The following is a 144,179-nucleotide window of genomic DNA, read 5'->3' as shown; positions in this document are numbered from 1 at the left end:
AAATAAATCATGGATTACACACGGAATAAAGATATCATGTGGGACAAAAAGGAGGCTGTGTTTACTATCTAGGAACAGCTCTGATGTCAGCACTGTAATGCATTACAAAGAATACTGCAAAATATTGGAGCAAGTAATTCAGAAATCAAAGTATCTTTGTTATGAGAAAAAGATAATTACATCGGGCAACAAACTAAAAACAGTATGGGATATAGTGCAGAGAGAGACAGGAGGGCGCCAAAAAGGAAGAGGAAGAGATAGCTCTAAAGGTAAATGAGACTTTGATAAAAAGTGCATGTAGTGATTCAAACCTCTTAAAAAGTACTTCATTTCTCTTACTGACGGCTTGGGGTTATCAGGTTCGGTGAACAGTGCAGTGGAATATCTGAGACCAGTCTTTAAAAATAATTTCAGTAAAATGGAACTGACACGTCTCCCACAGAAGTGGCATCCATCATAAAATCCTTGAAATCTAAGTATTCTATTGGGTATGATAACATATCAACAAAGTTAATCAAAGAGTGCTCGTGAGAGTTGCCTTCTATCTTAAGTTATTTGTGTAATCGATCTCTTATCAGTGCAACATTTCCAGACTGGCTAAAATATGCCAAAGTTAAGCCTCTTTACAAGAAGGCAGATATAGAGATACCATCAAAGTATCGGCCATTTTCACTTTTGCTGGCTTTTTCAAAAATATTTGAAAATGTTGTGTTCAGGCATTTCCTTAAGCAGCTGATTGCAAATCATATTTTGTCAAAGTCACAGTTTGGGTTTCTTAAGGGTTCTCATATAAAGAAAGTTATTTACACTTACAGTGAGAATGCCCTTAATTCATTAGACAATAAATTATAGGCTATTGGCATTTTCTGTGACCTGTCAGAAGCCTTTAACTGTGTGAACCACAGCATTCTCTTAAGTAAATTAGAATATTATGGTGTCATTGGCAATGCTACAAAATGGTTTGAGTCTTATCTAACTAACAGGAAACAAAGGTGTCGTTGCGATATGCATGTGCAGTAAGCAGCGAGTTTTCATCTGATTAGGATTTAATTACTTGTGGTGTTCCTCAAGGTTCCATCTCAGGTCCATTGCTTTGTCTTATGTATTTTAATGACCACTCGTCTGTTACATTGCCAGATGCTAAGTTCGTTTGTTTGCAGATGATACAAACATTGCAATAAGTAACAAGTCAAGTACAGATTTTCAAATAGCTGTTAATCAAATTTTCACTGACGTTAATAAATGGTTTAAAACTAATTCACTGTCATTAAACTTTGAAAAAACACACTGTTTGCAGTTCAGAACCTGTAAGAGATTTCCTTCCTGCATGTGTATAACATATGAAGACATGCAGATAGAAGAGGTTGACAGTGTTAAACTTCTGGGATTACAATTCGACAATATATTCAGTTGGGAAGGGCATAGCACAGAATTGCTTAAGCGCCTAAACAAGTCTGTATCTGCAGAGAGAATGATATCAGATGTAGGAGATATAAATATAAAAAATTTGCGTACTTTGCTTACTTTCATTTTATTATGTCATACGAGATCATATTCTGGGGTAACTCATCAAACCGAGCTCAAGTTTCTAGTGTGCAAAAGCGTGTAATAAGAATCATTTGTGGTGTAAATTCAACAACATCATGTAGAAATTTGTTCAAGGAACTTTGTATTCTAACCACTGCTTCTCAGTATATTTATTCCTTAATGAAATTTGTTGCAAGTAATATATCTCTGTTTCCATCCAATAGCTCAGTAAATAATATCAATACTAGGAATAAGTACAATCTACATAAAGACCTGAAATCACTTACCTTGGTCCAAAAAGCTGTCCAATATTCAGGAACACACATTTTCAATAAATTGCCAGCAACCATTAAAAACTTGGTTTAAGATAAAACACGTTTTAAACAGAGTTTGAAAGGCTTTTTGATAGACAACATCTTCTTTTCTATAGATGAATATCTTAACAGGGACTGTTAGACCAGCTTACGTAAAAATGAGTCTCGGATTTCAGTTCTGACAGTTCTCGGTCACAACACTCAAGAATAGGTATTTTGTGTATGATAAATTTATTAAAAGTGTTTAACAGTGTTTCATTCAGCGTATTAATTCTGTAAATATTAGTAGTGCCAGTTTACTGTAATGTATTTATCTATGTTGACAATCTCCTGACAAATGACCAGGATAGTAAGTGTTACATTCAAATGTTTTATGTTTTTTACGTTTTACTTTCTGACATGTTTCACACCCACGAGAATCATCTCATTTTTTGGGTCTATGGAACAAAAACTGAAAATTATTAAGTGGTTCTCTGCAAATGGACTCTCACTAAATTTTGAGAAAATACAGTTTATACAATTCTGTACAGTACATGGCATAACAGCACTGATAAATATAGACTATGAACGGAGGTATGTTGCTAAGGTAGAATACTCAAACTTTCTGGGTGTGTGCATTGATGAGAAATTAAATTGGAAGAAACACATCGATGATCAGCTGAAACGGTAGATTCAGCTACTTATGCTATGAGGGTTATTGCAAGTTTTGGTGATAAACATATCAGTAAATTAGCCTACTGTGCCTATTTTCATTCACTGCTTTCATATGGCATCACATTTCGGGGCATTTCGTCATTAATCAGAATAATAGCTGGAGCCCACCCAAGATCACCTTGCCCACATTTATTTAAGGAACTCCGGATATTCACAGTATCTTCGAAATACATATATTCACTTTTGAAATTTGTCATTAATAACCCATCCCAATTCAAAAATAACAGCGAAGTGCATAGCTACAACACTAGAAGAAAGGATGATATTCACTATTCTGGACTTATGCTGCCACAAAAACCTTCGGTCATTTGCCAACTAGTATTAAAAGTCTGACAGATAGCCAACCAACATTTAAAAGCAAATTAAAAGAATTTCTGAATGACAACTCCTTCTACTCAATAGATGAATTCTTAGATATGAAGTAGTAACTGTAAAAAATTAATTAATTAATTATTTTGTGTAAAGAAAACTTATGATAAAGTGACACGTTACACATCATTACGAAATGTCGTATTCATGATCTACGAAACAAGGATTAACGTACGTACGTACGTACGTACGTACGTATGTATGTATGTATGTATGTATGTCTCTAATCTAACCTCATACAGTGTGTGCGCCTCGACGTGGTATGCGCGATCGCAGCGGCAGTTGTCGGCTGTATTTGGTCCGGAAATCACACTGGTTAGGAAAAGGATGGGCGTAAAATTCCTACGTTACCTCTTTTGAAACACGTCTTTCCTCCATTGGCTATATGCTAGTCAGGTCGTTCAGTCTGGAGAGTACATAAATAAAAACACACTGTATACCATACTAAATGCTTTTGGTTTACTTTCGGGACATAATAGTCCATTTTTATGTTTCGTTTTTCAGTATCCTTTCTCCTGACGACGGTTCTCATTTTCTCAAGAGGCTGAACTTCGGTATAGTCAGAAGAATTTTGCGCTACTGATACTAATGACACATCAACTCATTTCAACGCCTCATTCCATCTTCGCTCTCTTCATCTACAGAACCCACTTTGTTCTCTATGCATTTGTCACTTGGTTGCTCAACTTCCGTTTCATGGGTACCGTTATTTACGCACTCGCGCATGTTTTCGTCATGTTAATCTTCCCAATGAGAAATTTCCATTTGAAACGAAAGTATTCGTTCCAATTACAGCAGAATACTTCAGGATTTTTTTTCTAAAAAATCACCGAACTGTGCACAAATGATCCGCAACACACAATCTTCACGAGGGTAATCGGTAGATTGCTTCAATATCCATGAACGTGTTATAAGGCAAAACCAAAAGTACCACGTCCTGTCACTAAGGATGTCGGCTTTTAAAAGTTCCATTACAGCTACTGCGGCAAACATTTACGATAGTTGTAAGATAGATATGGCACTGCAACTTCAGAAAGACTACCCAACATGCTTTTTTCACGCTGGGGTATCAGAATCTCTGCATGCTCAACGGTCAATGTTCGAATGCATGGTCTGCCAACGGCTTCAAGATGATAAGGGAAGGAATTGGGGAAATCCACTGACATATGACATTGTCACGAAGGGCAGATCGCTATGGTTCGGCTTCTGGGAACGATTTTTTGGCCGACTGTACGCGTGGTAGTGTCCTGAGCATCTATGAACGTTGGTCGAAGGAGGCTGACGAGAAGACGTCCACGCCTCGACACAGGGAAAGGGAAGTCGGACGCCTGCCTGCTCTGCAAAGCAGGACAGGAAGCGATCTGTGTCAGATCTGGAGACAGAGCACAACGCTGGTGCAGGCACAAGTGTTCCGAAGCGCACTGTTCACGGCACATTTTTGAGCGTGAGGCTCTGTAGCTGACGATCCATGTTGATCCAGTGACATCGCCAGCTATGATTAAAGTGGGTACGGGATCATCGAGACTGGATCGTGGATGAATCACGTTCCTTGGTACACTACGTCGATAGTATAGTATCCCGATTCGCCGTCATCCCGGCGAACAATTCGAACCCCGGAGGAGTAACTTCAGCAAAGTCCTTCCGCTGTTCTTTTATTTTTCCTTTCCTTTCTCAGACTACCATTTCTTTTCGCTCACGCATATACTGCAATTCCGAGCTTCCGCAAATGAGAGTCATACCACACAACTCTATATACTGTTCTTTAACAATATGGCAGACACTTCCCAATTACACTCATTTCCTCTTGCGTACAAGTATTCTCGGTTCAGAGTCACAAAGAAAGTTGTAAATCAACGGTTTCTTGTGTCAAAACACGCAACATGCAATCTCGATCAATCTTTAAAGGTTTAGCGGCATGTTTCGCACTTACCCAGTATTACAGAATTATTTTTTTCCTTTATGCACACTAACGCCTGCTTGTGAACCATATAACAACTCTCTGTTGAATTTCTCAGCCCGATAGAGGTTTCAGCGAAGTAAAGTTTGTATTTAGAAAGTAGTAATAGGGAAATAATTTCAAAAAGATAAGTGTCCCTCAATGTGCGGTGCACTGCTTGCTCAGGGAGTCCAGGACATTGTCCACTGTGACAGTACCCATCGGAACTACAGCCACAGGACGTACAGACAATGATTCCACACGATTTTGCGCAGCATATCTTCTATGGTTCGTGGTTTCTACGCTTCATTCTATGCATTGTGACATCGAATAGAATGGAAATTTTAATATAACCGAATAATTATAATTCAGGAACATTTACTTAAACTGAAGAGTGGTTAATTGTTAAGTACTAAAATTTATGTGAGTGTACTTTGTGTACCAGACACTATGAAGAGACGGTAATTGTATTATGTTATTCATTGTGTACTGAAGTATTTTTTGGATCATATGGTTGCGGTCTAACTGGATTCAGTTTATAGTTATTAATTTTCATAGAGGTGACGATTTTCAGTAGTGCTTATTAAGATCAAAGGCGTCTTGTTGAGAATAACTATACTTCAGCTGGGAGGTGGTTGGTAACTAGAACCAACCAGGTAATGATAATGTAACAGGCCTAGAGTTTCTACAGAAATATCTTGCAAAATTGACTTAATGTTTTTCGGAAAAATTGTGCCAGTCACAATGGTTGACGATTTTCTTGAGGGAACCCAGTGTTTAAATAGGACTTGGAAGCTTCCGACTGCTTCTACTTTGCCAGTTTCTCCACCAGCGTACACGTAACGGTCACTTGGAGTAGTTAGTGTCCACCGCAACAGACCTTGTGCTACGCGCTGTGTTGCAGAGATCACGAACTCAGAGGAAGAGTACAATAGAATAACCTGTACTGCAGGCCCTGGTGCTCACTGTTCACGAGGACTAAATTGCCTGCGTAATTTACACGACCGAAGTATGACCGTCCGGCCGGCAGTCTGCGACTATACTTGTAGACGTTTAGTGCTGACGGGCTGACTAACATGCTACCGTCTAGCAGCCTCGTTTTTCATTGCTCGTAGTTCTCTCGATCGCTCATCCCAGTCCCACGGTTAAATGTCGTAATCTTTTCTACCTATATGGCATTGTTAGTGAAACCTCGTGATCAAGACCGGTGCACAAACAAAAGGTAAAGTGATGCACCACGAAGGAGTTATGCGAACTGGTCATAAACATATTCATACAGGTGTCCACGGAAAACGCAAAACTGTAAACTTTGGTGACCGATGAATTAATGTGCGACGCTGCAGTGTAATTTCACCGCGCAACTGGTAGGTATAGTAAACGGGAGAAACTATGACACCAGAACATGAAGTCTTTGCGTATTTGATTCGGTACACTCAGATGGACAGTAACTATGCCTACCAGACAAGCGCACGAACAATATACACAATGTTGAAATAACTTACGGGTTTTCTGCCGCATGAGGTCGTCGACCACCGCCGACATTTTGACAGGAGCACACCCTGCCATTCTCAAGAAACAACTGTCGAAATATCGGAGGTGGTCGACGACGTCAACCGGCAGTTGTGACTTGAGAATGGCAGGGTGTGCTCCTGTCAAAATATCGGCAGTGTTCGACGACGTCACGCGGCAGAAAACCCGTAAGTTATTTGGACATTCAATTCGCCGGGAAAAGTGAAGGTCTCACAATATACACAATGTCAGCATTTGAGAGAGGACGTATAGTTTGACTCAAAGAAGCCGGTTGCAGTAATCAGCGAATCGCTCGACATTTCAGTAGGAGTAACGCCCCTATTCGACGACGTTGGCAAGAATGGGTGAACTATTGCCGAAAACAGCGCTAAGGAGGAAGCGGTCGACCTAGAGAGAAGACTGAAAGTGAGCAGCGACCAATCGTCAGAAAGGCATGGATTCATTGTTATCATCGATCCGACGTGCAACTAGTGATTCAGTGACTACAAGCAGCATTAATATTCAGCTCACAGAGAGGGGGCTGAGCTCACAGTGTCCCTTCCGCCGACTAACATTGACCTCAGTACACTAACAAGTCCATTTGCAGTAGTGTCGGACACATTCGACCTGGAATCTCCTTGACTGGAAAAGAATTGTCTTGACTGGTGAGTCCCGCTTCGAATTAGCCCCGACGATCAGCGAAGACGTGTCTGGAGACGCCTCGGACAGGGTGGGGTACCAACATGACTGTCGACCGCCATATGGCCCGATAGTCAGGAGTGATGATCTGGGATGCCATATCATTTCATAGCATGATTCCTTTGGTTGTCATCCGCGACACCCTTACTGCACAATAGTGCGAGAAAACTCCCATTCCCAAGCAGCAAGAGTCTGTACTGGTTGTCGTTGTGCTTATCAAACCCTTCCTTGGCCACCAAGGTCACCGAATCTCTCCCCAGTTAAGAATATTTGGAGTATTGTGGACATGGTCCTGCTACAAGCTCGTGATTTTGACGAGCTAATGCGTCAGTTGGAGGCATAGTATCCCTCAGGAGAACGTCCAACAACTATATGAATTAATGCCAAGCCGAGTAACTGCTTGCATAAGCGCCAGAGGTGGACCAGCCCGTTACAGACTTGCTCAATTCGTGAAACTCTTTCTCTTGAATAAATCATCCAATTGTTCTGTAATTGTAATCATTTGTTTGTCTGTACATATACATCACATCTACCGAATTCCGTCATATTCGGATAAGTCTTTCGTGGTGCGTCACTTTTTTGTCTTAGAGTTTATTTGGTACATTATATTTTTTTCAATTTGATGTTGTGGTCCTCAGTCCGAAGGCGGGTTTGATGCAACTCTCCACGACAGACAAACCTGTAGAAGCGTCTTCATCTCTTCATTCATTTGAAACTTCTTACTGTATTCAAGCGTTGTTCTGCCTCAAAAATATTAAGCCATTCCCCCCCCCCCCCCCCCCCCCCACTTCTCATCGTTACCAGGTTAGCGATTCCTTGATACCACATTTTGTATCCTATTAACCGATTCCTTCATGGTTTGCCCGGGTTTGCAACCATGCCAGGCGTGAATTTTTTTTTTCCACACCACTTCACAGGGAAAGTCTTCCTAAATTTTCCAGTTCGCGCCTTCTGTATTGCCGTAGACTAAACAGAAGTTGGTAATATACGGTGCGCTCTTTCCTTACTAGCCGGCCGGTGTGACCGAGCGGTTCTAGGGCTTCAGTCTGGAGCCGCGTGACCGCTACAGTCGCACGTTCGAATCCTGCTTCGGGCATGGATGTGTGTGATGTCCTTAGGTTAGTTAGGTTTAAGTAGTTCTAAGTTCTAGGGGACTGATGACCTCAGATGTTAAGTCCCATAGTGCTCAGAGCCATTTGAACCATTTGTTATTCAATCTAACCAGTTCAGTATTTTTCTCTAGCACCACATTTCAAAAACTTCACATCTTTTCTCGTCTGAACTGTTTATTCTACACGTTTTTTCTCAGTACAAGGTTAAACTTCACACACATACCTTCATGAAAGACTTATTAACACTACAGTTAATAAATTTCTCATTTTCAGAAATTCTTTTCTTCGTATTGCCGGCCTGTTTTTTTAAATATCTTGTCTGCTTCGACAGTCGTCAGTTGATTTGCTGCTCAGAAACCAAAACTCATCTACTATTTTTAGTGCCTCATTTCCAAATCTAATTCTATCAGCATCTGCTGATTTAATCCGACTACATTCCGTGACCTTTGTTTTACTTTTGTTGACGTTCAAAGACAAATCCACTGGTATATGGGGGACAGAAACATTTTTGCACCGCTGCCTCAGTAGCTTTCGAAAGTTTCTTACAATAATAACGTGTGAGCTAGAACCGTTATATTGTAATTTGTTGTGAGTAGAAGATTCGCGTGCGCCCTGCAAAGAAATGTCACTCGTCGGATACTGGAAGGGCTTGCTTTCACAAAATCGCAGTCTTAGTCGAGGAGGGATTTGTAACTAGTTGTTTAGTCAAACTTCTCTATTTACAATCGCAGGGTCACTTTTGCTAGGTGCAATATATTTAAACGCCCAGTAATTTGTGTAAGAAAATAGAAAAGGATGTGTCGGCTTAAAGTAAGAGTAAATTGATTTTAGATAAGAACGACCAGGTTCAAAAATGGTTCAAATGGCTCTGAGCACTATGGGACTTAACATCTGTGGTCATCAGTCCCATAGAACTTAGAACTACTTAAACCTAACTAACCTAAGGACATCACACACATCCATGCCCGAGGCAGGATTCGAACCTGCGACCGGAGCGGTCACGCGGTTCCAGACTGAAGCGCCTGGACCGCACGGCCACACCGGCCGGCGAACGACCAGGTCTTGATAACATTCACTGTATCACTCAGTGATTAGAAAAATGCGGAAATAAAAATAAAGACATATACACGATCTTTGTAGACCTGCAGAAAGCGTATGACACTGTCGGTAGAGTAAAATTGTGGGAAGCAATGAAGGGTTAATGTGGGATAAAGAGGGATTCATCTGTTTAAGAAGCTATATCAGACCACAAAAATAAGGATTAAAATAGGAAACAAGGGTATGCTAAATAATTTTACTAACAAAGGTCTAAAAGAAGGTTGTGCATTGCCAACTACTTTGTTTAACATATATTTGGAACAGGCGCTGAATGGCTAGTACAGTAAAAGCACAGGTATGGGAATAAAAACTGATGACGATACTCTTCACTCTCTTTTATTTGCGGATGATCAGGTATATTCCCTCAATGTGAAGAGGGTATAGTTTACATGCTGAGAAAAGCTAAGGAGGGGGGCAGCAATTGCGGTTTGGGAATAAATCTAGACACGGCAGTGGGTGTGTGTGTGTATGGGACAGAATTGGTAAAAACTGACACAGAGGACGGTGAAATAAAATCCTATAGAGGCTATAAAGAGTTATGAACAAGGCAATGATATTAGTTCCAATATAGCAACGTAGACGAGAACGACTAAAGCTTCGCATCAAATAATACGGAATAATAATATTCGATAAGACACTACGAAAAGAATATTTCACAGTGAAATGAAACATTTTACAGAACAGTTGTGCTGTGTCATTTAAGAGAACGCACATTATTTTTTTATCGCCTTTCCTTTCTGAAAATGACATCTGGATACGCGTTAAAACCCAGGAAATGTTCATATGAATGTCTGTAAAACTGTTTAATGTTCGGTTTGTAATTTTGTTGTAGATTTCATAGCGTTAGAATGGGATGAAGACTTCTAGATAATACTTAATTTCTATTTCATTGCGATCCCTGCTGTCCCCAATACGCTTACAAAGATTTCAGTGTGATGGAGAACATAGTTCTATTTGGAGTTGAAACGTTGCCCCAAACATGGAAAGTTATGGAGAAAATTAGAACTTCGGAAATGGACTACACGAGAAGATGTTTGCATTGAACTAGGTAAGATACGATACGAAATGAAAAGAATGGAGGTGAATGGAGACATGATTCCATTAGGAAGTTTGTGCACCGCGACCACACAAGTGTTACAAACAATGAAAACTCCAGCATTGGTCGTATAAATTTGAAATATTTTTTATTATTATTACACATCGATTTCAATTACACAGTGATCATCTTCAGTGCAAGGCTAAGTCCTGCAGACTCATACAGTAATGCACAAAATACAACTACAAAAACAGTGTTTATCGTGAAGAACGTGCCAACTAGCATTTGTATTTCGTGTTTGTGTATCCATATTGACCCAACTACATCGTAAATTACAATTGCAGTGGGCACGAGATCGTCGAAACTGGACCTTGGATCAATCGAAATGTTCGCTTTGTCGGGTAAATCATGTTTCTTGTTACGCTAGATCGATGGTAGTATGTAGACATGCCGCCATCTAGGCGAACTGCTGCTCGAAACGAGAAACAGCACAATAGTCGCTGGCCGGTGGGGCAGTATTATGCTATGTGGGACGTTCACCTACGATTGCACGGGACCTGTGGTAGTAATGGAAGCTATATAACTACGTGGACGTTATTGGTATCCACCTGCAGGCATTCACGTTTGATGTCTTAGGCGATGGCATCTTTCGGCAGGATAATTGTCTGTGTCACAGCTACGATGGTTTGAGGAGTGTCATTGTGTACTCACGTTGATATTTTGGCCACCAATTTCATCTCATCTGATCCCGATGGAACATATCTAGGCCCACACGCCACTGATCCTTAACTTACGGGAAATGCATGACATGTATGTAGACATCTGATGCCACACACCTCTGGAATCCTACGAAGGACTTGTCGAATCCCTGCCACTCATAATCGCTGCTGTATTGCAGTTAAAAGATGAACTAACACGCTTTTAAGAAGCTGCTCATTAAGTCATCGGTGTACGTTGCGATTCGCCACGCCTGTCCTTCAGTATGTCTGTCCTTTGAACGACCCCACATCCTTCAATGAATCATGCTGGCTGCTGGTTTCATATTTCACCTGAATGCCGCCACCTCTTACTGTCAGATCACCAAACTCATTCTCTCCAGCAAAGCTATTCTTGTTTCATCTCACTCCCACCATACCATTCGCAGCTCCTCCAATCGCACTACAGCTAATCTGCAAAACAAACAGTGTCAAATCCCTTTCTATTACCCTAAGCCTCAGACCTAGTAAATTACATTCCCGACTCTCTCCCTTCATCCTCCCCCTCTCCATTATTAACTCTACATACCACTTCCACTTTCTTCCTCAGGTTCTCATTATTCCATTGCACCCACTAATTTACCCGGAGATGGTCATAAAACTACCCCGCGTCATCCGCCCGTCAACCTACAGAAGTACCGTCATTCATTAGAACAACAACACTACGTTCACCAAGTAACATGACGATCTTGTGTTTCAGTAATATCATTACTGTATTCTTCCGTTCCTAACTTTCGGTTCAGTAGCGACGAACTTAGAAAACTATACAGTAGAAGAATAGTCATAACCTGCCAGGGCACGACGGTACCGCCTTAGCACTGCACAACTGGCATCTGGCCCCGCAGCATGTATCGAGACACACGGTGTACAGAAGGCTTCGGCAGAGAAGCCTTTATTGTCGGAGACCTGCTATATGTGTACCCCTGACGCGTCTTCACAGAAGGGAACGTCTAGAGTGGAGTCGTCCGTATCCGGCCGTTGTGGCCGAGCGGTTCTAGGCGCTTCAGTCCGGAACCGCGCTGCTACTCCGGTTGCAGGTTCGAATCCTGCATCGGGCATGGATGTGTGTGATGTCCTTAGGTTAGTTAGGCTTAAGTAGTTCTAAGTTCTAGGGGTCTGATGACCTCAGATGTTAAGTCTCATACTGCTTAGAGCCTTTTTAAGCCATTTTGGAGTCGTCCGTATGCCATTTGGATGGTAGAATAGTGGACCAATGCTCTTCTCACACAAGAGCCCCGATGTAGTCAGGAGAATGATTCTAGACGGATTCGCATCTGGAGGGAAAGTGGAACTCGATTTCGGGACCCAAACACCGTGGAAAGAGACCCTTATGGGGGAGGAATGGTGTGAGCAGGAATTGTGTTAACCACACGAACACCTCTTCACGAAATTATGCGGGTGAATATGCAAGATTTATCTGCTGTCAGCTATCGTGATGAGATTTTATGACCTCATCGTATTGATGGTCGATAAAGCTCGACTTCATAGAGCACAGGTGGTTGCTGTTCACTTGGAAACGGAAGATATTGCACTCATGGCGGGGCCTATTCGCTCTACCGATTTGAATCCCATATATCTTGTCTGTGACGCATAGGGAGACGCGCTGCATCACATCAGCTTTCACCAATCGCTCTCCAAGACTTGCGAGCAACTCTGCAGGAGGAACGGACGTTATTGCCTCAACATGAGATTGATGACATAATTCGCAGCATGACCCGTCGTTGTCATGCCTGTATTGGCGGCAGAGACGGTCACAACCCATACTAAGCACATTAACCAATAGTCATAATGTGTGTGGAAGTTCGTTAAGCTGAAAAAAAGCGAAGAACATTTTTGTCTACCGTTATGCATGTTGCAGTTGTTTACGTTCTGTATTCGATACATTGTTTCTACTTTACTATACACTGTGTATATTGTTTTGTGGTAAAATAGTCCGCCCCGATAGCTGAATGGTAAGCGTGACGGACTGCCGTCCTAAGGGGCCCGGGTTCGATTCCCGGGGGGGGGGGGGGGGGGGATTTTCTCCGCTCAGGGACTGGGTGTTGTGTTGTCTTCATCATCATTTCATCCCCATCCGGCGCGCAGGTCGCCCAATGTGGCGTCGAATGTAATAAGACCTGCACCAAGGCGACCGGACCTGCCTCGTAAGGGGCCTCCCGGCCAATAACGCCAAACGCTCATTTCATTTCATGTGGTAAAATAAACGCAACCTCGGAAAATTTCCGTTTGATGCTTTAATTTTGAACACTAATGTATTTTGTTCATGATTGCGATTGATGCCTGTCGCTGCGTTGTGACGCGCGTCCTGTTCATTATCGTTAGCTCTTGGTGTTCGTCTTATAGTAAACTTTGCCTTTCTACAAAACTGGGAGAACATTGTTTTATGTTTTCTGTTATTGTTTGTTTCTGCAAAGATTTCTCACAGACGTAACGTAGGTTCAGTGACTCATATTTGAAAGGTATCTAAATTAATGAGCACAGTCCTTGTCCTTCCTGCGCCATTTGAAAGACGACGTACAGCAGCTGGAAATAAGGAGTTTTTGCTGATAGAATCTGGTGCCTAAAATTGTAACGATCCTGACCCACTTAAAAGTCAGTTAATCTGTGCTCCTGATCTGGAGAGTAAATAGTGTAACACCAAGTGTAATATTAACCATTAACTCGGCCGATTGCTTTAACTGCTAAATTAGAATGTTGTTGATTGGCGACTCCATACAGTGCTATGTGCACAACGACCATATACGTGAAATTAGAAGGAAGGTCAGCGTTGACCGTAATTTTGATGGTTTATTGACAGCAAAATCGATTTTCGATCACATAATTTGTACACTAAAGCACTGAAGATGATCGTGTGATCGAAAATCGATTTTGCTGTCAATAAACCAACAAAATTACGGCCAACGCTGACCTTCCTTCTAAATTAGAATGAGTCACTTACTTTAAATTATAAACTGTTGCGTTACAGTACTTCTATGTCCTACATGTTATTTCACTTCCACGAGTAAGCTGTTCAACTGATTCGTTGCAAGTGGCCTTTATGTGCGTAGCCTTCCGACCTGACAACCACATCTCCCAGTCAGTTGAGGTGGTGGCCTATAACGCAAGGCGAAATCGTAACTACACTCCTGGAAATTGAAATAAGAACACCGTGAATTCATTGTCCCAGGAAGGGGAAACTTTATTGACACATTCCTGGGGTCAGATACATCACATGATCACACTGACAGAACCACAGGCACATAGACACAGGCAACAGAGCATGCACAATGTCGGCACTAGTACAGTGTATATCCACCTTTCGCAGCAATGCAGGCTGCTATTCTCCCATGGAGACGATCGTAGAGATCCTGGATGTAGTCCTGTGGAACGGCTTGCCACGCCATTTCCACCTGGCGCCTCAGTTAGACCAGCGTTCGTGCTGGACGTGCAGACCGCGTGAGACGACGCTTCATCCAGTCCCAAACATGCTCAATGGGGGACAGATCCGGAGATCTTGCTGGCCAGGGTAGTTGACTTACACCTTCTAGAGCACGTTGGGTGGCACGGGATACATGCGGACGTGCATTGTCCTGTTGGAACAGCAAGTTCCCTTGCCGGTCTAGGAATGGTAGAACGATGGGTTCGATGACGGTTTGGATGTACCGTGCACTATTCAGTGTCCCCTCGACGATCACCAGTGGTGTACGGCCAGTGTAGGAGATCGCTCCCCACACCATGATGCCGGGTGTTGGCCCAGTGTGCCTCGGTCGTATGCAGTCCTGATTGTGGCGCTCACCTGCACGGCGCCAAACACGCATACGACCATCATTGGCACCAAGGCAGAAGCGACTCTCATCGCTGAAGACGACACGTCTCCATTCGTCCCTCCATTCACGCCTGTCGCGACACCACTGGAGGCGGGCTGCACGATGTTGGGGCGTGAGCGGAAGACGGCCTAACGGTGTGCGGGACCGTAGCCCAGCTTCATGGAGACGGTTGCGAATGGTCCTCGCCGATACCCCAGGAGCAACAGTGTCCCTAATTTGCTGGGAAGTGGCGGTGCGGTCCCCTACGGCACTGCGTAGGATCCTACGGTCTTGGCGTGCATCCGTGCGTCACTGCGGTCCGGTCCCAGGTCGACGGGCACGTGCACCTTCCGCCGACCACTGGCGACAACATCGATGTACTGTGGAGACCTCACGCCCCACGTGTTGAGCAATTCGGCGGTACGTCCACCCGGCCTCCCGCATGCCCACTATACGCCCTCGCTCAAAGTCCGTCAGCTGCACATACGGTTCACGTCCACGCTGTCGCGGCATGCTACCAGTGTTAAAGACTGCGATGGAGCTCCGTATGCCACGGCAAACTGGCTGACACTGACGGCGGCGGTGCACAAATGCTGCGCAGCTAGCGCCATTCGACGGCCAACACCGCGGTTCCTGGTGTGTCCGCTGTGCCGTGCGTGTGATCATTGCTTGTACAGCCCTCTCGCAGTGTCCGGAGCAAGTATGGTGGGTCTGACACACCGGTGTCAATTTGTTCTTTTTTCCATTTCCAGGAGTGTAGTATGCGACTTACAGCGGAGATCGTGGTTTGTCACTTGTGAAACTCATATCAGATGCGAAGAAAAAGATTCCAGCACTACGAATGGGGGTCTATATTACGCGTCTGACACTTAGAAATTTGAGGTAGAAAAAATTGTTTCAGGGTACAAATTTTCCACAGCTACAGAAGACTTCTTTTTTAAATCATTCCCTCACCAGGGGACCGTGTGAAACTTTCGCACTTCTATAGTTTTAAATAACGACAGTATTTTAAATAAGTATAATCGTTCTAACAAGGGTAACTGTGGGAATGTCGCCTTTCTCTCTGAGTAGGTGTTTGAGCTGGAGCGACGCTTCAAACTGACGGCTTCTGATGGTCTTTTCCTTGGCGTCGTAAACTTGTCATTGGTTGTTTATTAAAGTAGTATTTACACCACACTATTGTTGACTAAAGTTAATTCTTAATGAGAAAGTAAAAACACAAAACAAACGACGTTAAGATATGTAATTCACTGCTCATGAAAATATTTGATTGTCATCAATTGCTTGTAATTTGTAAATTTCGACTGTAATATTTACATTTACCTATTGTTGAAGAGACGTTTAGTGAGAAATATGGATATAAGATATAAAGAAGTAAATAAAAGTGAAATACATTGGTTAGAACGTAGTATATGCTTCCTGCCTGGTATATCACAAAGGCCACAATAACTCTTAAATGTATTTTGAGATGTTAATTGCACCTCGTACTTTAGGCCGTAGTAGCAATAGCTAAATCAAACTCACGGCGACAGTGAAAAATATTTTTATCGTTTTGGAAAGTATTCTTGTTTAGAAAAGTCAATCTGAACGGCGGATAGAGATAATGGACCCCCGTAGTGGTGAAGGTTATTATTTGTGACAATGCTGTGTAAAAATTATCCAGTTAATAAGTTCTTTAAAACAAATAAAATGTTATTACTAATAAGATAATATGAAAAGGGAGACTCTTCATCGTGATTAATAAGCTAGCTTCGTAAAATATAGGTATGAAGCTCGGCATCCATGATGCCCTTTTGCCTACCATAGTTAAAAGTCTCTTTTATGTTAAAATTTTCCACAAATAGGACAAACTCGGTATTCTACGCCAGAGACGGGCTAAAAAACCTTTCTAACGATACCTCATTCATCTCTGTACAATTAGTACGTGTTCAGAAAAATGAATCTTGACTTGAGATATAATATACGTAATAGCAAGGGTAAAGCCTCATTATTACTTTGTTAATGACGTTTTCGTCTCGAAAATAATTATGACAAAATAAGTAAATAAGCCAACTGATGCTGAGAAAGATTGAGCCCATGATAAATTATTGACAGCTGCGAACCCACGTTGCTTTTCCCTGCAAGAATGGAGAAGATCACTAGTAAAAAGTGTTTAGACAGCGATGGACTAAGAATTAACACACGACCCGATATTGTGGATCGATAACAGTAACGATCAGGTTTCTGAAATTCTTTAGGTGGAAATAATAGTTTGCAATCGCTTTAAAATTTAATGGTATACTTCTGGGTGTTCATCAGAGTTGATGCTTTTCATTTTCGGGACAATATTTCGAACACCGACCTAGCCGTCTTGTTCAGGTGCTGCGAGTCGTGCTGTTACGTGTACCAGCTGTGGGGACTCCAGCCACACTGTGAAATGTTGTCGGTTTCGCGCCTCTATTTATAGGTGATCGTGAATTCGACTCACGACACCCGCTGTGTCCTTTGATATTCTTTTGTTTTTAAGATGCAGCACTGGTATTCCGTGATACACACATTCTCAGAGTTTCCCAGCCCTGGTAGATGCGTTAGCTGACGGGATATTCATAAACTGAGCGCTGGATCCAGAGCCTTGTTTACATTAACATCTCCATCCCTGTTTATTTCTTAATTACTCTGTTCCAGAAACTAGATGTTTGCACTACCATACCGGTCTCGTCATATTTCAGTTCATGACTACAATCGAGGCAGTGCTCGGCGACAGCTGAATTGCTTGGTTCAGGTGGGTGTGTCGCTGAAGCTCGTGCTTGGGTAGCTCATTGATAGGGCACTTGCCCGCGAAAGGCGAAGGTCCGAGTTCGAGTCTCAGCCCAGCACACAGTTTTAATCTGCTAGGAAGTTTCAAGTAGTTTTTGAATCGAGCACTATCTAGGAGGTGACTATCATGCTCTCTGTGTGTCCGGGATGTGAGAAGTTGTTGAATTAGATTTAATTAGCCTTTTTGCTTCGTTGTTGCTGACGTGCAAATATGGTTGGTGCATCGATTTTGCTCCCTCTGGCATCTGCCTGTGGCACCGTGGGAATCCAGACAAACAACAACAATGAGGCAGCAGTCTGTCAAATTTTGGCCACATCCAGGTCCACAGGCTCGTCTGTGGTAAGATGAGCGACGTACACGCCATTTTCTCGTCGCCGACTGCAGCTGGGCCCCAATGGATGGGGCAAAGTCGGGGGAAGCTGCTGGCTGCTTCTGCGGGTCTCCCAACCTTGTGAAGCTGAAAAAGAGAACAGCCTTGAAGTTCTGCGTGTGAGCGTGTTGCGGTCGCATGGCGCGTTGTGACACCTGGACAAGTTTCTATTTTATACATAATATTTCCGAGCTGCTCTGTATGACTTTCCGAGGCACCAAGGATTTTATTTACAGAGTAATGAGTACCGGACTATTTATTAAGAAAAACGAAAAAAAATAAAAATACTTTCGTCACGACTTTAGTCGATTTTATGCTGAACTTACACGAGTGACTTTAAAATTGTCCTTGAAATTTGATGCGTCTTCACATGAAGTCATTCAGCTACAAATTTTGCGTCACGTAGAGTAGCTCTGTACCAAAAAAGAAATCTTACAAGAAATCCCTTGAGTGCGAAGTCGAAAAAGGCCAATGATGTTTATGGCATTTGACGCCCCTCATATTGTCGACCAAGCAGCTAGTGGCAACGGAGGGGGGGGGGGGAGGGGGGAGAGGGGGAGGGGGAGGGGGGGAGGGGGCGGGAATGGAGGTATCCAATGGTGAACACAGTATGAGGCTACGGAGCATAGTTGAACTGCTTAGTCGACGAGTAACTCACAACAATGCTACAGTGCTAGTGGTGGTGGTACAAAGCAGAACAATGACAACGATAGACAAAGCAAACATTGCATCATACATACATCAAAAAAAGTTTTGCATCACCTCGTTTCCAAGAGTTCCGGAGCCTGTACAGAAAACTGAAATAGAGATCAGCATAAACATCATTTCCGCCCTCTCCATTGCTCATGAAAACCACACATTGCATGTTGTACCACCATACAGCGAGACCCTCAGAGGTGGTGCTCCAGATTGTTGTGCACAACGGTACCTCTAATACCCAGTGGCACGTCCTCTTGTGTTGATGCATGCCTGTATTCATCGTGGCATACTGTCCACAAGTTCATCAAGGCACTATCGGTCCAGATTGTCCCACTCCTCAACGGCGATTCGGCGTAGCTCTCTCAGAGTGATTGATGGGTCACGTCGTCCATAAACAGCCCATTCTTCAATCTATCCCAGGCACGACCGATAGGGTTCATGTCTGGAGAACATGTTGGCCACTCTACTCGAGCGATGTCGTTGTCCTGAAGGAAGTCATTCACAAGATGTGCACGATGGGGGCGCGAATTACGGTCCATGGAGACGAATGCCTCGCCAATATGCTGCCGATATGGTTGCACTATCGATCGGAAGATGGCATTCACGTATCGTACAGTCGTTACGGCTTCTCCCATGACCACCAGTGGCTTACGTCGGCCCCACATAATGCCACCCCAAAACAGCAGGGAGCGTCTATAGAAAGGTGCCAGAACTGCTCTCATTAATAACCGGTCACAACGCCCGCATAGTACTAGGGACAGAAAGTTGGCTGAAACCAGACGTAAACAGTAATGAAATCCTAAACTCAGATTGGAATCTATACCGCAGAGACAGGCTGGACAGTGAAGAGGGAGGCGTGTTTATAGCGATAAGAAGTGCAATAGTATCGAAGGAAATCGACGGAGATCCGAAATGTGAAATGATTTGGGTGAAGGTCACGGTTAAAGCAGGCTCAGACATGATAATTGGATGACTTTATAGGCCCCCTGGCTCAGCAGCTGTTGTGGCTGAGCACCTGAAGGATAATTTGGAAAATATTTCGAGTAGATTTCCCCACCATGTTATAGTTCTGGGTGCAGATTTTAATTTGCCGGATATAGACTGGGAGACTCAAACGTTCATAACGGGTGGCAGGGAGAAAGAATCCAGTGAAATTTTTTTAAGTGCTTTATCTGAAAACTACCTTGAGCAGTTAAACAGAGAACCGACTCGTGGCGATAACATATTAGACCTTCTGGTGACAAACAGACCCGAACTATTTGAAACAGTTAACGCAGAACAGGGAATCAGCGATCATAAAGCGGTTACGGCATCGATGATTTCAGCCGTAAATAGAAATTTAAAAAAGGTAGGAAGATTTTTCTGTTTAGCAAAAGTGACAAAAAGCAGATTACAGAGTACCTGACGGCTCAACACAAAAGTTTTGTCTCAAGTACAGATAGTGTTGAGGATCAGTGGACAAAGTTCAAAACCATCGTACAATATGCGTTAGATGAGTATGTGCCAAGCAAGATCGTAAGAGATGGAAAAGAGCCACCGTGGTACAACAACCGTGTTAGAAAACTGCTGCGGAAGCAAAGGGAACTTCACAGCAAACATAAACATAGCCAAAGCCTTGCAGACAAAAATTACGCGAAGCGAAATGTAGTGTGAGGAGGGCTATGCGAGAGGCGTTCAATGAATTCGAAAGTAAAGTTCTATGTACTGACTTGGCAGAAAATCCTAAGAAATTCTGGTCTTATGTCAAAGCGGTAGGTGAATCAAAACAAAATGTCCAGACACTCTGTGACCAAAATGGTACTGAAACAGAGGATGGCAGACTAAAGGCCGAAATACTAAATGTCTTTTTCCAAAGCTGTTTCACAGAGGAAGACTGCACTGTAGTTCCTTCTCTAGATTGTCGCACAGATGACAAAATGGTAGATATCGAAATAGACGACAGAGGGATAGAGAAACAATTAAAATCGCTCAAAAGAGGAAAGGCCGCTGGACCTGATGGGATACCAGTTCTATTGTACACAGAGTACGCGAAGGAACTTGCCCCCCCCCCCCCCCCCCCCCCACCCCCCCTTCTTGCAGCGGTGTACCGTAGGTCTCTAGAAGAGCGTAGCGTTCCAAAGGATTGGAAAAGGGCACAGGTCATCCCCGTTTTCAAGAAGGGACGTCGAACAGATGTGCAGAACTATAGACCTATATCTCTAACGACGATCAGTTGTAGAATTTTGGAACACGTATTATGTTCGAGTATAATGACTTTCCTGGAGACTAGAAATCTACTCTGTAGGAATCAGCATGGGTTTCGAAAAAGACGGTCGTGTAAAACCCAGCTCGCTCTATTCGTCCACGAGACTCAGAGGGCCATAGAGACGGGTTCACAGGTAGATGCCGTGTTTCATGACTTCCGCAAGGCGTTCGATACAGTTCCCCACAGTCGCTTAATGAACAAAGTAAGAGCATATGGACTATCAGACCAATTGTGTGATTGGATTGAGAAGTTACTAGATGACAGAACGCAGCATGTCATTCTCAATGGAGAGAAGTCTTCCGAAGTAAGAGTGATTTCAGTTGTGCCACAGGGGAGTGTCATGGGACCGTTGCCACTCACAATGTACATAAATGACCTGGTGGATGACATCGGAAGTTCACTGAGGCTTTTTGCGGATGATGCTGTGGTGTATCGAGAGGTTGTAACAATGGAAAATTGTACTGAAATGCAGGAGGATCTGCAGCGAATTGACGCATGGTGCAGGGAATGGCAATTGAATATCAATGTAGACAAGTGTAATGTGCTGCGAATACATAGAAAGATAGATCCCTTATCATTTAGCTACAAAATAGCAGATCAGCAACTGGAAGCAGTTAATTCCATAAATTATCTGGGAGTAAGCATTATGAGTGATTTAAAATGGAATGATCATATAAAGTTGATCGTCGGTAAAGCAGATGCCAGACTGAGATTCATTGGAAGAATCCTAAGGAAATGCAATCCGAAAACAAAGGCAGTAGGTTACAGTACGCTTGTTCGCCCACTGCTTGAATACTGCTCAGCGGTGTGGGATCCGTACCGTATAGGGTTGATAGAAGAGATAGAGAAGATCCAACGGAGAGCAGCGCGCTTCGTTACAGGGTCATTTAGTAATCGCGAAAGCGATACGGAGATGATAGATAAATTCCAGTGGAAGACTCTGCAGGAGAGACGCTCAGTAGCTCGGTACGGGCTTTTGTTAAAGTTCCGAGAACATACCTTCACCGAAGAGTCCAGCAGTATATTGCTCCATCCTACGTATATCTCGCGAAGAGACCATGAGGATAAAATCAGAGAGATTAGATCCCACACAGAAGCATACAGACAATCCTTCTTTCCACGAACAATACGAGACTGGAATAGAAGGGAGAACCGATAGAGGTACTCAGGGTACACCGTCAGGTGGCTTGCGGAGTATGGATGTAGATGTAGAACCTTCACCTGCCGCACTCGCTGGATAATGTGTCTAAGGCGTTCGGTCTGACTGGGTTGTCTCCAAACACGTCTCTGACGATTGCCTGATTGAAGGTTCAAATGGTTCAAATGGCTCTGAGCACTATGGGACTCAGCCGGCCGAAGTGGCCGTGCGGTTAAAGGCGCTGCAGTCTGGAACCGCAAGACCGCTACGGTCGCAGGTTCGAATCCTGCCTCGGGCATGGATGTTTGTGATGTCCTTAGGTTAGTTAGGTTTAACTAGTTCTACGTTCTAGGGGACTAATGACCTCAGCAGTTGAGTCCCATAGTGCTCAAGAGCCATTTGAACTATGGGACTCAACTGCTGTGGTCATCAGTCGCCTAGAACTTAGAACTACTTAAACCTAACTAACCTAAGGACATCACACACATCCATGCCCGAGACAGGATTCGAACCTGCGACCGTAGCAGTCGCACCTGATTGAAGGAATATGCTACACTCATCGGTTAGGAGTACGTGTTGGGCCCATCTGTACCGTGCTACATGGTGTCGTGGTTGCAAAGATGGACGTTGAGAGTGAAGTTGCGCATCATGCAGACTATAGCGCACCGTTTGACTGGTAAAACTACGTCCTGTGGCTGCAAGAAAAGCATTACTGAATCTGGTGGCGTTGCTGTCAGGATTCCTCCGAACTATAATCCGTAGTTAGCGGTCATCCACTGCAGTAGCAGCCTTTGGACGGCCTGAGCGAGGCATGTCATCGACAGTTCCTGTCTCTCTGTATCTCCTCCATGTCCGAACAACATCGCTTTGGTTCACACCGAGACGCCTGGACACATCCCATGTTGAGAGCCCTTCCTGGCACACAGTAACAATGCGGACGTGATAGAACCGCGGTATTGACCGTCTAGGCATGGTGAACTACAGACAACACGAGCCGTGTACCTCCTTCCTGGTGGAATGACTGGAACTGATCGGCTGTCTGAACTCCTCCGTCTAATAGGCGCTGCTCATGCATGGTTGTTTACATCTTTGGGCGGGTCTAGTGACATCTCTGAATAGTCAAAGGGACTGTGTCTGTGATACAATATCCACAGGAGTTCTGGGAACCGGGGTGATGCAAAATTTTTCTTGATGTGTGTGTTTACAACAACAGTTGCGGAAGACGACATTTCGTCAGAAAGGAACCCAAGGAATTTCTCATAGTGAGAGGAAAAGTGGCAGATGAATATTAGCGTTTCTGGAAAATGAGTCAGTGGAACGCGTTGTGTCTTGTACACTCGACTGTGCGGACAATTTTGCATAAGGAGTACAATAATGACGATACGTGGTCATCAAGTGAAGGTTATATTACAACAGGTATCGAGCCATGTAATTCATCATCCTTGTCGGAGAGGAATCACAAGTCCCGTCTTCAGTGCAACGTAGTAAATGACAATCGTTCTCCAAGGAGGGGGTTCTAAACATAATTCCGTACATGGAAGACCATCGGCAGCATAGTAAAAAGCAAATATGAACAGATTTTGAATAAGTCTGCAGCAATATGACCATGTAGTGCTCAAGAAAACAACAGATATGCAAGGGAGGACAAGGCGCAGTCGTTACAAGAACTGAAGTTTGAGCATTTCAAGGATGCTCGATACAGTTTACAGGATGTGCATGACAGTGATCTGCCACGTTATACACATCAAATTGTGCGCGACATGGATTACAGTGATTTCAAGGGAAGCAGAAGATGATTGTATAACTTGAAACAGTGCTACAGGATTGGAAGAAAGAAATTTCAAACAAAGCGTCAACTTAGCGATGCACAGCAAACTGTGGCATTGGCCTGAAAATTTGTAGATAAGATAAACTAACTTATCCTATCGTTTAATGAGGAATTTGTTTTCAACTCGGGACCAATCGGGATTTGAAGAGGAAATGCATGTGAAAGGTACACTGGAAATTAGAGGTACCAAGAGAGTTGTATCAAGATCACCTAACATCACTGCCTAACGTATTCGTATACAATTATGCCGACTGTCAATCTGGACGGTAAATTGGCTGGAAACTTATTTATTGTGCTGCGAGGAGCTGGAGGTGCTCTGCTCCTTACGATTCTTTCTCGTGTGCGTGATCTTCCAAGTGCAGTAAGGAATATTTACGTCAAAGCAAGTAAGAGTGGAAATATGGGAGAAAGAGTACAACGTTTGGCCAATGGTTGGTCGAAATAACTTGCTTTTGCCTGATTCCTGGTCTGCGTATAGAAATCATACTCTTTTTACAGCAAACTATCGCTCCTGAAGGGTGTGTGACATTGCAATTGATACCACCTGGAACCACAGAACAAATTCAACTTCTGGATATTTGTTTTTTCCGTGCTAATAAAACACATTGACGCATTATCTGCAGTTACGCCTTAAAGGATAGCCAGTTTCACGAGAGACTGTTTCCCATTCGGTTGCATGCCATCCATTCCGTCAGATCTCACCATCCTGTTACACCAATATTATTCTGTATGCGTTCTCGAAGCTAGCTGAACGTCGGGCACGGTTTGTAACTTCCAAGGAGTTCACCTTCGACTGTGATGGTGCGAACCTTTGTGATCACTGTGGCGCGCCATTTTTCATTCGGTGTTCACGGTGCAAGTTAATGGTTTCCTTTGAACAATTATTGAATGTTGATGATGTCCATTTTGTGTAATGTAATACATACATGCCGTAGAAGTTCGATCTCTGCACCTCCCAGACGCTCATTTTCTGTTGCCCTCCTGATGCACATGGTTAGTCATTAGCAGCTAATATTTTTCCTGTCATAAGTGTTAACACAACACTTTGAACTTGCGACTTCATACAGGAGGAGACTCTTGTTGTTAAAGCATTATCATTACTATAATGCACAGTGATCTTTGTCATATATGACTTCAAAAGCCGAAAAAATATTTCTGCAATTTCGCTGACTTCAGGACGATAAGGTGAGTTTTAAACGACGAAATGCTATTCCTTTCATAAAAAAGACTGAACTCTTGAGAAGGAAATTGAGTGTCATTGCAAGTATCCGTAGCTTTCCGCAGTCCTTCAACGGAGAACTTGTGTTCTTTTCATAAACACAATTATCGATGACTTTGTAACGGTACGACCGGTCGTCTTAAATGGCAATCGATGCTAACGTTATACCTCTGCGAGGAATTTTTAAGAAGTTGTGACTGTGAGATAACCTAATGGAAACAGATCAACGAAACTGGAATTCGTTCCCGAAACACTCCAGCAGAGTAAAACCAAAAGTAAACGGTGGGTCAGGAACAGACGTTCTCCCAGCACAAAAGCAAGTTGTAACATTACATAGTAAAACCGGTCGCCAGCCTAATTTGGCATTCTTGTGTCAAGCAAAATGATACAGCAGAAGGCAGTGTTAACGCTAACCTAACCTTCTTTGATACACAGACTAAACTCTTCCCTTATATCTGTTCGTACTACAATACAGTAACCTGACGTTGCAGATAAATGTGCTACGAACTAGTAACTCAGACAAACAAATGGCCAATGATATAGTAAAAGGTAACATATCCCTCTCAACAACACGTACCTTAAATGAACTAGATGTAACAGTTTATGGAACGACTCACCATCACACATGAAACTAGTAGCAATGCGGAACTGGGAAGAGCATGAAAAGATTCTGATTAAAATCAGGGGGTCTGTTAATGGTCATAATATATAACATCATTACTTAGTGCAGGGTCTATATGACTGTGTATTGACCAATTTGCATTAGAACAGTTAGCACAGTAAACTTGGTTTGAAGCAATTAAACAAAATGCAAATCTAATCACACTGGCTCTGAAGGAGCCTTTACATTGCTTCATTAACTAACTAGCCTAGTACATGAAGGCCCTTAAATTTTCATGGTTTGAAGAATCATGTTTATCAACAAAACTATACCACTATATATGAGAAATGGTAAGTATTCTTATCATTAATTATTAATTAAGTAAAGCACAACGAACTATGACTCTTTAAATAACAAATGTGCTTTGATAAGCAGTCTTTTGACCTACTCAAAAGTATAATTGGCTGTGCAAATGTCAACACAACATTAAATTCAAGTTCAACCACTTTCTCATAATAAATTAGGGCACTTGGAATTAAATTCACTAGGACAGGATTCCTGTCTAGGTGTGTGATTTGCCAGCCGGGGTGGCCGAGCGGTTCTAGGCGCTACAGTCTGGAACTGCGCGACCACTACGGTCGCAGGTTCGAATCCTGCCTCGGACATGGATGTGTGTGATGTCCTTAGGTTAGTTAGGTTTAAGTAGTTCTAAGTTCTAGGGGACTGATGACCTCAGAAGTTAAGTCCCATAGGGCTCAGAGCCATTTGAAACATTTGTGTGATTTGGGATAATCACGGATGTAACACCACGATTTTTATTAAAATGAACCAAATTTCACAAATACCTGGTCCATTTAGAGAGTGCCAAATATGAACAATTTAGTGGAAACCTGGTGGTACTGGTGGCGCAATTTGCAGTGGCTGTTAACCTGGCGATGATGCAGTCGTAGCTGTTAACCTGGCGGCGATGCAGTCCTGAATAACTGTTGGCCTCACCCTGTTGTAGATCTTCCTGCCGTCGGAATTATAATTTTATGAAAAAAAAATACATGCCATATACAGCATCCGATGCTCATAAATGCTGCTCTTAATTTTTTCTGGCCTCCAAAGTCCAAGAATATGGGCGACAATGGTCCGCTACTCGTAGCGAGATGTTAACCACAGCACTGCTCAGCTTAGATTCCTTACCTGTCACAAAGAACGAGTTACAACCTGCGCGCCAACTACACCTTTTCCACTCCGACACTACGTTCTCTAACTATGGACCAAGTCATTTACAGTACATTATATAACAATCAGTCAAATAGTTATTTAAATTCATGAGCACATTTTAAACAAAATCGTTCAAAAGTTTCAAGTAACTGAAACATGTATACGTTGTCAAAGAATTTCCATAACAGATACAACATTCTATATAAGCAACACTACAAAGCGACATAGAAATATCGATACAGATACAAAATAAGTCGAAAATAGTTGTTACAACTTGCATCACAAATGGAAATTTTGAAAATTCATTCATGGCGATGAGCTAATAGCTTTCTAAAAGTGGACCAGCAAACTTGATGTGCAGACGTCAGCAAGGTTCTGATGCCTGTGGCCACGAAAAAACATGGTCAAGGAAGAGCTGACTGGTATTTTTGACATAAGTTGCTTTTATCCAGTATCATTCTCTTTATTTCTGTTTTTCCAGTAGGACTGATCTCTGGCAATGTGTTTGGTGTGTGCCATGCCCTAGCATAAATGGTGTAACATTTGAAGTACTTTGGATAGAAGCACATCCGTGCCGGTCCTGGTTATGAATGTACCAGAATGATACCTTTGTAAACTGTGAGAGCATCTTTCATGTGGCAGTGTAATTTAATTTCAGACTGAGTAATCAGCTTTTTATTTATACGACACTCTCTTTGACTGTAGTGTTTAATGTTAGATAAAAGTGAATCCTTAGGCACAAGCTTTGCAACTGAATTTGAATTCAAAGGGAAATTTTCCACGATATCTTGACTGATTAAATCTAATAAAACGTACATCTTCTGAAGAATCACAAGTATTATCCTAACATTTTGGCAGTCTTGAAACCAAATCTGCGTTCACGTGTTGGGCTGTGGACTTGAAAATTATCTCGTAGTCATAAATGGACAAAAGTAGCTTCCAGTGAGCAAAGGTTGAGCTCACCTGGAAGAAACAGTATTGTTTGTTCGAAAGATAGCCAGCAAGGGCTTGTGGTCTACGAGGAGAATGAATTTGCAGCTGTAGATATATTCATGAAACCTCTTCACTGCGAAAATAATCACAAGTGGTTCTTTCTCAATCCGGCTCTAGTTCCTTTGAGCAGCTGCCAGTGTCTGACAAACGCTGTTGGCCATTCAGAACCATGCAACACAATGCGCCAATGCAAAAGTCCGACACATCAGCTGCATTTTTCGCAAAAACAGACAATGCCTGATGGGATAACATTTTCCAATGTTACTTATAATCCGTCTTGATTGCAAAAAATGTTTATTCACATGACCGGTTTCGGTTCCTCTAGAATCATCTTCAGATGTGTAATGATAATGATACTAATTTACTATTTCACAAATGCAAACCTTTTTCATCCTATCCAATCAACATTAAATGTACCAGAACGTACCTGAAATTTCGGTTGCAGGAGTAATCCGTCCATACACAGCAAACTTCACATGCTGGGTCACGTAAAATTGGTTGGCAAAATGCACGTCATTTATATTAATTATAAAACTATCACCGTCAGGTGGCGTCTGGTACATTTGTTACATTATAGCTTCATTGGATATCACCAATCTGTACATAAACGTTCCCGTAAAAGAAATGATTCAGATCATTAAGAACAATCTCCTCCCTCATGGTAAACTGGCACTGGGGGGAGTGATTGAAATAGTGGAAATGTTGGAAAAAGTTTTGTCGTTCAATAACTTTACTTTCAATGGTAAAATTTATCAACAGAAAGACGGGTTGGCAATTGGGAACAGTTTAGCTGGGACGCTGGCTGACGTTTTTGTAAATCACTTGGAAAACGAATTCTTTGATGAAAATTCTGATATCGCTGAGAAAATTGTATATTACAGGAGATATGTTGACGACTCTATTTTATTATACAAAGCAGATAAAAATGATATCGAAAAGGTAGCACAAAAAATGAGTTCAAAACACCCGAAAATTAGATTCAGTATGGATTTTGAAGAAGACAACCGTATAGATTAGTTAGATTTAACACAAATAAAGAAAGATGGGAAAAATGAATTTAGCATATTCAGAAAACATACATGTACAGATTTAGTTATCAATGAGCGCTCTTGTCACCCACCGCGATACAAATGGGCATATTTTACTTCGATGTTATACAGGCTACTAAGATTGCCACTAAACCAACAGGAAGTAGAAAAGGAACTAAGTATTTTCAAACAAGTGGCAGTAGCGAACGGATATACGTGTAAGGAGGTGATGAATATTTATAATAAGATAAAGAAGAGGCAAATGAAACAAATAGAAGGACGTCAAGTTGTAGCTAAGAGAAACAAGAAAAAAGTACGTGGCTCTCACTTACAGCGAAAGAATTACAGATATGATTGAAAGATGCTTTCATAAATCTGGCGTTAAAATAGGGTTCCGAACAAATAACAGGCTAAAATTGAAGCTCCGGCACAAAATATGTAATAGTAGGAATAAATTTCAGGATTCAGGTGTATATAAGACCAAATGTGATGACTGCTGTAAACAATATATAGGGCAGACAGGTAGGAACTTTGAGACCAGATTGAGGGAGCACACCTACTCTCAAAATAAAACAGCGTTTGGCGCGCATGTGGCTGCCTTAAAGCACTCAGTCAACAACACTGAACAATATTTAGACATCCCGCATAGAGCTCATAAGGGACGGTTTCTTAACATTTTGGAAGAAATTGAAATATACACCCAAAAAAAAAGAAGGATCCAGAATTAATCCTCAACGAGCAAAGCGAGTTCAATCATAACGCCTATTTTAGTATTTACGACGACTTACTGATATGACAACTGTTGCGTGTGGAGGTCCAGGCCGAGGGATGAGAGATGGCGCGTGGTGGGGAAGCTGGAAGATGCGTGCAGCGCCTGGCGCCGTTGACGGGGCCCTCCTGCGCGGCCCTCTTGCCCACAGCGATGGACGTCAGACGACTGGGCGGATCGCGGCACAACACTGAAATGGCGGGAACCACGGAAGCAGACCATGGAGGAAAACAATTCTACACCAGCACCATGGATATAGAAATTGCCCTTTGTTTTTAGATCGTATAAAAATGATAATTTTACTGTGTATTTTAATATTGACAAGCACAGATTTTAACCTTGACATCTACAGATTTTAATTAAGTATTTTTAGAGATAAAAGTAAATTACAAAAATCTACTAAATACAGTATGTGCATATGTAATGTAACAAATGTACCAGACGCCACCTGTCGGTAATAGTTTTATAATTAATATAAATGACGTGCATTCTGCCAACCAATTTAATATGACGCAGCATGCTGTGTGTGGACGGGTTACTCCTGTAACCGAAATTGCAGGTACGTTCCGGTACATTTGATGTTGATTGGATAGGATGAAAAAGGTTTGCATTTGTGAAATAGTAAATAAGTATCATTATCGTTACAGATCTAAAGATGGTTCTAGAGGAACCGAAACCAGTTATGTGAATAAACACTTTTTGCAATCAAGACGGATTATAAATAACATTGGACATCAGCTGCAGCTGTCAACATTTTATGTGGATCATATGTTGTGAAACATTTGGCATCCAGCATACTTCGTTTAATTTGTTAGCCGTACGTTGGCATTCACTGTTTAAATTCCATTTTATGCCTTTGCAAAACAATTTGTGAAGTGTCTTACTTACGGATGCTGCATGTGGAATAAACTCCATGCAGTGATTTACTTGGCCTACAGCATGTAATTGCTTGATGTCTTTGTGAGTCAGAAGGTCTGTATTTGCTTAAGTATGTTGTGGGATAAGCCTGATCCCGATTGACAGACAGAAAGTGTCCTAAGTATTCCACTTCATACTAGAACATGCATTTGTCTTTACTACATGTTCAGTTTGCTACTTCCAAAATTTTGAAGAGTGCTTCGAATTACACAATAGATCATATGGAGTGTTTCCTGAGACATTGATTTCATCCACATAGTTCACAGCATGAGGAGACTTATAAAGTAAAATCAGGTCGTATGGCATGAATGGCTGGGAGACCCTACGGTCTAGTTCAGGCGCCTAAGGGGAAAGGTTTTTCCTATCCTTTACATTTGCAGGCTCCTTTGCATTGTGAAGTATGAGAGCCGTGTGGGGAAGTGTAGCTGCTAAATTTCGGTGACTGTAACGTGTGTGTGTGTGTGTGTGTGTGTGTGTGTGTGTGTGTGTGTGTGTGTGTGAGCTGTGTAATGTCATGTTCATGTTGGACATGAGAGAAGGGAGAGAGTGCCTACTCCTCTCGAATACAGGCACGGGAGCCGCCAAGCTTAACGTTCCAGTCTAACGGATGGATCACCATCAACAGTGTCTCATGCCCTCGCTTTATGGAACACTGCGGAGAGGTTTGGAATTTAATCCAACATATTGGCGCAAAGACCGGAGATCAGTGGCCTTACGTCACCACCCATCTTGTTAACTCTGCCGTAAAGACAAAGGGAAAATCGTCAACACCACATGGTATACAAAGACGTTCACTCAACCCAGCACCGACCACATCCGAAACTCTGCTTGACTTTGGTTACCTGACGGGAACCAGTACATCCACCTCAATGCTGCAATTGACAGAAGGCTTCTCAAGTAATTGTTTTAAATAACGCTGAAACAATCGTAGAGCATAAAAACCCCAAATGGTAGCCTTATAAACCTTTGTGTGTCGTCTTTCAAATGCATTTGTATATTGTTCACACAGAAAATTGTGATAATCTACCTAATAGCCTGAATGTCCACCTTTGGCACGGATAACAGCGGCGACGCGTCGCGGCGTGGAGCCAGTGACGACTTAATAGGTCGCTGGAGGGAGTTGGCACCACATCTTCAAACACCAGTCACCTAATCACCGTAATTTCCAGGGAGGGGGCGATCAGACCTGACGCCAGGTTCAATCACGTCCCACATGTTTTCTACCGGGTTCAAGTTTGGTGAGTTGAGGGCCAGCACATCAATTGTAGCTCGTCACTGTGTTCGTCGAATAACTCCATCACACTCCTGGCCTTATGAAATGGCGCATTATCTTGTTGAAACATGGTACTGCGTCGGGAAACATGATCGTCATGAAGGGGTGTACGTCGTCTGCAGCCAGTATACACTACTCCTTGGCCGTCATGGTTCCTTGTACGAACTGCAGTGGATCCATGGATGCCCAAGTGAATGTTCCCCAGAGTTTAAGAGAGCCTTCACGAGCTATGCATCAGTAAGATCTTACGGTGATATGTGTTGCCGCGAGTTTGTTAGATTGTAACTCGAATGAACTGAATATTTCTATTTACAGCCGAAATCTAGATGTGCAAGGGTAACAAAAACTAATGGTATCGCGACTGATTGCTCTGTGCCTCTCCTTCCAGCTTGTTTCCGTCCCACAGTACAGGTGTCAAGGAGTTGTCCTCCTGGAAGACGACGGATCCGCGGCCTCCCATCAACATGATGGAGAAAGTATCGGGATTAATTAGACCTTACAACACCCTGGCACAGCGCCAACGTCCAGTGGTAATGGTCACGTGCCCACTTAAGTCGTAGTTGCCAATGTCGTTGTGTTAACATTTTCACATGCATAGTTTGTCGGCTGCAGAGGCTCATCGTTAGGAGCACTCGGTGCACTGTGTATTCAGACTCATTTGTACTCTGCCCAGCGTTAAAGTCTGATGCTAGTTCTGTCACAGTTCACTGGCTGTACTGTTTTACGAATCTGCCCAGCCTACGATGTCCGACATCTGTAATGAGGGAAGTCCGTCTAACTCCACAAAGTCTGGACGCGACTTCTTGGTTTCTGCACTACCACGACTGGCGTTGTCCGTTGACTACTTGTAATGGGTTCTATAATACCACTCTGTTCAAGGACGTCAAGTTCCTGTTTAATTTCATCCTTTAAGGCAAAGGGAGTGTTCCGTGCTCTTCAAAATTTAGGCATGGCATTTAGCTTCAATGTCCTGTGTGCCTTGTACTCAGTAATGCTACATGTTGCTTCAGAAAAAAAACATATGATATTTTTGCAACTTTTCTGTCAGAACGTGTGCATGAATCTGACTTGCTCCTTCATGAATGGTGAAGACAAATTTGTTCAAGAGATCAACTTGTAACATAACAGCCTAAATCTGACCAAAGAATTAATTAAAAATTTTTGATTAAACTGTGACTATAAAAATCGACATATAAAGGTATCGATTTTTTCAAATTATGTTACATGAATCGATGTCTTTTAAAGTCGTTAAACATCTTCGACAATCTTTTAAAGATAAATGATGTGATAGATATTGTTTGAAGAAAGAAGTGTAATAATGAATATTTTCTACAATTACTACTGTAATATTCATAGATTATTTGAATGTGTATGTTAGTTTTGACAAAGCAAAGAAAAAGTCGGGAATCCTCTTTAAGGTTTCCAAACTGCTTTTGTGTGAATCACTTTGGTGCTAGGTGGTGCGGAAAGAAGGAAACGAAACGAAAAGGTAGTAGTTGCATACAGGATAGCCTGGAGTGCGTTTGTAGCTGTTCCATGTCCAGCGATGTCGGAATTTTGTGGGTGCTAAAAGTGTGCTTTTTAAAGTGAAAGTTGGTGTGGCAGCGGAATTTGTGTCACCAAGCCGTCTACAGTAACTGCGGTTTTTGGAATGTGAACTTACGCTGTCACACAGTGGAAGCTACGTAAAACTTCAGTAAAATAGCTTACTGAACAGTATTAATGAGTTTGTGTAGGTAAGAATAAAGGGTAGGTATGCTTTCAATAATTGACCAACTAATTTTCAGGGTCAGTCAAACATTATAGTGACTCCAAGTTGTAATATTAACTTTATCTTGCAGTACAAAACATTTGTCTTCTTCTGCTGACAGTGCTAACATATGCTATCACTCATGGAGACTACATGACACTTCACCTGCAGACATCAGTAGTTGCAAGAAAACTGTAAAAGATTTCCTTTAGTTACAGCAAAATTGGAACAAAGTGCCACAAGTCACAGTAAAAATTGTAACAAATTCCCTCTTCGGCAAACTGCAATAAATTACCCCGTACATCATCATGTTACAGCAAATTAAATAACAAAAGCATTGTCATGTGTGTTTTGTATGTAATATTGTTTAATATTTTGATAAATGATTTTATTTTGATGTGGAGGTCGAATTTTCATTCACAATCAGAGATTTGAACTTATACTTGCCTATTATGGTAAGGAACCTTCATGTGTTTTGTACTCAGAATGTATACATATTTGGTAAATAATTTTATTTTGGTAAAAAGATCGAATTTTCAAGATATCAATCTTTCCTCTTTATGTAGAGGCATGTTCCAACATTTTCTTTGAGTGTGTTAGCGATACTGTGTTGTGTAAACATTTCGTATTTCATGCGTTACGAAGGTATATCTGTGTGTACAAAAATAAGTAGTCGAAGTGATAAAAAGAATTACACATCTGATCAAAATGCTTAATTTTTTGTATGGTGCGTTGTGTTGAAGTGTTGGAAAGCTAACATTGGTACTACCACAAGTATGCCCAAGATCAAAAAGTAATTGAAAATCTTCATTAGCTAATTAAGAATATTGATTGTGTTTATCTAGTGCAGAAAATGATGCATTATCTCATTCTCCACTAAAAAGGTGTTTGGTGAGGTGAAGCGTTACTGAAAAACCTCTAAGAACTTCAGGTGAGCATAGCGCAATCTTTGTTATTAGGTTGGTGGATAAGGTGATGGCATTATTTGTTTTTTTTTTCATGTTGGTATTCCAATTGCTGTGCATTTCCTTACAGATTCTCATTTTTTATTTGTAGTTCACTGTTGCTATTTGAGTTAAATATTGTCATTTTGACATTTGGATATAATAAGTGGAACTGTGGACGGTAGAAAATAGAGTGACAAGTGGAAAAAATGGTGAGCCGCATTTACATGGGATGGGGAATGTTAAAAAATCGGGCGTCTTGGTAAGGCATGCTCTAAGCCAAATGTGCATCTCTGCTTGCTCTTCATCAATTGACTCTTGTATAAGACCAACCATTCATATCTGTATCGATATTGGTGACGAGAGACGGTGTCTTATGCTGACATAAGGGAAAGAACGGAATGGCTGAGCCCAAACAAGTAAGCAATTCCCCGTACAAAGAAAAGTGTGCATCCACAAGAGATAATGTTATACATCTGTTGAAACAGCGACAGTGTGGTGTACTACGAGTTGCTTCCCTGAGGTGTAACCATCAATACTGACATTTAATGCTAACAACTGAGACGTCTTGTAGACGCAATCCAAGAACAATGATCAGGAAGACTGCTTGCTCGACGATAATTCCTGCCCGCATTCCTTTAGACTGACAAAAACACTGTACAAGAGTTGGGATGAAAAGTCATTGCGCACCCACCTATTTCACTTGTAATTGGACCCTCAGATTGTCACTTTTTAGATTCTCTTCCGAAAAACCTTCAAGGAACTTCCTTGCTGGATGAAAATGCGCTCTGAACATGGCACGACGAGTTCTTCGCCGCAGAATCACGTGATTTCTACAGACACGGAATCTTAAATTTTCTCCATCTTTGGCAGACTTGTAAATAGTGAATGAGAATGTACACTCCTGGAAATTGAAATAAGAACACCGTGAATTCATTGTCCCAGGAAGGGGAAACTTTATTGACACATTCCTGGGGTCAGATACATCACATGATCACACTGACAGAACCACAGGCACATAGACACAGGCAACAGAGCATGCACAATGTCGGCACTAGTACAGTGTATATCCACCTTTCGCAGCAATGCAGGCTGCTATTCTCCCATGGAGACGATCGTAGAGATGCTGGATGTAGTCCTGTGGAACGGCTTGCCATGCCATTTCCACCTGCCGCCTCAGTTGGACCAGCGTTCGTGCTGGACGTGCAGACCGCGTGAGACGACGCTTCATCCAGTCCCAAACATGCTCAATGGGGAACAGATCCGGAGATCTTGCTGGCCAGGGTAGTTGACTTACACCTTCTAGAGCACGTTGGGTGGCACGGGATACATGCGGACGTGCATTGTCCTGTTGGAACAGCAAGTTCCCTTGCCGGTCTAGGAATGGTAGAACGATGGGTTCGATGACGGTTTGGATGTACCGTGCACTATTCAGTGTCCCCTCGACGATCACCAGTGGTGTACGGCCAGTGTAGGAGATCGCTCCCCACACCATGATGCCGGGTGTTGGCCCTGTGTGCCTCGGTCGTATGCAGTCCTGATTGTGGCGCTCACCTGCACGGCGCCAAACACGCATACGACCATCATTGGCACCAAGGCAGAAGCGACTCTCATCGCTGAAGACGACACGTCTCCATTCGTCCCTCCATTCACGCCTGTCGCGACACCACTGGAGGCGGGCTGCACGATGTTGGGGCGTGAGCGGAAGACGGCCTAACGGTGTGCGGGACCGTAGCCCAGCTTCATGGAGACGGTTGCGAATGGTCCTCGCCGATACCCCAGGAGCAACAGTGTCCCTAATTTGCTGGGAAGTGGCGGTGCGGTCCCCTACGGCACTGCGTAGGATCCTACGGTCTTGGCGTGCATCCGTGCGTCGCTGCGGTCCGGTCCCAGGTCGACGTACACGTGCACCTTCCGCCGACCACTGGCGACAACATCGATGTACTGTGGAGACCTCACGCCCCACGTGTTGAGCAATTCGGCGGTACGTCCACCCGGCCTCCCGCATGCCCACTATACGCCCTCGCTCAAAGTCCGTCAACTGCACATACGGTTCACGTCCACGCTGTCGCGGCATGCTACCAGTATTAAAGACTGCGATGGAGCTCCGTATGCCACGGCAAACTGGCTGACACTGACGGCGGCGGTGCACAAATGCTGCGCAGCTAGCGCCATTCGACGGCCAACACCGCGGTTCCTGGTGTGTCCGCTGTGCCGTGCGTGTGATCATTGCTTGTACAGCCCTCTCGCAGTGTCCGGAGCAAGTATGGTGGGTCTGACACACCGGTGTCAATGTGTTCTTTTTTCCATTTCCAGGAGTGTATATTATGATGACTGAAGTCTCTCTTAAGTGTATCTGTTGTAACTTATGGAAAAATGCTACGAACTTAAGCACCAAACAAATACTACGATTAACATAAGGCATATCTAAGATCGAAATATCATTATGTATACGTATTTTGATAAATATTACAGACAATAATGAAAATAGCGTTATGACAATCTGGAGTTCACAATCATGTTTCTGGTGTCAAGAGTAGGCCACACATTAATTAAACTCTTCCAGTAGTTGACCAGTTACTTAGGTAAACATGAGTTTTACAGAAAAATTTAGGCATGAAAATCATACTGACTTTACCACTGTGTGTGCCCTTAAAGATAATTTTTATAAATAATACATTGTTTTCGTGCTACCAGTAATATAGTCTAATTAGGACTAGGATGTCATGTAAACTGCTATAGAACTATTTCGACATGACATTACTGTTAAGCGACATCTTCTACATGTTCTCACCCGAAAATAATATCGTAAAACTTGACATAAACATTGTTTCTGACGTCTCTTTGAAATACACTGTGGACACGGAATACTTTAAGCTATACACTTCATATGTTTTGACATGAAAATAACATTGACAGTACCATTGCGTATGAACTTAACATATTTTTGATAAATCTTATATTGTTTTTGTCCTACCAGTAATATAGTCTCATTTTGGCCCAGGAAGATATTGTTGGTAAACAATACAGACAGATCAGATGTTGATGTATTTGATTTGAGACTCCATAGTGCATAACACGAAGTGGCGTACAGAGAACGAATTAAGCTCATTGAGAAGTGGTGCTTAACCTATACGTTATATCGCCAGTAGTGTCTTGTGGATATTAGACATGAAAATAGTTTTAGGGCTCTATTTTGTCTTGCACCAAGTATGGTACGTTTATCAGACTATGCTCGCTGAGAAGTACTGTTAAACTTATAAGTTAGGGAAGCTTACGTATATTAATGTGGAAATACTGTAAGCCACTTCCTTTACGTGTTTTAATAAATAAATGAGGCCATTCGGATACTTTTGAATATAATGCAAAATATTCGGCTCATTCTGATATTTCTGAATATGATGGCTACATAGTGGTTGGCTGTTTCATTTTAATAGGTGGAACAGTACTCGCTGTAATTGTGTGTTTCATTTTAATTGCTGGTCAGATACTGAACTCTCATTGGGAGAGCGAAATGTGTGTGTTGCTGATGAAGGATTTTTGTCGAAGAAACATAATTTTTGCTGATGATGCTGAATTTTTGCTTACCTGTGTATCAGTTCACTGCTGACACAGCAGCTCACCCCTGGGACTAGGCAAGATGCGCAGGCGACGTTGTGCGTTCAAAGTCAATGATCTCACATGCCACCACTAGGGTTCAGAGTTAGCCAAAATGTGCTGGAAGCACCGTAGAAATCCTACTCTCGACGTTATTGGGATCCGTGTTGGTTTACATGCAGGAGGTAATTTTTTCGAGGCTCATCATTATGTCTGAGCTCAGAATACGTTCGATAGTCTTACAACACTTTGGTGTCAGTGATTGTAGATGGCAAGTTTGCGGATCACTTCTGTTACGCTTCTCGTAAACCATTGTAACCTGACGTTTCTTTCAAACATAGTTACCATTTTTTATTTAATTTCTGAGAACATGTGGTATGTTATGGTTAAAAGAGGAGCAATATCAGTCACAATTCTGTATAGAAACTGACAAAGGCCACTTCGATCGTGTTTGATTTCGGTTATTTCAGCCGTCACTCGAGGTGACCCACTCATATCTTTACAATGGTGCAAATATTTAACTGTGGCGGTACTCTTGAATCTTACTTTGTAAAAGAGCAATTGTAAACGGAATTCAGCATTTCTTCTTTTGGTAAACTATCTTCAGTTAGCGTTCCTGTGCCATCCATTACTAAATTTAATCACTTTACATATCACCCGACTTTATTTAGGTTTTTGAGAGCAAAACAGTTGTGAGCAAAACCCTAAGTAAGTTTTCAGCGGCATTAATTGGGTAAGCGTTTCGTTCGCCTGTTCATGTTTTACTGCTAGTCACCAGTGCAAATAATCGTCAAAAACGAATGGAAGAAAACAATAGAAAAAGTTTCAAAGTAGGCCTAAAAATCGATTACAGTAGGACTCAAATAATATTTCATCATCACATCGCAAAGATCAGTAAGAACCACATAGACCGATTTGAAAAGCTTGTTTTATTCAAGTTAGATGAAGTCAGTCACTAGATGGACAACCAAACGAAATAAATAACAGAGAAAAAAATAGGCTGGGATGTTTTTGTCAAACAAAATAGGGACTTCAGAACATAGTTTCCTCTTGTGTCTGAAAAAGAAAATTTTAAATCAGTGTGTATTACCAATTCTGATTACTTTCAAAATATGTACTTTTAATGCGAAAAACATTCAAGTTTGTCGAGTTACTAAGATTATAACGCACACACTAATTTTCTGAACGAGGGATTTCAATGAAGCGTGTGGCCATCGTATATTGAGATAGTGTTTCAGGATGTAACTGCAGGCTACCTGAAGCGAAGTACTGTTACACAATCACTAGTACAGTTAACAGTGGCCGAATAAATGTTATATATATATATGAAATACGAGGGAGTATCCCGAAAATAAAAACAGTCAACGTGTCACGCTACTTTTTATTAATGAAACTGATAGTAATAACATGTCTACAACACCTGCACTGGAAGGAAAGAACCCTGAGGGGAACTATGCACTCGCATATACATATAGAAGCGGTTAATCATGTGAAATAGTAATATACGGTTCAGAGCACTTAACTCAAATCTTCTGTTTGGCTGGCGCCAATGTATGTTATGAATTAGCGTTAGAGCAAATTTAAAGGTACTGAGTATGTCTTTCAATGATGGTAAATCAACAGGTATGAAATACTAAGAAACAATTCAGCTTTTAGCAAAACACTGTTCATCGCCTTATTGAGCATTTATTCTTACAGATCTCGTTAATTTAAGTGAATTCGGACGTACGTGCTTTCAGAAATGTTTCGTGAGGTATTAGGGCAAATATTTCAGTAATTGACACTTTACTTGAAATGCCACGCTTTTTAATGACGAAATGTTACCTGGGCTTGTGCCTGTCTCTGAGGCACTACAAAACTTTCCTTACGTAGGCTATTCAACAATCTTCCAACATTTCATTCGTGTCCTTCCGCAATGCACAAATGTACTGCATACAATAGTGATAATAAATTGTTTCACACAGTATTAGCTGAGGAGCTTCAGGCAGTCATTAGCGCTGAAGATCGTAATTGGCGGTAGTGTAGCAGGCAGCCTAGAATAGATTACACGTGCAAACATTCAAAAATTCACACGGAAGTTCAATGAGCCCACAATACATAAAAAGTTTACAGCTTGTCTCTTATAACAGAAAAAAATACATGTTTTCCTACACTCCTTTTCTGTGAAGCTTTGTTCAACGACTGGAGCTTTAATTCGACACCCAGAACTTCTTCAGTAGTCCACGTCAGTGTTCATTATTCCTCCGCATACTACTCTATACATTTTTATACAGGGTGATTTTTACTATCGTTTAAAAACCTCCGAAGCAGTGTAGATGACGCTAAGACAAGTACTACAGTACAGAACTAATGGGATCGTAAATGTCGGGAAGTACCCCAAGAACGGTTGACAAATGTTGAACATATGACGGCGCCGGATGATTCACATCGCTGCACGTGCACCTCATTATCCCAACTCATGTACTCAAGTCTGTGTGATCCGGGCCTACGTGCGCGACTTTTGCGCGCGGGGTTCAGGGTTCGAGTCGTGCGTCTGGCAGGCAATTTTTTTCCATTGCATTAGGCGATTATGTGTTCACATTGAGGTAAGATTTAATTTACCGATCTCGCGGTCCCCGCTGGTTTATTGCAGAGTACTACACAATAAAAAATAACCGTATTGCGTTACAATTAAATGAGTATAAGCTTCCCAACTGCGTCGTTACCAGAAAATGACCTGTGTTTTCTTTACTAGTAACGTGTGTAAACAAAATAGAAGGAACAAAAGTAAAGAAACACAAAATAAGAATAGCTTTTGTTTGGTTACAGTCAGAAGAGTAATTTTGTTGTAACTTTAACGTTTACAACAGACCACATTTACAAAAGGTGTTCGAAATTTGCACCGTTGTGCAGCGATGTGGAGCATTGGCTCTGACGGCGCGTGCAGGATCGGCAACCACGCGCCGCAAGATACGTCATCTAATGACGTCACATGTTGTCATCCACTTTTGGAGTAGTTCCCGACATTTGCGACGCCATTTGTCTTATATTAAATAATTGGTCGTTGCGGCGTCTACGTCGCATTCGGTATTTTTAAACGTTAATGAGAATCGCTCTGTATACAGGGTGCACCAGAACTCCCCCGACAACATTTGACAGGTTGTTCCGGGATACCTCATGAGTATATTGGTATAAGGGACCCAAAGTATTTGTTCCGGGATACCTCATGAGTATATTGGTATAAGGGGCCCAAGGTATCCTAAGGTTCGGTACAGTGTAATAATGTAATCGTAATTTATTCGGGAAGATTAGATGGGTAGATCACATAACTAATGATGAAGTATTGAATCGAATTGGGGAGAAGAGGAGTTTGTGGCACAACTTGACAAAAAGAAGGGACCGGTTAGTAAGACACGTTCTGAGGCATCAAGGGATCACAAATTTAGCACTGGAGGGCAGTGTCGAGGGCAAAAATCGTAGAGGGAGACCAAGAGATGAATACACTAAGCAGATTCAGAAGGATGTAGGTTGCAGTAAGTACTGGGAGATGAAGAAGCTTGGACAGGATAGGGTAGTATGGAGAGCTGCATCAAACCAGTCTCAGGAGTGAAGACCACAACAACAACAACAACAACAACGGCAATCACCCTTGTGTCTGTGAAAATATCTTGACAACTTTGATGAAACCTGTAATATGCAATAACCAAAAAGTACAACACACATCACAGAGTAATACAACAACCCTCAAAAGAGATGCAAAAGTGCTGTCATGTAGTTGCCGTCAGTGCAGGTACAGTTGAGCATAGAGGCTTTGTGCCGCTCTTCTATTGCATTTAGCGAACCCGTATGTGAGGTGCATATTCGCCAACTCTTCATCAGTAAGCATATCCATACTGCTGCGTGTCAATGTTAATGCACAACCAACACTGTCGGAACACAACACAGTAGACAGAACCGAGCAGTACTGAATGCAAACTTGAGGGGCGACGAGACAGCAGGTACCGTGAGCGAATGGCAATAAGACACACAACGCATATCGTCGACATTCGCCCTGTTGTGCTCTATTTACAATGCAATACAGATCAAAGCTAATTTGGGGCAAGAAACCAAACGAAATGCAATAAGGCTGTAACGAGCCGCCGGAGACCGTGCGTCCTTTACACCAAAACAATCAGGAGGTATCTGTGAATAACCTCTGATGTACTTTGATTCACCCTGTATACAAATAATAATGTTTACAGAATGCGTTTTACGAACGTAAAATTCCAATTTTTTACTAAAGCCTGTATCACAGACATGTTAGTATTTTCATTGGCCACTTCCATGTATTACTTAATTTCTTACGTTCGCGAGGTTCATGAACATATAATTCTGAAAACACAATGGAATTTATTTTGGTAAGAAACTTATGCAAAATTATTATGTAAATGACTGTCATCTATAGCATCTTATCGTCGTTTCCTATGATAGAAGAATAAACAAACTGATGAGAGAACATTTTGGAGTGAGAAATATAATTCTCAAAGTAATGAAAATTAAATGGAAGTGGCACATGTAGCCAGGGGACTGGATGACAAAACAACCAAGGAAGTTTTTTTGCTCATTTCCAGGAGATAATAAAATACCGAGAAGACAGCGTAATGGAAGGTAGATAGAAAACATCAAAAAACACCGAAGAGCACCTTGTATGTTGGTAGCAAAAGGTCGTAAAGAGTGAAAAAGGCAAGAGGGCTCCACATCACACACTGGAGATCCAAAGGCTAACGATGATTCTGCTCAAAATATACCTTGTATTTTTAATTAAAATGAAAGGTACATTATTATTAGAAACACAAATTCTGAGATGCTGACTGTGTCAGTCACAGAGTCTATCTTTGGGAACTGAGTAGCGGTGACGATTTTTGATACTTTTCCTTTACATTACATTTGTCATAATCGATGTGTCCTTTAGATACGCGTTTCCAAGATACCCACTTCCAATGAAATAGTGTCCCTGAAATCCGCCCGGAAGTTTATTCGGCTTATCAGCACTAACTCTTCCATCCATACCATATCCAGTATTAGGGATCTCTAACTCCCTCTCCATCTTCCCTTATGCCTTCCCCATCACCCATACGCATCTGTCATACTCCAAATCTGTCTCCACACATCCAACCTTCTCCAGCTGTCCTTGCGCTCATCTTCACGGTTCGTAGCACACCGAACACATTCCCTTATACCTACACCCTTCTACCTTATAGAAAGTCTAAACGTTCTTCTCGTAACCATTCCCTGTGTCACATAATCAAAAATATGTCAACAGTTAATTATTTAATCGACAGATGTGAAAAATGTCTCTTAATGATTTTAATTATACCATTTCAATTTTATATAATTTAAATCCATTTGGCTCAAGACCGGGCTTCTTCTATTGCCGACAGAATTGTCCCCGTCCATATGGGGTCAGGAGCGTAAAATAATAACATAAAAAGTCCATCAGCCGCGCTGTAGAACACATTAGGCACGTCACTCCTCATTTTATGGAACCCAAATAACACACAAAATATATTTCGCCGTCAATGAAGTCTTCCTTGTCTACATCATGCCATATGCTTCCGAAAGTAAGTACACCTATTTTCAAAGTCTCGAAACCTTCCATCAAGATCACTGCACTCTACAAACAAAGAACACATACGGCATATAGCATCGCTATCAAATATTTATCCCTTTCACCCCAACAAGTATCTCATGGGCCACACTCTCAAAGAACAGGATATCCGTTCCTCTTTTACGAAACGTTCCTGCGTTAGTATTAGTTCAATCGCGATGCACAGCTCATTAAAATATTCATCATATCAATAACTTTAAAATCTTTCCCTTACGAAGCGACGCTGTCGCTTAGTGGCAGGTAGTTCCCAAGAGCACATCCTACTCTATTTTCCTGCCAACACTTTTTTTTCGTACATGCCCATACAGCCATCTCAAAACAGGAAATACTAATGTACAGTTTTTTTTGACAATTCAGAGTATACATTGAGCCATACCCTGGTATCGCAGTTACATAGGCTTAACAAAGGAATAATACAGACATAAAACAAATTTTACATCCACAGTATACTGAAACGAGTAAACAAGACAAAAATGTAACACAGGATACACAAAGGTGGTACACTATGAAAATTCTACTGGTAACACACTGAAAAACTGACAAAACGTCGTTGCTACACATTTGGGATGTTTCCAATTCAATCCGTACTAATGACTATGTATCTAAATTAACAGTGAAATGTTCTTTTGTTTGTCCCGTAAGAACTGTTTGAAAAACTGCTGATAGATAATTGAGTGTTTGTACAGGTCTCTAAGTACCATCCAGACAGAACATGAGAACAGTATAAAGTGACCAGATATGGTATTAAGACTCGTTGAGGTTTGGAGTCCCACCTCCATGTAGGTATACCTTGACAGATTTGCTTGTGTGCTACCTACATTACAGTGGACGGCCAGTGTTTGCCCCTTACATGTTATGCCCCTTGCACCGTGGGAGTCACTGATGTTGCCGACTTGCGGTGTGGTCGAGGTCAGCCTGCAGATAGCCTTGTTGGGAGGTATCAGACGACGCCTCTGTGCAGATCTGCTGCGATGCGTCAGTCGCATCACGACCGCCATGGCCCGCAGCTCGCTGAAACCCTGGGCGCCTCTAGTCGTCGCTCTGCTTTTCGTCACAGGTACAGTCTGCCACAAGAGTTTCTAGGTTCAGTTGTGTCCAGTATATAGGGTGATTCCATGATAATGTTGCAAACTTTCAGGCTTGATGGGAACGGTAAGTGTATCAATTTGTAGTAGTGGGACCCTGGTCCGGAAACGACAGGGTCAAAAGCTGTAAGCGAAAACCGTTCTGCTACCTCTGACAGTGGAATACATGTACCGGTACTATTGTCGCTAATGTTGTTGGGCAGTCAACTTTCAGAGATGGTGGTCTGGACCAAAATAAGAAAGAAATGTCCAGTAAACGTCATCTCCAAACGCATACCTTAAGATCCACGAGCCCAAGTTCATCTATGATACTGTCAAACACATCTCTTGTACTGCGGGTCCTTTTGTTTCTGTTTTGTTGCAGGAAGTAATATGGAGCAAAATAAGGAAGAAACGTCCAGTAAAAATGGGCTCTAAAACACATAACTTAAGAGCTATTTGCACTTATTTAGTATATGTGTTCCATAATACAGAAAATGAACAAGTGGTCATAGGTCTTAAGGTATGCTATTTACTGGACATTTTTTTCTTGTCTTGGAACATACTACCACCTCTGAAAGCTGCCTGCCACACAGTCTTAGTAACGACAGTACCAGAACATGTATTCTCCCATCAGAGGTATCACAACGATTTTTGCTCGTATCTTTCGACTTGGTCGTTTTCGGATCAGGATCGTCCCTTACCTCAGATCGATAAATTTACCCTCCTCCATCATCCCTGAAAGTTTGTAACATCATCAAGTAATCACCCTGAATACGTATCTTTTGAATTGCTGCATTGATTTAGGGATGTACCAGCAACAGACGACAACTCGTATTTGGCATAAAACCTGACAAGATATGGAGAACGATAAACAGAACACAACAGTAAATAATAACAATAATAACTCGGATCGCTTTAATGATCTTTGCTTTGCGAGGCTTATTTCAGCATTTTGGTATATTTCTCATAATACTGTAATGCTCGGAATGGAAAATATCAGCAGTCCGTTCTTACATAAATGATGTAACACAAAGTACGTAGATTGTTCAAGAAACACGGTCAAAAAGTGATGTACTCATCAGGACATCCGTGAATTCGTATGAAAGAACAGCCGTTCAAATTCCCGAAGTAGTTTATTTTCAAGACTGTGTTTTCGCAAACATAAAAAGTAGCGACCTCGAATGTATCGTGACGGTGTCCTTGCATTAAAGATACATAGATGTGCAGCCACTTAAGAATGAAATAATTCACGCGATGTTGATCGGAAGCTCACAACCGACGGCAATAGGCCACGAGGTACCTTACATACAAACTGGGGCACGATTGTAGTCAGATAATCTAATTATCCAGATCTGAAACTGAGTCGACAACAACGGATTGTTCTGGAATGTCGTATTTACGCTAATCCACTGAGACCCACGGGCGGTTCGAGATAATCCCCCCCCTCCCCCTTCCAGCAACATATCAATTGGTGTCACTCTCCCCCTCCCCTCCCCACACTTATCACCGCCTCCCTCAGACATTACTTGTGTTTCATCGCTTCCTTGGTAAAACCTTTCCACTGTAGCAGAAACAAATTTCTAAATATTACTCCAGTGCTAAATATTAGAAGAACAAACAATTCATTTACATTTACGGTACACTACTGGCCATTAAAACTGCTACACCAAAAAGACAAGTATACTACAACTGACATGTGATTACATTTTCACGTAATTTGGGTGCATATATCCTGAGAAATCAGTACCCAGAACAACCACCTCTGGCCGTAATAACGGCCTTGATAGGCCTGGACATTGAGTCAAACAGAGCTTGGCTGGTGTGTACAGGTACAGCTGCCCATGCAGCTTCAACACGATACCACAGTTCACCAGGAGTAGTGACTGGTGTATTGTGACGAGTCAGTTGCTCGGCCACCATTGACCAGACGTTTTCAATTGGTGAGAGATCTGGAGAATGTGCTGGCCAGGGGAGCAGTCGAACATTTTCTGTATCCAGAAAGGCCCGTACAGGACATGCAACTTGCGGTTGTGCATTATCCTGATGAAATGTAGGGTTTCACAGGGATCGAATGAAGGGTAGAGCCACCGGTCGTAACACATCTGAAATGTAACGTCCACTGTTCAAAGTGCCGTCAATGCGAACAAGAGGTGACCGAGACGTGTAACCAATGGCACCCCATACCATCACGGCAGGTGATACGCCAGTATGGCGATGACGAATACACGCTTCCAATGTGCCTTCACCGCGATGTCGCCAAACACGGATGCGACCATCATGATGCTGTAAACAGAACCTGGATTCATCCGAAAAAATGATGTTTTGCCATTCGTGCACCCAGGTTCGCCGTTGAGTACACCATCGCAGGCGCTCCTGTCTGTGATGCAGCGTCAAGGGTAGCCGCAGCCATGGTCTCCGAGCTGACAGTCCATGCTGCTGCAAACGTCGTCGAACTGTTCGTGCAGATGGTTGTTGTCTTGAAAACGTCCCCATCTGTTGGCTAAGGGATCGAGACGTGGTTGCACGATCCGTTACAGCCATGCGGATAAGATGCCTGTCATCTCGACTGCTAGTGATACGAGGCCGTTGGGATCCAGCACGGCGTTCCGTATTAGCCTCCTGAACCAGCCGATTCTATATTCTGCTAACAGTCATTTGATCTCGACCAACGCTAGCAGCAATGTCGCAATACGATAAACCGCAATCGCGATAGGATACAATCCGACCTTTATCAAAGTCGGAAACTTGATGGTACACATTTCTCCTCCTTACACGAGGCATCACAACATTATTTCACCAGGAAACGCTGGTCAACTGCCGTTTGTGTATGAGAAATCGGTTGGAAACTTTCCTCATGTCAGCACGTTGTAGGTGCCAACCTTGTGTGAATGCTCTGAAAAGCTAATCATTTGTATATCACAGCATCTTCTTCCTGTCGGTTAAATTTCGCGTCTGTATAACCTCATCTTCGTGGTGTATCAATTTTAATGGCCAGTAGTGTACTTTCTGAGCTCATTAAAAGATTTTAAAGTAAACTTTTTATTATATATGTACAGGGTGGTTCACGTCACTATTTGGAGTGGAGGTGCTAGGAGTGGCCTAGGAAGAGGTGACCAGACCAGATTAATGACGTCAAGAGGAGAGGAGTAGCTTGGGATGCAGTGGATAGAGAAAAGCTATACCAGGATAGAAATCATTGGAGGCATGTCGTTCACAAAGTTCTTACCCGGCTCGCTGAAAGGAAATCATCATGATGATGACAGATCACAATTTACAGTGATAACTGACAATCTGAAAGTAACAGCAAAAACGTGCCAGTAAACTTGCATCCGCAAATAAGCCGTTTGCGATGTAACTGCGAAAGCGTCGTTACGAACCGACAGTGCCTTTAGTACGTAATGTTGTCCTAATTTGCTTGGACGAGTATTATTGTATACTTTCAGCAGCGTTAGTTTTCGCTACTAATTATAATACACCCCGCCAGAAAATTTGGCACTTGGGTGTCTGTGGAACACCTCCCAACTTGTCGCCCAAGCGGCCGTTGTGGGGCTTCGCCCTTAAACCAGCCCTGCTGAGACCTTCACGAAACATATGCTACAAGAAGCCTTGATCCACTTCATCAAGAGTGTGCCTGCCTCTTTTTCAAGCCGGTAGAGGATAGATAGAGTATTATTTGAGCCACTGCATACGAGATGTTTGTAAGTGGCCCAGCAGGTATACAGGGTGTCCCAGAAATGTTGCAACAGACTTCGAAGGGTTGTAGAGGGTGTCTTGAGGAACGAATTGAGGATAGGAACTCGTGTCCGGAAACGTCATCTCGCGACGCTGTAGAGACCACGCCTTCGGCAGCAAACGCGACTTTGTAGCCGACAGGCTGTAGGAGGAACATCTTGCAATATTGTTTGTTACTTTGTGATCGTAACTGATTGCACGACACGATCGCCAGTAGAGAAGATGCAGCTAGCTGTTGTACAGAAAGGCATTGTCTCCTACGAATGCGATGCTCTGTTACCTCGGCGGATGAAGGTTTCGGACACGGGTTTCTACCTGCAATTTACAGGGTGTTTCAAAAATGACCGGTATATTTGAAACGGCAATAAAAACTAAACGAGCAGCGATAGAAATACACCGTTTGTTGCAATATGCTTGGGACAACAGTACATTTTTCAGGCAGACAAACTTTCGAAATTACAGTAGTTACAATTTTCAACAACAGATGGCGCTGCGGTCTGGGAAACTCTATAGTACGATATTTTCCACATATCCACCATGCGTAGCAATAATATGGCGTAGTCTCTGAATGAAATTACCCGAAACCTTTGACAACGTGTCTGGCGGAATGGCTTCACATGCAGATGAGATGTACTGCTTCAGCTGTTCAATTGTTTCTGGATTCTGGCGGTACACCTGGTCTTTCAAGTGTCCCCACAGAAAGAAGTCACAGGGGTTCATGTCTGGCGAATAGGGAGGCCAATCCACGCCGCCTCCTGTATGTTTCGGATAGCCCAAAGCAATCACACGATCATCGAAATATTCATTCAGGAAATTAAAGACGTCGGCCGTGCGATGTGGCCGGGCACCATCTTGCATAAACCACGAGGTGTTCGCAGTGTCGTCTAAGGCAGTTTGTACCGCCACAAATTCACGAAGAATGTCCAGATAGCGAGATGCAGTAATCGTTTCGGATCTGAAAAATGGGCCAATGATTCCTTTGGAAGAAATGGCGGCCCAGACCAGTACTTTTTGAGGATGCAGGGACGATGGGACTGCAACATGGGGCTTTTCGGTTCCCCATATGCGCCAGTTCTGTTTATTGACGAAGCCGTCCAGGTAAAAATAAGCTTCGTCAGTAAACCAAATGCTGCCCACATGCATATCGCCGTCATCAATCCTGTGCACTATATCGTTAGCGAATGTCTCTCGTGCAGCAATGGTAGCGGCGCTGAGGGGTTGCCGCGTTTGAATTTTGTATGGATAGAGGTGTAAACTCTGGCGCATGAGACGATACGTGGACGTTGGCGTCATTTGGACCGCAGCTGCAACACGGCGAACGGAAACCCGAGGCCGCTGTTGAATCACCTGCTGCACTAGCTGCGCGTTGCCCTCTGTGATTGCCGTACGCGGTCGCCCTACCTTTCCAGCACGTTCATCCGTCACGTTCCCAGTCCGTTGAAATTTTTCAAACAGATCCTTTATTGTATCGCTTTTCGGTCCTTTGGTTACATTAAACCTCCGTTGAAAACTTCGTCTTGTTGCAACAACACTGTGTTCTAGGCGGTGGAATTCCAACACCAGAAAAATCCTCTGTTCTAAGGAATAAACCATGTTGTCTACAGCACACGTGCACGTTGTGAACAGCACACGCTTACAGCAGAAAGACGACGTACAGAATGGCGCACCCACAGACTGCGTTGTCTTCTATATCTTTCACATCACTTGCAGCGCCATCTGTTGTTGAAAATTGTAACTACTGTAATTTCGAAATTTTGTCCGCCTGAAAATGTACTGTTGTCCCAATCATATTGCAACAAACGGTGTATTTCTATCGCTGCTCGTTTAGGTTTTATTGCCGTTTCAAATATACCGGTCATTTTTGAAACACCCTGTATTTTTCTCTTGGATCCCCAAAAAATCTCAAGTTTTTCGGTGTGCAAGATTTCGATGCTCTGTAGCGTCGTTAGGTGACGTATCCGAACATGGGTAGCTGTCCTCGTTTTGTTCCTCAAAATACCCTCTACAGTCCCTCGCAGTTTGTCGCAACGTTTCTGGAACGGCCTATATAGGTGCCCAACATTCATTCACTACGCTGATGACAGGTACCTATAATGTCCATGTACCTGATATGCCGCAAACAGACACTACAATTTTATCAACAGCATGCGTTACAGCAACTAATTAATATCTACTCGGGAGGGGGGCAGATAATCACGTAAAACGGAGGTAAAATTGTGCTTCTATTGAGACTAGAAACAACATTCGTAAATGTGAGCGGCATTGTACTTGGTATACAGATACAAAAATTATTCACAGATGGAGTTTTGTCTACAACAGGCATTTTTCGTCCTGGTGTGGAGATTTCACAATAATTGTTTAAACTCAGTTCCTGTTACCGAGGGCGCGCGTATGTGTCGCATCGCGGATGAGTGTGATGTCCAGGACATGATGAGAAGCGAATATTCAGCCACTCGTGAAATATTCGTGTTTAAAGTACGCTTTGTATTACATTGAAATTACTCATGTAAGTATCAAGTTCGTGCTTGCTCGCGTTTTCCTGAAACACTCACGGCGGCGGATGATCGTTAATCTTCACGACATGAAACACGTATTAGAAACTTATTAATATTTGTGTAATAATTCATACGCTTATTCCAGATGGAGCACATGTATCTGGTATTTCTATAAGAAGTCTTTTAGCAATACTACGACCGTTTGGGAGGGATTTTATTTTCGTTGATAGTCCGATGGCTATAACGTCCGAACACTCATTACTTTATTTATACTGCATCCAACAACAACATCTGCGCTATCAGGGGGAGCATCGCATACTATGGACAGCGGTCATCTTACATGTTCCCACGAGCTAACCTCATAGAAATGTCAGCAGCGTATGCGCATACAAAGATACAGTAGATCACTTAGTATATGAACAACTAACAGCTAACACGTTGCCTGGTTCATATCTGTTTCTGTCGTTTTGGTAATCATAATGGTCAAATACATAAGGTTTCAAACTAATAGCGTCTTTTCAACTGTCTCCATGAACTAGTGGTGAGAGAGACGTGGAATAGCTTACAGCTACCACTTTCTTTGCCGTCAACAGAGACGATCATAACCATCTGACACTGAGTGATGGAAAAATTGAGAGAGAAAAAGAGAGAGATGGAGAAGCAGTTAGTATATTTCAGACCTCTATTCGTCTGCATATAATCCTCATGCAACTTCTTGACTGCCGCATTTGACCAGATGTTTTAGGCGCCGCTCCCATTGACACCAGCCGACCTGGAAACCGATACAGTGGGTGTTGTGCATTACTAGCTCGCTGTAGATTAACCCCAAGGTTATCTGAGAAAAACATGCACCATTCGGAGAAGCGGCACACGTTCTTTTCCTCTCAGCTGTCTTGTTCTAACTACAGGGAGTTCCGAGAAATTTTGCGTCACTTGCTATCTCTGCCGAGATTCTGAAATGCCGGGTCAGAGACGACGTACACTGCTTGATAATTGCTAAGGAACAGGGATATTGTTGGTCAGAAATAATCACAAGCAATGTTGGAAAACATCAAACACAGTACATGTATGATGTACATGTATGATGGTGTATTTATAACTTGAAATGGTACAGATTTCATCACGAGGGAAAGCACGATAGTAGATGAAAATAAAGATAACGTTTGACATAGATTAAACTACCGACGCAAAGGTTGACATCGTACTCTCAGTAAGGAATATGCACTCCTAGGGAAGTGATGCCTATTTTGCACGTGTTACTCATGCTGGCTACCAAACTGTTGAGGACTCCTTGACAGATTACTGTCTCACTCCTCTCTCAAGGCGGTTTTCAGTTCTTTCGCGGCTCGGAGAGGAAGTGGTCGCAATACGTTAACTTTCTAGCGTGTGTAACACCCCAGCGGTCCTGTGTGGGTGGGAATTGTCGTCAATAAACAGAAAGTCTGGACCTGCCGACCACTAAACAGACGGAGATGATCCAGAATAACAACCTCCCTGCAATACCGCTGTGCTGTAACAGTACCTCGCACAAATAATGCAGCGGCATCGACAATTGCACATAATGTCTGCGCACACCGTAACGCCTATGTCATACCGATGACGTTCGTCAACATTCTTTGATATTTAATGTGTTCCCCTCTCTCTCCATCCTAACTGTCGGCCAGAATCCCTTGCCACAGTGACGCCGGATTTGTCGGACAACATCACTCAGAACCACAGTTGCTGGTCCTAACCAACATGCTCCCTACACCAACGGATTCTTTTTCAACGATGATATGGTTGAAGTGGAATGAATTTAGTAGGCTTCCGAGGATGCAATCCAGCCGGATTTAATCGCTGAGAAATAGTTCCGGCAGAGACACATATATCGGTTTTAGTTTCAACGTCTGCAGCGATCTGCCTACTAGTGAAATGTCGGTTCCCTTTCGCCACTAGGGCTAAGTGTCGGTCGTCTCGCGGTGTGGTGGTCCGTTGAAACGTCCCCTTTGAAAAATTATAAATTACTGTGCTGGTAAACTTCTACGTTATTTGATACAGAGACAGCTGAGTAAAACTGAACGTACTCAAATATTTCTGTCTTTACTTATTCTGATCATCACCAAACTGACACACAATATTTTTAGCGCAACGCAATCTGACTTTCAATAATCCCTACAAAAGAATGGCCCTGACTAACAATAACATATACCTTTCGTGAATCACTTACCTCACAAAAATCTTCTTTACTCGAACTACTGCAATACCGCAAGCGCCAATACTGCCAGCTAAATAAAATATTCTAACTACTGAAGGCACTAACTACTGAGACGCATAGTTAGCAAATGAAAGATTTTGATAGAGAACAAACAACGAATTTACCCTAATAATGTTCAAAAGTCATATATATATATATATATATATATATATATATATATATATATATATATATATGTATGTATATATATATATATATATATATATATATATAGTCCTGGAAATTGAAATAAGAACACCGTGAATTCATTGTCCCAGGAAGGGGAAACTTTATTGACACATTCCTGGGGTCAGATACATCACATGATCACACTGACAGAACCACAGGCACATAGACACAGGCAACAGAGCATGCACAATGTCGGCACTAGTACAGTGTATATCCACCTTTCGCAGCAATGCAGGCTGCTATTCTCCCATGGAGACGATCGTAGAGATGCTGGATGTAGTCCTGTGGAACGGCTTGCCATGCCATTTCCACCTGCCGCCTCAGTTGGACCAGCGTTCGTGCTGGACGTGCAGACCGCGTGATACGACGCTTCATCCAGTCCCAAACATGCTCAATGAGGGACAGATCCGGAGATCTTGCTGGACAGGGTAGTTGACTTACACCTTCTAGAGCACGTTGGGTGGCACGGGATACATGCGGACGTGCATTGTCCTGTTGGAACAGCAAGTTCCCTTGCCGGTCTAGGAATGGTAGAACGATGGGTTCGATGACGGTTTGGATGTACCGTGCACTATTCAGTGTCCCCTCGACGATCACCAGTGGTGTACGGCCAGTGTAGGAGATCGCTCCCCACACCATGATGCCGGGTGTTGGCCCTGTGTGCCTCGGTCGTATGCAGTCCTGATTGTGGCGCTCACCTGCACGGCGCCAAACACGCATACGACCATCATTGGCACCAAGGCAGAAGCGACTCTCATCGCTGAAGACGACACGTCTCTATTCGTCCCTCCATTCACGCCTGTCGCGACACCACTGGAGGCGGGCTGCACGATGTTGGGGCGTGAGCGGAAGACGGCCTAACGGTGTGCGGGACCGTAGCCCAGCTTCATGGAGACGGTTGCGAATGGTCCTCGCCGATACCCCAGGAGCAACAGTGTCCCTAATTTGCTGGGAAGTGGCGGTGCGGTCCCCTACGGCACTGCGTAGGATCCTACGGTCTTGGCGTGCATCCGTGCGTCGCTGCGGTCCGGTCCCAGGTCGACGGGCACGTGCACCTTCCGCCGACCACTGGCGACAACATCGATGTACTGTGGAGACCTCACGCCCCACGTGTTGAGCAATTCGGCGGTACGTCCACCCGACCTCCCGCATGCCCACTATACGCCCTCGCTCAAAGTCCGTCAACTGCACATACGGTTCACGTCCACGCTGTCGCGGCATGCTACCAGTGTTAAAGACTGCTATGGAGCTCCGTATGCCACGGCAAACTGGCTGACACTGACGGCGGCGGTGCACAAATGCTGCGCAGCTAGCGCCATTCGACGGCCAACACCGCGGTTCCTGGTGTGTCCGCTGTGCCGTGCGTGTGATCATTGCTTGTACAGCCCTCTCGCAGTGTCCGGAGCAAGTATGGTGGGTCTGACACACCGGTGTCAATGTGTTCTTTTTTCCATTTCCAGGAGTATATATATATATATATATATATATATATATATATATATATATATATACTACAAATATCCTTTTTCTGGCGAACACACGTCCAGATAGCCTGCTTATAGTAACCTCTCAAAACTCTGGCATCTCTCTCTCTCTCTCTCTCTCTCTCTCTCTCTCTCTCTATCTCTCTCTCCACATCCACCACTGCTGGCGGCTCACCTCCAACGGCGCAACGCTACGTGCTGTTCACATCCAACTGCCCAACACTACACTAGCGAATATTCCAACAATGAGTCCAACCAGCCACACACTGCACACAGCACAGTCAGTGATTTTAATACAGAGCTACGTGGCGTTACCAACATAAAAACCTAAACAGCCTACTTACACCGTCTACGACCACCTACATGCTTTCACATTGCATTTCCATTTTCAGCGTTTTTTTTTTTTATCGTGAGATGACACTTTTGGACATACCCATCACTGTGGCCACAGTAGTGACATTTTGGCCAGCTTCGAGTCGTGCAACTGCTCGTCCACGATCTTAAGCATTCAAATGATGTCTTGCAGACTTGTTGCTGTACCACATGGAGTGTCGCAGTAATCGGTTCCACAACAATCTTCATCAAATACCGTACTGCATTAATTGTTGAATTCATGCAGAGCGTTCGTGCACAGGCTTTGCTGCAGTAAACTCGTCCCTCCTTCTACATTTTCTTTAACTATCGTTGGCCGACTGTTCCGTAGCAAGTGTCTGTTGTTCCGTAGCAGGTAACAGTTATTCTAGCAAGTGTAGTTTTTCCTTAGCACTTGTCAAGCAGTGTATCATTTACGATATTAGAGGCGGTCCTACCACATGGTGCAACGGGGGCTCCAGAGGGGTCCATCGCTAGGCTAATTTTATGTTTAAGATTTGCTCTGCCAGGCACTTAAATGTGATTTGCAGAGTATACATGTAGATGTAGATGTAGACACATCATCCATTATATGGATCAGTAGGCAGCTGACCACTCACAGGTGTGGTAGTTTGATAAGTTTTAGTATGAAATATTGTATTGTATGTTAACCGGGAACCTAGAAACGACGGAGAGGCTCCGTCCCCGCCGCAGCCGCAGTGGGGCACAACCCCACGACGACTTCCAAAGTCCACTTCACCCCTCCGCCGCCCCACACCAAACCCAGGGTTACTATGCGTTTCTGCCGCCCCCCCCCCCCTATGTATTCGCAACTGAAGGGGAAGAATGAGCGATGTATCTTCATCAGCTGGGGGCCAGGATGAGCTACGGTCCGTCTCTTGACGGTTCATCAGTATTTTTAAAGTTCAGAGTCATATTTTAATGAATTCCGGAACTTCATTGTTGCACAGGAATAAACAAACTATTGAAACGTGTGCGAGACAAAACTTTCCACCCACCAGAACTATTCGTAAGGTTTCTGAAAAACGGGTCAGTTACTGTGTATTTACCTCAACTCTTCCGAGGACTTTCAATACATCCGAAGCATATCAGTTCTCAATTTATACACCTAAAAAAAATATTTATCGAAGACAGGTATAGATCCCACTATCTCTAATTTTATGTTGTCAACAGTCCCGCGACATTATTTCATTGGAGTCAGTTACGCCGAAGGGGAACATCGAATAGGAATATCTGTAAAGTGAGAATTCAGATATACAAAACTGTACTTCATTATTATTTATTGATTTTCAGTAGCATACAGCCATTTCCATGTACACATTTACAGAAAATAGATCCTGAGAATAGCAACATTAATCAAAGTACTAAACCATCATTAAATAGCACTGATAATTTAGAGTCTAGCTTTGCGACAATAAAAGAATAAAAATATTCGTGCACAGGCTTTGCTGCGGTTAATAATATCATACAGCGCCAGAAAACGCAGTTTCCTCAAAAGAAAGTAAATTAATAAAAGCTGCAAACAAATACACATCAAACATCGCTTCAATACTTCGCCTAGCTTATCTAAAACAGGTTTCTGTTATTCATAAACAATTTACGCATTTACCAGTAATAAAAGGAAACTCTTGTTTTTCATCATGATGAAGAACGTTCAACTCAGTGCAAAATAACAACGATATTTATATAAATTTTTATGTCTGTTCATGTAAACTGTACTTGGATAAAAAAATAACTGCTTTGGTTACATAAAAGCACAGAAGTTACGACATCAACTAATTTTTATTAATTATAAACGTGACTTATATTTCTAAGGATGTAAAATATACAATGGACTAACACTGAACGATGTACGGTTCTAATTATGTGTAAAAACAAACAAACAAACCAAAAAACGAAGTGAAGTCGTTGGTTCGTAGTTCCTCTCTTACACATTTGTGTTTCTTTCCCTATCAGTGCTAGCATCACCACCGGTAACCCCACCATTTGCTATGTAATTTATTTACTGTACCAAAACTACTGAACCGTAGTTTTGGTAGAGTACAACTGTACTAGTAAGGCAACATTTTTCGGACGACCAGTACTACCACTGCCTGTGCTCAGTGTGCCGAAGAGAGGATATGGGTGGGCAGATTCCTCGCTCCCCGCTCCAGGGCTCCCCGCAGTGGCTCGCGGCGCGAGAAAACGTGCCACAACCACAAAGCCACGCGACCGAGCGCAGCCGCCAGTCACGTCACGTCCCAGTCTGCGCGACCCCACTCCACCTGGTTAAGTACAAAAAAGCAAGCTGCCCTGGGCCGCGCCACAAGCGGTATACGCACCTCAATTAAGCTAGGTCGCAATGCGCTCTCTACCATTTATAATTACAGAAATTTTGTGAATGAAACAAATGTTCTCAAAGACAGAATTAATATACATACAATTTATGTATCTTAAATACAGCTATTAGTTTCGAATGGTGAAAGTGCTACACGTTAAAGTCATCACTTGCAACTAAGGTTAAAACTGAGAACTCCTATATTTCTTAGAGTCTCACAGGATCATCTTTCCATCAAGTTGGACAGACGGAACACAAATATTTACCAAAGTAAAAGAAAATCTTAGCGCCCAAACATGACTTTTTTACGATACGAGTGCACAGAACACTCATTCTCTACGTCAGTTATAAGAAAATGGGAATAGTCTGCAGAGTGCTAGATGATCTGTTTCATGTTGTCTTTTGTAACTGTCCGTACAGAGATTAAACAGAATGGGAAACCTCATTGATTTTAAGCAGGGAAAGACAATTGAAGCTCTTAAAAGAAGCATGTCTAATAAATTGTGCCAATTTGTCAATGTAGATTCAACATTGCCCAAGATGATAAAACACAAGCTTGTAGCAATACAGCCGGCCGGCGTGGCCGTGCGGTTCTGGGCGCTACAGTCTGCAACCGGGCGACCGCTACGGTCGCAGGTTCGAATCCTGCCTCGGGCATGGATGTGTGTGATGTCCTTAGGTTAGTTAGGTTTAATTAGTTCTAAGTTCTAGGCGACTGATGACCTCAGAAGTTAAGTCGCATAGTGCTCACAAGGGAACCTCCCCATCGCACGCCCCTCAGATTTAGTTATAAGTTGGCACAGGGATAGGCCTTGGAAAACTGAACACAGATCAATCGAGAAAACAGGAAGAAGTTGTGTGGAACTATGAAAAAAAAATAAGCAAAATATACAAACTGAGTAGGCCATGCGCAAGGTATGCAACATCTAGGAGAGTATCAGCTTGCGAGCGCCATGGTCCCGTGGTTAGCGTGAGCAACTGCGGAACGAGAGGTCTTTGGTTCAAATCTGCCCTCGAGTGAAAAGTTTAATTTTTTATTTTCAGACAATTATTAAAGTTCAGGCACTCACACATAATCAACTTCGCTCTCCAAAATTCCAGGACATGTTTAGATTTGCTTGGACATATGCAGGATTTGACGGTCTACACGGAAACATTTGAAAACGTAAAAAACATATGTTTTGACAGAGCACAGGGAAAACTGTGCGACTGTGAAACTGTTGCATTCATTTGTTGCAGTTTATGTGACAAACTCTTATGTTTTCATCACTTTTTTGGGAGTGATTATCACATCCACAAGAAAACCTAAATCGGGCAAGGTAGAAGAATCTTTTTACCCATTCCACAAGTGTGCAAGTTAGGTGGGTCGACAACATATTCCTGTCATGTGACGCACATGCCGTCACCAGTGTCGTATAGAATATATCAGACGTGTTTTCCTGTGGAGGAATCGGTTGACCTATGACCGTGCGATCAAATGTTTTTGGTTCGTATTGGAGAGGCACGTCCTTTCGTCTACTAATCGCACGGTTTTTCGGTGCGGTCGCAAAACACAGACACTTAACTTATTACAGTGAACAGAGACGTCAATGAATGAACGGACAGATCGTAACTTTGCGAAAATTTGTTCCTTGTTGATCGTTGTGTTAGGTCGTTGCGGACGTCGCAAGACATCCTGTTCAAGTTCGGTGGTTGATCCTTCCACTCAGTTTTTTATTACAGAGGCCAAGCGGCTCTCTGACCGAACACGCTGAGCTACCGTGCCGGCTCACTTTTGTTCGTTGCATCTGCTCGGGGCGGACATCGTAAGACATCCGTTTAAGTTCGTTGTTGATCGATTAGCTCAGTTTTTTTATTACAGAGGGCTGCTAACCCTCTGACCGAACACGCTGAGCTACCGTGCCGGCTAACCACGAGACCACGGCGCTCCTCAGCTGACATTGTCCTTGATGTTGCCTATCTTACACATGGACTACTCAGTTTGTATATTTTGCTTATTTTTTCATAGTTTCACACAACTTCTTCCTGTTTTCTCGATTGATCTGTGTTCAGTTTTTCAAGGCCTATCCACTGCGTCAATTTATAACTAAATCTGAGGGGGGTGCGATGGGGAGGTTCCCTTGTCAGAGCCATTTGTAGCAATACACCGCGAGTAATACGGGATAATAATCAATCATCGGTGGGTCGTAGCGCACATACGACATAAGTGAAATCTGATCGTATCTGGAGCAGCACATATGCAGTGTCCAAGAGTCGCTGCCATTTCGGCTGGTATCTGCAGATTCGTTCTTGCGATGTGCAGCGAAAGTCGCCGCAGACAAATACACCTGATCAAGTCTTTCATGCGCGCTCAGTGCCGACGGAAAGCGTCAGTTTGTTTCCCATTACCAACATAATGAATTTTAAAGTGGATTTTATTGTACGCATTCAATTGAGCTGTCCCATATTAGTATAGCGCGATATTCGTTTTATCGATGTGTATTAACACAGTAAAACACGAAGAATAACCAATACTCCAGCACCTCTCTGGAGCGCGTTGACTGCTACCGATCTGTTGCAGGGCTGCTTCGTCGTTTCCACTTTAAAATTATTTCGCTTGTAAGAGGAAACCAACCGGGATTTCCCGTTGACACAGGGCGTCGCATGAAAGACGTGATGAGCAATATTTGTTTGGGATGACTCCAGTTACACATTCGAAAAACGAAATAGTAAACAGCAGAGAAAATAGCGCCTGGCGACTCTTTAAGAGGGACAACCCGGTATGTACTAGCCTTTTCCCCTCTGCTTCACTCGCGCACCCGTGCGGCAAACATGACTTTGCACGCTGACGACCGTAGGCGGAACGTCTCGCAATTTTCTTTGTTATTCAACGATAGCGTCCGATTGCCACGATCGTCCACGGGGAATAAGAGGCTAGATGCTGTGTACACGGGACCTTGTCTTCTACGAATGCAGTGATCTGTTGCCTTGGTGGATGACGGTTTTTGACACGGGTTTTCATCTGCAGTTCGTTTTTCTGCTGTACACCGAAAAACATTAGAGATTTTGGAGGGTTGCAAGAAAAAGATACCCTGCAGGTGGAAACCCATGTCTGAAACCGTCATGCACTGTGACATCGGAACATCGCATTCATAGCAGCCAATGCCTTTCTGCGCAGCAGCTAACTCCGTCCTCTCCACTGGCGATTGTGGCAGTCAGTTGCGATCACTGAATTACAAACAACATTTCGAGGCGTTCTGTCTAAGGTCCGTCATCATACAAAATTACGTTTGCTGTCGAAGAGGTGGTCTAGTGGCAGGTGCCGGCGCCTACAACTTCGATGCTCTGTAGCGTCGTTGGATAACGTTTCCGGAAACTGGTTCCTGTCCTCGAGTTGTTGCTCAAGACATCCCCTACAACCCTTTAAAATTTGTCGCAACATTTCTTGGACACATTGTCTATTGCACACATCTCCTCCATTCCTCTCTCTCTGTCCATGACTTTCCTTGTTCTTCCCATATCTCTTTGTCCATCTCCTTCTTTTTCCTGTCTATTTCCATACCCTACTCTCTCTCCCCCCCCTCTCTGTCCTTTCCCTCCTCTCTCTCTCTCATCTAACATCTCTTCCTCTCTCCTCTCTCTCTGCATCTCTTTTTCCCCTCTCTTCCTTTTTTACCTGCACACTACTCCTCTCCATCTTCCACCTGCCTCCTAAACTTCCCCTGCCTACCCTCCTCTGACCATCTCCTTCTCCACCTCTCTCGATTACGGATTAAACATGTTAAGGACAGAAGGACTAGAGTAACTAAGGTTGGAATATGAATTTACTAGCACAAGGCGAGGGCACGTGGGCAGTACTGGTGGAAAGGACCATCCAATCAAATTGTCGTCAACCATAGCCGCACGACAAGCAGACCTCAACACAGCACTACAATACTTCGAATCCCAAAGATCAACGTGGCCTGGACGCGAACTTCGAAATCAACACACCATCCAGAAGACACACACGCCAAGTGACCGCCAACACAACACGGAGCTGACGTCAAACACTGGCGACACAAATGCTGTTTCCCTACGAAAATGCTCAATAGCGTCAGCAACACAATAACGTTATCATTACACAATAACGATTTTCGTTTTAACTTCACAACATTACAGACTATATCGAGGAGATGTGCCTTGCAGGATCAACATAACGCGAAGAAGCGTGCAGATGAAACACTGTTTATATCAATGAGCAACGCTGCAGACCATCCTCATATTCTGAATAGAAGAACTTGAGAAACAACATTAGCTAAAGAACACACCAGAGTGAGTCTAGGGGAGCGGACCACATCTCACAGGAGAATCACAAAACCCAACGAACAAGATGCAAACCAAATACAAAGTATACGATACCGCAAAAATCTAAATATACGTTAAACCAGTGGCCTTCATATCAGGATAGTATCTAAGCTTGGACACACTCGTGACAGACTAACGTATGTGGAAAAACGGATGTAGACAAAACTCAGCAGAGAGGTTAGCGATGCGATTAACGACGATATGTCTGACAAACAGGAGAAGGTAAACAACGATTAGCTGAATGGTAAGAGTGGCAACAATGCGTGTGACGAAAAACAATTGCCTGATAAGCAAATGCGAGACGTGCAAATTTCAATTGCTAAGAAAGATGCACGACAATTATATTCGACAATGACAAACTTATTGTGTACTGCAGTGATGAACAACACGACTGTGAAGATGAAAAACACAGTGACACAAAGACACACACACATACCAACCCAACAAAGAGGACGGCTGTTTTAATGGTATGTGAAACACTGGTAACCAACATAAAATACCTGCTTAGCAGGTTGGAGCATAGAGTCGTCTTTCCAACTGCGTTCCGATTACACATACGTCATTCCCACCCAAAGGGAGATCCAATCTGCTTCGCAACGACGGAACGGACGGACCGAATGATGATGCGCACCGAAAACGAACCAACAGATTCACTCGAACTAAGCGTGAAGCAGTGATTACTTTCATACAAGGTGACAAAAGACACAAAATTTGTCCACACTTCTCTAATTTAGAAACTAACAGAGCTGCGCCGCCCCGAGGATCTAATATGAGATTAGAGCGTTTATTGGCTTAATAGATTTCAAGTAAGCCAGGTGAACTTGTACAATTCTATCTTTATCGCCATAGGGATTTGTGATAATTCTCTTGGTTCCTTTATATGTATCAGGAATCACAGCGATACCCCTTCTAAGCAGGCGCACAAAAATTTATTTTCGTGAATGGTGGGTATCGTAGGCTCCTGATCTATCGATTGCTGGAACTCAAGGACGAGCCCAAGTCTCAATATTTCCAGAAAACGTCTCAAATTTTACGGTGGGCAGTATGATTATCTGATGGAACAAATGAAGTGACGTTTCGTAGAAGGGCGTTTATCATTAATGGCAGTGTGAGCCAGTAAGCTAAGGCGGACAGTGGGAAATACAGACGGTGGAAAAGACGGTCGGTAATCCAGGACTGTGATCCGTTTGTCTTGTTGTCGTGGAGAAACGACCAGGAACCTAACTTTCGGTTTGTGGCTCGAATTCGTCGAATTCTCACCACCAAACTCAAAACTTGATGTAGTCTCGCTCATCCACCGTCATTTTCGACGAGTGTCATCAGAGACGTACTGTCACCTTCGTGACCAGGACACCTGCTGCAGCGGTGCCAGCACTTCGACCTTCTACACGGCTGTTTTTGAAACTGCAAGGGTCGTAACACCATAACTCGCCACGAGATAGGATTGCAATTTGGAATTTCATACAAAGATTTATAATGGAACTGGAACACACTATATATAAACAAATATGTAGCCTAACGTTTATTAGAGTATTGTGTAAAAATTTGAAGTGAATCCGTCATAAACCTTTCGAGGTTTTTGGTGACAATATAATACAATGTCTTGTCTTTAGTAGTATAAGTTACGTATTACTCATATCCCTGGACGCTTTCTGTTGAAGCTAAAACCATAGAAACTAATGTTGTGCATTTGGCAGCAGGGTCTGTTTTTGGAAAATTACAGCAGCGTCCTTTTGTTTCCAGACCCAGTGTTCGCTACCGGCGTCTCTGAGGACTCCGACTTGGAACGCAGTCACACGTCGACCGTGAGAACGACCGTCGGAGGGACGGCATTCCTGATGTGCCACTTGCCCAACATCGGAAAAATGGTGAGGAGCCCACTACAGCTCGCTCTCGCAAATACACTAATGGCTATTAAAATTGCTACACCAAGAAGAAATGCAGATGATAAACGGGTATTCATTGGACAAATATATTATTCTAGAACTGACATGTGATTACATTTTCACGCAATTTGGGTGCATAGATCCTGAGAAATCAGTACCCAGAACCTCTGGCCATAATAAGGGCCTTGATACCCCTGGGCATTGAGTCAGAGCCTGGATGGCGTGTACAGGTACAGCTGCCCCATGCAGCTTCAACACGATAGCACAGTTCATCAAGAGTAGTGACTGGCATATTGTGACGAGCCAGTTGCTCGGCCACCATTGACCAGACGTTTTCAATTGGTGAGATATCTGGAGAATGTGCTGGCCAGGGCAGCAGTCGAACATTTCATGTATCCAGAAAGGCCCGTACAGGACCTGCAACATGCTGTCGTATGTTATCCTGCTGAAATGTAGGGTTTCGCAGGGATCGAATGAAGGGTAGAGCCATGGGTCGTAACACATCAAACGTCGTCGAACTGTTCGTGCAGATGGTTGTTGTCTTGGAAACGTCCCCATCTGTTGACTCAGGGATCGAGACGTGGCTGCACGATCCGTTACAGCCATGCGGATAAGATGCCTGTCATCTCGACTGCTAGTGATACGAGGCCATTGGGATCCAGCACGGCGTTCCGTATTACCCTCCTGAACCCACTGATTCCATATTCTGATAACAGTCATTGGATCTCGACCAACGCTAGCAGCAATGTCGCGATACGATTAACCGCAATCGCGATAGGCTACAATCCGACCTTTATCAAAGTCGGAATCGTGATGGTACGCATTTCTCCTCCTTACACGAGGCATCTCAATAACGTTTCACCATGCAACGCCGGTCATCTGATGTTTATGTATGATAAATCGTTTGGAAACTTTCCTCATGTCATCACGTTGTAGGTGTCGCCACCGGCGCCAACCTTATGTGAATGCTCTGAAAAGCTAATCATTTGCATATCACAGCATCTTCTTCCTGCCGGTTAAATTTCGTGTCTGTAGCACGTCATCTTCGTGGTGTAGCAATTTTAATGGCCATTAGTGTATTTCTGTCGTCCAGTTTTGAAAGCTTAATAATTAATTTAGACACTTGAGGTCCCCAATCCTTTGACGTGATTTTTTAGCCATGACCACTGTTGCACTGGTGCCACCGCTTTATCCTTTTGTCGCCATTACGAACACACGTCACTAGTACACCTGAGTGTGTAAGAAGAACGAAACATTTCAACATTTCTCTCTGGCAGAGGAAATGCTACTTCTGCTTCTACGTTCATATCATATAAATTCGCACAAAATGAGTACTTAAGATCCATAGAAAGCAATGCGTAATTTTCAATTAGTTATACCATCCCTAGCAGCCATTTTATGTAGTGGTGCTCTTGTTCACGCCATTTTGTAAGCTAATACGTAGGTTGTAACGGGTATAAGTGCAGATACCTCCAAGTACATGTGGCAAGAGGAAGCCATTAATGCGCATATTTTCCCCCAGGCAGCAGGTCAGATGTTAAGCTGTGGAAGTGTGGATACAAAACGATAAGTCTGCACGGATAGGTGTCGTTAACTTCGCGGTGCAGGTACGACCAATGCAGAAAACACGAGGCCGTAGAGTTTGTGATACGTTTGCGGCAAAACTGTACGTTGCAGAAAAAAACCTACACAATTTTCTGTGTGCGTATGAAGTACCACATATAAATATTTCTGCTCTTATACCTGTTACATCCTGTGTTTCGCGACGAATTCTTTATAATACCCTGCTTGAGAAGATATTTTTTTTATTCTGTTTATTAATTATAAAAATTTATACTGGCGTGCATAATTTAAAACACAGAATTTAAAATGACATCGTGCACCAATGCACGAATGTAAGTAGAGCATGTTGCAGTTGTTTTTTAATTTCACTACAATTATGTTATTCTCCTCCATGGTTAAATCGATTGATGTTATCCTTCACAAAAGTAATCCTGAAACAATTAACATCTCTCCTTCACATAATAACACGAAACAAAGAACAAAATAGTGTGTCCACTGTCTTAATAATTATGTCAGAGTAGTTTCCGTGGTTGTTAGTTATTACTTTTACACAAACAGGAAATTGGTAGTTGAAGTTATACGTGGGTGCATTATTTTAATCCATTACCACGTACTGCATGGACAGTGAGCAGAGGGTGTTAGATTTCTAGTGCTGTACGAACAGGATGTCATCTCCTGTGAGGCAACTGTGTGACAAGAGTGCCTGAGAGTGCATTCAGCAGCTGAGTCAAACTCGGGTAGGCGTCTACTAAACTTTCTCCAATCGATAATCACCTTGTATGTCCATGACCAAAAGCGTGATAAGCCACTCCACAGATGATAGACTACATTCCATTAGGTCTAACAGTGTAATGTAGTTGGAGTATCTTCACCTCTCCTAACGTTCCTGTTTCGTCTCGATGTGTACTTACATCCTGTTGACCAGCTCAAATTGTTCATCTTATTAATAGAATAATTTGTTAGAAAATTTTATTGATATTGTATAGCATACTGTTTTAGACCTTCCACGTCACAACAAACATACTTTTATCGTGAATATTCCTTTCTTAAAGCAATACATTTTTCAGTTATGCTTGATTTCGCTGATGAGTACAAAGTCTGAGTCCCATGGAGTCGAAATTGTGGAAGGTATTTACTCCACAGGCCCCATTATACATTTTACTTCGTAAATTTCTATGGTTTATAAACGCTGTCATGAATTTCGTTAAGCGTTACAAATCGATGAAATGTGCACCACGAAGGAATTATCAGAATGGAGCGGAAATCTGTAGATGTGATGTACATATACAGACAAACAAAACTGGATGCTTATTGAAGAGAAAGAGGGACTTGCAGCCTCATTGACTGGAGTAAAACTGTCGACTCAAGCTTCGAACTGAGCATCGATGACCAGCAAAGACGGGTCTGGAGATGCCTTGGGCAGCGGTGGGATACCAACCTGACTGTAGCCGGTCGTAAGGCCCGACAACCAGGACCCATTTGGTTGTTAACCGCGGCCCTTACAGCACAGCGGTACGTCGAAGAAATTCTACGCCCTTCATGGCAAGTCATTACATTTCAGCAAGATAACGACATTCTACACACGGCTTGTATTTCTACTGCTTGTCTTCGTGCTTGCCAAACCCTGCCTTGGCCAGCAAGGTCGCCGACCTCTCCCCGAATGAGAAAGTTGGAGCGTTATGGGCAGGATCCTCCAACCAGCTCGGGATTTTGACGATCTTACGCGACAACTGGACAGAATTTGGCACGTTATCCCTCAGGAGGAAATCAAACAACTCTGTTAATCAATGCCAAGCCAAATAACTTCTTGCATAATGGTCGGAGGTGGACCAACATGTTACTGACTTGCTCAGTTTGTGGAGCTCTTTCTCTTGAATAATTCATCCAATTTCTCTCTCTCTTTTTTTTTTTTTTTTTTTTTTTTGCATTGCAATCATTTGTTTGTCTATACATGTACGTCACATTTACAGAATTCCATCCCATTCGGATAATTCCTCCAGGTATGTGTTTTCTTTCTTAGAGTTTATCTTTAGTTACACAACATGTTGCCCAACATTACGCTCCTAAATACACAGCTTGACAAAAAGAGCGAAGCACTCGGAAGAGATGGTCGGAAGTCAGTATGCTTCGTACAGGTGCACATCATCATCAGGATGAGAATGGTTAGCGTTGCATTTCTCTGTGACAGGTAAGAGAGTTACCGGAGTGAATTACTACTGTTGGTGTTCAGTGTTCTTACCGAGCCTTTTAGGGAATGCAAGGGGCGTGAACAGCTTCAGTTGTTTAGTGATCGCTCTGTGAATGACTCGCAGACGCCGCGTACTCGTGTGAGACAGTGTTATCAGGACTTCACAGAGCCTGAAAGGGGGGCCTCATAGTAGGTCTCCATTTGGCTGATTGCTAGAATTGTTCAGTATCCAGATTTATGGGTCATTCGGATGTGACTGTAAACTGATGTTGGATTACATGGGAAAGTGAAAGCAGGTGAACTCGTCATCAAGGTTCTAGTCGACCACGTCTAACCAACACAAGGGAGGATCTCATCAAGCATATCGAGACCCCTTCACATCTGTCCATCCCGTCCGATAACAAGTAATGGACCCTGTGTATCACTCTGGGTCATCGTGCACCATTGGTTGGAGACTAGCAAGAGTATCACTAAGGAATTATCATTCGTTGTGTCACCAGGCGCTGACATCGCAACACAGACGGCTGCGGTTGTGCTGTTGCCGTGACCGGAAAGTAAGTACTGCTGATGAATTGCGTCGCATTGTGTTCCGCGATGAATCGCAGTTCTTCAAAACCTAGGATGACCATTGCCAGGGAGCATGGCAACGATGATCCGTTCTTCTAATGTTATGGAGAGGCACTGAAACATTGCTCCTGGCGTCGCGGTATGTGAAACCATAGGGTAGGATTTCATTTCACGACTGATAGTCATTGAGGGAACTCTGATGGTGCAACGATACGTCACGGACATCCTACACCCTCATGTGTTGCCGCACATCATGACAATATCATGGGGCCATATTTCAACAAGACAATGTTCTTTCACACAAGGCACCTGTCTCTATGAACTGTCTGCGTCATTCTGGAGTACTCTCACTGCTAGGAAGACCCGCAGATCTGTCCCCGACAGAATATGTGTGGAAGCGGCTCAGACGTCAACTTCGTACTAGTACCAATATCTGTGATATCAAAGACCTCTTACAACATCTGCGGCAAAGCTTGCTTCGTGAGAGGATACAACTACTTTAGGACATCTTTCCCAGCCGTATGAGAGAATGCATCCAGGCTGGAGGGGTAGCAAAGTCGTACTGATAAGGCCCGCCCGGCTAGCCGCGCAGTCTAACGCACTGCGTCCCGAATGGGCACGAATCCGTCTGGCGGGTTAGTATCGAGGACCGGTGTGCCGGCAAGCCTGTGGATGGTTTTTAAGGAGGTTTTCCATCTGCCTCGGCGATTTCGAGCTGGTTCCGCCTATTCCAACTCAGATTATGTCGGTGATTGCTGCGCAAATGATGTCTCCATGTACGCGTACACCATAACTACTCTACCACGCAAACATTCGGGGCTACACTCGTCTGGTATGAGACGTTCCCGGGGCGGTCCAATGGGGGCCGAACCGCACAATAACCCTGGGTTCGGTGTGGAGCGGCGGTGGGGTGGGTGGACTGCTGTGGCGTGTTGTGGGGTTGTGAACCACTGAGGGCTATGGTCGGCGAAGCCTCTCCATCGTTTCTGGGTCCCCGGTTCAATACACACACATACACATTCTGATAAGTGGACTCATACTGAGAAGTTCTTTATAAATTTGGCTCTGTTTTGTGATCACTGAAATAACGTAACATACATTCTCACCAGGTGAAGTTTCATTTCGTTTTCTTCTCCATTTTCGGTCTTCAGTTTTCTTGTCGGGCAGTATAGTTCCACCAATCCAGGTATGTAGCCCTTCATGCAGTTTCCGCACTCTTAATCTCATGGTAATACCATCACAAACCATATGACAATAAATACACAAATTTTAATTCATGCACATTCTTAAAATTTCGTACGACTACTTATGAATCAAATATGCCCAGTATGTAACTAAACGCGCCATTTATTAGTTTTGTTGGTGAGATAATTTCACGTCCAATTTCCTTCGCATGTGCAATCGTAGCTTTTTAGGTGATGTGGCTCACACCTCCTCCAGATACTTTCCTTCGCTTGTTACTCAATGACTAGTTGCTGCTCAGCAGCCGTTGCATCTTTGTGAGTCAGATGTACAATTTCCAATCAGATTACACACCGAAGAGCCAAAGAAACTGGTACACCTGGCTACTATCGTGCTGGGCCCTCGCGACCACGTAGAAGTGCCACAACACGACATGGCATGGACTTGACAAATGTCTGAAGTAGTGCTGGAGGTACTGACACCATAAATCCTACCGGGCTGTCCATTAAATCCGTAAGAGTACGAGGGGGTGGAGATCTCTTCCGAACAGCACGTTGCAAGACATCCCAGATATGTTCAATAATGTTCGTGTCTGGGGAGTTTGGTGGCCAGCGGAAGTGTTTAAACTCAGAAGAGTATTCCTGGAGCCACTCTGTAGCTTTTGGACATGTGGGGTGTTGCACCGTCCTGCTGGAATTTGCCAACTCTGTCGGAATGCACAATGGACATGAATGGATGCAGTGATCAGACAGGATGCTTACGTACGTCTCACCCGTCAGAGTTGTATCTAGACGTATCAGGGGTCACATATCACTCCAACTGCACACGCCCCACACCATTACGGAGCCTCCACCAGCTTGAAAAGTCTTCTGCTGACATGTAGTGTCCATGGATTCATGAGGTTGTCTCCATACCCGAATACGTCCATCCACTAGATATAATTTGAAACGATACTGGTCCGTCCAGGCAACATGTTTCCGGTCGTCAACAGTCCAATGTCGATGTTGACAGGCCCAGGCAAGGCGTAAAGCTTTGTGTCGTGCAGTCATCAAGTGTACACGAGTAGGTCTTCGGCTCCGAAACCGCGTACCGGTGATGTTTCGTTGAATGGTTCGCACGCTGACACTTGTTGATCGCCCAGCATTGAAATCTGCCGCAATTTGCGGAACGGTTCCACTTCTGTCACGTTGAACGATTCTCTTTAGTCGTCGTTGGTCCTGTTCTTGCAGGATCTTTTTCCGGTCGCATTGATGTAGGAGATTTGATGTTTTACCGCATTCCTGATATTCACGGTACACTCATGAAACGGTTTTACGGGATAATCCCCATTTCATCGCTACCTCGGAGATGCTGTGTCCCATCGCTCGTGCGCCGACAATAACACCACGTTCAAACTGACCTTGATAACCTGCTATTATAGCAGCAGTAACCGGTCTAAAAACTGCGCCAGACACTTGTCTTATATAGGCGTTGCCGACAGCAGCGCCGCATTCTGCTGTCTGCATATCTTTGTATTTGAATACGCATGCCTGTATAAGTTTCTTTGGCGCTTCAGTTTATAGCTGTCTTATGATTTTTATACTTCCTTTTCATCTTCTTCTGTGATACGTATATTTTAGGACACGTATATTCACTGAGATAAAAGTAGTGCCTCCTACTATCGAGTCGGACCTCGTTTTGCTCATCTTAGTGCAGCAAATCGACGTGGCATGGAAGATGCTGGAAGCCCCCTGCAGATATATAGAGCCGTGCTGCCTTTATAGGTGTCCATATTGCGGAAGTGTTGCCAGTGCAGGATTTTGTGCATGAACTGACCTCTCGATTTTGCTCAATAAATATGCAATGGGATCTATGTCCGGTGATCTGAGTGGCTAAACCATTCGCTCCAACTGTCCAGAAAGTGCTCCAAAGTAATGGCGAACAATTTTGGCCCGGTGACAAGGCACTTTGTCATTCGTAAAAATTCCATCTGTGTATGGGAACACGAAGACCAAGCGTGGCTGCAAATGGTCTCCATCTAGCCGAACGTAGTCGTTTCCAGTCAATGATTGGTTCAGCTGGACGAGAAGACCCATTCCGTTCCATGTAAACACAGCCCACTGCACTATGGAGCCACCACTACCATGAAAAGTGCCTTACTGACTTCGTGGCGTCTGCGACACACTCGAACTCTACCATCAGTTCTTACCAACTGAAATCGAGACTCATCTGACAGGCTAACCCATGAGGTCACGAGCCAAGGAGAGGCGCTGTAGGCGATGTCGTGCTGTTAGCAAAGGCACCCACGTGGGTCGTCTGCTGCCACAGCCCATTAACGCCAAATTTCGTTGCAGTATCCTAACTGATACGTTCTTCCCACGTCCCACATTGATTTATGCGCTTATTTCACTCGGTGTTGGTAGTTGGTTAGCACTGACAACTCGCTGCTCTTGGTCGTTAAGTGAAGGCCATCGGCCACTAAGTTGTCTGTGGTGAGAGGTAATGCCTAAAATTTCGTGTTCTCGGCACACTCTTGACTCTGTGGATCTTGGAATATTAAATTCCATTACGATTTCCGAAATGGACTGTCCAGTTCGTCTTGTTCCAACTACCACTCCGCGTTCAAAGTTAGTTAATCCCAGCGTGTGGCCATAATCACGTCGGAACTCTTTTCACGTTAATCACCTGAGTACAAATGACAGTACCTCCAATGCACTGCCCTTTGGTACCTTCTGTAGTCATATTATTGCCATCTACCAGGTGATCAAAAAGTCAGTATAAATTTGAAAACTGAATAAATCACGGAATAATGTAGATAGAAAGGTACAAATTGACACACAAGCCTGGAATGATATGGGGTTTTATTAGAACCAAAAAAATACAAAAGTTCAAAAAATGTCCGACAGATGGCGCTTCATCTGATCAGAATAGCAATAATTAACATAACAGGTTGTGGATGATGCGATTCTGTAACATATCGGCATAACTCTCACCCGTCACGGTAGCAGTTACAAAACCAGAATCACGCATTTCCCCGAAGAAAAAAGGCCCGATAACGGTAGATGTGGTAAATCCAACCCATACCGTGATTTTCTCGTCGTGCAATGGAGTTTCCACGACAGTTCTAGGATTTTCGGTAGCCGTAGCCCAGATTCTGCAGTGATTTTCTCGTCGTGCAATCGAGTTTCCACTATAGTTCTAGGATTTTCGGTAGCCCTGATTCTGCAGTTGTGGGCGTTGACAGACCCTCGGAGCGTGAAATGAGCTTCGTCGGTCCACAAAGATGGTGTTCTTTACAGGAAATGCTCAATATGTCCACCATCATTCCTCAACAATAGCTGTAGTCGAGGAATAATGTTGTGAACAGAACTGTAAAGCATGTCCGGAGTTATGGTGAGGCATTGGCGTCGGATGTTGTCTTTCAGCATCCCTAGAGATGTCGGTCGATCACGATACACTTGCGACTTCAGGTAACCCCAAAGCCAATAATCGCACGGACTGAGGTCTGGGGACCTGGGAGGCCAAGCATGACGAAAGTGGCGGCTGAGCACACGATCATCACCAAACGACGCGCGCAAGATATCTTTCACGCGTCTAGCAATATGGGGTGGAGCGCCATCCTGCATAAACATCGTACGTTCCAGCAGGTGTTTATCAGCCAGGCTGGGGATGATGCGATTCTGTAACATATCGGCGTACCTCTCACCCGTCACGGTAGCAGTTACAAAACCAGAACCACGCATTTCCTCGAAGAAAAAAGGCCCGATAACGGTAGATGTGGTAAATCCAACCCATACCGTGATTTTCTCGTCGTGCAATGGAGTTTCCACGACAGTTCTAGGATTTTCGGTAGCCGTAGCCCAGATTCTGCAGTGATTTTCTCGTCGTGCAATGGAGTTTCCACGACAGTTCTAGGATTTTCGGTAGCCCAAATTCTGCAGTTGTGGGCGTTGACAGACTCTCGGAGCGTGACATGAGCTTCGTCGGTCCACAACACGTTACTCAACCAATCGTTATCTTCCGCCATCTTTTGAAACGCCCACACCGCAAATGCCCTCCGCTTCACTAAATCACCAGGTAACAGTTCATGATGCCGATGGATTTTGTACGGATAGCATCGGAGCGTAAGTGCCAACCAAACAGTAGTGTATGGAATGCCGATGCGACGTGCGACTGCACGAGAGCTGACTTCCCCGTGCATAGACGAACCCGCTACAGCCTCCATTTCTTCCTGAACTGTCTCAGCAGCATTCCGCCTTGTGCTCGGTCGGCCAATACGGGGTCTATCGTCGAAACAACCCGTGGCTTCGAACTTCGAAATCATTCTCGCCACAGCTGCATTTGTCAGCGGACCTTTACCCGTTCGAATCCCTTTCCTATGGCGATAGGATCGTAACGCTGAACTAGCACATTCCAATTCTGATAATACAGCTTCACTAAAAGCACCTTTTCAGGTGACGTCAACATGCTGCGACTGCTGGCGCATCTGATTCTCTCTCTCATTACAGCTCCTTATTTACACGATTGTCATGCGCAGTCACTGACATTTTGCTGTCCAGTGCCATCTGTCGGACATTTTGTGAAACCCCATGTCATTCCAAGGATGTGTATCAATTTTTAGCTCTCTATCTACATTATTCCGTGGTTTATTAAGTTTTCAAATTTATGCTGACTTTTTGATCACCCGGTATATGAGTGTACATCGCCGTCCCACGACTTTTGTCAGCACAATGTTTACAAGCTGTCCGCTTTCCTACTACCTTCAGCTCTTCCTTAACCTGCCGATACCTTCATCCATTTTTTATGTAGTCCATCATTCTAAACTTCCGTCTTCTACCTCAGTAGCCGGCCGCGGTGGTCGTGCGGTTCTAGGCGCTCCAGTCCGGAGCCGCGCTGCTGCTACGGTCGCAGGTTCGAATCCTGCCTCGGGCATGGATGTGTGTGATGTCCTTAGGTTAGTTAGGTTTAATTAGTTCTAAGTTCTAGGGGACTAATGACCACAGTAGTTGAGTCCCACAGTGCTCAGAGTCATTCTACCGCAGTATTTCCTTCAACCTTTCGTTCGCTGAGTCGTCGCAGGAGGCAATTTATTTGTAATGTTTAAATCAGCCGCTATTTCTCTTTCTTTTATCGTTTCCATTAGTCCTCTCTCCTAATTCCGTGGTCTTCATTCCATCTGCCCTTGTCAGTTTAAGCAATTTTCTCCACAAACTAACTTCAAAACTATAGAAGCATTTTTATTGCCCATAATTTGCAACCATATAACTGTAAACTCTAGATAAAATAATTTGTGAATCTTTTTTCTTTGCTCTACCAAAATTCTGTCTGATTCCTATGCAAAAACATGTTACCCCTAGCTAGTCTTCTTATTTCCTCCACATAGTTCCCGTTTTCCATCACGTACTAGACAAGGAACTGAAAATATTTAACTTATTCGAGGAACTTTCCTTTTAGTGATACTTTGAAGGAAGCTTTTTTTGTTTAATTGTCAGAAAAAGTTTCTCGCTACAGCTTCTGATCATTATGCTTAGAGCATAGTAACGAGACTCTGAGGCCTCATCCTTAATGCGTATGTTGTTGTCTGACCATTGTACACAGGTATCCTGGGCACGGCAGCGGGCGGACGAAGTATTCATGACACATTATAGGCGCATGTCCTTGAGATTCAACCGCGTCGAAGCTTCCTGTTCGCAACAAGATGACGTCTGTTTGTTGACGATCAGCAATGTTCAGAAGACCGATTCGGGACTGTATATCTGTAGGGTTGACAGCACGCCGCCCATCCGACGCTTCGTGTACCTCTCTGTTTCCGGTAAGTAGTATCTTGCGTCGTAATAGACGTTGTTTAACCGTAGTTACTTTTAGATAATCGGCTTAATGTCGTAGTTGTTGCCGGGTGTATATCCTGCACAAGTAAACTCAAAGCGTTGAGCAGGAACCGACGTAAATGTTGAACAGATGGTGTGGCCAAAGTAGGAAAAAAAATAATTGCTTTTATTTATATTTGCGTTTATCCACCGTATGCGTCTACCTATGTTCTTATTTCACTGTACATATGTGTTCATTGATTTATTATTGTATGATCCAGAACACTTTAATTTCTAAACACATAAGAGCCCCCAAACAGTTACACAGGGTGGTGAGAAACAGCTTGTAAGAGTGATGCAGGGTAGGCTGTGGTGAGAAATAACTGTTCAGAAAAAAAAATTACATACGTTGCGCCATTTCCCGTTTAGTTATCATCGAAATTAACCGATCAGGTTGTTTTACGTGAAAACTCAAAGAGCCTGCCACATTTTACAATTAGTGTCAGTTGATCTCTTAGCGTAGGTGACAGCGCACGACACTGGTCTCCTTTTGGCTCGGGTTCAATCTTTGCTACCGCTCCACGTCCAATTTTGGACCACTCTCTTGTTCGGTTTTAGGAAATCAAACGAAGAACACGTCTGGTAACACCGTCCTTAACTGGCTGCTTGAATAGGCACGTGCAACGACCTGACTGACTAACTTCAAAGCTAATTGAGTCAGAAACGGTGTAAAGTAACGAATTTTTTTCTTAACGATAATTTCTCAGCGCAACCTACCCTACAACTCCCTTAAACTTTCCAGTCCGTTTATGACCATCCTGTATAATAACCAAGTATTCAGATAGGGAAGTTATATGCTGAACGTGGAATGTTTTGAGAATAATGATTATAATGCCATTGGCTTGCATTTTTATCTATCCTCAGAGTTGTAACAGTTTTTGGATTACTAAAGTAAGCAATCATTTAAAAATCCATTATGCAACTAAATAGCTAAAATTACATCTCTAAAAATTATATAAAAGATTATAGTAAATACACTACTGGCCATTAAAATTGCTACACCACGAAGATGACGTGCTACAGACGCGAAATTTAACCGACAGGAATAAGATGCTGTGATATTCAAATGATTAGCTTTTCAGAGCATTCACACAAGGCTGGAGCCGGTGGCGACACCTACAACGTGCTGACATGAGGAAAGTTTCCAACCGATTTCTCATACACAATCAGCAGTTGACCGGCGTTGCCTGGTGAAACGTTGTTGTGATGCCTCGTGTAAGGAGGAGAAATGCGTACCATCACGTATCCGAAATGATAAAGGTCGGATTGTAGCCTATCGCGATTTCGATTTATCGTATCGCGACATTGCTGCTTGCGTTGGTCGAGATCCAATGACTGTTAGCAGAATATGGAATCGGTGTGTTCAGGAGGGTAATACGGAACGCCATGCTGGATCCCAATGGCCTCGTATCACTAGCAGTCGGGATGACAGGCATCTTATCCGCATGGCTGTAACGGATCGTGCAGCCACGTCTCGATCCCTGAGTCAACAGATGGGGACGTTTGCAAGACAACAACCAACTGCACGAACAGTTCGACGACGTTTGCAGCAGCATGGACTGTCAGCTGGGAGACCGTGGCTGCGGTTACCTTTGACGCTGCATCACAGACAGGAGCGCCTGCGATGGTGTACTCAACGACGAACCTGGGTGCACGAATGGCAAAACGTCAAGTTTTCGGATGAATCCAGGTTCTGTTTACAGCATCATGATGTTCGCATCCGTGTTTGGCGACATCGCGGTGAACGCACATTGGAAGCGCGTATTCGCCATCGCCATACTGGTGTATCACCTGGCGTAATGGTATGGGGTGCCATTGGTTACACATCTCCGTCACCTCGTGTTCGCATTGACGGCACTTTGAACAGTGGACGTTACATTTCAGATGTGTTACGACCCGTGGCTCTATCCTTCATTCGATCCCTGCGAAACCCTACATTTCAGCAGGATAATGCACGACTGCATGTTGCAGGTCCTGTAGGGGCCTTTCTGGATACAGAAAATGTTAGACTGCTGCCCTGGCCAGCGCATTCTCCAGATCTCTCACCAATTGAAAACGTCTGGTCAATGGTGGCTGAGCAACTGGCTCGTCACAATACGCTAGTCACTAGTCTTGATGAACTATGGTATGTTGTTGAAGCTGCATGGGCAGCTGTACCTGTACACGCCATCCAAGCTCTGTTTGACTCAATGCTCAGGCGTATCAATGCCGTTATTACGGCCAGAGGTGGTTGTTCTGGGTACTGATTTCTCAGGATCTATGCACCCAAACTGCATGAAAATGTAATCACATGTCAGTTCTAGTATAATATATTTGTCCAATGAATACCCGTTTATCATCTTCATTTCTTCTTAGTGTAGCAATTTTAATGGCCAGTAGTGTAAGTGAGGAACTAAATTCGTTTTACGGATGTTGACGACTTGTGTGAGGACCAATACGGTTAAATTCAGTATAGGAACTCATGTACGTAAAAGTACTGTTTTCTCGCTACACGCGAAATACCACAATGCACGTTCAAATCTCCCGCATTTTCGGCGTCACTGAGTAGGGTATTACGCACATCTTTCTTCGTTCACCTGATGTTCTATGTGCATTACAGCTTCCTTTACATGCCACTCACTTGGGTTTGTGATCTTCCAGAGGGAATTTTACCTGCTGCTGTTCTTGTGGTCTTTGTTCACACGTTGGTCCCCTCCCCCAAATCAACAAATCTTTGTTCATACTACACTCCTATACAGTAGTAATTGTTCACTACAGTACGGGATGAAGCTGTAGGTACACCTTGTGACCAAAAGTATCCGGACACCTGGCTGAATATCACTTACAAGTTCGTGGCGCCATCCATCGGTAATTCTGGAATTCAATATGGTGCTGACCCAACCTTAGCCTTGATGACAGCTTCCATTCTCGCAGACATACATTGAATCAGGTACTGGAAGGTTCCTTGGAGAATGGCATTCCATTTTTCACGGAGTGCTGCGTTGAGGAGAGGTATCGATGTCGGTCGGTGAGGCCTGGCACAAAGCCGGCGTTCCAAAACTTCACAAAGGTATTCTGTAGGATTCAGGACAGGAGTCTGTGGAGGCCAGTCCATTACAAGCATGTTATTGTCGTGTAACCACTCCGCTACAGGCCGTGCATTATGAACAGGTGTTCGACGGTGTTGAAAGATGCAATCGCTATCCCCTAATTCCTCCTCAACAGTGGGAAACAAGAAGGTGCTTAAAACATCAATGTAGGCCTGTGCTGTGACAGTGTCACACAAAACAACAAGGGGTGAAAGCTCTCTCCATGAAAAACACGACCACACCATAACACTACCGCCTCCGATTTTTCTTTTGGAACTACACACGCTAGCAGATTACGTTCACCGGGCATTCGCCATACCCACAACCTGCCATCGGGTCGCCACATTGTGTACCGTGATTCGTCACTCCACGCAACGTTCTTCCACTGTTCAATCGTCCAATGTTTATTCTCCTTACACCAAGCGAGGCGTCCTTTGGCATTTACTCGACCATGAAATCCAAGTTCTCAGCTCTCCCAGTTCCTTTGCTTCCTATTCTCGCTAGCACACAACTGATTACTTTACCATTTCGGCCCATGACAGATTGACAGAGCATTTTTATCTATAAAATAAAAAATTCTCCAATTACTCAGTGGGACGTTCTATTAGTTAGCATAGAATTGGTGCAGCCAAGCTTCCATTCGAAGTGGAAATCTCAGTTAATATAACGAAAGGCCTACCTAGGTAGTGTAGCTTTCTTAACTTCTGGCAAAATTCCTTCATTGAGTGCCTTCTTCCTCAGTATACGGGTCAATTCAAAACTAGTTTTGAAGCATAATTTGCTTAGCTTGTTTCCAGTAACTATTAATAAATTGGTCAAACACATCCAAGATGCAAACTGGCCAGAGTTCTGGACTGTCCAAGTTTGAACTGAGCTCTCTTATAATATCTAAACTAATTTAAATTTAGCTTCGTCTCCTATATCATTAACAATACAATATTTGCGCGTAGCCAAGAAATTCTTGATACTTGCTGTCCCTTGAAAACCTTGCATATTTCACCAGCTTATATTACTGCCAATATTTCGTATTCCCAGGTCGATGCCGTGTTTCTTGACTTCCGCAAGGCGTTTGATACACTTCCCCACAGTCGTTTAATGAACAAAGTAAGAGCATATGGACTATCAGACCAATTGTGTGATTGGATTGAAGAGTTCCTAGATAACAGAACGCAGCATATCATTCTCAATGGAGAGAAATCTTCCGAAGTAAGAGTAATTTCAGGTGTGTCGCAGGGGGGTGTCGTAGGACCGTTGTTGTTCACAATATATACGAATGATCTTGTGGATAACATCGGACGTTCACTGAGGCTTCTTGCTGTAGTATATCGAGAGGATGTAACAATGGAAAATTGTACTGAAGTGCAGGAGGATCTGCAACGAATTGACGCAAGGTGCAGGGAATGGCAATTGAATTTCAATGTAGACAAGTGTAATGCGCTGCGAATACATAGAAAGAAAGATCCTTCATCATTTAGCTACAATATAGCAGGCTAGCAACTGGAAGCAGTTAATTACATAAATTATCTGGGAGTAGGCATTAGCCGCGCGGGATTAGCCGAGCGGTCTCAGGCGCTGCAGTCATAGACTGTGCGGCTGATCCCGGCGGAGGTTCGAGTTCTCCCTCGGGCATGGGTGTGTGTGTTTGTCCATAGGATAATTTAGGTTAAGTAGTGTGTAAGCTTAGGGACTGATGACCTTAGCAGTTAAGTCCCATAAGATTTCACACACATTTGAACACTTTTTTTTTTTTTTTTTGTGGAGTAGGCATTAGGAGTGATTTGAAATGGAATGACCATTTAAATTAATCGTCGGTAAAGCAGATGCCAGACAGATTCATTGGAAGAATCCTAAGGAAATGCAGTCCGAAAACAAAGGAAGTAGGTTACAGTACACTTGTTCGCCCACTGCTTGAATACTGCTCACCGGTGTGGGATCCGTACCAGATAGGGTTGATAGAAGAGATAGAGAAGATCCAACTGAGAGCAGCGCGCTTCGTTACAAGATCATTTAGTAATCGCGAAAGCGCTACGGAGATGGTAGATAAACTCCAGTGGAAGACTCTGCAATAGAGACGCTCAGTAGCTCGGTACGGGCTTTTGTTGAAGTTTCGAGAACATACCTTCACCGAGGAGTCAAGCAGTATATTGCTCCCTACTACGTATATCTCGCGAAGAGACCATGAGGATAAAATCAGAGAGATTAGAGCCCACACAGAGGCATACTGACAATCTTTCTTTCCACGAACAATACGAGACTGGAATAGAAGGGAGAACCGACAGAGGTACTCAAGGTATCCTCCACCACACAACGTCAGGTGGCTTGCGGAGTATGGACGTAGATGTAGATGAAACTGTCACAGTACTTGCAGTGGATCCTGTTGCAGTTTGGAATTCTTGTGTGATGGTCTGGATAGAAGTATGCCTATTACACATTACGACCCTCTTCAACGTCGGCGGTCTGTCAGTCAACGGACGAGGCCGGCCTGTATGCTTTTATGCTGTACGTGTCCCTTCACGTTTCTGCTTCACTATCACATCGGAAACAGTGGACCTAGGGATGTTTAGGAGTGTGAAAATCTCGCGTACAGACGTATGACACAAGTGACACCCAAGCACCTGACCACTTTCCAAGTCCGTGAGTTTCGCGGAGCGCCCCATTCTGCTCTCACACGATGTCCAATGACTACTGAGGTCGCTGATATGGAGTACCTGGTGAAACGCTCTGCTTAAGTCCGCAGGACAGAACAGGTAGTAGAATTGGGGAAAGGGGCCAAAATGTGGCTGTCAGTTACACTCAAACACATAACTTTATTTAGTTGTCCAAACAATGCAGCAAAACTTTTTAAACTTAGTTATCGGGTGAATAGACCACACTGTCTTATGCCTTAAGGGCACAACCACTTAAATTTAAAGACGACTGAAAGCCATTAAGTTAAAATTCAGACTCAAAACAGAATATTTAGAAGGCAGAAGGCCTTACGTAAGTAAGTTCTATAACTTGGCTGAAGGCCCAACAAATCTAACACTTGAAAAGCAAAAAAGTTTCATTTAAAGACGGCTGAAGGCCCATGATTTAAGACTGCAGGTAAAATTAATTTTAAAACCAAAACACAAGGCAGAAGGCCTTATCTTCGATTAGGCTGAAGGCCGCACACAGTCTTATACTTGAAAGACAAGAACTTTAAAAACGGCTGAAGGCCGATTACTTAAAACAATTAAAATAATTTTTATTAGGCAGAAGGCCCAAAGCTTTATCTTTAAACAGTATTTTACACAGGCTGAAAGCCCAAACAATCTAAGATTTAACAAATAAGGGATTTAAATTTTAAAGTGGCTGAAGGCCCATTATTGAAAAACACAACTACAATAAATTTTCAAAAGACAGAAGGCCCAAAGCTTTTTCCAAAAAATATTTTAAATGAAGCAGAAGGCCCAAGCAGTGCATGACTTGACAAGTAAGGAACTTTCAGTTTTAAAGAGGCTGAAGACCCATTATTTAAAACCCAACTAAAAGCATACAAATTCAAAACATTGGCTGTAAGCCATTAAAATACACAATCAAACATCAATAAGAAAAGGCAGCACAGCCAGCGGCGCTCAGAAGTTTCCTGGAGATCGGTCTGCACTTGAAATATTAACGTTCGCTTAGGGGAGACATGTAGTCGACCCAACTACATCTGATCCACCGGCAACCCAACCAAGAGACAGTCAACGGACCCACCGACAAGACGACTTGCTTTCCCCCTGACCAGTGCTCAAGGAACTCGAAAGTCAAAACGTAAAAGGCGTAGGCGCCCACAACCACGTATGCACAAGCTGTCAAAACTGCACACATGTGTTGGACAGCGATAACACAGTGAGGAAAGGACACTGCCTGAATTTTACGTTAGCTGCCAGGGCAGGTAACTGGAACGCTAACGGCCTCGAGGCAGAAAATTCCGCTGGTGCACTTGGACTTGAAATAACCAAAATACAGTTAAACTCCACCGGATGGTGGCCAAACTTTCGCTGACTCGAACACTCGCTGTTGCTCACGGGAATACCTCCAACAGTCAACCATGAAAACCAACGGCACAATGTGAACAGTCTGGCCTCGGTGATTAAATCACCACTCAACTTTGATGTCCTGAGTCGGTGAGCCGCGAACCCCTTAGCAATCAGAACACACTCCGACACTGCGTAGAGACCGCCAGTGGGCCCGGCCCACTGCGCCGCGCGGAGATTTCCCGGCTCATCCACACCAACTGACCGACTGTCACACATCAGCACGGAGACAGCACTAAAATAACTGAGCAGTCGACATCACAAGCTACACACAGTTTCACGAACACTTGCACTTGCACTTGCATTGCAGCGACTGTGCAACAACAAGGACTAATCACGAGTCGGCACACGCAGGCAACCCATAAGCCATCGCCGGTCAATATACGAGTATACGAGTACGTCGCCCAACAAGACGACCGACCGACCGACGACGAACCAAGGAGGTCCGCACTCAAGTGATTTGTATCGGCAACCGTCGGGCGAGTCATGGCTGTCCGGACCTTACTGCAGCTGCGCACCGACTGAACTTCTGCCGTGTCCTAAGTCAAACACTGCCAGGTCCGAACTGGCCTGCTAGCGTCTCCCAACTCACAGGTAGATCCGAACTAACGCCGAACACACGACAACCGGGAAGTAATAGCAGTCAGCAAGGATAATACGCCAGGGCTTATATCCGTAAGCGCCGCTGCTGCCGCTCACGGGCAGGCAAGGCGGCAACTCAGTGACTCCAGTAATTGAAATTAACGTGTTGTTGTTGCGGTCTTCAGCCCACAGACTGGTTTGATGCAGCTCTCCATGCTACTCTATCCTGTGCAAGCTTCTTCATCTCCCAGTACCTACTGCAACCTACATCCTTCTGAATCTGTTTAGTGTATTCATCTCTTGGTCTCCCTCTACGATTTTTACCCTCCACGCTGCCCTCCAATACTAAATTGGTGATCCCTTGATGCCTCAGAATATGCCATACCAACCGATCCCATCTTCTACTTAAGTTGTGCCACAAATTTCTCTTCTGTCAAATTCTATTCAGTACCTCCTTTTTAGTTGTGTGATCTACCCATCTAATCTTCAGCATTCTTCTGTAGCACCACATTTCGAAAGCTTCTATTCTCTTCCTGTCTAAACTATTTATCGTCCACGTTTCACTTCCATACATGGCTACACTCCATACAAATCCTTTCAGAAACGACTTCCTGACACTTAAATCTATACTCGATGTTAACATAACGAGGTGGTAGTACAGTAAGAACAGGATGTCAAATGAGATATGGCACCAACACGACGCACGCACGGTTCACCTGGCAGTAGGGGGCAGCACAACGCACCTAACATGAAAAATGTATGTTTTTGAAGATGTCCGTATACTTTTGATCACATAGTGTTTTTAGTGCATCGATTTTGACCATGGTGAACTACGCCTTTGCGGAATACGGTAATATGATACTACCGTACAGCTACGCTCGGTGGATTGGGAGGATTGCTCGTCTACTGTATGGGGAGAGTTTTCCGTACCGTCAGGCACCGTTGCGCGGAGTACTAGCGAGCGTCGGATGCGGGTACGTTTAGCACCAGCAGGGCCGACTGGGGTGCTCCACGGCGGTGCCGCACACCCTAGTTTGCAGCGAGGCCCACGAGAAAGGCAGGCTGCGGCGTGACGTCACGAGGGTAGGTCTGAGCTTGCTAATAAAAAATGGTTCAAATGGCTCTGAGCACTATGGGACTTAACATCTGAGGTCATCAGTCCCCTAGACTCAGAACTACTTAAACCTAACTAACCAAAGGACATCATACACATCCATGCCCGAGGCAGGATTCGAACCTGCGACCGTAGCGGTCCCGCGATTCCAGAGTGTAGCGCCTAGAACCGATGGCCCACTCTGAGCTTGCTCGCCACCTCAGATCAGCAGATGATATTCATTTCTAAGCCTGTAAACTCGTAACTGGGTGTTTACGTACTAACGAGAACGACATATTCTACTGGAATCTGCTATTATGGGGCCTTATTAATTACTACACTGAAGAGCGAAAGAAACTGTTACACCTGCCTAACATCGAATACGAGGGGTGGAGATCTCTTCTGAACAGCACGTTGCAAGGCATCCCAGATATGCTCAATAATGTTCATGTCTGGGGAGTTCGGTGGCCAGCGGAAGTGTTTAAACTCAGAAGAGTGTCCCTAGAGCCACTCTGTAGGAATTCTGGATGTGTGGGGCGTCGCATTGAACTGCTGGAATTGCCCAACTCCGCCAGAATGCACAATGGACATGAATGAATGTAGGTGATCAGACAGGATGCTTACGTACGTCTCACCTGTCAGAGTCGTATCTAGAACTACCAGGGGTCCCTTATCACTTCAACTGCACACACCCAACACCATTAAGGGGGGTAGGACGTCAAACGGGCCGACTTGGAGCAGGAGGGGCACCACAGGACATTTTAATTTCCACTGTCTATAGTTTTACAAATAAATTCATAAACCTTTGAAAGCATGATCAGGAAGGATTCAGGATGCATACTCATAGCAGTGGAAGTTCAAAAACGTAGCAAAATATCTTTTTTTTTTTTTTTTTTACATGTGAAATTTCATCATTTTTTCACTTACTACTGACTGCATTTGTTGCTACAGGTACACTTTTCTTCCTAAGTAAGAGAGATTCTTCCATGAATTTTGCACAGCATACAAACTGTAGTTACATGTGTATGAAACTCTAGGGTTTATTTAATTTATGAAAAAATGAACTGTTACATTTTAAACTTCATGTTTAGAAAAAACTCAAATTTTATAGTTTATTATCTCAATTTTTACCACAGTTTTTACTAGATTTGGAAAATTCTAGAGTTTCATACACCTGTAAGTACTGCTTGTATGCTGTGCAAAATTCATCAAAGAATCTCTCTTACTTAGGAAGAAAAGTGTACCTACAGAAACAAATGCAGGCATTAGTAAGTGAAAAAAATGATGAAATTTCACATGTAAAAAAAAAAAAAGATATTTTGCTACGTTTTTGAACTTCCACTGCTATTAGTGTAAGTCCTCAATCCTTCCTGGTCGTGCTGACAAAGTTTTATGAATTTATTTGTAAAAGTATAGACAGTAGAAATTAAAATATCCTGTGGTGCTCCCTGCTCCAAGTCGGCCCGTTTGACGTCCTACCCCCCTTAAAGAGCCGCCATCAGCTTGAAACGTCCCCTGCTGACATGCAGGATCCATAGATACACGAGGCTGTCTCCATACACGTACACGCCCATCTGCTCGATACAATTTGAAACGAGACTCGTCCTACCAGGCAACATGTTTCCAGCGATCAACAATTCAATGTCAGTGTTGACGGGCCCATGCGAGGCGTAAAGCTTTGTGTCGTGCACAATTGGAGAAAAGACTCAAGAACAGGACGTTTACGGCATGCCGTTAAACAAAGAAAGACTGGCCCCCTGGAACAATAGAGAAATACTTGAGTATCCGTCACAGATGAAGAACTGACCAGTCAACAGCGTCTTGCTTTTAAACGTTCTGGATTTGCCAGCACTCTTTGAAAGTGTTCCTTGGCTAAGGTGGTCTCATGTAGGAAAAACGCTGGAGTAATATGTGCTGCATAAATCAGAGTTTAAGGAGATTGTAAGTCGTGGGCTGGAGAGCTACGTGCCTGAAGTGCATAAAGGATGTAAATGAACCACCATGGTTTAATAACGAAATTCGGCGAATGCTGAGGAAGCAGAGGCTGTTGCACTCTAGGTTCAAAAGGGGAAGCTCAAATGACGTCAAGGGAAGGTTAGTAGATTCGTGCATCTGTGGAAAGATCTACGCGCGAAGCATACAACAACTATCACCGTTACAACCTAACAAAATATCTGACAGAGAGCTCGAGAAAATTCCGGGCGTATGTAAAATCGCTAAACGGGTCTAAGTCCGCTGTTGACCAGTCTGGTGTGGCAGTTGAAGACAGAAAAACAAAAGTTCAAGCTTTAAATTTCACGTTCAAGAAATCCTTCATACAGGGGAACTGTACAAACATACCGTCATTTGGCCACCAGGCAGACTCCTGTTTGGGCGACACAGAAATAAGGATACCTGGCGTAAAGAAACAAAAATTTGAAAACAAGTAAAGTACCAGGTCCGGATGGTATCCCAGTCCGATTTTACAAAGAGTACTCTACGGCATTGGCCCCTTATCTAGTTTGCAATTATCGATAATCTCTCGCCCAGCTCAAAGTCCCAAGCGACTGAAAAAAAGCGCAGATGACTCCAATACATAAGAAAGGTGGTATAAGAACGGACCCGCAAAATTACAGATCAATATCCCGGACATCTGTTTGCTGCAGAATCCTTGAACATGTTCTCATTTCGATTATAACATACTTTCTTGAGAGTAAGATTCTTATGTCCGCGAACCACCATGGTTTATCGCTCGTACGAAACTCAGCTTGCTCATTTCTCTCATGATATACCGAGAACTATGGATGAAAGGCAACAGGCAGGCTCTATATTTTTAAATTTCCGGAAAGCGTTTGACACGGTGCCACATTGCAGGCTGTTAACGAAGGTACGAGCATATAGAATAAGTGCCCAGATATGTGAGTGGCTCGAAGACTTCTTAAACAATAGTACCCAGTATATTGTCATCTAGAGACAAGGGTATAGTCAGGAGTGCCCCAGGGAAGCGAATATGTTCAAATGGTTCTGAGCACTATGGCACTTTACATCTGAGGTCATCAGTCCCCTAGAACTTAGAACTACACTCCTGGAAATTGAAATAAGAACACCGTGAATTCATTGTCCCAGGAAGGGGAAACTTTATTGACACATTCCTGGGGTCAGATACATCACATGATCACACTGACAGAACCACAGGCACATAGACACAGGCAACAGAGCATGCACAATGTCGGCACTAGTACAGTGTATATCCACCTTTCGCAGCAATGCAGGCTGCTGTTCTACCATGGAGACGATCGTAGAGATGCTGGATGTAGTCCTGTGGAACGGCTTGCCATGCCATTTCCACCTGGCGCCTCAGTTGGACCAGCGTTCGTGCTGGACGTGCAGACCGCGTGAGACGACGCTTCATCCAGTCCCAAACATGCTCAATGGGGGACAGATCCGGAGATCTTGCTGGCCAGGGTAGTTGACTTACACCTTCTAGAGCACGTTGGGTGGCACGGGATACATGCGGACGTGCATTGTCCTGTTGGAACAGCAAGTTCCCTTGCCGGTCTAGGAATGGTAGAACGATGAGTTCGATGACGGTTTGGATGTACCGTGCACTATTCAGTGTCCCCTCGACGATCACCAGTGGTGTACGGCCAGTGTAGGAGATCGCTCCCCACACCATGATGCCGGGTGTGCCGGCCGAAGTGGCCGTGCGGTTAAAGGCGCTGCAGTCTGGAACCGCAAGACCGCTACGGTCGCAGGTTCGAATCCTGCCTCGGGCATGGATGTTTGTGATGTCCTTAGGTTAGTTAGGTTTAACTAGTTCTAAGTTCTAGGGGACTAATGACCTCAGCAGTTGAGTCCCATAGTGCTCAGAGCCATTTGAACCATGCCGGGTGTTGGCCCTGTGTGCCTCGGTCGTATGCAGTCCTGATTGTGGCGCTCACCTGCACGGCGCCAAACACGCATACGACCATCATTGGCACCAAGGCAGAAGCGACTCTCATCGCTGAAGACGACACGTCTCCATTCGTCCCTCCATTCACGCCTGTCGCGACACCACTGGAGGCGGGCTGCACGATGTTGGGGCGTGAGCGGAAGACGGCCTAACGGTGTGCGGGACCGTAGCCCAGCTTCATGGAGACGGTTGCGAATGGTCCTCGCCGATACCCCAGGAGCAACAGTGTCCCTAATTTGCTGGGAAGTGGCGGTGCGGTCCCCTACGGCACTGCGTAGGATCCTACGGTCTTGGCGTGCATCCGTGCGTCGCTGCGGTCCGGTCCCAGGTCGACGGGCACGTGCACCTTCCGCCGACCACTGGCGACAACATCGATGTACTGTGGAGACCTCACGCCCCACGTGTTGAGCAATTCGGCGGTACGTCCACCCGGCCTCCCGCATGCCCACTATACGCCCTCGCTCAAAGTCCGTCAACTGCACATACGGTTCACGTCCACGCTGTCGCGGCATGCTACCAGTGTTAAAGACTGCGATGGAGCTCCGTATGCCACGGCAAACTGGCTGACACTGACGGCGGCGGTGCACAAATGCTGCGCAGCTAGCGCCATTCGACGGCCAACACCGCGGTTCCTGGTGTGTCCGCTGTGCCGTGCGTGTGATCATTGCTTGTACAGCCCTCTCGCAGTGTCCGGAGCAAGTATGGTGGGTCTGACACACCGGTGTCAATGTGTTCTTTTTTCCATTTCCAGGAGTGTACTTAAACCTACCTAACCTAAGGACCTAACCTAAGGACATCACACACATCCACGCCCGAGGCATGATTCGAACCTGCGCCCGTAGCGGTCGCGCGGCTCCAGGCTGAAGCGCCTAGAACCGTTCGGCCACATCGGCCGGCAGGAAGCGAACAGGATCGCTGTTGTTCTCTATAAACGTAAATGATTTGGCGGCAGGTTGTACAGAAATCTGTGGTTATTTGCTGATGATGCCGTGGTCCAGGGTAAGGTGTCGAAGTTTAATGACTGTAGGAAGGTAAAAGACGACTTAGACTAAATTTCCAGTTGGTGTGATGAATGGCAACTAGCCTTAAATGTGGAAAAATGTAAGTTACTGCGGATGAGTAGGAAAAAGAAACCTGCAATGTTCGAATACAGTATTAGCAGTGTCCAGTCTGACACAATCAGGTCGTTTAAATAATATCTGGGGGATACGAGGTGAACCGAGCATGTGAAAATTGTGTTAGGGAAGGCAAGTGGTCGACTTCGATTTATTTGGAGAATTTCAGGAAAGAGTAATTCACTTCTAAAGGAGACCGCATGTGGGACACTGGTGCTACCTATTCTTGAGTACTGCTAGAATATTTGAGATCCGTACCAGCTCGGATTGGAGGAAGACATAGAAGCCATTCAGAGGCGGGCGAATAGATTTGTTTCCGGTAGGTTCAAACAACACGTAAGTGTTACGGAGATGCTTCAGGAACTCAAATGGGAATCCCTGGATTGAAGGCGACGTTCTTTCCGAGAAACACTATTGAGTAAATTTAGATAACCGCCATTTGAAGCTGACTGCCGAACGATTCTACTGCCGCCAACATACATTGCGCGTAAGGACCACGAAGGTAAGATACGAGAAATAAGGGCTCTTAAGTAGGCATATAAACAGTCGTTTTTCCCTCGCTCTGTTTGCGAATGGAACAGGTGGGAGGGGGACGGGGGGGGGGACGGGGGGTGGCAATGACAAGTAGTAGCACATGGTACCCTCCACCAAGCACCGCACGGTGGCTTGCGGAGTTCCTGTGTAGATGTAGATGTAGATACAGATACACACGGATCTTTATACTAGTCGTTTCACTGTGCGCTGATCCGAATGCTCTGTCCTGGACAGGTGGAAAGCTGTGTCCACACATGCTGGCCTCGACCGCTGCATGTGGTTATAAACCGTCATAATTCGTGTTTATTCTACTTTTTCATGTAAACTGTCTGAAGGCTGTCTAGTAGAGGTTTCAGGCGCTCCGTTGCAGCGAATTACAGCTTCGATTGTGTGTGTGTGTGTGTGTGTGTGTGTGCGTGTGCGTGTGCGTGTGCGCGTGTGTGTGCGCGTATGTGTGTGCACGTGTGTGTGTGTGCGCGTGCGTGTGTGTGCGTGCGTGTGCGTGCGCGCGCGCGCGCGCGCGCGCGTGTGTGTGTGTGTGTGTGTGTGTGTGTGTGTGAGTGAGTGTGTTCTAATATACTGTGGAAAGATAAGGTATTTCACTCACCTCACAGAATGTTGTCTTTATCTCTGTTATTTAGGAACATCCATCTAAATTGAATTCTTTGGAGGCAATGCTCTATGTACATCTGTAGGTGATTAACACCTGCTCCAGAAAGGATACACACACACAACCATTGAGGGATGTTGGTGTTGGAAAAGAGCCATTCCTGCTGTATGAATGGTGGAGGAACAAACAAATGGTGGAGGAAGTTTACGCAGATAAACTGCGAGTCTGTCTAAAGAGTTCCCAGTCTTAACAGCTCAACTGCTGAAATGTCAGTTCATTTATTTAAAAAAGAAGTGACAGAGTAAACACGAAGACTCATTTGCTGCATGAGATATTACGATCGTGTATTGTTGAGGTGCGAGACTCATTCTTGCTACAACGAATATTGTATCGATAGACCTCATCTTAAAATGTGTGTAATCTTACGCTTTTAAAACGAATACTGCGGTGACAACAATGCAAATAGCGGATATAATACGAAATTCAATGAAATCTCCGGCTAAATAAGCTCACTCTCTTGCTATGAACTGATACTTTCTTCAATCAATACTGAACCGAGAACATTGGATCTTGTGACGACTATACTACAAAATAAGCAACTAACATCATCCAACAATCCTTCAACATATATTCAGCTAGGAAGTTCCACAAACTATAGCGAGTAGAGGACTGTGCCAATAATGTAATGTTGGTAGGAACAAACAACAATACGATAACTGAGTTCCTAAACATGGGTGCACTGCACTAAAACTAGCTCTTTTTTATGGAACTGGGATTCAGTGAAAAACTATGGAAAATAGGGAGGGTACGGAAGAAAATGTAGCGTGATGTGCATAAATAGGCCGAGAAATCCAGTACTGTACGATAACACTATTGACGACAAATCAATAGAAATACAGCAGTCGAAAAAATCCAGGATGAAATTTTCACTCTGCAGCGGAGTGCAGATTAAAACTGTGTGTCGGACCGAGACTCGAACTCAGGATCTTTGTATTTCACAGGCAAGTGTTCTACCGACATTGTTTTAATTAATTTTTTGGTCCTTATTCCTCGTTGTGTTTGGTCGTAGCGGACGTCACATGACTTCCGTTGGAGTTCGTTGTTGATTCCTTCACTCAATTTTTTTTTATTACAGAGACGAGCCTGCTCTCTGAACAAACACGCTGAGCTACCGTGCCGGTATCCGACTCAGCTACCCAAACACGACTTACGACCCGTCCCCATAGCGTCATTTCTGATAGTACCTCGTCTTCTACCTGCGAAACTTCACAGAAGCTCTTCATTCTGGATACATCCCCCAGGCTGTGGCTAAGCCATGTCTCCGCAGTATCCTTTCTTCCAGGAGCGCTAGTTCTGCATCGTTCGCAGGAGAGCTTCTGTGAAGTTTGGAAGGTAGGAGACGAGGTACTGGCAGAAATGACGCTTTGGGGACGGGTCGTGAGTCGTATTTGGGTAGCACAGAAGTAAAGCTGTGAGGAACGGGCGTGAGTCGTGCTTCGAAAGGTCAGTCGGTAGAGCATTTGCCAACAAAGGTCCCCAGTTCGAGTCTCGGTCCGGCACACAGTTTTAATCTACCAGGAAGTTTCAGCCATAAAAATGTCTGTCACTCACCATCTGGAACAACCTAAAACTGGCGTGAGTACATAAACAGAATATAAGGAGAACCATATGGCAGGTTGGTACTGCTCATCAGTCTCAAATCGCATTAGTGGAAGAGGCATATAAGTGTCAACACATAGCATTATGTACGCGATAATTTAATTGTCACGAGGTGTGAACAAACTACAGCGGTTTTAGGCTGGAGAGCTGAATCGTTCGTGTACTTATCTCTAAGAAGCCATCAATTCTAAGTGATAGGAATTCCACACAGTGCAATGTTACAGAAGATGACTGACGCCAGTGTCTGTTTAGTAGATCTGAGTCGCATTCTAAGTGTTCTGCCAATAAAACGCCACCTTTGGCTCACGCTTCCATGAGATATTTAAGAATACGTTCCGGGCAATACGCTTCTCGTGAAACGACCACAGTGATAAAAATTCCCGAAGTCAGAGTTATTGTGAAGATTTTCTAACAATCAAAACTGTTTCACCGAATTCTTTTATCAACAAAGTACTTCACTGTCACTCTCTGTTGCAATTATTAGCTTCCTAAATACCGATATACGTAACTACAGATTTAGTTTATAACTCCAGATGCTATTCTTCCATATTACGTGTCACTGGAGGCAGGAACACACGACCTTTTTACCTAACCCTATAAGAAGATGAAACCCCGTGGATTTATGCAGGTGACAGTGGCATCCACCGTAGAACAGGAGAGTCATGGGAAGCACGTCCAGTCCAACGCTGAGACAATTTGATTTTGAGGAAATCACGGACGTCTGAAAGAAAGTGTGGTGGAACACCCTCTCTTTGCAAAAAGTATGTGATTCACATTTATTGTAGTTTTCGTGTAGTAGTCTTCTGAAATCCCCGGAGGAATGTAATGAAAAATCCCGTACAGGTTTCGTTCTCCGCCGCGCTCTGAAGCGACTGTTTCTCCGAGGAATGTGGGGAGGGAGAGGGCGGGGCGTAAAGTCCTAGCTCCGCTTGGTTTTGTTAGAGTCAGAGAGTTCGCTGTCGAAGCGTAGTTTTCTAACGGTCACTCAGTCATCGCCATGCGATGTGCATTCCGCCCTCATCTGAATATTGGACCTGTGGTCGTGTTACTAACCGTTAGTCGATTGTTTCACGGGTAAACAACTTCAGGGAAACTGGTGATGTGAAGAAAAGGAATCGTGGGCTTCCAGTACAAGTAAGGTCGCCCCAAAACGTTGGCATGGTAAGGCTCCCTCTCAGCGCTCTGCCCATAAACGTGCATCAGCTGCCGGGTTGTCTGCTCGCTATGTAAGGCGAATCCTTCATGAAGAACAGAAATTTCGTCCCTAAAAATTGCCGGTGGTGTAGCAGCTTAATCCACGTGATTTTGTTGCGCGAGAAAATGCATATGAAGCGCGTCTTGGCGTATCTCACGACACACTCGTTTTCTTTTGAGACGAGACTGATTTCCATCTTTCAGGATGTGTAAACAAGCAGAACATGCGCTGTTGGAGCCTTGAGACCCCAGACAATTTCATCAGCTTCCCCTACAGTCACAAAGTGTGACTGTTTGGTGTGCACTACCACGAGATGGAATAACTGGTCCATGGATTTTTGAAGAAAACGACGGGCAGTTACGGTCACTTAAGACCGTTATGTCCTCATTATGTAGGTGTTTTTCCAGCCGAAACTCAACGAAGTGCATCTGGGAACTGTATGGCTCCAGCAGGAGGGCACACACAGCGCGTGTGTCAATGACTGTTTTGAGGCAACACTTCCCAGGAGGTCTCGCCTCGCCCTTGAGGGGCGACATGCATAGGCCAGCAGGGTCGCCTGATTTAGCCCCTGCGACTTATTTTTTAGGAGGCTGTCAACCATCACTTATTTACAACGATCGTCCTAGCACCCTGGCTCAGCTGAAGAACCACATTCATCAAGCTGTCGCGAACATACCCATCGATATTCTGGAAAGAGTCGAACGAAACTTCAGCATTCCATTAACGCAGTATATTGAGAACAATTGACGCCATCTGCCTTATACCATCTTTAAAACTGTGTAAAGTAAAATTTAAATAGTACACTTGACGCTCCTCAAAGAATTGAATATACATCTGCATTAATTTCTTTAACTGAATTTCTAAATAAGCACGTTACTGTACTCCACCCTCTATTTTCCTTGGTATAAAACACAGGGGGTGCAAGTGGTGAGTTGTTGCAGGTGCAGCTGCATCTCAGAATTGTGGAGAACTGAGGATACAATGGGGCTTTGATCTTTCAACTTATGGGAGGTGTTGGAGGTATCTGATGAGAAGAGGGAATTTTGTCACCTTGCAGAAACCGGGCAGAAACTCAAAAAACCGATTCTCTGAGGCGTGGTGGCGGTGGTTAGTGTTTAACGTCCCGTCGACAACAAGGTCATTAGAGACGGAGCGCAAGCTCGTGTTAGGGAAGGATTGGGAAGGAAATCGGCCGTGCCCTTTCAAAGGAACCATCCCGGCATTTGCCTGAAACGATTTAGGGAAATCACGGAAAGCCTAAATCAGGATGGCTGGAGACGGGATTGAACCGTCGACCTCCCGAATGCGAGTCCAGTGTGCTAACCACTGCGCCACCTCGCTCGGTCTCTCTGAGGCGTCTTTCTAGTTTCTGCAGGGCTTTCTTTGAACGGGAAATATACCACCTTTTAATGAAGTGAAATAAGTATATCAATAAAATTTAACAGCTCATTAACAAATTTTTGTGACATTTCTGACTCCAACGGCTTCACCTTTTACAATTACCGTGATTAACTAGTACATTCAGCCATCCGTAGAGAGTGAAGGATCATTACTGGGCTCACATTCGGGAGCATGGCAGCTCGAATAGTCATACAGATTCTGATTTTGCTCAACTTCCTTAAATCACTTACCTTAGAGCAATTTCTGGGGTAATTCCGTTGGAAAGGACACGCTCAGTTTCGTTCCCCATCCTTTCCCGCAAGCCGAGCTAATAACCTCTTCGACGGGGCATTAATCTTTAATCTACCTTCCTTCTTTTCTATTCACTGATAATAACTGTTGTTCAAGGTAAAATCTTCTGGGTTGTTACAAGCGTCATCTACAAAAAAAAAAAAATGTTCTAATGGTTCTGAGCACTATGGGGCTTAACTTCTAAGGTCATCAGTCCCCTAGGACTTAGAACTACTTAAACCTAACTAACCTAAGGACATCACACACATCCATTCCCGAGGCAGGATTCGAACCTGCGACCGCAGCGGTCACGCGGTTCCAGACGGTAGCGCCTAGAACCGCTCGGCCATCTCGGCCGGCTGAACACACAAAGAGAAAGGATTCGTTCCGAAAGCTAGGAAGTGTTCTTCCTTATCTTTTTAGTGTGCCCGTCGGTGATTCAACACTTCTGCTTTTTGGTGAGTGGTCTCTTGTACACCTAAAGTGCTTAAGTGTTTACAAGTAACAGATGTGTCATCCGCTTAAAGAAACTAACAAGAAGGCTGTAGCGGCGCATTACTTGATGCGTGTGATTCAGAATTTTCTGTACAAATGTCAGCTGCTGCCGCCTGCAAAAGCGAACCCACAGCAACAATCATATTGCTGATAAAATTCTCCTTTGTATTTAAAATAGCTCGATCATAGAAATTATTCTATCAGGTCACACACGTCTGGAGCAACTTTGACCCCTATGATCTCCATAGTAATTGCCAATGGGATGTTAGTAAATAAACAGTTCACGTCGAAGCTTGTTAGAATGGCGCTCTCTGATATCGCCACAATACAATACATTAGGTATACGGGATAGGCAAAATAATGTGAACGGTGGTATTAATGGGATGGCTGTGTCTGACGGTCAACAACGCAGGTAAGGCACGTGTCGTGCGGAGCTGTGCGTGTACAGGTTGTTTACGAGTAGTGCACACTTCGTATTTGCGTTCAGGGGCCGAGGTCGACGTGCAATGAAAGACCTAAATGAGTTCCAAAGAGGTCAGATTGTGGGGGCCCGATTAGCTGGAGCATCAGTAACCAGGACAGCCAATTTATTGAATATTTCAAGAGCAACTCTTTCACAGCCATGACAGCCTACACAAAACATGGAAAGATTTGTTCAAATGTGTGTGAAGTCTTATGGGACTTAACTGCTAAGGTCATCAGTCCCTAAGCTTACACACTACTTAACCTAAATCATCCTAAGAATAAACACACACACTCATGCCCGAGGGAGGACTCGAACCTCCGCCGGGACCTGCCGCACAGTCCATGACTTCAGCGCCTAAGACCGCTCGGCTAATCCCGCGCGGCTGGAAAGATATCATCGTGGAAACGTAGTAGTGGGCACAAATCAAAGCTAATTGACAGAGATCCTAGGACGGTAACATAATTGACAGAGATCGTAGTACGCTAATACGAGCCATCGAGACCCCGTACCTATCGAAACAGTCGAGAACTCCATAAAGCGAATATTCATGGACGGGCTGCTATACCGAAACCATAAGCGACGACAACCAACGCAAAGAAGCGTAAAACATGATGTCCGGAGCATAAATCCCGGACGGCTGATCAGTGGTAACACGTCATATGGTCCGACGTGTCAACCTTTTCGTTATTTCCAATATCGGGCTGGGTTTACATCTGGAGAGCGCCAAAAGAAGCCTATAATGCGGATTGCTTGATTCCAACGGTTACGAATGGAGGTGAAAGCGCGATGGTGCGGGCAGCCACATCATGGTATTCTGCTGGCCCCATCATTATTCTCAAACACCGTGTTACAGCCAACGATTATGTGAACATTTTAAGTGATCAGGCGCTTCCCATGACTCTAATGTTGTTCCCCAACAATGATGCCATATTTCAGGACGGTAATGCACCCATTCACACAACCAGGACAGTACAATCGTGGTATGAGGAGCACGCAACTGGAATGCAGCGTCTTCCCTGGCCAGCAGAGTCCCCAGACTTGAACATTAACAACCCCTTGTGGCGGTATTGGAGCGCAAACTCCGGAGCGGAATTCCGTATCCCTCGTCACTACAGGAGGTAGAAGAGGTTCTGATCGAAGAGGGCCATAACATTCCACTGTACAATCATTACATGGCAGTATTCCAAGAAAAACTACAGCTGTATTACGGACAAATGGGGGTCCAACCTCTTATTAAACGAAACCATTCCCAAGTAAGAACAGATGTTCACATTAGACGGCCGGAGTGGCCGAGCGGTTCTAGGCGCTACAGTCTGGCGCCGAGCGTCCACTACGGTCATAGGTTCGAATCCTCCCTCGGGAGTGGATGTGTGTGATGTCCTTAGGTTAGTTAGGTTTAATTAGTTCTAAGTTCTAGGCGACTGATGACCTCAGAAGTTAAGTCGCATAGTGCTCAGACCCATTTCAACCATTTTTTTCTTCACATTATTTTGGCTATCCCCTGTATATGACACCACAGTAAAGAAGAGCTTCATAGGTTTTATAGTTTCTTAAATGATATTAATCCTTAAATCAACTTCTCTCTGGAGGTAGAGAGTCAGGTTGATCTCCCATTCGAGATGTGTTGATCTATGGAAGATATGGCAATATCCTGGGACACATAGTACACAGAAAGCCTACAAACACATATAGGTGTATATCTGTCCGCCGCGCGGGATTAGCCGAGCAGTCTCAGGTGCTGCAGTCATGGACTGTGCGGCTGGTCCCGGCGGAGGTTCGAGTCCTTCCTCGGGCATGGGTGTGTGTGTTTGTCCTTAGGATAATTTAGGTTAAGTAGTGTGTAAGCTTAGGGACTGATGACCTTAGCTGTTAAGTCCCATAAGATTTCACACACATTTGAACATTTTTTTGTGTATCTGCCACGTTGCATACCATCGATCACAGAATCGAGCAATTCTCAATACACTGTCTACACTTGTCTTCCTTATTAGTGACAATAACAACCTGGAATCAGAGCTTGAGTACTTAAAAGAGACATTGAAAGCCAAATCTATTATAATTTGTCCATAGGCAGGGCTTTCGGACTAAATTTTATTAACTGTGATAATAAGAACTAGGAACTGCCTTCTCACTGTGTTAGGTTACCGCTCGTTTCTAGAATTACTGGACGCATAAGCGTAATTCTGCTATTGAATGGCATAAAGACCACACTTTTCAGTCACAACAAAATAAAAGACTTTTCCGCCACAAAACGGACTCAACTGATCACCTGTATACTGGGAGAACGTGTGAAGTGACGAGTGGCTGTGCCAAAGTGTATGCAGGTGAAATTGAAGGAGCAGATTAAACTGAAACGGGCAATAGTGGCCGGCCGTTGTGGCCGAGCGGTTCTAGGCGCTACAGTCTGGAACCGCGCGACTGCTACGGTCGCAGGCTCGAATCCTGCCTAGGGCATGGGTGTGTGTGATGTCCTAAGTTACTTAGGTTTACGTAGTTCTAAGTTATAGGAGACTGATGACCTCAGATGTTAAGACCCATAGTGCTCAGAGCCATTTTGCAATAGTGGATCATCAAGAGAACTGCTGCCTAGACGGAAATTTCAACAGCATATTATTTTCGGTCAGGAATTCAAGATTTATAAAAGCTAAGTCCGAGAGGCTGTTGGGATTGCTAAGAAGGAAAGTAATTTCAATAGATATGACGGCAGAGGCTTCCAGTGTAGTCGCCTTCCAGCATCAAGGAAGTAAATACGCAGCCAAGGTGGGTGAGGAATACGTACATCGACCAGGAAGCCACCCCTGTGGCATGGCATTATTTTAATATACACTTAAAGTAGCTGTGTAATGGAATAACAATGAAGATTTGTGACAGACTGGGACTCGAACCCACATTTCCAGCTTATCGCAAGCGGTCGCCTTGCCATAAGGCTCTCTGAGCCAAACTTCCATGTGTCGTCAACCATGTGTCTATAACAGGGGTGGCTTAGGATTCAGCTCGCGGGCCATGCCACTACCACCTAGAGATGCTTCATACAGAGAGATCGCTTTTTAAACATGAAAACAGCAGTTTTAACATTCTTTAACACTCATGCTAACTAATGCGAGAGTGAAAAACAACACCCACTCACAAATAGAGAATAAAACGTATCGGTAATGCGTAACAAAATACAAACTGCAGAAAAATTTAGACATGAAGAAAATGTAACACGAGCCACAAATTTATATTTCGTTCTCAAAATCAAAATAAAGCCACTTGAAAACGAATACTATTTGCTGTGAACTTTTGCTCACAATAGTCAAATGTATCCAAACTTCAAGATATTCCACTAGAAAAAAATAATAACTGTACTAGGTATATAGTTTTTACATACCTTTGTGTGCTCAGTGGGTTGGAAATTGTCCCGATGAATCGCCGAAAGCCATTTCCGACGCAGATTCGCATCTTTCGGAATTGAAAACAACATCACTTTCAGTCCAGTTCCGTAATTCCCACGACACCTTGACACACAACATTTGTAAACCATCTTCACAGTAGCTTCATATACACGTAAACACTGTAATCGCTAGTTTTAAGCACGAATGTAGCACTCGATCCAACAAACGTGTAGATAAACAAACGCTTCGAAACACAACATGGTGGCCCGCTCGGAGTGACGTCACGACCTGCTATGAATTTCGCCCCGCGGCCTTGTCTCTAGGTGGTGGTGGCCGTGCCCTGGCACGAGGGCCACGCCGCTCAGCCCGGCTGGCCTATTTCCCCAACACCACGCCACACCATTTCTGAGCGTCAGGAGTGGGAAATACGAACGCGCCGCATTTAAATGACAATACAGCCGCACTGCGCCAACTTCGTGTTATATTTCATATTTCTCAATATAGTTCAAAAACAAAGCAAATTTTGAGTATCACTAATTTCTTTTTGGCGTTCTGAAGACGTAGTTTTTATCTGATACAAACTGTCAACACACGGGCAGACAATTCTACAGATTTTCGCGCCCAGGTTGCCACGTGATGTTTAATTATTTACTTTCAAAATCCAAAAAACCTCTTTCACAAACATACGTTATTTGAAATATTGTAGCGCTTTTGCAACCTCGTTATGGAGACGTGGAAACTACTTGAGGAAAGCAATCTAGATGTCCTGAACAGTTGTAACGTTAGAGGGATTTGTCTTTAAAACGGTAATTACATTACAGATCAGTTAGCTACATCTGCACATGCATAGGGGCACTTTAAACTGAAACACCAAATGGTCTCAAAAACAGCTCGGAAACAGATGTAAGACCGGCAGTGCTCTCAAAACGTTTAGGAAACTGTCGTTGTAATTCTTTGAACCTCGAGTTTTCTTTAACGCCTGTGAGCTTAGGGAACTGGGCTGTGTTTGTCAGAATACGTCCCTTCTACAACGCGATTTTCTTTTCGTAAATGCATCCCCATTAAATCAGAAAGAAGTTGTTTCTCATCCTGCAGTGCCTTACTGTAGACAGTGTGTAGTCAAGTACACTAAAAATACGAGGTCTGCAATCCATTCTGGATATTCTAATTTTCGTTTCTGCACTCTTTTCCTCGTTCTTAATTCAACAACAGTGAGTTTTAAATCGAAAAATCGTTCCAGGTATGCGCCTTGACCTAACCAATGTAGCTTGCAGTAATATATAAAGTCTCCACACACTTCGTTTAGTTCAGTCGAAAACTGTTGCAACTGACAGTGCAATAATTTGTTCGACTTCAGAAATTTTATTCGTACCACCAGTTTCCTCACGTGCTCCATGCCTGCAAATTTGGCACAGATTGCTTCTTGTTGTACGGAACAATGAATCCCTGTAACGTTTTATTTTTTCTTTGCCAGCTAAATACTTTAATTCTTTTTCCATGGTGTTGTAATGTTGTTTACAGCAGGTTTGGGGTACCCATCGCTTATGCGACTGCATAATTCGCATCAGGAATTATTATCCCTCTCTCCTGTCATTCTAATTAATTTGTAAAGGTTTATGACGTTAGAGCGGTGGACTGCGTTCTTTTGTGCAAACAACGTCCTTCATATCACGAAGAAATAACGAAGGCTAAACAGCGCTGGCATTTCGATTCTGAAACATGAAGTTGACAGGCCGTGGCCGGTCCTGGTGTACAATTTGCACTCGTACGTACATCGTGTATATTCCCGTACAGCGGAGACATTTTAATTGAAAGTCGCTTGCATGGACGTCCCAAGCAACTTGGCATCGTATTTCTGAACGACACAGGCACTGCAATATCGTATTTTCACAAATATTCCCCTTCCCCTTCCCTGCCTGTTTTGTTACCTAACCAGTGACGATGGTCCACCAACATCAGATAAATTTCACCCAACAATACCACTTCTTCAGAGTAAGCCCGGAGAAAGACACTTTAAGAAGTAGCTGTGACCGATGTTTGAGAATGTTCAGATAACTACGAACAGGAGAACATCCTGAAGAAGACCGCAGCAGAGGGACAGAAACGTCGATTGTATCAGAAGAAACTGAAGAGGAGCATGACGCTGTCGAATAACCTACAAGATTTTACCTTCATTGACAATGGCCACGAGAACCTTAGAGTTACACAACGGTGGTGCTTACTAAACACTTAATTGTAATAGAGTGTTCTGTTTCTGATTTTCAGAGCCGGAGACGACAATTTTGGGTGAGCCTTTTAGAACGCACTGGCAAGGCAGCGGTATCAACCTGACGTGCGTAGTCCAGCCCCGGCGACAGCCAGAAGATACCGTCCTGTGGATGCACGACGATTTGGTGGGTTGCAACGCCAGCGGTTTCAGTTTCTGCATGCTCATTAGCTAATAATGACGGTAAAGAAATAAGAAAGTCTAGTACTTGCATTGTTGACTACATCTGATGACGTAATAGCTCAGCTGCATAAGGATGGGGAAAGATATCACTTACCTTATTTAAGCAAGACCTTATTTGCTTGTCTGAGGCGCTTCAGTGGAAACACTAAAATCCTGAAACGGTTGGCCATATGAGGCCTGAACCACATTCCTTCCGAATAAGAATGCTGTCTACAAAGCCTCAAACACTGAGCCAAGTCGCTTAGATCAAGAGAAGGAGAATGGCCAGTTCGCTTATGCCATTTGTGCACTGGTAATCTTACGCAAGTGACCAAGATTCATATGATGCAGCGACAGGTATCAGACTGAACACATGAATTGTCGGACTTTGAAATGAAACTTTAAACCGCAGTTACTCGATGCAAAGTAAATTTTATCAGACATGATAGCGAATATTTGATGCTCCATCACCTATACATCTCCCAGTGACGCATTGGAGGATTAATCTAACAGTCAAAGACATGTGAGGTTTTAGAAAGAAGCTCCTGGATGGTCTTTTTGCAGTTGCTTCACGATCAAAATCAGAAAGAAAGAAAGACGTAGTTTTCACACTTGCAAAGGTGGCAGTCATGAGCTCAGGTCTGATGAGCTTGACGATGTGACCCTCTCTTCATAAAGCATCAAATCTGGCACGAGTACTCAGCAACCATCTGCCTTACCAAGTATACTGCCTGAAAAGTTAATACACCCTTTTAGAGGTAGCGCCTATACTCAAGAGTTATTGTTGCAACAACGAACATCGAGTGCATGAAATGATTACCTCTGTAGATCAATAGAGCAAGCAGTTCTGATGTACCAGGTATCGACCCTCGCTGAAACAACCATATTAGTATGTGGTGTAGCTTACACAGGCGGCTACGCAGGTGTTGACTCTCGTATCCAGTCGATAGTACACATCGCAAATTCTGTATACGTTATTCTGGGCCTGCTCGACCTGTTCGCGTAATTCTGTAAGAGTTGTTGGATAATGAGTGACACGAAGCACTTCTCATCCCATCAAATCCCACACGTGCTCGATTAGAGACAAGTCCGGAGATCGTGCTGGCCAAGGAAGTCGATGCACGTCTTGCAGTGCACGATGAGTTTCACAGGCAGTAAGTGGCCGAGCGTTATCCTGTTGGAATTACATATCGGTCGGGTCTAACAACTTTCTGCACATACCGATCAGCAAAGGTGAAAGAGATTTGTAGCTTATTGCATCCCAGACCATTAGGGGGGAAGGGGAGGGGGCAGCGTGTTTTGGAACAATGCACTCTACGAGATAGCTCTCACTAGACCTACGTCGTACGCGCAAATGACAATCATTTGCATGAAGGCTGAATCTACTTTCATCACTGACAACGGCGCGCCATTCCATGTTCCAAGTGATCCGCTGACGGCACCAGCCGAACCGTGAGCGTCGTTGCTGTTGCGCAAGTGGAAGATGGGCAAGGGGTGTGCGTGCCCCTAGTCCTACTTCTAATATCCAGTGACCAACAGTTCTTTTTGACACGTCTAGGTTCTCAAGCCCTCTTATCCGTGCTGCGGCAGCTGTACGATCTGCCACTGCTGCTCTCACAATACGACGATCCTGGCGGGCGTCTGTGGTGCGTGGACATCCAGAACCTCGTCTACGGGTCTGCAAATGTCCACGCGACCAATGATACCAGCATCGTTGCATAAATGACATAACAAGTCCAACATGAGTGACAGTTCTCCGAAAGGACCACCCCGTCACTCGGAAGGCCACAAAATGACCGGTTTCACACTCGTACCGTCGGCTGTAGGAAGCACGAGTGTCTCTGTGATGTGGTTGCCTGCGTGCTTCACACGCTGCACCACACTGAAGCTTCTGGCTGTGAGGATTCTCTGTTTGAGGGTAGGCACAGATGGCACTCTGTTAGCTATGACACTACGCTATTTGTTGGCGGGCGACGCTCAAACCATTATCTGCACATCTAATGTCTTCCAGGCAACGGCCTTGCCGCAGTGGATACACCAGTTCCCGTGAGATCACCGAAGTTAAGCGCTGTCGGCAGTGGCCGGTACTTGGATGGGTGACCATCCAGCCGCCATGCGCTGTTACCATTTTTCGGGGTGCACTCAGCCTCGTGATGCCAATTGAGGAGCTACTCGACCGAATAGTAGTGGCTCCGGTCAAAGAAAACTATCTCAACGACTGGGAGAGCGGTGTGCTGACCACACGCCCCTCCTATACGCATCCTCAACTGAGGATGACACGGCGGTCGGATGGTCCCGATGGGCCACTTGTGGCCTGAAGACGGAGTGCTATAATGTCTTCCAGGTCGCATAAGCTGTCATAGAATCAAAATCGACGTCGTCTTCCCAGGTGTACTAGTTTCTTCTGGGGGTCTACGTTCACCAGTCATCAACTATTTATTTACTGGATTTATGTTCTGTATGGAATTGTAACTTGTCAAAATGAACAACGTACTCTAAACTCCTGTAAATTTAAGCTGGTCGGTTAAGTTATCCGTTTCATTCTCACATTGCAATGGTCATGGAATAAATGTATATAATCGCAAACGCCATGAAATGTGAGAGATATTTCACGAATATGTTATTTAGGCTATTCATGGTGCAAAATTACGGTTTGTCTACCAGTATTAATTTTGTTTTGAACCGATTTAAATCATCGTAAGATAACAACTGGGAAGTGTCCACAACAACGCTCTGTGAGTAAATCTAATGTCAGTATCTATAACTTAATGTCAGGACAGATATTTAAAAAACGAAGCTATACATCTACACCTAATTACATTCTTACATGTGTAAATCGTTAATTACAACGTAGCGATTGAATTATCGCCAATTGCAGCATGTACAGTACGTGAAAATAACTTTGCAGTATAAAAGACTAATCTTGATACCTAGCTACATCATCAGCTTTGAATGTTTGCAAATTGGGTTATAGGAATAATATGAGTATTAAGAATAAACAAACATCACATGCGGTTCATAGGAGGCTTATGTATAGCAGTAAAGTGTACATTTTTCTTACATGCTGTGTTATAGTGAAGGGGTTGTGACAGAGTTTGAGATTGTGTAAACGGCGATGAATGAAATAAGAATCACTATATTCAATTGGCAACCTAGAATTCAGCACTATACTATTTAGTATTCAGTGGTTAACACAAACAATAAATGTGATTTCTTTTTTTATTTTCATCAATAGGTCATCCACGCAGACCACGACTCCCGCATCACCATAATTACAGAGACGGATACCTCCACAATAAGCCAACTGCTGCTCGAGGATGCCCAGCCAACGGACTCCGGGACCTACACCTGCAAACTCCCCGATGGCAGCAGTGACAGCGTCGAAATAGAAGTGATGCAAGGTGATGATCCCACTTTATATTTATATCGTTGTCAACGACACATTTCTAAAGGGCACAAACAGATGTTCTTCAGAGATACCTTCAGAGTACTTTGGCATTAGGGATCCTCGGCCTCTGGCGACTCATTACAGAACAATGTAATTATGATTCATTCGGTTTGTTAGCCCAGGTACCCTTGGTTCTCTGAAAATACCTTCACAGCAGTGAAGATGCCTGTTATATGTAATTAGCAAAATGTACAATACAAAACGTACACTATTGGCCATTAAAATTGCTAGACCACGAAGATGACTTGCTACAGACGCGAAATTTAACCGACAGGAAGAAGATGCTGTGTTATGCAAATGATTAGCTTTTCAGATCATTCGCACAAGGTTAGTGTCAGTGGCGACACCTACAACGTGCTGACATGAGGAAAGTTTCCAACCGATTTCTCATACACAAACACAGTTGACCGGCGTTGCCTAGTGAAACGTTGTTGTGAGGCCTCGTGTAAGGAGGAGGAATGCGTACCATCACGTTTCCGACTTTGATAATGGTCGGATTGTAGCCTATCGCGAATGCGGTTTATCGTATCGCTCGCGTTGGCCGAGATCCAATGGCTGTTAGCAGGAGGGTAATACGGAACGCCGTGCTGGATCCCAACGGCCTCGTATCACTAGCAGTCGAGATGACAGGCAGCTTATCCGCATGGCTGTAACGGATCGTGCAGCCACGTCTCGATCCCTGAGTCCACAGATGGGGACGTTTGCAATACAACAACCATCTGCACGCCAACAGTTCGACGACGTTTGCAGCAGCATGGACTATCTCAGACAGGAGCGCCTGCGATGCTGTACTCAATGACGAACCTGGGTGCACGAATGGCAAAACGTCATTTTTTCGGATCAATCCAGGTTCTGTTTACAGCATCATGATGGTCGCATCCGTGTTTGGCGGCATCACGGTGAACGCACATTGGAAGCGTGTATTCGCCATCGCCATACTGGCGTATCACCTGCCGTGATGGTATGGGATGCCATTGGTTACACGTCTCGGTCAATTCTTGTTCGCATTGACGGCACTTTGAACAGTGGACGTTACGTTTCAGATGTGTTACGACCCTTCATTCTATCCCTGCGAAACCCTATATTTCAGCAGGATAATGCACGACCGCATGTTGCAGGTACTGTACGGGCCTTTCTGGATACAGAAAATGTTCGACTGCTGCCCTGGCCAGCACATTCTCCAGATCTCTCGCCAATTGAAAACGTCTGGTCAATGGTGGTCGAGGAACTGGCTCGTCACAATACGCCAGTCACTACTCTTGATGAATTGTGGTATCGTGTTGAAGCGGCATGGGCAGCTGTACTGTACACGCCATCCAGGCTCTGTTTCACTCAATGTCCAGTCGTATCAAGGCTGTTATTACGGCCAGAGGTGGTTGTTCTGGGTACTGATTTCTCAGGATCTCTGCACCCAAATTGCGTGAAAATGTAATCACATGTCAGTTCTAGTATAATATATTTGTCCAATGAATACCTGTTTATCATCTGCATTTCTTCTTGGTGTAGCAATTTTAATGGCCAGTAGTGTAGTATAATGCAGTAACCGTGAGACAGATACAAAAGCGCTGTCATGTTGTTGCCATAGGTGCGGGAATCGTTCAGAGCAGCGTTGTTGTGCCGCTCTTCCACTGCATTTAGTGAATCGATACACGAGGTGCAATTCATTGACAGTAAAGCTATTGATAGAACTTATGCATAACAATGTTAATACACAAATATAGGAAACACGCATGCAGGGTGTATCGAAAATTAATGTAGAAAATAAGAGGGTTGGTAAAGAAGGTCATAACAAGCATATTTCATGTAACAAGCCATGCCAGCATCCCTTAGATTACGGCGCTGGGCGCCGCCTAGAGGGTAGGAACGCAACATGCCATCCGAGCTGTCAAGGTAGCAGGTCTGCAGGGCAACGATTTCGATGCATTTGTGACATCAAGGTAAAAGAGACGTCGGGTTGAAGTTTCATGACCTTCATTTGCAAACGCTTTAGTCGACATAGCTACGTATATTTCAGGCGGGACAACACTAGGTGTTATGTGCCTCTTACAGGGATGTCAGTCAACGCGTTGCTTTTGGCATAGAGGCCAGCATCTGTGCACACTGAGAAATCCGGTTCGCCCTGCGTCAGTTCATCGTCAAATGGGGGTATTCTTGTGATGCTACTGTATGGACGGACAGAAATGGACCGCTGTTCTTGGGAGGAACGGACAGACATGCGCTTTGTTTACGGGGAGGATGATGAAAATGCTCACGCTTCCCAACGTCTGTAAGTTCGGCGGATTCCAAATCGTCGAGCGCCAGACCGACGCACATTTACTGCCATCTTAAGGTCCCTAAAAGAGACAGGCTCACCTGAGGTACGCTTTCCCCTGGCACGTTCTCGCAATGGCACTTACGCATTGAAGATCTACTTCGAAACGCAGTGTGTTCATTTTGCGAAGGCCTCATGGACGCGGTCGTCGACGCACAGTGCGTACGCTGGGGTTTGAAGAGGAGGCCTTAATACTGCTGGCGAACACACCTCAACAAGCTTGGGGCGTGTTGCACGGGAAATGGGTGTAAGCCATTCCATAATTTGGCGCGCGTAGCATGAAGATTACTTGCACCCGTTCACCTTCAATAGGTTCATGCCCTTAACGCAGACGATTTTCCGCGTCAAACTGAATTCTTCCAGTGGTTTTTGCAAAAGTACGCCATTCAGCCGAACTTTCCGAACCGTCTACATTTTACGAATGGGGCATCCTTTACACTAGAGGGTACGTATGTTCAACAGCCACAGTCAACAAGTGTGGGCACGGAAAAATCCGCACGCTGCCTTTGTTCGTGGTCACCAGGATCGCTTCGCTGTCACCATTTGGGCCGAGACAACAATCTGGTTGGTCCCTACATGTCCCCCCCCCCCCCTTGACTGAACACAAAATGATATTTAGTGTGGCTACGGAAAACTCTGCCAGAGTTGTTGGAACATGTTCCACTCAACGTGTAACAGTGAATGTAATACAACACGATGGTGCACCTGCGCACTTCACATTTGGATGAAACCTTTGGTGTGAACTCGACAAGGAACGATGGGTCGGTGACACGGCCTGCGCGTTCCCCCGACTTGATGCCCAGTGATTTTTTCTTCTGGGGCCACCTGAAATCTGTTGTCTATGAAACATCCATTTAGATCATGAAGAGCTAATAGTGGGAATTGTGGTAGCCTCTGATGCAATTTCCATTTACCCAGAAGTGTTTGAAAGAGTGCGATAGTCACTCCAGCGTCGTTGCACGGCGTTCATTCGAATAGGAGGGGTAACTGTTTTCAAATAAAGGTTATGAAACTTCACTCCGACTTCTCATTTCCCTTGATGTCACAAATACATTGAAAACGTTGCCCTGCAGACCTGCTACCACGACAGCTCGGATAGTATTTTGTGTGCCTACCCGCTTGGCGGGGAACGCCGTACGCTAAGGTATGCGGACATGGTTTGCTATGTGAAATGTTTGCTATGACCCACTCTACGCAAGCCTTCTGATTTTCTTCATTCATTTCAGATACATCCCATATACACATACACAGGGTGTTTCACAATTCGTGTTACACACTTCCAGTTCCTCCGATATGCTTTTTAGAGCCCATGTTTACCGGATATTATTGTCTTCGCTCTGGTCCATACTACCACCTCTGAAAGTAGCCTATCCTACAATCTTAGCAACAACAGTACCGGTACATGTATTCCACTCCTGGAGGTATCAGAACGGTTTTCGCTTATAATTAACGACTCCATCATCCAACAATCCTTCAACATATATTCAGCTAGCAAGTTCCACAAACTATAGCGAGTAGAGGACTGTGCCAATAATGTAATGTTGGTAGGAACAAACAACAATACGATAACTGAGTTCCTAAACATGGGTGCACTGCACTAAAACTAGCTCTTTTTTATGGAACTGGGATTCAGTGAAAAACTATGGAAAATAGGGAGGGTACGGAAGAAAATGTAGCGTGATGTGCATAAATAGGCCGAGAAATCCAGTACTGTACGATAACACTATTGACGACAAATCAATAGAAATACAGCAGTCGAAAAAATCCAGGATGAAATTTTCACTCTGCAGCGGAGTGCAGATTAAAACTGTGTGTCGGACCGAGACTCGAACTCAGGATCTTTGTATTTCACAGGCAAGTGTTCTACCGACATTGTTTTAATTAATTTTTTGGTCCTTATTACTCGTTGTGTTTGGTCGTAGCGGACGTCACATGACTTCCGTTGGAGTTCGTTGTTGATTCCTTCACTCAGTTTTTTTTATTACAGAGACGAGCCTGCTCTCTGAACGAACACGCTGAGCTACCGTGCCGGTATCCGACTCAGCTACCCAAACACGACCTACGACCCGACCCCATAGCGTCATTTCTGATAGTACCTCGTCTTCTACCTGCGAAACTTCACAGAAGCTCTTCATTCTGGATACATCCCCCAGGCTGTGGCTAAGCCATGTCTCCGCAGTATCCTTTCTTCCAGGAGTGCTAGTTCTGCAACGTTCGCAGGAGAGCTTCTGTGAAGTTTGGAAGGTAGGAGACGAGGTACTGGCAGAAATGACGCTTTGGGACGGGTCGTGAGTCGTATTTGGGTAGCACAGAAGTAAAGCTGTGAGGAACGGGCGTGAGTCGTGCTTCGATAGGTCAGTCGGTAGAGCATTTGCCAACAAAGGTCCCCAGTTCGAGTCTCGGTCCGGCACACAGTTTTAATCTACCAGGAAGTTTCAGCCATAAAAATGTCTGTCACTCACCATCTGGAACAACCTAAAACTGGCGTGAGTACATAAACAGAATATAAGGAGAACCATATGGCAGGTTGGTACTGCTCATCAGTCTCAAATCGCATTAGTGGAAGAGGCATATAAGTGTCAACACATAGCATTATGTACGCGATAATTTAATTGTCACGAGGTGTGAACAAACTACAGCGGTTTTAGGCTGGAGAGCTGAATCGTTCGTGTACTTATCTCTAAGAAGCCATCAATTCTAAGTGATAGGAATTCCACACAGTGCAATGTTACAGAAGATGACTGACGCCAGTGTCTGTTTAGTAGATCTGAGTCGCATTCTAAGTGTTCTGCCAATAAAACGCCACCTTTGGCTCACTCTTCCATGAGATATTTAAGAATACGTTCCGGGCAATACGCTTCTCGTGAAACGACCACAGTGATAAAAATTCCCGAAGTCAAAGTTATTGTGAAGATTTTCTAACAATCAAAACTGTTTCACCGAATTCTTTTATCAACAAAGTACTTCACTGTCACTCTCTGTTGCAATTATTAGCTTCCTAAATACCGATATACGTAACTACAGATTTAGTTTATAACTCCAGATGCTATTCTTCCATATTACGTGTCACTGGAGGCAGGAACACACGACCTTTTTACCTAACCCTATAAGAAGATGAAACCCCGTGGATTTATGCAGGTGACAGTGGCATCCACCGTAGAACAGGAGAGTCATGGGAAGCACGTCCAGTCCAACGCTGAGACAATTTGATTTTGAGGAAATCACGGACGTCTGAAAGAAAGTGTGGTGGAACACCCTCTCTTTGCAAAAAGTATGTGATTCACATTTATTGTAGTTTTCGTGTAGTCGTCTTCTGAAATCCCTGGAGGAATGTAATGAAAAATCCCGTACAGGTTTCGTTCTCCGCCGCGCTCTGAAGCGACTGTTTCTCCGAGGAATGTGGGGAGGGAGAGGGCGGGGCGTAAAGTTCTAGCTCCGCTTGGTTTTGTTAGCGTCAGAGAGTTCGCTGTCGAAGCGAAGTTTTCTAACGGTCGCTCAGTCATCGCCATGCGATGTGCATTCCGCCCTCATCTGAATATTGGACCCGTGGTCGTGTTACTAGCCATTAGTCGATTGTTTCACGGGTAAACAACTTTAGGGAAACTGGTGATGTGAAGAAAAGGAATCGTGGGCTTCCAGTACAAGTAAGGTCGCCCCAAAACGTTGGCATGGTAAGGCTCCCTCTCAGCGCTCTGCCCATAAACGTGCATCAGCTGCCGGGTTGTCTGCTCGCTATGTGAGGCGAATCCTTCATGAAGAACAGAAATTTCGTCCCTAAAAATTGCCGGTGGTGTAGTAGCTTAATCCACGTGATTTTGTTGCGCGAGAAAATGCATATGAAGCGCATCTTGGCGTATCTCACGACACACTCGTTTTCTTTTGAGACGAGACTGATTTCCATCTTTCAGGATGTGTAAACAAGCAGAACATGCGCTGTTGGAGCCTTGAGACCCCAGACAATTTCATCAGCTTCCCCTACAGTCACAAAGTGTGACTGTTTGGTGTGCACTACCACGAGATGGAATAACTGGTCCATGGATTTTTGAAGAAAACGACGGGCAGTTACGGTCACTTAAGACCGTTATGTCCTCATTATGTAGGTGTTTTTCCAACCGAAACTCAAAGAAGTGCATCTGGGAACTGTATGGCTCCAGCAGGAGGGCACACACAGCGCGTGTGTCAATGACTGTTTTGAGGCAACACTTCCCAGGAGGTCTCGCCTCGCCCTTGAGGGGCGACATGCATAGGCCAGCAGGGTCGCCTGATTTAGCCCCTGCGACTTATTTTTTAGGAGGCTGTCAACCATCACTTATTTACAACGATCGTCCTAGCACCCTGGCTCAGCTGAAGAACCACATTCGTCAAGCTGTCGCGAACATACCCATCGATATTCTGGAAAGAGTCGAACGAAACTTCAGCATTCCATTAACGCAGTATATTGAGAACAATTGACGCCATCTGCCTGATACCATCTTTAAAACTGTGTAAAGTAAAATTTAAATAGTGCACTTGACGCTCCTCAAAGAATTGAATATACATCTGCTTTAATTTCTTTAACTGAATTTCTAAATAAGCATGTTACTGTACTCCACCCTGTATTTTCCTTGGTATAAAATACAGAGGGTGCAAGTGGTGAGTTGTTGCAGGTGCAGCTGCATCTCAGAATTGTGGAGAACTGAGGATACAATGGGGCTTTGATCTTTCAACTTATGGGAGGTGTTCGAGGTATCTGATGAGAAGAGGGAATTTTGTCACCTTGCAGAAACCGGGTAGAAACTCAAAAAACCGATTCTCTGAGGCGTGGTGGTGGTGGTTAGTGTTTAACGTCCCGTCGACAACAAGGTCATTAGAGACGGAGCGCAAGCTCGGGTTAGGGAAGGATTGGGAAGGAAATCGGCCGTGCCCTTTCAAAGGAACCATCCCGGCATTTGCCTGAAACGATTTAGGGAAATCACGGAAAGCCTAAATCAGGATGGCTGGAGACGGGATTGAACCATCATCCTCCCGAATGCGAGTCCAGTGTGCTAACCACTGCGCCACCTCGCTCGGTCTCTCTGAGGCGTCTTTCTAGTTTCTGCAGGGCTTTCTTTGAACGGGAAATATACCACCTTTTAATGAAGTGAAATAAGTATATCAATAAAATTTAACAGCTCATTAACAAATTTTTGTGACATTTCTGACTCCAACGGCTTCACCTTTTACAATTACCGTGATTAACTAGTACATTCAGCCATCCGTAGAGAGTGAAGGATCATTACTGGGCTCACATTCGGGAGCATGGCAGCTCGAATAGTCATACAGATTCTGATTTTGCTCAACTTCCTTAAATCACTTACCTTAGAGCAATTTCTGGGGTAATTCCGTTGGAAAGGACACGCTCAGTTTCGTTCCCCATCCTTTCCCGCAAGCCGAGCTAATAACCTCTTCGACGGGGCATTAATCTTTAATCTACCTTCCTTCTTTTCTATTCACTGATAATAACTGTTGTTCAAGGTAAAATCTTCTGGGTTGTTACAAGCGTCATCTACAAAAAAAAAAAATGTTCAAATGGTTCTGAGCACTATGGGGCTTAACTTCTAAGGTCATCAGTCCCCTAGGACTTAGAACTACTTAAACCTAACTAACCTAAGGACATCACACACATCCATTCCCGAGGCAGGATTCGAACCTGCGACCGCAGCGGTCACGCGGTTCCAGACGGTAGCGCCTAGAACCGCTCGGCCATCTCGGCCGGCTGAACACACAAAGAGAAAGGATTCGTTCCGAAAGCTAGGAAGTGTTCTTCCTTATCTTTTTAGTGTGCCCGTCGGTGATTCAACACTTCTGCTTTTTGGTGAGTGGTCTCTTGTACACCTAAAGTGCTTAAGTGTTTACAAGTAACAGATGTGTCATCCGCTTAAAGAAACTAACAAGAAGGCTGTAGCGGCGCATTACTTGATGCGTGTGATTCAGAATTTTCTGTACAAATGTCAGCTGCTGCCGCCTGCAAAAGCGAACCCACAGCAACAATCATATTGCTGATAAAATTCTCCTTTGTATTTAAAATAGCTCGATCATAGAAATTATTCTATCAGGTCACACACGTCTGGAGCAACTTTGACCCCTATGATCTCCATAGTAATTGCCAATGGGATGTTAGTAAATAAACAGTTCACGTCGAAGCTTGTTAGAATGGCGCTCTCTGATATCGCCACAATACAATACATTAGGTATACGGGATAGGCAAAATAATGTGAACGGTGGTATTAATGGGATGGCTGTGTCTGACGGTCAACAACGCAGGTAAGGCACGTGTCGTGCGGAGCTGTGCGTGTACAGGTTGTTTACGAGTAGTGCACACTTCGTATTTGCGTTCAGGGGCCGAGGTCGACGTGCAATGAAAGACCTAAATGAGTTCCAAAGAGGTCAGATTGTGGGGGCCCGATTAGCTGGAGCATCAGTAACCAGGACAGCCAATTTATTGAATATTTCAAGAGCAACTCTTTCACAGCCATGACAGCCTACACAAAACATGGAAAGATTTGTTCAAATGTGTGTGAAGTCTTATGGGACTTAACTGCTAAGGTCATCAGTCCCTAAGCTTACACACTACTTAACCTAAATCATCCTAAGAATAAACACACACACTCATGCCCGAGGGAGGACTCGAACCTCCGCCGGGACCTGCCGCACAGTCCATGACTTCAGCGCCTAAGACCGCTCGGCTAATCCCGCGCGGCTGGAAAGATATCATCGTGGAAACGTAGTAGTGGGCACAAATCAAAGCTAATTGACAGAGATCCTAGGACGGTAACATAATTGACAGAGATCGTAGTACGCTAATACGAGCCATCGAGACCCCGTACCTATCGAAACAGTCGAGAACTCCATAAAGCGAATATTCATGGACGGGCTGCTATACCGAAACCATAAGCGACGACAACCAACGCAAAGAAGCGTAAAACATGATGTCCGGAGCATAAATCCCGGACGGCTGATCAGTGGTAACACGTCATATGGTCCGACGTGTCAACCTTTTCGTTATTTCCAATATCGGGCTGGGTTTACATCTGGAGAGCGCCAAAAGAAGCCTATAATGCGGATTGCTTGATTCCAACGGTTACGAATGGAGGTGAAAGCGCGATGGTGCGGGCAGCCACATCATGGTATTCTGCTGGCCCCATCATTATTCTCAAACACCGTGTTACAGCCAACGATTATGTGAACATTTTAAGTGATCAGGCGCTTCCCATGACTCTAATGTTGTTCCCCAACAATGATGCCATATTTCAGGACGGTAATGCACCCATTCACACAACCAGGACAGTACAATCGTGGTATGAGGAGCACGCAACTGGAATGCAGCGTCTTCCCTGGCCAGCAGAGTCCCCAGACTTGAACATTAACAACCCCTCGTCACTACAGGAGGTAGAAGAGGTTCTGATCGAAGAGGGCCATAACATTCCACTGTACAATCATTACATGGCAGTATTCCAAGAAAAACTACAGCTGTATTACGGACAAATGGGGGTCCAACCTCTTATTAAACGAAACCATTCCCAAGTAAGAACAGATGTTCACATTAGACGGCCGGAGTGGCCGAGCGGTTCTAGGCGCTACAGTCTGGAGCCGAGCGTCCACTACGATCGCAGGTTCGAATCCTGCCTCGGGCGTGGATGTGTGTGATGTCCTTAGGTTAGTTAGGTTTAATTAGTTCTAAGTTCTAGGCGACTGATGACTTCAGAAGTTAAGTCGCATAGTGCTCAGAACCATTTGAACCATTTTTTTGTTGACATTATTTTGGCTATCCCCTGTATATGACACCACAGTAAAGAAGAGCTTCATAGGTTTTATAGTTTCTTAAATGATATTAATCCTTAAATCAACTTCTCTCTGGAGGTAGAGAGTCAGGTTGATCTCCCATTCGAGATGTGTTGATCTATGGAAGATATGGCAATATCCTGGGACACATAGTACACAGAAAGCCTACAAACACATATAGGTGTATATCTGTCCGCCGCGCGGGATTAGCCGAGCGGTCTCAGGTGCTGCAGTCATGGACTGTGCGGCTGGTCCCGGCGGAGGTTCGAGTCCTTCCTTGGGCATGGGTGTGTGTGTTTGTCCTTAGGATAATTTAGGTTAAGTAGTGTGTAAGCTTAGGGACTGATGACCTTAGCTGTTAAGTCCCATAAGATTTAACACACATTCGAACATTTTTTTGTGTATCTGCCACGTTGCATACCATCGATCACAGAATCGAGCAATTCTCAATACACTGTCTACACTTGTCTTCCTTATTAGTGACAATAACAACCTGGAATCAGAGCTTGAGTACTTAAAAGAGACATTGAAAGCCAAATCTATTATAATTTGTCCATAGGCAGGGCTTTCGGACTAAATTTTATTAACTGTGATAATAAGAACTAGGAACTGCCTTCTCACTGTGTTAGGTTACCGCTCGTTTCTAGAATTACTGGACGCATAAGCGTAATTCTGCTATTGAATGGCATAAAGACCACACTTTTCAGTCACAACAAAATAAAAGACTTTTCCGCCACAAAACGGACTCAACTGATCACCTGTATACTGGGAGAACGTGTGAAGTGACGAGTGGCTGTGCCAAAGTGTATGCAGGTGAAATTGAAGGAGCAGATTAAACTGAAATGGGCAATAGTGGCCGGCCGTTGTGGCCGAGCGGTTCTAGGCGCTACAGTCTGGAACCGCGCGACTGCTACGGTCGCAGGCTCGAATCCTGCCTCGGGCATGGGTGTGTGTAATATCCTTAGGTTACTTAGGTTTACGTAGAACTAAGTTCTAGGGGACTGATGACCTCAGATGTTAAGACCCATAGTGCTCAGAGCCATTTTGCAATAGTCTATCATCAAGAGAACTGCGGCCTAGACACAAATTTCAACAGCATATTATTTTCGGTCAGGAATACAAGATTTATAAAAGCTAAGTCCGAGAGGCTGTTGGGATTGCTAAGAAGGAAAGTAATTTCAATAGATATGACAGCAGAGGCTTCCAGTGTAGTCGCCTTCCAGCATCAAGGAAGTAAATACGCAGCCAAGGTGGGTGAGGAATACGTACAACGACCAGGAAGCCACTCCTGTGGCACGGCATTATTGTAATAAACACTTGAAGTAGCTGTGTAATGGAATAACAGTGAAGATTTGTGACAGACTGGGACTCGAACCCACATTTCCTGCTTATCGCAAGCGGTCGCCTTGCCATAAGGCTCTCTGAGCCAAACTTCCATGTGTCGTCAACCATGTGTCTATAACAGGGGTGGCTTAGGATTCAGCTCGCGGGCCATGCCACTACCACCTAGAGATGCTTCATACAGAGAGATCGCTTTTTAAACATGAAAACAGCAGTTTTAACATTCGTTAGCACTCATGCTAACTAATGCGAGAGTGATAAACAACACCCACTCACAAATAGAGAATAAAACGTATCGGTAATGCGTAACAAAATACAAACTGCAGAAAAATTTAGACACGAAGGAAATGTAACATGTGCCACAAATTTATATTTCGTTTTCAAAATCAAAATAAAGCCACTTGAAAACGAATACTATTTGCTGCGAACTTTTGCTCACAATTATAGTCAAATGTATCCAAACTTCAAGATATTCCACTAGAAAAAAAATAATAACTGTACTAGGTATATAGTTTTTACATACCTTTGTGTGCTCAGTGGGTTGGAAATTGTCCCGATGAATCGCTGAAAGCCATTTCCGACGCAGATTCGCATCTTTCGGAAAGGAAAACAACATCACTTTCAGTCCAGTTCCGTAATTCCCACGACACCTTGGCACACAACATTTGTAAACCATCTTCACAGTACCTTCATATACACTTAAACACTGTAATCGCTAGTTTTAAGCACGAATGTAGCACTCGATCCAACAAACGTGTAGATAAACAAACGCTTCGAAACACAACATGGTGGCCCGCTTGGAGTGACGTCACGACCTGCTATGAATTTCGCCCCGCGGCCTTGTCTCTAGGTGGTGGTGGCCGTGCCCTGGCACGAGGGCCACGCCGCTCAGCCCGGCTGGCCTATTTCCCCAACACCACGCCACACCATTTCTGAGCGTCAGGAGCGGGAAATACGAACGCGCCGCATTTAAATGACAATACAGCCGCACTGCGCCAACTTCGTGTTATATTTTATATTTCTCAATATAGTTCAAAAACAAAGCAAATTTTCAGTATCATTAATTTCTTTTTGGCGTTCTGAAGACGTAGTTTTTATCTGATACAAACTGTCAACACACGGGCAGACAATTCTACAGATTTTCGCGCCCAGGTTGTCACGTGATGTTTAATTATTTACTTTCAAAATCCAAAAAACCTCTTTCACACACATACGTTATTTGAAATATTGTAGCGCTTTTGCAACCTCGTTATGGAGACGTGGAAACTACTTGAGGAAAGCAATCTAGATGTCCTGAACAATTGTAACGTTAGAGGGATTTGCCTTTAAAACGGAAATTACATTACAGATCAGTTAGCTACATCTGCACATGCATAGGGGCACTTTAAACTGAAACACCAAATGGTCTCAAAAACAGCTCGGAAACAGATGTAAGACCGGCAGTGCCCTCAAAACGTTTAGGAAACTATCGTTGTAATTCTTTGAACCTCGAGTTTTCTTTAACGCCAGTGAGCTTAGGGAACTGGGCTGTGTTTATCAGAATACGTCCCTTCTACAACGCGATTTTCTTTTCGTAAATGCATCCCCATTAAATCAGAAAGAAGTTGTTTCTCATCCTGCAGTGCCTTACTGTGGGCAGTGTGTAGTCAGGTACACTAAAAATACGAGGTCTGCAATCCATTCTGGATATTCTAATTTTCGTTTCTGCACTCTTTTCCTCGTTCTTAATTCAACAACAGTGAGTTTTAAATCGAAAAATCGTTCCAGGTATGCGCCTTGACCTTGACTTAGTTTGCAGTAATATATAAAGTTTCCACACTCTTCATTCAGTTGAATCGAAAACTGTTGCAACTGACAGTGCAATAATTTGTGCGACTTCAGATAGTTTACTATTCGTACCACCAGTTTCTTTACGTGCTCCACGCCTACAAATTTAGCACAGATTGCTTCTTGTTATACAGAACAATGAATCCCGTTTGTCGATCCCTGTAATGTTTCATTTATTTTTTGCCAACTAAATATTTAAATTCTTTTTGCATGGTATTGTAATGTTGTTTCCAGCAGGTTTGGGGTACCCATCGCTTATGCGACTGCATAAATCGCTTCAGGAATTATTATCCCTCTCTCCTGACATTCTAATTAATTTGTAAAGGTTTATGACAATAGATCGGTAGATTGTGTTCTTTTGTGCAAACAACGTCCTTCATATCACGCTACGGTCGCAGGTTAGAATCCTGCCTCGGGCATGGATGTGTGTGATGTCCTTATATTAGTTAGGTTTAAGTAGTTCTAAGTTCTAGGGGACTGATGACCTTACAAGTTAAGTCCCATAGTGCTCAGAGCTATTTGAACCATTTTTTTTTCTTATCACGAAGAAATAGCGAAGGCTAAACAACGCTGGATTTCGATTTTGAAACATGAAGTCGACAGACCGTGGCCGGTCCTGGTGTACAATCTGCTCTCGTACATACATCGTGTATATTCCCGTACAGGGAAGACATTTTAAATGTAAGTCGCTTGCATGGACGTCCCAAACAACTTTGCATCTTATTTCTGAACGACACAAGCACTGCAATATCGTAATTCACAATGATTCCCCTTCCCTGCCTGTTTTGTTACCTAACCAGTGACGATGGTCCACCAATAGCAGATAAATTTCACCCAATAACACCACTTCTTCAGAGTAAGCGCGGGGAAAGACACTTTTACAAGTAGCTGTGACCGATGTTTGAGAATGTTCAGATAACTGCGAACACCGGAAGATCCTCAAGAGGACCGCAGCAGAGGGACAGAAACGTCGATTGTGTCAGAAGAAACTGAAGAGGAACATGACGCTGTCGAATAACCTACAAGATCTTTGACAATGTCCACGAGAACCTTAGAGTTATACAACGATGGTGCTTACTAAACATTTAATTGTAATAGACTATTCTGTTTCTGATTTTCAGAGCCGAAGACGACAATTTTGGGTGAGCCTTTTAGAACGCACTGGCAAGGCAGCGGTATCAACCTGACGTGCGTAGTCCAGCCCCGGCGACAGCCAGAAGATACCGTCCTGTGGATGCACGACGATTTGGTGGGTTGCAACGCCAGCGGTTTCAGTTTCTGCATGCTCATTAGCTAATAATGACGGTAAAGAAATAAGAAATTCTAGTACTTGCATCGTTGACTACATCTGATGACGTAATAGCTCAGCTGCATAAGGACGGTGAAAGATATCGCTTACCTTATTTAAGCAACTATCCATTTGATTGTCTGAGGCGCTTCAGTGGAAACACGAAAATCCTGAAACGGTTGGCCATATGAGGCCTGAACCGCATTTCTTCCGAATAAGAATGCTGTCTACAAAGCCTCGAACACTGAGCCAAGTCGCTTAGATAAAGAGAAGGACAATGGCCAGTACGCTTATGCCATTTGTCCACTGGTAATCTTCCGCAAATGACTAAGATTCTTATGATACAGCCACAGGTATCAGACTGAACACATGAATTGTCGGACTTTGAAATGAAACTTTAAACCGCAGTTACTCGATGCAAAGTAAATTTTGTCGAACATTATAGCGAATATTTGATGCTCTATCACATATACATCTCCCAGTGACGCGTCGGAGGATTAATCTAACAGTCAAAGGCATGTGAGGTTTTAGAAAGAAGCTCCTGGATGGTCTGTTTGCAGTTCCTTCCAGATCAAAATCAGAAAGAAAGAAAGACGTAGTTTTCACACTTGCAAAGGTGGCAGTCATGAGCTAGGTTTAATGAGCTTGACGATGTGACTCTCTCTTCATAAAGCATCAAATCTGGCATGAGTACTCAGCAACCATCTACCTTACCAAGTACACTGCCTGAAAAGTTAATACACCGTTTTAGAGGTAGCCATTATACTCAAGACTTATTGTTGCAACAATGAATATCGAGTGCATGAAATGATTACCTTTGTAGATCAATAGAGCAAGCGGTTCTGAGGTACCGGGTATCGACCAATGGTGAAAAAAACCGTATTAGTCTGTGATGTAGCCTCCGCGGGTGGCTATGCAGGCGTTGACTCTGGCATCCAGTCGATCGTACACATCGCAAATACTGTATGCGTTATTCTGAACCTGCTCGACCTGTTCGCGTAGTTCTGTAAGAGTTGTTGGTTGACGAGCGACACGAAGCACTTCTCATCCCATCAAGTCCCACAGGTGCTCGATTAGAGACAAGTCCGGAGATAGTGCTGGCCAAGGAAGTTGCTGCATGTCTAACAGTGCACGATGAGTTTTACGGGCAGTAAGTGGCCGAGCGTTATCCTGTTGGAATTACATATCACTTTCCTGTCCAAGAAGGGCAAGAGGACGGGTCTAACAACTTTCTGCACGTACCGATCAGCAAAGGTGAAAGAGATTTGTAGCTTATTGTATCCCAGACCATTAGGGGGGAAGGGGAGGGGGCAGCGTGTTTTGGAACAATGCACTCTACGAGATAGCTTTCACTAGACCTACTTCGTACGCGCAAATGACAATCATTTGCATGAAGGCTGAATCTACTTTCATCACTGACGACAACGGCGCGCCATTCCATGTTCCAAGTGATCCGCTGACGGTACCAGCCTAACCGTGCGCGTCGTTGCTGTTGCGTGAATGGAAGACGGGCTAGAGGTGTGCGTGCCCCTAGTGCTACTTCTAATATCCAGTGCCCAACAGTTCTTTTTGACACGTCTAGGTTCTCAACCCCTCTTATCCGTGCTGCGGCAGCTGTACGATCTGCCACTGCTGCTCTCACAACACGAAGATCCTGGCGGGCGTCTGTGGTGCGTGGACATCCAGAACCTCGTCTACAGGTCTGCAAATGTCCACACGACCAATGATACCAGCATCTTTACATAAATGACATAACAAGCCCAACTTGAGTGAGAGTTCTCCGAAAGGACCATCCCGTCACTCGGAAGGCCACAAAATGACCGCTTTAACACTCGCACCGTTGGCTGTAGGAAGCACAAGTGTCTCTCTGTGACATGGTTTCCTGCGTGCTTCACACGCTGCACCACACTGAACCTTCTGGCTGTGAGGTTTCTTTGTTTAAGGGTAGGCACAGATGGCACTCTGTTAGCTATGACACTACGCTATTTGTTGGCGGACGACGCTGAAACCATTATCTGCACATCTAATGTCTTCCAGGCAAAGGCTTTGCCGCAGTGGTTACACCAGTTCCCCTGAGATCACCGAAGTTAAGCGCTGTCGGGCGTAGTCGTCACTTGGATGGGTGACCATTCAGCCGCCATGCGCTGTTGCAATTTTTCGGGGTGCACTCAGCCTCGTGATGCCAACTGAGGAGCTACTCGACCGAATAGTAGCGGCTCCGGACAAAGAAAACCATCATAACGACCGGGAGAGCAGTGTGCTGACCACACGCCCCTCCTATCCGCATCCTCAACTGAGGATGACACGGCGGTCGGATGGTCCAGATAGGCCACTTGTGGCCTGAAGACAAAGTGCTTTAATGTCTTCCAGGTCGCATAAGCCGTCATAGGATCAAAATCGACGTCGTCTTTCGAGGGGTACTAATTTCTTATGGGGGTGTACATTCACCAGTCATCAACTATTTATTTACTGGATTTATGTTCTGTATGGAACTGTAACTTCTTAAAATGAACAACGTACTCTAAACTGCTGTAAATTTAAGTTGGTCGGTTAAGTTAGCCGTTTCAGTCTCACATTCCAATGGTCTTGGAATAAATGTTTATAACCGTAAACGCCATGAAATGTGAGAGATATTTCACTAATATGTTATTTTGGCTATTCATGGTACAAAATTACGGTTTGTCTACCAGTATTAATTTTGTTTTGAATCGATTTAAATCATCGTAAGATAACAACTGGGAAGTGTCCACAACAACGCTCTGCGAGTAAATCTAACCATGTAAACTGAAGACATCACAAGGTGTTCATAGTTCATGGTAATAGTAGTGGGCAGGAAAGGTCATACCGAAAGCTCTTTAAAGCGTTGATGGGTGTCATATTTTGGGCTTCGTTTCAACTAAACACTTTCACAAGAATACAGAAAATACAGAGTTGAAATTCAGTTTCGGGGAGGGGTGTATTTGGGAGCAGGAGGGTAGAAGGCGATGAGAATGATGCGACTGAGTAGCATAAAACACTTAATGTCAGTATCTATAAGTTAACGTCAGGACAGATATTTAAAAAAAACGAAGCTATACATCTACACCTAATTACATTCTTACATATATAAATCGTTAGTTACAACGTAGCGAATGAATTAACGTCAATCGCAGCATGTACGGTACGTGAAAATAACTTTGCAGTATACAAGACCAATCTTGATACCTAGCTGCATCACCAGCGTTGAATGTTTGCAAATTGGGGTATAGGAATAAGGTGAGCATTAAGAATAAAAAAATACCACATGTGGTTCGTAGGACACTTATGTACAGCAGTAAAGTGTAAATTTTTCTTACATGCTGTGTTATAGTAAAGGGGTTGTGATAGAGTTTGTGACTGTGTAAACGACGATGAATGAAACAAGAATCACTATATTCAATTGGTAACCTAGAATTCAGTACTGTACTATTCAGTATTAAATGGTTAACACAAATAATAAAATGCGATTTCTTTTTTTATTTTCATCAATAGGTCATCCACGCAGACCACGACTCCCGCCTCACCATCATTACAGAGACGGATACCTCCACAATAAGCCAACTGCTGCTCGAGGATGCCCAGCCAAATGACTCCGGGACCTACACCTGCAAACTCCCCAATGGCAGCAGTGACAGCGTCGAAATAGAAGTGATGCAAGGTGATGATCCCACTTTATATTTATATCGTTGTCAACGACACATTTCTACAGGCGACAAACAAATGTTCTTCAGAGATACCTTCTGAATGCTTTGGTATTAGGGACTCACTGTCTCTGGCGACTCATTATAGAATAATGTAATTATGATTCATTCAGTTCGTTAGCACAGGTACCCTTGTTTCTATGAAACTACCTTCACAGCAGTGAAGATGCCTGTTACATGTAATTAGCAAAATGTGCAATACAAAACATAGTGAAATGCAGTAACCGTCAGACAAATGCAAAAGCGCTGTCATGCGGTTGCCACAGGTGCGGGAATAGTTCAGAACAGCGTTGTTGTGCCGCTCTTCCACTGCATTTGGTGAATCGACACACGAGGTGCAATTCATTACGTAGACGATTTTCCGCGTCAAATTAAATTCTTTCAGTGGTTTTTGCAAAAGTATGCCATTCAACCGGACTTTCCGAACCGTGTACATTTTACGAAAGGGGCATCCTTTAGACTAGAGGGTTCAACAGCCACAGTCAACACGTATGGGCACGGAAAAATCCGCTCGCGGCCTTTGTTCGTGGTCACCAGGATCGCTTCGCTGTCACCATTTGGGCCGGCTTTGGAGGCGATACTCTGGTTGGTCCCTACATGTTCCCCCCGTCGACTGAAAGGAAACTAATACTTAATCTGGCTACGGAAAACTCTGCAACAGTTGTTGGAACATGTTCCGCTCAACTTGTAAGGGAGAATGTGATACAACACGATTGTGCACCTGCGCACTTCACATTCGGATGAAACCTTTGGTGTGAACTCGACAAGGAACGATGGGTCAGTGGCATAGCCTGCGCGAGGGATTTGTATGTGTGGAGGATGGTAGAAGGATGCAATCCCCATGTCCGGTCAGACAGGAGTTTGTGACAGTCGAGGTTGAGGCCAAGGTATCTCAGGGTGGAGGTGAGCTGGATGGTATGACCATAAATGGTGAGGTAGACATCGTGGAGACGGAAGGAGAGGGTGATATGGCCTATGATGATTGCCTGGGTTTTGGAGGAGTTGATACAAAGGAACCACTGGTTACACCAAGTAGTGAACTGGTCAAGGTGGGTTTGTAGGGCGCGTTGGGACTGTTGAAGGGAAGGACAGAGAGCCAGGAAGGCGATGTCATCAGAGTATTGGAGAATGTGGACTGGAGGGGGTGGCTTGGGCATATCGGCAGTGTACAGGAGATAGAGGAGAGGGGAGAGGACACAGCCCTGGTGGACGCCAGCGGTGGGATGAAAGATGGGAGTTAGTGTCATGGAGGGTGACATAGGAAGGAGGGCATGAGAGTAAAGAAGCGACCAGACGGACAAAATTGATAGGCAGAGCATAGGTTTGGAGTTTAAAGAGGAGACTGGGATGCCATATGCAGTCGTAGGCATTTTGGAGGTCGGGGGAAACAAAAATGGTGGAGCGATGGGAGTTAAGCTAAAGGGAGAGGAGGTGAACTAGGTTAAGGAGTTGGTCTCCAGCGGAGAAGGAGGCTCAGAAGCCACACTGTGTAAGGGGTAGGAGGTGGTGTTGATTAAGGTGCTGATGGATGAAATGGGAGAGGATGGATTAGAATACCTTACTGAAGACGGTGGTGAGGCAGATGGGACGGTTGTAAGAGGCTACATAAGGGGGTTTGTTGGGTTTGAGGAATAAAAGGACGCAGGAAGCCATCCACAGGTCGGGGTAGAAGCCGGTAGAGAGGATGACATTATAGAGATGGGCAAGGAAAGTCAGGAAGGAGAAGGGGCTTTCTCTAAGGTGGTGGTAGGTGACACAGTCGTGACCAGGGGCCGAGTTGCGTTTGGACCAGAGGATAAGTTTAATGTCTTGTGCTCTAATTGCAGTGTTGATGTCGGAGGGGTGCAACTGCCCCAAGTACTGGAGACTAGGAGCAAGTGGAGCGACTTAGGTATCGGCGTGTTCCATGACGGTGGGGAAAAAGGGAATAATCAAAGTGTGGATCATCAGGGACGGAGAAGACCTCTGAAAGGTGGAAAGCGAAGTGGTTGGCCTTACTGAGGTTGTCAGGGAAGGGGCGGTCGTTAAGGAGAAGTGGGTAATTGAGTGTGGAATGAGAACCAGTAAGGCGATGGAAGGCGGACCAGTACTTGGAGGAGCTGATAGGGAGGGTGGCGTTGAGTCGTGTACAGGTCTGGCGCCAGTTCCGGTGTTTATTTGCTGTAATAAGGTTCTGTACGTGTCACTATATTTGCCGGTGGCGTTGGAGTGTATCGGATCCCGATGTATTTCGCTATGAAGGAGGTGGTCATAATGTTGTGGCTCATGAGTGTATTCGTATATACGCGACCCATTGACATTAATATGAGTGAACTCCTACGTGTATATTGGCACAAAAGCCATGATTATGCCCTTTGGATGTGAGACAAAGCGCTCAATTTCCGCATTAGGACATCACTGTTTTCCACGTCTCACCGTCACGTCGGCCTCAACTTGTAGTAAACACTCACAGATGGCAGGAGGCAGCACCAGCTGGGAGAGCCTATATAAATCGTGTCGGAGGGGTTATGGAGATGAGAACCTGTGCAATGGTTTTTAGCAATGGAATTCACCAACAGCCACATTCCTATCGCGATATAACTTGCTATGTGTCAGTTACTATTTAGATGGGTTCGTCGTTTGGTAGATAGGTCCTCAGGGTGATACCTTATACTACCAGGAAATAATATGACGTTGTCGGCTGAGAACTAGGAAGATTCCCCGTAGTTAACTTGGATTTGAGATCCTTGTTTATTTCACCATGGTAGTGCCCGCTTGTTAAGTGATATAAAGGATAACAAGTTGTATATTTTTACTTCGATTTGGTGTATAACGGATGCTCGCAAGGTATCTGTGACTATTCTTCGCGTGCTCTTTGAAGTCGGTTTTTTGGGGGTTTGGGTCAAGTTGCATTTTTGCTGCTGTGAAAACTAATTCCATCACCAATTGTGATAGTACTTAGATATGCACATCATTGTACGTCATAGATTATAGTGTGACAGTTTACTTTAAATGAGGATAGGTCCTCATATATTCTAGGGGTTTTCTCATCTACAAGAATTATACAGGATTTTTATATTGAAAAGAAAGAGAGAGAGACCAGGTTTGTTCGTTTGGTCTTCTGATTGTATGCTGTTTAATTCTGGGCTTTTAATGTTTTTCATGTTCTCTTATAAATCCGCGATGTCAAATAGTTTCACGACTAACAAGTATATGTATACATTTTACTCTGTTGTGCTGGATGTACACAGAGACTCGTCTTAACTCTGCTACTTTCATTTTATAGTTTTAAGTGTTTCTATTACCCACCACTTTATGTAAAGCTTGCTGGAGTACACCTCGATATACACTATAAGTATACTCTTTTATTATGCTGCGGCCTGAAGATGTCATAATGGAATGTCGAAACTGGTAGCAAAAATAAAATAAAATTATATTGCATCTCAACTGCACGGCTGTTGTCGAAATTTTGTCAAATATTTGACCAGCCGCTGTCCCATGTCCACAAGGAATCAACAGACGCGATTGCGGAAATGGAGCGATTTATCTGACGTCCAAAAGGGCATGATCATTAGCTTTTGGGCAAAGAGTAGAAGCGTTTCCGAAAGGACTAAGTCTGTAGACTGCTCCAGTGCCTACGTGGTTAAAATATACCATCCACGGCACAATGGCGCTATCCAAAACCAGCACCGAGCCAACTGCGATGCATTACAGGCCATAGATGACAGGGGTGAATGACGAATACTGAGATATGTATGGGCGAATACATGAGCAACTGTTGAGCAATTGACCACCCAGATGAACCAAGGGGTTAACAACAGTATCTGCTTGACGACTATTTAGAGAACGTTGCTGAGAATGGGCCTCTGCAGCGGGCGTCCGGTTCATGTACCCATGCTGACTGCTGCTCATCGGCGACGAAGACTGGAATTTGCGCTCCAGTACCTCAACTGGACGTCCTCTGAGTGGCGACAGGTGGTCTTTTATGATGACTCGCGTTTTATGTTCCATCGCCGTTCGCGTGTACGGCGTTAAATGTTTGAAAGCAAACACCATGCAACGATCGTCGGAATGGTCCACGCTGGAGGAGGGAGCTCTGCGGAATATTTTCACGCCACTCCCTGGACAATAGGTCAGTGCAACTACAAGTAAGTATCTATCCTTCGGGACCATGTCCACCGCTACATGCAGTTTCTTTTACCTCGTAACGATGCCATCTACCAGCAGGACAACGAAACGTATGACACAGCTCGAAGTGCACGTGCGTGGTTCGAAGAGCACCAGTATGAGTTCACCGTTCTCCCCTGGCCACCAAACTCCCCGGATTTAAATTCAACAGAGAATCTGTGGGACCACCTCGATCGATCGGGCTGTACGCGCTATGGATCCTCAAACCTAACTCAGGTGGTCACGACACTGGAGTCGGCATGTCTTCACATCCGTGTCGGTACCTTCCAGAAACTCACTGACTCTCGTCCTGAATGTCTTGCAGCGGTCCGCGCTGCAACAGGTGGTTATTCACGGTTATGACAGGTGGCCACATTAATGTGACTAGACAGTTCATATTGGTTAACTCTGCTACGAACATATGCTCTTGGTCTTTTTAATAGTAAACTACTCTGTGATGCCAAACGCCTCTTTGCAGCTTCCGTCAGTGGAGTTGGCTCAGTATCTCCGACAAACTTCCGCGCTTATTAACGAACCTGTAACTCAACGCGCTGCTCTTCTTTGGATTTACTCTGTTTCCTCTGTCAGTTCCATCTACCAACTGTTTCCGGACAGTTGTCAATTCCTCTGGTGTCCGTTGTCAACAGGTGCAGTCCCTATCCATCTTTAATCTGTGTTTATCCATGCAGCCTGGAACATAAAACTAGCCAAAGCAGTCACTAGATTAAATCTAACTAATACCGCTACGTTGCTTCTGGTTGTCACTATGCACCAAACTCAGCCCATGCTACACTAATGCTTGAAACATACACAGTCACTTAGAATTAGTTAATCAACAGTAGTTAACAGAGTCAGATATACAGTCACTATCCACTTTTCCAGAGCAACAGTGGAGAACAAATACTTAACTAAATACGGTCTAGAAACAAACTGTTGGCGTCTGCACTCGACTTCGCGGCTGCTGACTCCGCAGATAAAAACTGGGCGTATTGTAACGGCTGTTCGTTGATAGACAGTCCACATTGTGCGGTGGTGCGCGCACTACAAACGTTGCTTCCTGTGAAGAGAGGTATACATATTGCTGGTTGGCTTTCACCTAGGATGCCGACACGACCTTATAGCTTAGGTTGAGTAACAAGAAGTATCAGCCTCAACACTTTACCGTCCTCGGCTGAAACATCTGCATGCCAAACTTGCGGTGATAAAGTGCTTGCACAATGTATTGACAAAAACAGGACGAGCACTTAACTACCTAACCACATCTGTATGACTCTGAGATGAGTTCATTCTAATAGCCGTCCATGTTACAGCCAATTTTTCTAGTAAATACACAACTCAAAAAAAGTTTTGCATCACCTCGGATCTGGAAGTTCCGGAACGTGTACAGAAAATTGGAATAGAGGTCAACATAACCATCATTTCTGCCCTTTTTATTCCTCATGAAAACCACACATTGCATGTTGTACCACCATACGGCGAGACCTTCAGATGTGGTGGCCCAGACCGCTGTACAAACCGGTACCTCTAATACCCAGTACCACTTCGTCATGCATTGATGCATGCCTATATTCGTCATGGCATACTATCGACAAGTTCATAAAGGCACTGTTGGTCCAGATTGTCCCAATCCTCAACGGCGATTCGGGGTAGATCCCTCAGAGTGGTTGGTGGGTCACGTCGTCCATAAACAGCCCTTTTCAATCTATCCCAGGCATGTTCGATAGGGTTGATGCCTGAAGAACATGCTGGCCCTCTAGTCTAGCGATGTCGTTATCCTGAAGGAAGTCATTTACAAGCCTTGCACGATGGGGGCGCGAATTGTCGTCCATGAAAACGAATGTCTCGCCAAAGTGCTGCCGATATGGTTGCACCATCGGTCGCAAGATGGCATTCACGTATCGTACAGCCGTTACGGTGCCTTCCATTACCACCAACGGCGAAGGTCGGCCCCACATACTGCTACCCAAAAAGAGCAGGGAACCTCCACCTTGCTGCACTCGCTGGATAGTGTGTCTAAGGCGTTCAGCCTGACCGGGTTGCCTCCAAACACGTCGCCGGCGATTCGGCGATTGTCTGGTTGAAGGTATGTGCGACACTCATCGGTGAAGAGAACGTGATGCCAGTCCTGAGCGATCCATTCGGCATATTGTTGGGCCCATTTGTACCGCGTTGCATGGTGCGGTTGCAAAGATAGACTTCGCCTTGGACGTTGGGAGTGAAGTTGCGCATCAGGCAGCCTGTAGCGCACCGTTTGAGTGGTAACACGACGTCTTGAGGCTGCAAGAAAAGCATTACTGAACACAGTGGCATTGCTGTCAGGGTTCCTCCGAACCATAATCTGTAGTAGCGGTCACCCCCTGCAGTAGCAGCCCTTTGATTCATTCCGAGACGCCTGGACACTTCCCTTGTTGAGAGGCCTTTCTGGCACAAAGTAACAATGCGGACGCGATCGAACCGCGATATTGACCGTCTAGGTACGGTTGAACTACAGGCAACACGAGCGGTGTACCTCCTTCCTGGTGGAATGACTGGAACTGATCGGCTGTCGGATCCCCTCCGTCTAATAGGCGCTACTCATGCATGGTTGTTTACATCTTTGGCCGGGTTTAGTGACATCTCTGAACAGTCAAAGGGACTGTGTTTGTGATACAATATCCAAGTCAAGTTCTGGGAACCGGGGTGATGCAAAATTTTTGGTTATGTGTGTAATTCTTTTATCAGGATGGGTATAGTAGTTGCCTTCTGTTGCTGGCGTCTAAATTAAAGTGTTTATTCAGCGTAAGTAAGCAGTAAGAATATTGTATAGAGTAGATAACCAAACATCTTGCAGAAATATTTTTGAGGCTTTGGAAGTTTTACGCCCACTTTTAAGTACATTTAATAGTTAATTTTTATACTGTTTATAATAGATATAAATTTTTACTGGAAATTTATCATCGTAATCACAGTAAAGACACAAAAATAATTTTCCTTTCGACTTTGTCTCCTTGTGCGGTGTTCAGAGTGGAATTATGTATGTTCTGATGCAAATGTATCCAACAAGTTACTAGCTATTATAAAAAATGAAGAATGCATACAAATCAAAAAGAAAATTAAAAACAGATTTCATTAATCACACATTTTTTTAAACTACTTACATTCAAGCATTGATAATTCCAGCGGGTTATAAGGGAAATAACAGTGTCAATTATAAAGTTGCACAGGAAGCCGCCGTTTACTGTAAACACGTCGGTTGATGTAAATGTACGTAAATATTTTATTTGAAAATGTTAAGTGGGGTCATAAGGGGCATGATAAAGGTAGCTACTCAAAAAAAAATTATTACAAGACTTGTTAACGTATTGTGGTATCTAAATGTTTATATCACAATTTAGAAATAAACAAAAAGGACAACATCTTGACATAATTCAGTGGCGATCACTGCAAACAAACACAATAAGGAATAATAAGGGTTAATCTCCCCTTCATCAGTCACCAAAGATGGAAAACAAAATGAGAATGGCCAACGATATGTTGACAAATCGCTTCATTATTCTTCAAAGCAACCATCATTCCATTGTCCATAAGTGATATAGGTAAAGTTAATAACTCAGTGCGGACCGCTACACGCAGGGTTTAATGACCCAATGATGACGAGGTTAGTGATGGAGCACAAGCTTGTAATGGGTAAGGATAGTGTTACAAATCTTTCGTTGGTTGTTGAAAGCAACCGTCCAAGATTTTTCTATGATCATTTTATCTAAGTAACAGATAACCCTTATCTGAATGGTTGTACAAAGCTTTGAAACACACTTCTCTCGTAAGTGATTATAGTGTCGCGGTGACCGTGTCAATCAGTTTTGTACAGACAGCGCGGTGACGATACTCATCTGGATATCGACCTGGAGAGTGTCTGCAGTGCTGACAGTTGCAGCGGCCAGGAGTAGCCACATTCTGTAACCAGATGTAATACTACGCCGCTAGCCACCTTCTTTTAATTTCGAACCTGAAAGGTCTACATATCGCGAGAAATAGTTATGAAAGATGTGAATATCATAAGAAACATCAGTTTTTTTGGTCTGTTTAGCATTATAAGTATCTTTGCATGCCTTAACAAATGAGTAATGCGTATTCTTTGCTACCAGAGATTGTAGGATTGGGCAGAGCTCAGCCGAACGAGAGGGTCATTTGCGGAAAAAGAGAGAGAGAATGTTGTATCGTGGCGGAGTAATGAGCCTGGTTGGCCGACGTGAAGCGTTTTATTTGAGAGGCTGTCTAGTATGTAACTGAGGAAATAGGACGATTTTGAGAGGATCTTATAGACAGACGACAATTTTGGGAAAACGTAATATGCAGTGAGTTTTACTTGCAAGCCGAGTAATTACTGTAGTGTAAAGTTTTCACTGTGATTAACAACATTTATATGTTGGTATCCAGGATGAATTATCAGTCATGTGTTTGGTATTCTAATTATCTTTCTCCAGTCACTGTTAGTTAAATGTATTTCATTAGGAAAGCAGTAAGTAAGTCTTTGTTGTTGTTGTTGTGGTCTTCAGTCCAGAGACTGGTTTGATGAAGCTCTTCATGCTATTCTATCCTGTGCAAGCTTCTTCATCTCCCAGTACCTACTGCAACTTGCATCCTTTTCCATGGATTTTAATTCCTACTCCGAATTTTTCTTTTCTTTCCTTTACTGCTTCCTCAATATACAGATTGAATAACATCGGGGAGAGGCTACAACCCTGTCTCACTCCTTTCCCAACCACTGCTTCCCTTTCATGCCCCTCGACTCTTATAACTGCCACCTGGTTTCTGTACAAATTGTAAATAGCCTTTCGCTCCCTGTATTTTACCCCTGCCACCTTCAGAATTTGAAAGAGAGAATTCCAGTTAACATTGTCAAAAGCTTTCTCTAAGTCTACAAATGCTAGAAACGTAGGTTTGCCTTTTCTTGATCTTTCTTCTAAGATAAGTCGTAAGGTTAGTATTGCCTCACGTGTTCCAACATTTCTACGGAATCCAAACTGATCTTCCCCGAGGTTGGCTTCTACCAGTTTTTCCATTCGTCTGTAAGGAATTCGCGTTAGTATTTTGCAGCCATGACTTATTAAACTGATAGTTCGGTAATTTTCACATCTGTCAACACCTGCTTTCTTTGGGAGTGGAATTATTATATTCTTCTTGAAGTCTGAGGGTATTTCGCCTGTCTCATACATCTTGCTCACCAGATGGTAGAGTTTTGTCAGGACTGGCTCTCCCAAGGCCGTCAGTAGTTCTAAAGGAATGTTGTCTACTCCCGGGGCCTTGTTTCGACTCAGGTCTTTCAGTGCTCTGTCAAACTCTTCACGCAGTATCTTATCTCCCATTTCGTCTTCATCTACATCCTCTTCCACTTCCATAATATTGTCCTCAAGTACATTGCCCTTGTATAAACCCTCTATATACTCCTTCCACCTTTCTGCCTTCCCTTCTTTGCTTAGAACTGTGTTGCCATCTGAGCTCTTGATATTCATACAAGTGGTCCCCTTTTCTCCTAAAGTCTCTTTAATTTTCCTGTAGGCAGTATCTATCTTACCCCTAGTAATATGCGCCTCTACATCCTTACATTTGTTCTCTAGCCATCCCTGCTTAGCCATTTTGCATTTTCTGTCAATCCTATTTTTGAGATATTTGTATTCCTTTTTGCATTCTTCATTTACTGCATTTTTATATTTTCTCCTTTCATCAGTTAAATTCAATATATCTTCTGTTATCCAAGGATTTCTACTAGCCCTCGTCTTTTTATCTACGTGATCCTATGCTGCCTTCACTATTTCATCCCTCAAAGCTACCCATTCTTCTTCTACTGTATTTCTTTCCCCCATTCTTGTCAATTGTTCCCTAATGTTCTTCCTGAAACTCTCTATAACCTCTGGTGCTGTCAGTTTATCCAGATCCCATCTCCGTAAATTCCCACCTTTTTGCAGTTTCTTCAGTTTTAATCTACAGTTCATAACCAATAGATTGTGGTCAGAGTCCACATCCGCCCCTGGAAATGTCTTACAATATAAAAACTGGTTCCGAAATCTCTGTCTTATCATTATTTAATCTATCTGCAACTTTAGAGTATCTCCAGGCCTCTGCCATGTATACACCCTTCTTTTATGATTCTTGAACCAAGTGTTAGCTATGATTAAGTTATGCTCTGTGCAAAATTCTACCAGGCGGTTTCCTCTTTCATTTCTTACCCCAAATCCATATTCACCTACTACGTTTCCTTCTCTTCCTTGTCCTACTATCGAATGCCAGTCACCCATGACTATTAAATTTTCGTCTCCCTTCACTATCTGAATAATTTCTTTTATCTCATCATACGTTTCATCAATCTCTTCGTCATCTGCGGAGCTAGTTGGCATGTAAACTTGTACTACTGTGGTAGGCGTGGGCTTCGTATATATCTTGGCCACAATAATGAGTTCACTATGCTGTTTGTAGTAGCTTACCCGCACTCCTATTTCGCTATTCATTATTAAACCTATTCCTGCGTTACCGTATTTGGTTCTGTATTTAGTTAGCATAATGGCACAATTTCTCGTCACCAGGAACAATACGGGATATGAATGGTCGGTGCTCTTCACGAGCCATTGACGTCGAGCAAGTAGAGACCCACATACAGCCACCCCGCCGGTTTTAGTCATTGTGGCTTAGAGCGTGTTGTACCCATAGACCCGATTTCGCAACCTTCCCCATTGCATGCAAATGTCACATGACGGAGGAATGATTACATTTCATCGCATTAGACAGTTCTCGAGTACAGTGACATGTATCATTGTGGGTTAATGCGTTTAAACGATCTCCACCAAACCGTGAAGGTCTTCCTGAAGGTGGAGAGTCACTATCGTCAAAACAAACCTCCTTAAAAAAGAGAAAACCATTTTCTTGCCACGCTCTGTTCAACGCCCCTTGCAAGGAGAAAATGTTTGTGGCTTCCTCTGATTTTGCACCCATCGATTGCACTCAAACAGAAGAACGTCGAAAATGTTCCGATCGCACCACTTGGCACTGCATCTTCTAGCGTCCACAGCTTCACTAACTATCTCTAAATCCGAAAAAGACAATATGTTAATTCAAATAGCAACAGTGAACTACAGATAAAAAATGGCAATCGATACATAAATACTTGACAATGGAATGTTGTTGTTGTGGTCTTCAGTCCTGAGACTGGTTTGATGCAGCTCTCCATGCTACTCTATCCTGTGCAAGCTTCTTTATCTCCCAGTACCTACTGCAGCCTACATCCTTCTGAATCTGCTTAGTGCATTCATCTCTTGGTCTCCCTCTACGATTTTTACCCTCCACGCTGCCCTCCAATATTAAACTGGTGATCCCTCGATGTCTCAGAACATGTCCTACCAACCGACCCCTTCTTCTAGTCAAGTTGTGCCACAAGCTCCTCTTCTCCCCAATTCTATTCAATACCTCCTCATTAGTTATGTGATCTACCCATCTAATCTTCAGCATTCTTCTGTAGCACCACATTTCAAAAACTTCTATTCTCTTCTTGTGCAAACTATTTATCGCCCACGTTTCACTTCCATACATGGCTACACTCCATACAAATACTTTCAGAAACGACTTTCTGACACTTAAATCTATACTCGATGTTAACAAATTTCTCTTCTTCAGAAACGCTTTCCTTGCCATTGCCAGTCTACATTTTATATCCTCTCTACTTCGACCATCATCAGTTATTTTGCTCCCCAAATAGCAAAACTCCTTTACTACTTTAAGTGTCTCATTTCCTAATCTAATACCCTCAGCATAACGCGACTTAATTCGACTACGTTCCATTATCTTCGTTTTGCTTTTGTTGATGTTCATCTTATACCCACCTTTCAAGACACTGTCCATTCCGTTCAACTGCTCTTCGAAGTCCTTTGGTGTCTCTGACAGAATTACAATGTCATCGGCGAACCTCAAAGTTTTAATTTCTTCTCCATGGACTTAAATACCTACTCCGAATTTCTCTTTTGTTTTCCTTTACTGCTTGCTCAATATACAGATTGAATAACATCGGGGAGAGGCTAAAACCCTGTCTCACTCCCTTCCCAACCACTGCTTCCCTTTTATGTCCCTCGACTCTTACAACTGCCATAACTGCCATAACAGCATGAAAACATAAACGATACGAACATCTGCAGCAACCTAATAGACCAAAGTACACGGGGAACATTGTAATCGGAATTTAATATTACCTGCTTTCACATTGCTAGTGGGAGGCTATATCATACACAGCTTCCACCTAGCAATTAAGTTTCAACCTCGTACATCTGTTTCTACTTGATCCGCCGTGCCCAATGGCCGTTGTCTTCTACACTGTGGCCTGCGTCTTTCTAGTTCTGTTAGTTTCAGTTTGTAAACAAAAGGTCTCATGTTACAGTGGTCAAAGACGATTTCCATGCTGCCATGTCCGGGGGACACCGACCTCTGTCTGCGGTGCCACCAGCGGCTCTCGTGCTCCCCGTCATCGCCGCCGCTGTCGGCAGCGTCTGCCGTTGACGGAGACGCCGCGGGAGACCCAGACTCTGGCTGTGCAGCCTGTGGCGGTGCTACCAACTATGCGTTCCTCATCTCTCAGAAGACCAAGAAATCTGATAGTCATTAGCGGTGTGTCGGCTGAATGTCGAAGGGTTGACTTCTGCTGCAGGAAAGTCGAATAAGATGACTTTGACTCGACCTTACCACAGTAAATTACGCTGTCTCCTACAAAAGTGATGAAGTTACCAGTTATTGATGATTACAGAGTGAAGAACTGGATACGACAATGTGGATGAATGCCCAAAGAAACAAACTGGATTAAGCACACTCTTTAGGCTAAAGAATATCTACTTTCTTTGGTTTTTACTTTATTTGGACAACTGAAAGTTGATATGTTTTCGGTGGATAGTTCATCTGTATGTTGATACAAAATTACGTATTATAATACGACAAGAATAAAAAGTAAAACGGAAAACTTTTTAGTAGTTAGTACTACTGATTTCTTATTTTCATTTGGATAACGAGAATTGAGGACTAAGAAAAAAAAACAATAATTAGAAACATTACGAGAGTAGCGTGTTCTTGGTTTCACACAAACGTTAAGGGGCGTTTAATAACGAAACGAAGAACAATGTCAGAGTAGCTACATCAGCTACCGACCGTAGGGGTTCGAAGTGAACAGTTCCTTGTACAGTGGCATATTACAGATCACGATTGCATGTATACCCACTAACATTTGGAGAAAGTTGTTCCCTTTCTGTTTATGCCACATTTAATAGTCAGTCCATTTTATGAGGGGCAGTCAAATAAAAACCGAAGATCTTCCCAAACGAGAACAGAGAATGGGTACATTCAAAAGTAATCACCACACGCGCTAAGACATTTGTCCCACTTGGAGGCCAGTCGTTTCGCAGAACGCGGTCAGTCGCTAACGGATCCAAAACCGCACCCAATCTGGCACTTTCTCGTTTGACTGAAACCAATGTTCATGCATGTCTTTTTCAGGTCGCCAAAGATGCGAAAATCACGATGTGAAAGATCCGAGCTGTACGGAGGTTGTTGCAGAGTTTCCCCCGTTTGGCAGTGCGGGGGCGGGCGTTATTATGCAACAGTATGACTCCGCGCGGCAGCATTCCGAACAGCGAGAGGGCATACAGCAAACTCAATAGCGGAAATATCCCACATCTCCTCCCTACGAAGAAAGCTTTTCACACAAGTTCCGATGAGGTCATAATGACCTTCTTCTTCTACTACAGGGGCCCTCTGCTCGTCGATTTCCTCGAGTGTGGAACCACAATGAACACGCAGCGCTATGAAAACACTTTGCAGAAACTGTGTCGCACCATGATGTCAAAATGCCCGGGAATGCTGTGGGACGGAATCATCCTACTGCACGATAACGCCCGCAGGCAATCGGACGAAGGCTACGCTTCATCGGTTTGGTTGGGAAACACTGTAACATCCTCCGTACAGGCCGGATCTTTCACCGTGTGATTTTTACATCTTTGGCGACGTGAAGAAAGCCGACGTGGACGTCGGTTCCAGTCGGACGAGAAAGTGCAAGGGTGGGTGCGGTTATGGATCCGTCAGTGACCGACAGCGTTCTGCGAAACAGGAATTGATCGATTCATCTTCAAGTGGGATAAATCTTAAGGCCTTTGGTGATTACCTTTGAGTCGAACCATTCCACAGACAAGTTGTGACGGGTGTTCCTTTTTCGTCTGACTGTCTCTTGTATTTACAGTTTGTTTTATTCTGTGGTTGCATTTTCTGAGTTACTATGACGCTATTTGTCGGTGAAGATGTAAATCTCTAGGCAATAACTTTTTTAATTAAATTAATCCTAGGCTATTTTAATATCCGTGTAAATAGCATCTATCTACTGCCGATGTTCTTGAACCATTTTGGATGAACGAACCTCTTTAGTATAATCTACACTCCTGGAAATGGAAAAGAGAACACATTGACACCGGTGTGTCAGACCCACCATACTTGCTCCGGACACTGCGAGAGGGCTGTACAAGCAATGATCACACGCACGGCACAGCGGACACACCAAGAACCGCGGTGTTGGCCGTCGAATGGCGCTAGCTGCGCAGCATTTGTGCACCGCCGCCGTCAGTGTCAGCCAGTTTGCCGTGGCATACGGAGCTCCAACGCAGTCTTTAACACTGGTAGCATGCCGCGACAGCGTGGACGTGAACCGTATGTGCAGTTGACGGACTTTGAGCGAGGGCATATAGTGGGCATGCGGGAGGCCGGGTGGACGTACCGCCGAATTGCTCAACACGTGGGGCGTGAGGTCTCCACAGTACATCGATGTTGTCGCCAGTGGTCGTGGAAGGTTCACGTGCCCGTCGACCTGGGACCGGACCGCAGCGACGCACGGATGCACGCCAAGACCGTAGGATCCTACGCAGTGCCGTAGGGGACCGCACCGCCACTTCCCAGCAAATTAGGGACACTGTTGCTCCTGGGGTATCGGCGAGGACCATTCGCAACCGTCTCCATGAAGCTGGGCTACGGTCCCGCACACCGTTAGGCCGTCGTCCGCTCACGCCCCAACATCGTGCAGCCCGCCTCCAGTGGTGTCGCGACAGGCGTGAATGGAGGGACGAATGGAGACGTGTCGTCTTCAGCGATGAGAGTCGCTTCTGCCTTGGTGCCAGTGATGGTCGTATGCGTGTTTGGCGCCGTGCAGGTGATCGCCACAATCAGGACTGCATACGACCGAGGCACACAGGGCCAACACACGGCATCATGGTGTGGGGATCGATCTCCTACACTGGCCGTACACCACTGGTGATCGTCGAGGGGACACTGAATAGTGCACGGTACATCCAAACCGTCATCGAACCCATCGTTCTACCATTCCTAGACCGGCAAGGGAACTTGCTGTTCCAACAGGACAATGCACGTCCGCATGTATCCCGTGCCACCCAACGTGCTCTAGAAGGTGTAAGTCAACCACCCTGGCCAGCAAGATCTCCGGATCTGTCCCCCATTGAGCATGTTTGGGACTGGATGAAGCGTCGTCTCACGCGGTCTGCACGTCCAGCACGAACGCTGGTCCAACTGAGGCGCCAGGTGGAAATGGCATGGCAAGCCGTTCCACAGGACTACATCCAGCATCTCTACGATCGTCTCCATGGGAGAATAGCAGCCTGCATTGCTGCGAAAGGTGGATATACACTGTACTAGTGCCGACATTGTGCATGCTCTGTTGCCTGTGTCTATGTGCCTGTGGTTCTGTCAGTGTGATCATGTGATGTATCTGACCCCAGGAATGTGTCAATAAAGTTTCCCCTTCCTGGGACAATGAATTCACGGTGTTCTTATTTGAATTTCCAGGAGTGTATTTCCATCTTCTCGATGGTGGTGATAAAAATTGATCTGAAAAACAGTCATTCGATTTGTACAGGCGTGATTAGATTCGGTTATGAATTTTCTTGCTAAGCCTTAGCCCATACATTCAGTTCCAGTGTTTGTCAATGGATTGCGACAGTGCTATACCCTCACCTCCACGATCAGTTATAAATCCATTATCCAACCACAGCAGACGACGGTAGTTTCTGTTGCGTCTCGGTGACGCACTATATCCACTCCAAAATAGGCGAAACAGCACAAAGTGACGTGTATCTTGAAGGGATGAGAACACCAAACTCACGCACACCCCACTACTGGAGCCAGCCAGAGTGGCCGAGCGGTTCTAGGAGCTACAGTCCGGAACCGCGTGACCGCTAGGGTCACAGGTTCGAATCCTGCCTCGGGCATGGATGTGTATGATGTCCTTAGGTTAGTTAGGTTTAAGTAGTTCTAAGTTCTAGGGGACTGATGGCCTCAGAAGTTAAGTCCCGTAGTGCTCAGAGCCAATTTTGAACACCCCACTCCTGGGAACATTAGAACCGCCGCTTCACCTGGGATGACGCTCCTTAGAAGCCAAACTGATTGTCAAGCAGAGCTACTTCAAGAGCTGGACAGTGTCAGTGACAATACTGGAGTCTACTTCACCAGCGCTATTACATTAACAAATATTCACCTCCCTATGCTCTCTAGCATGCCGAAGCCATTAACCACTGGAAGAAAGTTGTAAACTGTTGGCTAACTACCGACAAACTGTTCTACTTGTCTCTTGTGACACCTCCTATCAAGAATGAACTACCGGAGAGCATTAACAGCACGGAACACGTCGATCTAAATAAACAAAAAATTCAGTTGTCGTATGCATGGAAGATCATCACTTGAGAATGGCTCAACTGATATGGCTGATTTATTTTTGTTTTGTTTTATTTGTAACTGTGAGGACAAAGTTTGTATGAAGTAAAACTTTTGGTTAATCCACCGGAGACGTCGGAAATATGTATAGTATTTTTATACGAAACTCTCAGTGAAAGAAATGTGACAGACAAATACGAAAATCTCAGTGAAAGAAAAGTGACAGACAATTTGGAAAAACTTTTGGTTAATCCACCGGAGACGTCGGAAATATGTATAGTATTTTTATACGAAACTCTCAGTGAAAGAAATGTGACAGACAATTTGGAAATTCTACTGTCACACGTTTTCATAACAAACAGGTGACGTTCAGTTTGACAGTTCTGCTGCCGCATGTTTTCATAACAAGAACAAATTCCGCATTGAATGAGGACAAAGTATGTATGAAGTAGAACTTTTGGTTAATCCACCGGAGACGTCGGAAATATGTATAGTATTTTTATACGAAAATCTCAGTGAAAGAAAAGTGACAGACAATTTGGAAATCTACTGTCACACGTTTTCATAAGAGAAATAGGTGACGTTCAGTTTGACAGTTCTGCTGCCGCATGTTTCCATAACAAGAACAAGTTCCGCATTGAATGTTGATATTTTTTGAAGAAGAATGGAATTGAAAGTAATATTTCAGGGTGTTATCTAGCAGTGGCGATCATACAGTTCGTGGTAATTTGCTGTGTTGCAAACATAAACCGGCTGCGAGAAACAATATGCACGCTGTACTGTGAAAGTGTGCGTCCTTGTTTTCCTTTACGCGGTCATTATTGAGATAAAACAGAAAAGCTGTGTTGATGGCTAACTTTGTAGTTCTACCTGTTCGTAGTTGAAAACCATGCGAAATACTGTCATTAAAGCCACTGTCCTCACAGATGCAGCAGCTGGAGAGAACAGGCTCTGCCACGGTATACTACGCCTTTCACATCGCTGGCAACGGGTTCTACACAACGCCGGTGACTACTTTGGACAGTAACAGGTGCAAACATGTAACTCTTTTGTATCGGTTGTGAATAAATAGTTGCCACTATTAAAGTTCCAACCCTCGTATGTAGCCAGACGAGACTTTCATCGATCGAAAACGGATAGTCTTTCACATTTCGTGCTATTGGTTGTGATCTTAGAAGAAAAATCGACTGACCGAAATCACTAACAACACTTCTCCATCTCATTGGTTCCACAGTCCTAAGCAAGAGAATACCAGGCATCTCTTGAGGGTGTAGCCGTACCGTATCTGTGTCTAGCTTACTTACTATCACATTGAGCTAAATGCCTCACAGGTCCATCTGACGTTAAACCTCAGAAGAAATACGCTGGGGATATTGGAAGCTGTATGTGCAACGTAAAGAATTATAATGCACCTGGGGAATCGCTTAAAAATTGCGATGCTGGCTTGAATACACTCCTGGAAATGGAAAAAAGAACACATTGACACCGGTGTGTCAGACCCACCATACTTGCTCCGGACACTGCGAGAGGGCTGTACAAGCAATGATCACACGCACGGCACAGCGGACACACCAGGAACTGCGGTGTTGGCCGTCGAATGGCGCTAGCTGCGCAGCATTTGTGCACCGCCGCCGTCAGTGTCAGCCAGTTTGCCGTGGCATACGGAGCTCCATCGCAGTCTTTAACACTGGTAGCATGCCGCGACAGCGTGGACGTGAACCGTATGTGCAGTTGACGGACTTAGAGCGAGGGCGTATAGTGGGCATGCGGGAGGCCGGGTGGACGTACCGCCGAATTGCTCAACACGTGGGCCGTGAGGTCTCCACAGTACATCGATGTTGTCGCCAGTGGTCGGCGGAAGGTGCACGTGCCCGTCGACCTGGGACCGGACCGCAGCGACGCACGGATGCACGCCAAGACCGTAGGATCCTACGCAGTGCCGTAGGGGACCGCACCGCCACTTCCCAGCAAATTAGGGACACTGTTGCTCCTGGGGTATCGGCGAGGACCATTCGCAACCGTCTCCATGAAGCTGGGCTACGGTCCCGCACACCGTTAGGCCGTCTTCCGCTCACGCCCCAACATCGTGCAGCCCGCCTCCAGTGGTGTCGCGACAGGCGTGAATGGAGGGACGAATGGAGACGTGTCGTCTTCAGCGATGAGAGTCGCTTCTGCCTTGGTGCCAGTGATGGTCGTATGCGTGTTTGGCGCCGTGCAGGTGAGCGCCACAATCAGGACTGCATACGACCGAAGCACACAGGGCCAACACCCGGCATCATGGTGTGGGGAGCGATCTCCTACACTGGCCGTACACCACTGGTGATCGTCGAGGGGACACTGAATAGTGCACGGTACATCCAAACCGTCATCGAACCCATCGTTCTACCATTCCTAGACCGGCAAGGGAACTTGCTGTTCCAACAGGACAACGCACGTCCGCATGTATCCCGTGCCACCCAACGTGCTCTAGAAGGTGTAAGTCAACTACCCTGGCCAGCAAGATCTCCGGATCTGTCCCCCATTGAGCATGTTTGGGACTGGATGAAGCGTCGTCTCACGCGGTCTGCACGTCCAGCACGAACGCTGGTCCCACTGAGGCGCTAGGTGGAAATGGCATGGCAAGCCGTTCCACAGGACTACATCCAGCATCTCTACGATCGTCTCCATGGGAGAATAGCAGCCTGCATTGCTGCGAAAGGTGGATATACACTGTACTAGTGCCGACATTGTGCATGCTCTGTTGCCTGTGTCTATGTGCCTGTGGTACTGTCAGTGTGATCATGTGATGTATCTGACCCCAGGAATGTGTCAATAAAGTTTCCCCTTCCTGGGACAATGAATTCACGGTGTTCTTATTTCAATTTCCAGGAGTGTATTACATCGCTTTCTCTTTACAGAAGGGTTAACTATAGTTTAACGTATCAGTGAACATGTGAAATTATTGTATAATTTTAAGCGAAAGATTTTGATGCTGTTTCTGCTAACAATCTCACATCCTCTTCAGCCCAGTGGTATTATATATGATATCTCCAGGTTTTTTTCTGGGGTGCGTAGGCAGCTGAAGTTTTTCTGGCCTGTGGTATCATGTACGACAGGCATTGTGGTTATGGAATCACAATTGTTCTTTCTACTGCTGAGCACCATGAGGTGACAGCACCGATTATAAACTTCGGATTCTGCAATCGCACAGCATGTCTGGGCGAAATAAAGATAAGGACATATCTTTTTCTAATTACAAGTGTTTTCACATGCTTTAGCATTGTTTTAAAACTGTACAGACATACCTCAGTTAATAACGAAATATAAATTAACATTATGACGGATTTATAAGCTTTAAACTTGGGTATCACATATGACACCTCGGGACTCAATTCCTACTTTGTTTAGATTAGATGATTTGTTGTTATATTTTGTCCACTTGATTATCAAGCTTGAAAGATGACGAGATCAATGAGTTGATCAACTGAATTAATCCAGACGAACCTGAGGGTGTTTGGTGAAGATGATGGTTTGATGCAAAGAGATCAAAGAGAAGAAAGTGCATCAGAAGAGGAAACTGTACTTCACGCTCAAATCATAGAAAGAAATGTTCTGGAGGCATTCAAATGAGAAAGAATAAAAGTGCTATTAAAAGAGTTACTCTCTTCCAATAGGTACTTTACTCAGAAAACTTATTTGCCTGAGTCGCACTTGTGCTAACCTCCAGTCTAATACTGCTGCCAGCAACTCAGCAAGCACAGATGAACTCAAGAACCCATTTGAATATTTTCCATATGCTTTCTTCGTTCATCTTTTGAGGATATGTCTCAGTTCACAAATATTAGGTGTGTCGGTAGAATAGGAAAATTACTTCATTCTACCAAAAGAAAAAAGCAGAAGTTTTGGGGAGTCAGTATTTTTGCAGAACTTTTAGGTGTACCACCACTAAGAATGTGCTGGCAGAGGTAAACTAGATACCCACCTACTGCAGACAATGTTTTAAAGGGAGAGGTTTTATCTCTTACTGATTATTCTAAAAT

The 144,179-nt window shown here is 44.2% G+C and overlaps 1 protein-coding gene across 1 annotated transcript; it reads left to right on the top strand.

The window, feature by feature from the left end:
- The first annotated feature begins 44,793 nt into the window (after positions 1 to 44,793).
- LOC126234554 (neural cell adhesion molecule 1-like) lies at positions 44,794 to 136,437 on the top strand. Its single transcript, XM_049943254.1, has 8 exons — positions 44,794 to 44,918; positions 63,817 to 63,941; positions 75,037 to 75,250; positions 101,407 to 101,534; positions 104,805 to 104,970; positions 119,418 to 119,545; positions 123,095 to 123,260; positions 135,848 to 136,437. The coding sequence occupies exons 1-8, from the start codon at positions 44,858 to 44,860 to the stop codon at positions 135,964 to 135,966; spliced, it is 1,107 nt and encodes a 368-aa protein (XP_049799211.1). The 5' UTR covers positions 44,794 to 44,857; the 3' UTR covers positions 135,967 to 136,437.
- Positions 136,438 to 144,179: the final 7,742 nt, after the last annotated feature.

The sequence above is a fragment of the Schistocerca nitens genome, chromosome 2 (assembly GCF_023898315.1).
Source record: "Schistocerca nitens isolate TAMUIC-IGC-003100 chromosome 2, iqSchNite1.1, whole genome shotgun sequence".
Taxonomy (NCBI): Eukaryota; Metazoa; Arthropoda; class Insecta; order Orthoptera; family Acrididae; genus Schistocerca; species Schistocerca nitens.
This window is presented reverse-complemented; position numbering and strand designations above follow the sequence as displayed.

Excerpts from the sequence above, each read along its gene's own strand:
- LOC126234554 (XM_049943254.1), top strand. The coding sequence starts at position 44,858 with ATGGCCCGCAGCTCGCTGAAACCCTGGGCGCCTCTAGTCGTCGCTCTG. Across the intron at positions 63,942-75,036 it reads TGCCCAACATCGGAAAAATG|GTATCCTGGGCACGGCAGCG; the intron begins GTGAGGAGCCCA and ends CATTGTACACAG. Across the intron at positions 123,261-135,847 it reads CGAAATAGAAGTGATGCAAG|TGGTCAAAGACGATTTCCAT; the intron begins GTGATGATCCCA and ends CTCATGTTACAG.